General features: G+C 39.8%; 6 protein-coding genes across 12 annotated transcripts; 5 read left to right on the top strand and 1 right to left on the bottom strand.

Moving 5' to 3' along the window:
• The first annotated feature begins 5,474 nt into the window (after window positions 1-5,474).
• On the top strand, window positions 5,475-11,392 carry hnf4a (hepatocyte nuclear factor 4, alpha). Its single transcript, XM_026153226.1, has 10 exons — window positions 5,475-5,804; window positions 6,898-7,072; window positions 7,423-7,517; window positions 8,012-8,118; window positions 8,210-8,365; window positions 8,899-8,986; window positions 9,089-9,241; window positions 9,386-9,622; window positions 9,779-9,901; window positions 10,360-11,392. The coding sequence occupies exons 1-10, from the start codon at window positions 5,717-5,719 to the stop codon at window positions 10,500-10,502; spliced, it is 1,365 nt and encodes a 454-aa protein (XP_026009011.1). The 5' UTR covers window positions 5,475-5,716; the 3' UTR covers window positions 10,503-11,392.
• A 1,604-nt stretch (window positions 11,393-12,996) lies between these two features.
• On the top strand, window positions 12,997-19,202 carry ttpal (tocopherol (alpha) transfer protein-like). 4 transcript variants are annotated; one of them, XM_026155227.1, is made up of 6 exons: window positions 12,997-13,406; window positions 14,489-14,715; window positions 16,233-16,476; window positions 16,586-16,779; window positions 17,130-17,240; window positions 18,557-19,202. In XM_026155227.1, the coding sequence occupies exons 1-6, from the start codon at window positions 13,364-13,366 to the stop codon at window positions 18,833-18,835; spliced, it is 1,098 nt and encodes a 365-aa protein (XP_026011012.1). In that variant the 5' UTR covers window positions 12,997-13,363; the 3' UTR covers window positions 18,836-19,202. The 4 variants fall into 4 exon arrangements, with proteins under 4 accessions (XP_026011012.1, XP_026011014.1, XP_026011013.1 ...); XM_026155229.1 differs by lacking the exon at window positions 12,997-13,406 and adding an exon at window positions 13,843-13,901; XM_026155228.1 differs by lacking the exon at window positions 12,997-13,406 and adding an exon at window positions 13,865-14,038.
• Window positions 19,203-24,839: 5,637 nt separating this feature from the next.
• On the top strand, window positions 24,840-50,959 carry pkig (protein kinase (cAMP-dependent, catalytic) inhibitor gamma). 2 transcript variants are annotated; one of them, XM_026153320.1, is made up of 3 exons: window positions 24,840-25,177; window positions 47,974-48,155; window positions 50,260-50,959. In XM_026153320.1, exons 2-3 carry the CDS (start codon window positions 48,002-48,004, stop codon window positions 50,340-50,342), a joined length of 237 nt encoding a protein of 78 aa, XP_026009105.1. In that variant the 5' UTR covers window positions 24,840-25,177; window positions 47,974-48,001; the 3' UTR covers window positions 50,343-50,959. The 2 variants fall into 2 exon arrangements, with proteins under 2 accessions (XP_026009105.1, XP_026009106.1); XM_026153321.1 differs by lacking the exon at window positions 24,840-25,177 and adding an exon at window positions 42,399-42,517.
• Window positions 50,960-51,376: 417 nt separating this feature from the next.
• Window positions 51,377-72,519, bottom strand: ada (adenosine deaminase). Of its 2 annotated transcripts, XM_026153318.1 has the most exons (11): window positions 72,364-72,519; window positions 67,675-67,736; window positions 65,950-66,072; window positions 64,340-64,483; window positions 64,137-64,252; window positions 61,613-61,737; window positions 57,651-57,722; window positions 56,064-56,165; window positions 54,625-54,692; window positions 54,389-54,518; window positions 51,377-53,358 (listed from the first exon to the last, which is right to left on the bottom strand). In XM_026153318.1, the coding sequence occupies exons 1-11, from the start codon at window positions 72,502-72,504 to the stop codon at window positions 53,254-53,256; spliced, it is 1,188 nt and encodes a 395-aa protein (XP_026009103.1). In that variant the 5' UTR covers window positions 72,505-72,519; the 3' UTR covers window positions 51,377-53,253. The 2 variants fall into 2 exon arrangements, with proteins under 2 accessions (XP_026009103.1, XP_026009104.1); XM_026153319.1 differs by lacking the exons at window positions 67,675-67,736; window positions 72,364-72,519 and adding an exon at window positions 66,952-67,078.
• A 16,738-nt stretch (window positions 72,520-89,257) lies between these two features.
• ccn5 (cellular communication network factor 5) lies at window positions 89,258-97,559 on the top strand. 2 transcript variants are annotated; one of them, XM_026155327.1, is made up of 5 exons: window positions 89,258-90,171; window positions 91,038-91,254; window positions 91,693-91,941; window positions 94,850-95,091; window positions 95,858-97,559. In XM_026155327.1, the coding sequence occupies exons 1-5, from the start codon at window positions 90,109-90,111 to the stop codon at window positions 96,143-96,145; spliced, it is 1,059 nt and encodes a 352-aa protein (XP_026011112.1). In that variant the 5' UTR covers window positions 89,258-90,108; the 3' UTR covers window positions 96,146-97,559. The 2 variants fall into 2 exon arrangements, with proteins under 2 accessions (XP_026011112.1, XP_026011111.1); XM_026155326.1 differs by lacking the exon at window positions 89,258-90,171 and having other exon boundaries at window positions 90,963-91,254.
• Window positions 97,560-100,393: 2,834 nt separating this feature from the next.
• LOC113013487 (P2Y purinoceptor 1-like) lies at window positions 100,394-101,832 on the top strand. The gene has a single exon (XM_026154433.1). It carries the CDS (start codon window positions 100,459-100,461, stop codon window positions 101,410-101,412), a length of 954 nt encoding a protein of 317 aa, XP_026010218.1. The 5' UTR covers window positions 100,394-100,458; the 3' UTR covers window positions 101,413-101,832.
• The last annotated feature ends 8,157 nt before the right edge of the window (window positions 101,833-109,989 follow it).

Raw genomic sequence — 109,989 nt, forward strand, 5'->3', positions numbered from 1 at the left:
TTGTAATGGATGACCTCTGCACACACAAGTGAAACAACATGCTCCAGTCTGATACAGAACAATCACCTGTGCACACTGTAGGAGTGTGCACAAAGCTGCTAATCATTTTTTGATAATTGGTCTACGTTAATTGCATTGTTTATAGTGTCTAATTACCATGAAAGCTTAACTGTAAATGAATCTGTGACCTTTCCTGACATTCAGAAAAACAGTAGTTTAATCAGAACTTGATTGCTTCCATTTTCCTTTCTGATTGGCTCTTAGTAAGAGGGGTTTTTATCAATCATTAAGCAAATCATCTCTCAGTCACACACAGAAGCCTACAGGCATGGATGTTTGCCTGCATGAAGAAAAATAATTTTATGAGCCCACCGTATAATTTGAGTACATGACTAACAACTTCACCTACATGGGGTTTAGTGCTTTTGAGGTCCGTCTGAACCTGAGATCGTTGACCTATTGCTATGTACTAGGTACTTTTTCTGCAAATACAAGGCTCTTGTTTGCTGTGTGACATGCAGGATGAGCCTGCTTTCTGCTTTGCGCAAACACAAAAGTTATTTATGTAAACAATCAGATTCTGGGCATGAAAATCATTCACTGAGTGCACGTGTGCCTAATGACCAAATGCTGCATTATTTTCAGTTTAAAAGTGGCACATTTACCTTCACATGTAATTTAAAGTGTAGCTACATTCAATGAAAACTGTTAAATTATACAGTAAATATTTTTGTATATAAGGCTTAAATACAATACTCATGAACAGTTTTTAAATTACCATCAACTTCTACTCATCTGGTCTTTACACTGTACAGGGAAACCATGAGATTTACTACACTTAGTGTTTAATGTATTTGCCCCCTTCTTGATTTCTTAGGTTTTGTATATATGTCACGCTCAAATGTTTCAGATCGTTAAACTAATGTTAATCTTAGATCAAAAATAGCCTGACTAAATACAAAATGCAGTTTTAAGATGATGATTTCCTTTATTAAGATCCATGCAATGGAATTGTGTTTGGTTAACTTTTTGTTTGTTTTTGTTTGAAATGCTCTGGTGTTTCTTCGTGAAGCACTTTGTCTCGAAAGGTGCTATATAAATAAAGTAGGATATAAAGTGAAGCTGCCAGAGTAATGACAGTGCACAGCTGCAGAGGAGAGTTAAATAAATGTTACTTACTTACTACTTACAGTGGGGCAAAAAAGTATTTAGTCAGCCACCGATTGTGCAAGTTCCCCCACTTAAAATGATGACAGAGGTCAGTAATTTGCACCAGAGGTACACTTCAACTGTGAGAGACAGAATGTGAAAAAAAAATCCATGAATCCACATGGTAGGATTTGTAAAGAATTTATTCGTAAATTAGGGTGGAAAATAAGTATTTGGTCACCTCAAACAAGGAAAATCTCTGGCTCTCACAGACCTGTAACGTCTTCTGTAAGAAGCTTTTCTGTCCCCCACTCGTTACCTGTATGAATGGCACCTGTTTGAACTCATCATCTGTATAAAAGACACCTGTCCACAGCCTCAAACAGTCAGACTCCAAACTCCACTATGGCCAAGACCAAAGAGCTTTCGAAGGACACCAGGAAAAGTATTGTAGACCTGCACCAGACTGGGAAGAGTGAATCTACAATAGGCAAGCAGCTTGGTGTGAAAAAATCAACTGTGGGAGCAATCATCAGAAAATGGAAGACATACAAGACCACTGATAATCTCCCTCCATCTGGGGCTCCACGCAAGATCTCATCCCGTGGGGTCAAAATGATCATGAGAACGGTGAGCAAAGATCCCAGAACCACACGGGGGGACCTGGTGAATGACCTGCAGAGAGCTGGGACCAAAGTAACAAAGGTCACCATCAGTAACACACTACAACGGCAGGGAATCACATCCCGCAGTGCCAGACGTGTTCCGCTGCTGAAGCCAGTGCATGTCCAGGCCCGTCTGAAGTTTGCCAGAGAGCACATGGATGATACAGCAGAGGATTGGGAGAATGTCATGTGGTCAGATGAAACCAAAGTAGAACCTTTTGGTATAAACTCAACTCGTCGTGTTTGGAGGAAGAAGAATACTGAGTTGCATCCCAAGAACACCATACCTACTGTGAAGCATGGGGGTGGAAACATCATGCTATGGGGCTGTTTTTCTGCCAAGGGGACAGGACGACTGATCCGTGTTAAGGACAGAATGAATGGGGCCTATGTATCGTGAGATTTTGAGCCAAAACCTCCTTCCATCAGTGAGAACTTTGAAGATGAAACGAGGCTGGGTCTTCCAACATGACAATGATCCAAAACACACCGCCCGGGCAACAAAGGAGTGGCTCCGTAAGAAGCATTTGAAAGTCCTGGAGTGGCCTAGCCAGTCTCCAAACCTCAACCCCATAGAAAATCTGTGGCGGGAGTTGAAAGTCCGTGTTGCTCGGCGACAGCCCCAAAACATCACTGCTCTCGAGAAGATCTGCATGGAGGAATGGGCCAAAATACCAGCTACTGTGTGTGCAAACCTGGTAAAGACCTATAGTAAACGTTTGACCTCTGTTATTGCCAACAAAGGTTATGTTACAAAGTATTGAGTTGTATTTTTGTTATTGACCAAATACTTATTTTCCACCCTGATTTACGAATAAATTCTTTACAAATCCTACCATGTGGATTCATGGATTTTATTTTATTTTATTTTTTTCACATTCTGTCTCTCACAGTTGAAGTGTACCTCTGGTGCAAATTACTGACCTCTGTCATCATTTTAGGTGGGGGAACTTGCACAATCGGTGGCTGACTAAATACTTTTTTGCCCCACTGTATATCCACACATTCCTCCACATCACTGTGGAGGAATTTTGGACCATTCTTTTTTTGCAGAATTGTTGTAATTCAGCCACATTGGAGGGTGAACGGTAGAGTGTTTCAGATCATTGTCCTGCTGCATAACTCAAGCATGCATGACCTTTCAGGTTTTCTGGTAGAAAGCAGAAAGTATGGTTCCGTCAGTTACAACAAGTCGTCCAGGTTCTTAAGCAGCCCCGACCATCACATCGTTGGTATGATGTTCTTTTATGAAAGTGTTAGTTTTACACCTGATGTAACAGGATTCAAACTTTCCAGATCAGTCCAGATTCTCCCAAAAGTCTTGTGGTTCATCAAGATGTTTTTTGCCAAATGTGAGACGAGCCTTTGTGTTCCTTTTGGTCAGCAGCAGTTTTCTGCTTGAAGCTCTCCCATTGATGCCATTTCTGCCTGGTCTCTTATTGTTGTCTTATTGTTGAATCATGAATCCCGACCCTAACATGGATAAGTGAATCCTGCAGGTTTTTGGGTTCTTTTGTGACCTCCTGGATGAGTCGTTGATGCTTTTCTTGGTAGGCCGGCCACTCCCGGGAAGGTTCATCACTGTTCCAAGTTTTTTCCCTTTGTGGATAAAGGTTCTCACTATGGTTCACTGGAGTCCCAGAGCCTTAGAAATGGCTTCGTAATACTTCTTCTATATTTATGGACCAAAAAAGAGAAATTATCTAGTAAACAGCAGTTCTGATTTAGGATACTTTGTAAAATGTAAAAAAAAGAAAAATTCAATGATTTTCAAATGATTTAACTTATAACTTAAAAAACTGAACAAAATGAATATATCAAATGTTGAAACCTGACAAAAAAACAAAGCTTGCACTAGGCATAATTAATGCTACTTATCATCACCTCTTTTAATAACTGTAAATAGAAAACAACTGAGGAGATTAAATGCTTTACTTTTTTAAATGAACTCCTTAACAGGTTCCTCTGTGTTAGTTTTTGCTTCATAATACATATGTGGACTGCTGACTGGATAGTTTAGCATGGACTCTTTTACTGGGGAGACATGCTGCTGTAATGTGTGCAGACTGTGCTTTGGCATTGTATTGCTGTCATGAATAAGGCCTTTTCCTGTAAGAGACAACTGGATAGGAGCAAAAGTTGGTGGCTTGGATGAAAGATTTTAATCTAGGCATCAAGCTGGCCTCTCTACTCTGTAACTCAGGTTTTGATTGAACTATTTTCCATCCTCGGGGGCAGAGGGGGCCAGATGTTTGATTAACTCTGGTCACTGTTTACCTTTAAAAATCTCAGTTTCAGAATTGCGTATGTTTGTGCATTTCTAAAAGATTCACTCTGTCTGCTCATGCTTTTTTTTTATACCCACTTATGTTACCCACAACTAATAAATCTGTAACCTTGTAAACTGTAAAACAAGCCGGTGTCACTTCACTGCATTTTATTGCATATTTTGTGGCATTAAATGTAAAATTTCTGTAAAGAATGATTAATTGACCCACCATTACTCTTTTTATTTTTCTAAAAGGCTTCTTTAGGCTCCTCTGAGTCATCTAAGCTGTCTCTCAGAGGAGCAGCCGCCTTTACAACAAGCTTGGAGCTTTTGAAAAAGCCTCACGTGAACCTTGCACAAACAATGACGGCTTTTACATAAAGGCATCATTTGTGCTTTTCCCCGCTAATTATGGCAGAATTAACTCAGATTTCCGAGCAATGTAATACACATGGAAGTATGTTTTTAATATAGTGGTTAATTTTATTTGATTGTGGTTATCTTGTGGTGGTAAAAGTATTTTTCCTCTACTTTTTATCTCATTAAAGTACAGTGCAATTATTCAAGGTCAAGGTAATCAAGCTGGCTCTAAAGTTAAACTGCTTTATAAGCAGTTAGGCGATATAATGATTTATCCTCTGTTTAAAATAATAATTAATAACTTCCGTAATATATTGATGTGCAAACTATGTCTGTTGTCATGGAGTGATTCCTGAATAAGCCTCAGTTAATATTAAATATCAAAAACAAAACCAGAGGAATGTTTCGATATTTTTTATTCTATCTGTGCAGAGGAGCATCTGTGAGGATCGGTTGGAAGCTTTGGACCTGGAGTCATACAAGCTTTCTGAATATTTAAGCAACAAAAGGCAGCCTCTGAGTGTTTTAGCTGACCTGCAGAGGGGAGACAAGGGGGGCTGCTGAGCTAAAAGGCAAGAAAAAAGTTGTAATGTTTTTCCACAGTGGAGCAGAAATGTAAAGTAGCATCAAACAGAAGTGCTTTCAAAATTTGTAAAATTTCATAAAAATTGGAATTAGTTACTTTCCGCCTAATTCCAGGTCTTTTTGCAGGCACTTTCGTTTGTACCAATATCCAAGCTTTAATTGGTGTGCATGTGATATGGGCATGCAAGGAAAGTGTCAGCTATAAAATGAAAAGTTCAAAATGGTGTCAAATGATGTAGTAGAAGTGAACTGACATAGCTCAGGTTGAGGAAATGTTTATCCATTACTGACATGCAGCGATGGCAGATATCAAAGCTGTGCTATCTCTTAAAAAAAAACAACCCTGTGATTCACCAGTGAACACTCTGGTTAACCATCAACCGGACTGACACTCCACCTCTTCTCTGGTTAGTGGTATGAGGGAAGGAAGAGAAGGACACCAGCTCTGCTGTCAGTCACTGTTCACCTCTCTAACACCAGTAGGTCCATATACCACTCAACTGGGCCAAGGAGCTGTCCTGTCACTGGGCGGAGCTAGACCCAGAAAGAAGGAGGGGGGTTTGCTGAGGTGTGTGGGGGTGTGAGAAAGGAAGGTGGAGAAGGAGGGGGGCACTCTACTTTCTTGGACAAGTCTTTCTGTCCCACAGTCAAGTAGTTGAGAATTTGTTGGCCTAAAGAACTAGCAGACATGGACATGGCAGACTACAGCGAAGCTCTGGACCCAGCCTATACCACGCTAGAGTTCGAAAACATGCAAGTGCTCCCCTTGGGTGCAGGTGAGTGTCATATAAGCAGCGCTGCCTTTGAACTTTGAAACTTTTACTGATTTAAAACTTTGGTCGGGAGAGGAGAGCGCGAGTTCTGGCGTGAAGTGATAAAAGGGGTCATTTGTCCATCTGCTCCTGCTCGTAGAGAGATGATCCTGTTCAGTGGTCTTCTTTTATCACCTTGGGTGTGATAAAACATTAAGAGATTTTGTTTTACGAGACTGATGTATTCTCAGTGCACTTGGGTCATTTGGCCCAACCAATTTTAACCTGTTCCAGCTTGTACAGGGATGTGGTGTCAGACTGATTACAGGGGATTGATCTTCATTCAGTGATGAAGCAGTAGCTTTAGTATCATGATCACCCTTCTCTTGTTACAAACGGTCTGTTCCCACAGAGTCTAAACTGAGGAGAATGGATGTCGTTTTTGGATATGCGCTTACAGTGACACCAACCTATTTGTATATGCAGTCTCCCATGACATCTGGCTCTGATCCTGATTCTAAAATTTCCAAAGAAGTAAAAAAAAGAAAGCCTAATGGGGACCTATCCAAGCACAAAACTTTTTTTTTAAAAATAATTTACACAATTATATTCTGTCATTGAACAAATATGTAAAAGTGACTCTCCAAGAACCAGCCTACCACTTTTATATATTGTACATTTCTTTAGCATGTGTCATGGCAAACTCTATGATAATCAGCTTTGTTCTGGTGACTGTGAGAGTGGCTTACACAAAAACTGTCTCCATTGATTGCCTTTCATAGGTAATCAAACCTACATCAATTGAGCTCTGTTGACGCTATCTGAGCTACTCAGGCTGCTAACAGATCCCTGCAGTTCTCTGGAGGGCTGCTTTTGATCAGCTGTCAGTGGAGCTGATGAGTGTCTTCACTTCGGTCTTTCACGCCTAGAATTAAACCAACCTGGCAGTTCAAGTTTGCTGTCTGGCATATGATTAGAAATAAAGTCATATTTAAAAAAAATAAAAAGACGCTTCTTCGAGTTTCAGGTCATCTTGTTCCGGTGATTTAAAGCTAATCACCTAAAAGCCTGTTGGCCTGATGAGCCTTTTTTTCCCTTTCTCTCTCTCTCATGTCAGACTCCTCACCAGCTGAAAGCACTAACATGAACGCCGCGAGCCACCTGGCTGCAGGCAGTTTGTGTGCCATATGTGGAGACAGAGCTACAGGTAAACACTATGGTGCCTCCAGCTGTGATGGCTGCAAGGGCTTCTTCAGACGCAGCGTCCGGAAAAACCACATGTATTCATGCAGGTGAGTGAAGCTCTTCAACTAAAAAATACTGCTACTGTTTGTGTGACAATGAAAAAGCAATGGACATCTAGCCAATGCAATTAATTCTCAGTTATGTGCCACTGTGTAGACAAGCAAAGATTGCAATCTTCTGATTACAGTCTTGTGATTAAATGTTGATGGATGCAATCATTACATATATATGTATATATTCTTCATGCTTAAGCTACTTGAAAAAGAAAGCATCTGGAATTTTTACTTCATCTATTTCAATTTGTATCCAATTGCTTCACTTTGTATTGATTCCTTCATTAAGTTTCCTTTTTAAATCCGTGATAGCACAAACAAACTTAATCCACTCACTTTTACAGGTTTAACAGACAATGCATTGTGGACAAAGACAAGAGAAATCAATGCAGGTATTGCCGACTGAAGAAGTGCTTCAGAGCTGGCATGAAGAAAGAAGGTAGATGACTTTTATCTCTTCACTAAACCAGTCAAAACAGTCAATCTATGTGAATTTTTTAGTGTTAAAACAATAGAATCTATTGCCTCTCAAAACAAAAGAGAATTTAATCAGCAAATCACTACCAGAGCTTGAGCTGTCTCCACTAAATTGATATGACTTGTCTAAATGTGTTGCAACACCCAGGAGGGGACTACTTTGTTAATGTTCACTCCACGGAGTGCTTAAGTCTCTGACCAGCTTATGCTGAGCAAACATTTCCAAGCAATAACAGCCATATACTGATAAACATGACAACCTTGGAAGACATATTTTTCTTTCAAATCACTCTGTGTTCCGTGTTTGTGCAACAAAGGAAATGAGAAAATTCAACACTTTTCTTGCATTTACAAAAATATAACTGCATGAAAGTTCCACTTTTATCTTTTGCTTTGCAAATGCAACCTACATCTTGCTGCCACATTATAAATCTGTGAATGTTCTTTTTTTTTTAGCTGTACAGAACGAACGAGACAGAATCAGCACCAGGAGATCCAGCTATGAAGACAGCAGTTTACCATCCATCAACGCACTCATCCAGGCAGACGTACTGTCAAGACAGGTAAGGTGGCCGTACATCATGTTTGGGGCTCATATCTACTGTAACTGTAACAAGACCTCAAATGACTTCATAAATGCATTTTCCTGTGTAGATCACATCCCCTGCTCCTATACTCAATGGTGACATACGGACTAAAAAGATCGCCACCATCACAGATGTGTGTGAGTCTATGAAACAGCAGCTGTTGGTCTTAGTGGAGTGGGCCAAGTACATCCCAGCCTTCTGTGACCTGCCCTTGGATGACCAGGTGAGACCCATACACAGACAGAGTGCACACAGTGATATAGACACTCTAGTCATTCATCAACCAGTATACTCAAAACCATAACGAGGGTTGAGGGACACGTGGCTGTGGGACTGTCACTGACTATGTTCTTCCTTAATCAAATAACACTGCAGTAAAAAAAAAGAAAAGAGGAGAAAATAGTTTTCCAGTCTCTAAGGATGACGGGGTTTTTCATCACTCTCTCTTAAAAATTTCAACCAGAATGGTTAATGTGTTTTAATCCTCAGTTGGAACATGATGAGCTGGTTTTAATGTCACACTGCTTCTTGAAAAAAAAACAAACTGCAGAATCATTAACAGTGTGATCACCGAGCCTTAGTAACTGATTTGCTGATGCAGTGAGATGGCCTTCTTTGCCAATTTTAGTTCAACCAGTGAGATTCATGCAAGGGGAGTTTAAAACCCCCCAGACAGAACTTTATAATATAAACACGTATAACATAAAGGAGTTATTATTTCATAGCAAACTGTCTTTTAATTCACTTTCATTGCAGGTGGCATTGCTTCGAGCTCATGCAGGAGAACATCTCCTTCTCGGTGCTGCAAAGAGGTCCATGCTTTACAAAGACATCCTCTTATTAGGTAAAACTGACACACAAGGCAGTGTGATACTGCACTCATATTGCATATAATCATGCTCTTTCCCTATTCCAATGGTGCGTTTTCAATGTGTTTCTCCTGCAGGAAATGACCACATCATTCCCAGAAACTGCCCAGAGTTGGAGGTGGGCAGAGTAGCAGTGAGAATCCTGGATGAGCTGGTGCTTCCTTTCCAAGAGCTTCAGATAGATGACAATGAATATGCCTGCTTAAAAGCCATAGTTTTCTTTGACCCAGGTATTAGTGCTGACAAACATTTCAGATTCTTGAGCTTCTTTCCAAGCCATTAACTTGAGTGAAAACTTGAAAAACTCAGCTAGACCACATTATATACAGATGTTGGTCATCAAAACATTTCTCTTTGCTAACATTTGCCCATAGATGCTAAAGGTCTGAGTGACCCTGGAAAGATCAAGCGGATGCGATACCAGGTCCAGGTGAGCCTGGAGGACTACATCAACGACAGGCAATATGACTCTCGAGGCCGTTTTGGAGAGCTTCTCCTGCTCCTGCCGACACTACAGAGCATCACTTGGCAAATGATTGAACAGATCCAGTTTGTGAAACTCTTCGGCATGGCCAAGATTGACAATCTGCTTCAAGAAATGCTTCTTGGAGGTGAGAAATGGTTGTCAGTACAGATAGGTTTAGCAAAATTTACTATAGCATGAATTCTGAAACAGTAGGCATTGCATTAAGTGGACAGAACTGCATCAAACCACTATTCAGTAATAAATTATGATTAACTGACAATTGTTGGGGTTTTTCTTCCAGGTTCTGCTAATGAAGCACCACATGCACCTCACTCTCTGCATCCTCACCTGGTTCAGGAGCACCTCAGCACCAATGTTATAGTGACCAGCAATATGCCAACGCCAATCCATAATGGTCAAATCTGTAAGCACAAAATACATTAATGCATTGCTACATTTAAGATTTGATGTCTGTAATTAGCTTAAAACTGTCAGGGTTTTTTATTGCTACATATGGTAAAAACTTCAAGTCTAATGAAGGTGATCACAATCATTAATCAGTTGTATTTTAATGAAGAGAGCCCATCAAATTTTCCTCACGCAGCTCCATGTGCAGCCAAGTCAGGTAGCTGGAAGACCAAATAAGCTTGGTAAAATAATCCCCTAAGTTGTTCACAGAAACTAATCTGGCTTATTTTGTAAAAGAAAACTTCTGTTATTCTTTCTGAGCATATTTAATGCTCTGACAAATTTCACAAAAGTGCTTATTCCTTATTGGAATCTTGTGTTACCCCCGTGTCACACTGTAAGATAATAAATATTCACCTGCTTGTGCTGTAGTTTCTCCACATTAGTAACTGCTCTCTCTGTTCTACTTTTCAGCCACTCCTGAAACCCCAATTCCATCTCCACCCGCTGCCTCCAGCTCAGAACATTATAAAATGGTTCAGGGGGTCATAGCCACTGTTCCCAAGCAGCCAACCTCCATCCCTCAACCAACTATTACAAAACAGGAGGCCATTTAACAACCCCTTAAATCTTTATTCCTTCAGTTTTTTTTTCTAATTAAACCAGGGTCTTTACATGTATGTTTATACACAATCAGCATTGAAGCTGTTAACTTGACTGGAACCCTAAAGTAGCTGAATACTGTATATATATCTATAATAAAAATCTGCAGGTGTGGTCTTTACAGATTGATAGCCTGAGTTTTCAGGCATCACTTTGTACATGTATGCAGCTGCAGCTGAGCTTCATGGTTCAGTGAAGGCCAGATAAAACCATAAGCATTGTGATCTTCTAGGCTTACTGCCTTTCTGTAAGACTGACACTTAGAAGTACACTGCTGTATATATTATAGCTCATTATTGGGTAACTTCAATTCCATTGTGTCCTATGCATGTCCTCAGTGTGTGCAGTAAGGCTTATGTTAGAAATGGCAAAGTAATCATGTCAGTATTTCATGAATGTTACAACAGGCCTTACACTGTCATATATTTAGTGTTTAACTTTTTATTTTTTTATTTTATGTTTCTTAACAATAAAATGAACTCAGAAAAAAAGCTAAATATAATTCCTCTAAAGAGTTCAGCTTTTCCTTCGAGTTGCTCTCAAATATTTTGTGGCAAAACTAAAATATATGGGGTTTGTTTTATACACTGGGATATGCATATTTACAGGAGTGAAATTTCAAGTTTTAAAATTTACTCCAGTATAACCAAGTTTGGCAGGCTGTATACACAGAGACTTTTAAAAAGTCACAGGCAGACATGCTAAAGAAGTTTCCCAATAATATGTTGTGCTCGGTTTTAAAAGTATATTGTATGTTGTTTGTTTGTTTTTTTTGTTTGTTTTGTTTTGTTTAGTACTTTGTCATGGTTTAACTGATGGAATAAATTGTGCCTTTTAACCTGTACTGCCTTACAAAACCAGGTAATGTTTTGCCTTACAATGTGAAGTTGAGTTAATAAATCTTACGGTTTATTTTTACATTGCTTTTTCTGCTACGTATTTATACTACGGTCACAAGAGAAGTGGCCACCAATGAATTCACTGCATTTGCATTACACATTCTTTCAAAGGTAAATGGTGGAAAAAAAAAAATTAGGTCCAACGTGGCAGTGCTTTTTGGTCCCTGATAGACTACTGCAACTTCAGGCTGATAAGCTGCCATAAAATCATTACAGATAGCGCTGACTCCAGATAGAGAGATGCAGATATATTTGTGCACTGCATCTAGAAAACAATGAATGCTGTGTGTGCTATTGTTAAGCTCATTTTACTTTTTGCAATGGAAACAAAGCATTACATTCAAAACAAGTACAAAAATAGAAGTATCTAGAGGAGGATTACTTTTAATATTACTGCCCATAATGAGAGCATCAACAGGACCATTGGTGAGACATAACTATTGAGATTTCTAGGAAACAAAATTGTACTTTCTGGAGATTGTTGGCTCTTGCTGGGTGAAATCTGTTGCAAACAAGATCCTGCAACAAAAACATATTGATTGCTTTGGTTGCAAGCAGATTCCCACAATTTTTGCTAACTATGCAAAAAATTGTAGTACAACTTGTGAAAAGGGTGTGATGCAAACTAGAAATTGAGACTTTTGCCTTCCAATTAAAAGTTGTTCATCAGCGATGTAGTCAACATGTTTTAAAAGGTGCAGCTTTTAACTCTGAAGGTGAATGGTCCTGGTTTCCAGTTTATACTGCACTTGCCACAGTTTCACCACAGCTCTAAGAGCAACTGGGCAATATTTGTAGACAACTCTGTCACTCCCATGAAAACTATGGGGGACCACAGCAATATGCTAGCAAGCAAAGCAATCAGAAAGAGGTTTTTCCAACCAGCTAGGGAATACACATTTTTCCCTAGCAACAGGTGTGATGTTGGGGAAATATGAGAGTCACTGATTGGTCTCTAGGCCTTTAGGGGCTTTAGCAAATATTTTCCCAGCAACTGCTGGTGACCTCTTGCAACTGGTTGGGGAACACTGATTTTCCTCTCATGAACAGTGATTGCCAGATGGTCACCGGCTGGTCTCTAAGCTTGTCTGACTGGGGTATCATTCAATTGACTGTACACTGTCACCATTCCAAAGTGTCCAAAATGAAAGAAAAGCTAATGTCACATAGTTAGCAGTCACATATCTGCAACATCTTAAGTGCAGCTTTAAGGTGCTTGCGCTTTACTGAAGTCTAATGTTTGCTGTTTTATGTTTAATGTTTTGATGCTTTCCACATCCACTCTATCACAATGCATATATTGTACTTTGTTCTCAAGACCCTTTAATTTTAAGTTTTAGTTACACTTAAACTGCAGGCGTTTGTCTGGTTAGGAAGGCTGAACTGTTGTTAACTGTTGCCTAACTATTGTGTAAACTATTTTACTTGGATTTGTGCAAATGAAAGTGATGACAAGTGCACTGGACAGGCAACAAAAAGCCAACATTCACAAATGAAATGGTTTTACATGTGGTGTCCACAAACCATTTCTCTTGCCTTGTCACCATGAAAATCATCTTTTATACACCACTTTCCTACAACATATTTATTTTTAATCAGTTATTCTCGGCCTACATGGACCCCCCGTCTTGTTCTTGGTTCTCTCTTTAGCACAATACCTAACATATCCTGGATGTACATCACAATACATCATCGTTAAATTGGTTTGACACAAGTACTGGACATTAGCCTAAAGCTCATATCCATATTTTCTTTCTTTTTCGTCCCCTTTAATTAGACATTTAGTCAATTGCTTGCATTTTTTAAAGAACAAAACACCAACCCCTTGTTGTACGACCAATCCTGTAGTGAAACGAATCCCAAATATAAAATTTGTATTAAAAAAAATTGTCTACCTACATAGCCTCCGAGACGACATGAAGCCTACAGTGCCAAGGAAGCAGCCGCGGAAACATGAAGGTAAATTCTGCCATCTACTGCTTTGAAATGCAATACAAGGATGGTATAACCTGCGTACAAGTATGAGATCATTACGTTAGCCTACAGCTATAAAACCCCAGAGCTATAAAATTACCTGCCTGGTGCTTGAATCAAACAACAGTGTTTGAAAAGTGTGCGTTTCTGTTACTGTTGGATTTAGAGATGTGAGGTTCAGGTACCCAGGTGCGTGTTTATGTTAGTAAATCTTGAAACGGATTAGTTTGTAATTTGTTAAAAGAAAAAGAGCTGGATATTTCAAGATCGCATTTGAATTTGAAACACAACAGGCTCACATAACAGTCACGCTATTAATTTTTTTGACATATAGGTTTGCCTAATTTCCGATTAAACTTGAACGCAGCATCGGCATCAAAACAAAAGACGCACGATTCATCGGCGCAGTGCATCACGTGTTACAAAAGCACCAATGAGCTAACGCCGGCTCTGTACCCGGAAGAGGGATTTTCCTGACAGGTCCGTTGTGATTTTTTTGACAGTGGTTTTTGTAGCTTTGATCTTTGCGGATGTTTTCTGAATTTATATATCACTTACCAGCAGCCTTTTAGCACTCTATGTCTGCCATTGAAGGCTACCGTTAGACCCATTTTCTGGTCAGTATTCAGTCATTATCCGGACATATGCTCTGTTTAGGCTCAGGCTGTATTAGCTGAGAATCTCTGGCGCTGTGACTCATTACTGAGTGAATGCATGCAGTGTTTGCAGTCTTGGGTAGTTACTGGAGAGCATCCCGCTCTTGTGTATCTGGGAACATCGTGTTCCCACATCTATTGCTAAACTTAGCTGAAATTGAGCTACTTACTAAAACTGCGCAGTTTGTGAGTGTACCTGACACTTACTGTAATGTTCAGGCACTTAACAGTTTTTATTTTGTGCTGCTGTACATTTACTGTGCAGAGGCAGCTTACTGGTACAAAATATGATAATGACTTTTAATTATTGATAATGAAGGTGTCAGGCCGTGGGGTATCGCTGTTCTTATTTGAAGTAAAGCTATGGTATTTAAAAGTTAATTCTCCTCACCCGTGCTTATTTCCCAACAGCTTCACCCAGTCATTCCATGGCCGATCAGCATGAGTCCATCGATCTCGGTGGTCCTACAGTGGACTCGTCAGCAGCTGCAGTGCACAGCTGGTTCCCCAGTCCTCCACCACCCATCTATTCCTGTACCCTGACCCCTGAACTGGTGGCCAAGGCACGTGAGGAGCTCCAAGAGAAGCCAGAATGGCGTCTACGGGATGTCCAAGCACTGAGGGACATGATACTTAAGGTAGGGCAGAACAATGATGCCTTACCAAGCGGCAAAAAAAGAGGGAAAAAATTGGAAAGCTTTTGAGTAACATTCAACTGGACCTTTGGGAAGAATTTGAGAAGTGTGAGTAAGGAAATACAGGAAGGAATTTTCAGTATGAAATGTAAGTGTATTCATATATGCCAAAAATAGCCTACATGCGATCGGAAAAATAATCAGTTCTTTTATTAGGCACTTTTCAGGGCATGTTTGCAGCACTGGGGCCTAAATTTCACCTACAATCTATAGGTGTTAAATATGTAGGTGTGTAGGTGTTAAATATTCCAATGACACTATGACCTGTGACAAATGAGTATGGATTTTAACTGCACAGGTCCTGTGTTTTTCTGCTGTAGTGTTTTGATAGCATTAAAAAGCAGTGAATAAAGGTATTATTGAACAAGGCCAAATTTCAATTGTTTGTCAATTAAAATATTTTTTCTTATTTGTTGCATTTCAGCAGCACTGAATTCCATGTGAATTATCTTTGTTTGTCTTGCAGACATTTTTTGACAGTGGTTGGAGTCTCATAGAAATATGATCTGTAGTTTTGTTATTTCCAGCAATGAGGTGGTCCACCTCTGAATTCTTTCTTTCCTCTTCAGCCTATAGCACTGAAGGCTCAAAGTAAATTTATTATAAAATGTGTGATGGACGTAAATCATTTTAAAAATAAGGTTTTGTTTTTTTCCCCTAAAACGGTGGTACATGTTCTTTATTAGTGAAGGAAAAGTCTCAAAGGTTTGGTCCTTTGAACAAAGAAGGTTCACTAAAATTAAACTGAAGTGCCCATGTTATCAGAATAAAGGATCCTTTTACTGGTGGCTAAATGGTGAATTTCTAATAGTTTAGAGTTTAGTAATAGCATTGACACCTCGCAATAGAACAGATTTGTTTTGGGGTTTTTTAAGGTGTTATTTTCAAGCAGTTACATTGATACAATTATTCTGAAAACTTTTTAAAAGATTATTTTAACCAGATTCTTTTGTAATGATTTATTAGTTCCACTTATGCCAGCTGGGGATTGGTCCGATAGGTACAGTATGGGGTGAGCCCTCCCTTAGAGACAGGCTGAAAAGGAGCTAGTTGAGGTGGTTTGGACATCTGACCAGGCTGCCTCCCAGGTGCCTCTAAGTGGGGTTTTCCAGTCATATCCTTCTGGGAGAACACCCCAGGGTAGACCCAGGAGATGCTGGATTATCTCTCGGCTGGCTTTGGAAACACCTCAGTGCTCCCCTTGAAAAGTTAGAGGAAGTGGACAGGGAGGAGTAGTACTGGGCATCTCTGCTTAGACTGCTGCCAATGAAACCCAGGCCTGGAGAAGTAGTAAAGAATGGACAGATGGATGCTAACCAAGCTTAATTTAGCCATTTTTCTCAGTGTTTTATTTTGTTTAGTCAGAAGCCGTATTTTGTTTATTCTAGTTGTTGCCATTCATGACCTTCCCTCTTTTCTTTTTTTTTCAGTTAACTTTTTTTCCCCTCTTGGCTCTGCAGGAACAGCCCAATCTCAGGACACGACTTGATGATGCCTTCCTGCTGCGCTTCCTGCGGGCTAGGAAGTTCGACTATGACCGTGCCCTGCAGCTGCTCCTCAATTACCATGCAGGACGTAAGGCTTGGCCAGAGGTGTTCCAGGACCTGAAGCCATCCACAGTGAAACACGTCCTCGACCTGGGCTTTCTCACAGTGCTGCCACGGCCGGACCCCAATGGAAGATACATCCTCTGTCTGCGCCCAGGTTGGTGTCAGCTTCATCGTCACTGGAAAATTCACGCAATACTCGATTTATCTGACGCATTATTCGTTCGCTCACGATGCACGATTACTCACTTCTAACTGTTTTACAGGAAAATGGAAACCAAATGATTACCCATTTGTTGACAATGTTAGAGCGATTTATTTGACTCTGGAGAAGCTGATTCAGCCGGAGGAAACGCAGGTGAACGGCATTGTTATTTTAGCAGACTACACCGGAGTGGGCATGTCACAAGCATCCAATCCAGGCCCGTTCCTCGCCAAAAAAGTTGTGAGCATCCTCCAGGTATGACATCAAAAATCGAATGTTAGCAATAATGAGTATTATTTGATAAAGCCACTATCTGATGATGATATTCTTATGTCAGAGGGGATTAACTCTGCTAGTTTCACCCTGAGATGGTTACTTAATGAATCACTACCTCAAAATGATTCTTATTTTTGATGATATAGCAGTAAAAAATGGAATTAGTGCAACACTTGAGAAAAAAACCTTGTCAGTCACAGCAGCTCCTGAACGCTGCCTGTGATGTTTTGTCGTGACTGCAGAGTGTCTGATATTTACATAAGTACACAAAGCATGTGTGAATCATTTGACAAGGCCCAGCTGTGACTGTTTTCTCTTCTAATTCACAGGATGGGTTTCCGATCAGAATCAAGGCCGTTAACATAATTAATGAGCCGCGGATTTTCAAAGGGATCTTTGCTATAATTAAGCCGTTTCTCAAGGAGAAGATGGCAGAGAGGGTAACTATTCTTGTACTGTCTCTGACTCTTTTGTTTGGAACAAAGGCCCGCTTTGAATCGTGCCCCTCATTTTATTCTGTAGCCTGTGTTTCAAACCGATAGTCTTTTTCATCTGTGAAACTGAAAAGCTAAGCATGTTTCCTTTTCAGAGAAATAAACCAAAATGGTCAAACCGAACAACAATTTTTCAAAATGGTATGGTAAGCCTTGTGTTGTGTTCATTAAAACGCATAGTAACACATCTGTAATTAACACTGGGGTCAACAAAAACAAGCTGTAAATGCAACAGTGGCATATTATCTGTTTTTATGTTAATATATAAGCAAAAACAACAAAAAATCAGCAGGTACAGTCAAAATAAATAGATACTAGTTTGGATATAGTAAATGCACCTCTGTGTTCAAATTTGATTCTGTGCATGGCATTTAGTGGTCAGATTATTTCATTTTTCACATTTTTGCTCACAAGAGTGGCTTCTTGGCATACAAAGGGTGGTCAGCAACACTTATCACATTTACACATGGCCAGCCCCCATTCCAAGTCTTCTTCTTGGGCATGTGCAGGCAGCTTGCAGTGTGAGTGCCATTTTTAGTTTGCTCAGTGGACGCCCTTTTTTGACCACTTTCACTGTCACTGGTGAGTCTGAAAGTCTCCTTCTAGGACCATGCTGTTCTCAGACAAAATATCCTCAGTTTCTAAGCTCAAAAGCAGAATGTCAAGTGAGAAATGAGACCGGGAGCGTTCTCGTGATTTTTATTTCAACAGTGACTGGGTTGTGTGATGTCCTGAGGCGTGTGAGGGCGAACATCCAATAGAATCGACCTATACTGTTGTGCGTGCCAGCACGTTATCCGGTGCCAACATAGAGCACATTAAAAACACAGGAGTTATTTTGGCCTGAACCAACACAATCTTTTCTCACCACCTGTCCTGCTTGCCAGATTTGGCTCACTGAAGCTTCATACACTTCCATAAAATCAGAGTCAAGTTAACACTGCAGGAGGCTCAGCATGCATTGCAGATGCAGAAGTACAAAGGGACAGAAGTAGACTTCCTCTGAGGGATGTAAAAAAAATAAAAAAGCTGGGCTGAAAACAAACGAACAGAGGTGCACGAGAAGGTGTTCTTGAATGTGAGGTTGATTTTAATTCCTGAACCTTTTTCATAAAACATCTCAAGTATGAAAATGGCAAAGGTGAAGCTTTGTAGGAAGGTGAAAGTTGAAGGCAGTTACCTGATAAATCTAAAATTACATTTATCACATTAAATATTAAAGCTGCAGGTCGCTGACAAGTCTTTGTCGTCTTCTTACACAGTACATCCTCCACGGTTCAGACCTGCGCTCCCTGCACCGGAACATCCCACGATCGGTCCTGCCAGAGGAATACGGCGGCACCGCGGGCCAGCTGGACATGAGTGCGTGGTCAAGACTGCTGCTGGACTGCGAGGAGGAATTTGTAGTGGAGTTCTGCCAGCCGGATCCACTAGAGGGCGTGGTGCTTCCAGAGTCCATGCTCTTTGAAGGAGAGCAGGCCAGCGGGCATGATGACGACACCTTCAGGGGGCTGCGCTCTCAGCTTTACTACTGTTACTGATGTTCGCTGTAGTCGCAGAGCTCCCATCACTGAGAGGACATTTTCTGTTTCATTTAAGAAACACGTGTGTAGACTTTTACAGGGCAAGTTGCCAATATTATACATGATTTATTTTACTAAGTAAGCAGCACTTAGGTGGTATAGTCTACTGTTGTTCACATGTGGCCCAGCATTCAATCATTCATCTATGGCAGCTCCAGGTACTGGTTAAGATGCTTTTTTTTTTCATACATTGATGCATGTTCAGCCAATATTGATGACCTCTAAGAACTGATTATCGGTGGGGTTTATAATATTGGTTCACAACAGATTTTTCTTGCCATCCATCCATCTTTTTCTGCTTATCCGGGGCCGGGTCGCAGGGGCAGCAGCTTAAGCAGAGAAGCCCAGACCTTCCTCTCCCTATCCACCTCCTCCAGCTTGTCCATGGGAACACCAAGGCATTTCCAGGCCAGCCAAGAGATATCTCTCCAGCGTGTCCTGGGTCTGCCCCGGGGCCTCCTCCCAGTAGGACATGTCCAGAACACCTCACCCAGGAGGCATCCTTGTCAGATGCCCGAACCACCTCAACTGTCTCCTTTCGATGTGGAGGAGCAGCGGCTCTACTCTGAGCCCCTCCCGGATGGCTGAACTTCTCACCCTATCTCTAAGGGAGACGCCAGCCACCCTTCGGAGGAAGCTCATTTCTGCCACTTGTATCTGCGATCTTGTTCTTTCGGTCACTACCCACAGCTCGTGACCATATGTGAGGGTAGGGACGTAGATCAACCGGTAAATTGGGAGCTTTGCTTTTACACTCAGCTCTCTCTTCAGCACAACAGACCGGTACAGCATCTGCATCACTGCAGCCGCAGCACCAATCCGTCTGTCGATCTCTCGCTCCCTTCTCCCATCACTTGTGAACAAACCCCCAAGACACATAATCTCCTCCACTTGGGGTACGAACTCGTCCCTGACCTGGAGTTCGGCACTCCATTCTTTTCTGGCTGAGGACCATTGCCTCAGATTTGGAGCTGCTGATTCTCATTCCCGCCGCTTCACACTCGGCTGCGAATCGTTCCAGTGCAAGCTGGAGGCCATCACCCGATGAAGCCAACAGAACTGCATCATCTGCAAAAAGCAGAGATGATGATACCACCCAGGTGAAAACCCTCCGCCACTTGGCTATGCCTAGAAATTCTGTCCATAAAAATTATGAATAGAATCGGTGACAAAGGGCAGCCCTGGCGAAGCCCATCACCCACTGGGAATGACTTATTGCCGGCTAGGCGAACCAAGCTCTTGCAACGGTTGTATAAGGATCAGTGTTGCTTGCCATTTCTCTAAAATCCTATTTTAAGATCGGGGACCAAATCCACAGTCCTCCTTTTGTGTTTAGCTAGGGTGGTGCAGTGGTCAGCACTGTTTCACATTGGCAAAAGACTCTCCAGGTTCAAACCTTGTTTAATATTAAGGGGTTTAATATTCTCCCTGTGCATGTATTGCCAAAGTCAGTTGGAGCAATCTCCAACCCTCTCTGCAACCCTGCAACTCCTGTGAATTTGAAATGCAGTAAAGAAAGTGGTTGGATTGATACATTTAGTTGACAATTATAGGTTGTCTTCCAATGTTCCTCTCTTTAATTCACATTCCACATGGAGATATCCTCACATATGAACTTAAAAGCTTCAGGAGTCTTAGGCTGGGATGCTTTCTACAGTATTGAAATGGTCTGCTTCAGGTTTGTTCGCAGTACTAGAAATACTATTTGATTTCAGCGAGCGTGCTGCCAGGTTAGAGCGTGCAGGCGGCAGCACACATGATGCCCACTCACAATTTTATCTGCATTATTCACACATTGCTGCAATCTGACATCACTTTTTGTACCAGGGAACTGGCAGTTTAAAGACCAGCCAGTTTGCTATTAGCGTGCATCACACACAGTCTTAAGTCCCAGAAAAGCCCCACGCTGCAATGCATGTTTGAAAATGGCTTTTTTGATATTGGACCTTCACTGTTGAGTAGCACAGAAACGCTGCCTGGGGAGAAAAACGCTGTAACTCTTGAAGTCATCCTCTTATTTGGATGATTGAGCAATGAAGGCTCGTAGCCTTTCTGCATCATATGAACACTGTGGATTTTGTCCTCAATCTTTGATAGCAGGCTCCCTACAGCATGGGAAAAACTGCTTTCAGTGTACACGTTTTTACCAGTTTAACAGCATTTAGGTTTCTGCGTGCGCTACCATCTAGTACATTGCCTTAAATGATGTTGGATTTGGTTGACAATTTTGTGTGCACCAAAACTCATATTTGTTCTCATCAGGACTCGTCTTACATAAGAGTGGCTATACTTCATCGCTATAAAGGACAAGAGAAAGGACAATGTCATAGATTTACCTAAAAAAGATTTAGCCAAATATGTAACTCAGAGTATTTCAGAGCCTTTGTTTAGCTGATGGTTACGTTTCCTGGCTTGACTCTTCTAAGAGGATTATCTTTTAAGTTCAGATAATCTGCCTTATGTTTTATTTTTTTGAAACCCGTTTGCCTGTGTTTCATCACACAGTCTTAACACAGGGCCGTTCCCGATTGCAGGGGTCACACGGGGAAATATAGAACATTGAGGCCTGACTTTACAGACCTCCAGTTTGCCAAATTGTACACCAGGCCATGTACAGAAATGTGCAATAATGTTGCATCTGTTTTCTTGCGGTAAAGCTAACTTGCTTTTGTTCAGTCTTTTGTATTTTTATTTTAAGCATGTCTGACTATAAGCTGTGTTGTGTTGCAGGATATTTGTTGTTGTGAAGACAGTAAAGGAAAAGCCAAACAGAGAACATGCTATTTGTGTCTTGTTTGTTATGTGGATGCTGTTGTTGGCATGCTGCAGGCTCTAGGGAAGTTGCGGGTATTTTCACAACATAATTGCATCTGTCTTGAGCTGAGTTTCCCATATTGGATTCATGGGTCTCCAAAGACGCCACAAAAGCAGCGCTGGGAGAAGCATTCTGATCTTTTGCTTCGGTGCACTAACTTTAGGACAGTGAAGTACTCCATTGCTTGTAATCAGAAAAGAACAAAGTACTCATTTTTCTTCTCAGATTGCCATTACATTTATATTTTTGGAAAACTCTTAACATTTGAGAAGCATTTTGAAGTTTCCATTCGTCTAAGTACATTTTTATCAAGTTGTCACATGATTTGTGCCAGACTGCTGGTCTTTCAGTCTAGTCTGTCATTCAGGTGAGTGCTAGAGTACCTGTATCTGTCCAGTGTTTCGACCTCCACGACCATGATGTTGATGGGCATAGTCCCAGTTTTTTTCCTTCGGAAGTCAGCCAACATCTCTGACATTCAGATGGAGGAGGTGATTTCATCCGGACCATTCAACAAAGTTCCTTACCAGATTCCTGTGCTCTGATTTCCGCCCACCCTCAATACACCCAACCAATGCAGTGTTGTCAGAGTTATCTACCTGTTTCAGCATGCTGCACTTCCACAAGGCTGGTAAGCAAACTGAAGAGGATCGACGCTGCATTGGCTCAGCTCAAAGTTGAAAATATTCAAATTTGGGTAAAGTTTACTATTAATTTTCTCTGAAACCTTACAGTTCATTGGGCTGTGAGCTGGAGGGGAAAGAGTGAGGGTAACCCAGAGTAAGAATCCAGTGAAATATTTGCGTCACCTCTTAAAGTTTGTTATAACATTAATAATACAGACAATATCAAAAATAGTAGTCAGAAAATATATTTTTTAAGTTATTATTATATACTTAAGTGTCGTGTAAGAACATCAATTCATTCATATATATATTTCTAATATTTCAAAATTCGAAGTGGATTGATTAGTAAAATAGTGACAAATGCCAGGATACAGAAGACTCTCGTGTTTCTAAGCCAGTCGGCACCCGTACCGTAATATGCGTAAGAACGGTGCAACAACATTGTAGGTGCGGCTGGGGGTGCGGCTAGCTTGACTATGACTTCGCATGTGAGGGCTCACTGAATTACTGCGAGAGACAGCTGAAGGATATTGACGACAGGCGGAGCAAAATGTTGTAGTCCAGCAGGGTTTATGTACACAGCACTGTTGCAAGAGTAACACTTCTAGAAACATACCACATCAATGAGTGGAAACTTGCATCAAAGCACACTTGCACATTGTTTTTCAAACCAAAAAGGTTGAGATGTCAACCATATCGGCAGCAGCTGGGTCTAGATGGTCAGCAGTGAGTGAACTTTCAAAATAAAATACATATTACACATTTAAAATGGTACCTCAGAAGTAAACGCTACTTGTTCCTTACAGCAGCAAATGTAGTGCTATGAGTACATTTTTTGGACATCCTGTTTAGCGACAGTAGAGCAACACTGAGGATGAAGATGGCATTTAAATATGCTACTGTACCATAACTGGTTCTTAATTTTTTATTAGGTTAGTCTGGGATTTATAGATTTAGTTTATAGAATATATATGTATTTTAGACAATAATGAAGTATATCTTTCAGTAAAAATCAAAATAACTTGTGGCTTGTGAGCCTGCTCGTTTGCTGCTGTACCTCTGCCATCTGGAACGAGAACACAGAACTCATTAATTTCTTTTCTCTTCTCTCTTTCATAATTTTATCATTTTTTTCATCATTTTAACTTTATTTTAACTCTGCACAACCCACACTGTTATTGTTGCTCTGCTGTTTCCATGACGCTGGTTAACTGAGTGAGACAGTTAAAGGGGCACTGCACTGATTTTGCATATCATGCTCAGTTTAGTCGTTGAGAGATGTGAAAGCAGTCGGAGCTTTCAAAGGTTACAAAAAATATTTGAAGGTATTGTTTTTTATTGATTGTTGCGGATGGAGCTTGAGTCACTTTCTGTTTTTAGGTTATTAAACTGCAGAGAAGTGTTGACTAAAAACAAAACTGAGAATCTGGCAATAGTTTGACAACACTTTAGTGCTGAAGATATATCCACACCCCACTGGTTAGAAAAAATATTTTAGTTTTGCACACCTTAAATTTATTTTTAGTTCATTCTAAAAGCTAAAATACTATTTTCTATAGCTTATCACTTGTGCTTTTATTTAATCCATTACACCGGACCCATGACTAGGTTGTAATGCACCATAGTAATATATTTTTCTGTTATAGTTTTGCATTAAAATAAGTATACTTAAACAATGTCATACATTATTTCTGACTACCTGGACAGGACAACAAGCAATACTTGAGAAATGAGTGGAGATTCAGTTTTGATGGCCGAGCAAGAGCTATTTTTAAATATCCAAATGATTAGGAGCGACTGTAAGAATACTAATTTTTCTTAAATGCCATTTTAGGTTATTAATTTTAAACAAATGATAAAGAATTAATGAGGAAATTGCACAAATTTTGCTCAGTTGGTCGAAAAACCAAAAAGAGTAGTAAGGGCTGGGACCACACCTGCATCCTATTTTTCATTTATTTGCTTGGGTATGTGGCTCAGATGCAAAGGTCATATTAATACGCTGCAGCTGCATCATGGGGGAAGATGAAATTCAGTAATTTAACCGTCTGAGCCATTATGAAAGTGCAGTACTAAACTGGCCTGCAGAGTCATTTTAATTTTCTCGAACACCCAAAGTAGTGCCAGTTTATTAGGTGCTTAAAGGAAAACACATGTAATGCAGTGCACCGCTACCGCAGACTACATCACCCAAAACGATCAGATAAAAAAAACAAAAATCAGCTGTCTCAACACCAAAAGCTGAAGCCGGGAATGTTTGTATGTCTACATGCACAATAACCTCTAGACAGTTTGCATCACTAATAATCCTTCCACGCAGTATTTACTTTAAGAAATAGCATGAAAAACATCTGGGGCTTTCCTAAATCTCATCCCATGAGGTGTCTGCTGGTTTGATGTGCAGCTAAATAAAGGTTCGGTGACATGAAAGCTAGAAGAACCCCCCCTTCCTTTTATAAAAAAAAAAAAAGAGAGAGAGACGTCTAATCTGTGGGTGTTTTATCTTCGGAGCGCAGTGTGGTTTTGGCTCCAGCCCACAGGAGGAGTGGGAGCCTCCACAGGCTCGCTGTGATTGGCTCAGACACGACTAACTCCATTTTGGAAAACAGCTGTTTGAAGACACAACCTTTTCCCCGTTGTTTGCCGACAGTACCCTGAGAAGAAAAAAAATCACGCAGGTTTTTGCCACGCACTCTCTCTTCACCAGGGGTTGTGTTTTTTATACACACCATCCTGCTTCACTTTCGGCCCACTTCGGCGCGCTGCGTTTTTTGTCCGACTGCCAGGAAACTTAACTGGAGATCCATGGTGTTAGATTTCCATTGTAACAAGTGGATAGCAGGAGGAGACCCGACCAAGGTTAGTGGCGCTCTTTGTATTGGCGATGTTGCTCTTATGGGTGCTGCTTTAAAAATGTATTATTTATTGTTGGTTTGCGTGCGCAAAAAAAACAAAACAAAGAACGCTCATGTTTGGAGTGACCAGCCGCAGGGAGCTGTGGAGTCACGAAGCGAGCCTTCTACATCATGTTAGGAAGGCATTTTCCAGCCAGCGCAGCGACCAGCGTTAGACAATACATCTTGATTTGCAGAGCTGTGCGTGTCCACTGTACACACACTGCATCCAAACGGTATACACACGAACGCCTACTTCTACAAGGGCTTATTTTGTGTTGAGTTATCTTGCGGTTGTTAAAGATTTTCACATTTTTGTCTCGAAAGAATGAGGCATTCAAGTGTGTCTATTATTCTGGCCGCCTGCGTGCTTTACATGCATGTGTGTGTGTGTGTGTGTGTGTGTGTGTGTGTACAGTTTAAAGGGCTGGCATCCACGTCCCTCCCACACATTAGCTGCTGCATTCAGTGTAGCTAATGACAGACAGGATTGCTGTTGAAAGCCTTCACCTCCTCGCTCATCAACTGGGCTATTTCTACTCTGTCAATGCACCCAGATCACCCACCTCCCAGATCAACTTCGTCATCTATTTCCTTACTCAATCGAATAACGTGGGAGCGTTGACAGGAGGTTGCTTGCGAATAACCTGGCTGCTGAGTGAATTAGAAAAATCCCAGTCCAGTTTTTCTCCTTTTTAAAAAAAATAGGAAAGAGAAAGCAGAGCTGCTTGGAGATGGTGCTCTCAAGCATCATCATCAGCATCCTGTTGGGGATCAGCTTGGGACCCCCCACTTTACAGTGTTGCTGGGCAAGTGCCAGTGTTACTGGGCATGGGCACTGGTGAAAATAAACACTGGCTTCTCGCCTGCCTGGGGTGGTTTGCTTCACTGTCTACTGCGTGACTTTAAGTAAAAGTGCTCCCCGAGCCCAGTGCACAGTAATCCAGGCATAATAATAAACCAGGGGTTGTGATTAAGTCAAAATAATACAGCACAACCAGTTGTTTTATTGTCAGAGCCCGAGTGGGTAAGCAGAGGAATGAGCTTAAACTGCAAAAGCAGTGTTTGGCCTGCACTGATTTGTCCCTTTTTTCCTCAAGGGAACTGTTGCATATCACTACTGCATTTTCCAATTTTTGGAGAGATCGAATAGTAAAGTTGTGCATTATTCCTGTTTTAATGGATTAATAGTCATAAGTAAAGGCAATCATACTACAAGATAATGCGAAGAGAACCAAAAAATCTTAACATTTCAGTTTGCAGCCAGAGAATGTTTTACAGATGATTTCAAACTATTTTATGTTGGGTAACGCTAGACACATACAAATAGTAATTATGAGATTTTTGCATTTAAGATGTTAATGTTCCTTAAAAATATCACGTCCCAAAGAACTGGGTCACCTCAAGAGTTTAAGATTAAATCCTGCACAGTCTGTAGAGACTGATGTCGCATGTGGTTTTCTTTGGATCAGCTCTCTGCTGCTTCTTCTCCTCCCTTTGTACCAGCTAACCATACATGGTCTGTTATCTATCAAAAACGCCAAGGGGGCTGGAGAACAGCCAGAACAGAGAGTGCAGTGATGCTAGGAAACCCTGCGCTACTGGAGAGACACACATGCCCTGCTGACCTTGGACAGAGCCCTGCAGAGCTCATGCATTTCAATCAAATTTACACACAAAAAAGGCATGTAGAAGAAAAGGCAGACCACTTACCATTAGGATTACACGTCCTTGTAATTTGACTGTTAGAAAGACTTGTCCTGGGAGGCCTTTTAGTTGGTTACACATCTTCCAATTTGTGACACGGGCTTTTCGGAAAGCAGTTAAATCATGAGTAATCAGGTCAGGCCGGTGCAGTTATGATTGTCTGCAGTGCTGTATGGCCAGAGCTTTCAGAACCATTCTGCTCCTTTAAAATATGCCAGTAGATAGAAATCATATCTGCCTCTGCTGAGGGCTGCCAACTATAACATGATTAGCCTAAGAACATTTAGACTCCTATATCCCTGTGCTCAGCGCCTGATTAAGCACACATGGCATGGGGTGGGATGTGTGGCTGTTTCTATCACTCTTTCCTTTTCTGTCTGGACAGCTTTGTCGTATTCCACTTGTCCGAAGGCTAAACCTGTTTTCCTGAAGATTTTTTTTATTGTTAAGACATTATGTCTTTGTGGTGCTTTAAATGGAACTCTAAAGAAGTTACATTCAAGGCTTTCCTTTGCAGTAAGGACAGGACTTTGCTCCATTTAGCTAAAGCACGTAATCTATTCTGTGATTTGGTTCAAAACGTCTGCCAGATGTCAGCCCACTGCCCAGAACCCTTCCTAACACGTTTAAGATAACAGGGACCACAAAAGCAACAGCCTGTATCTGAGTCCATAGCAGTGACTCAGTGTTTTAATACTAAGTGAACACAGTGCTCTTGGTCTATTTTTGTATGCTTCCCCCTGTATGATCACGTGTTTTAATGTGTACATATTTTGTGGGGATTTGTCAGTTCAGCTGCGCTGACCTCGAACCACATTCTTTGCCCTGTGCACGGAGGCCATAAGTGACTCTGTTTATAGCTTCCTGGCTTCCCCATGAGGAGAAAATGAGTCTCTTTTGTGTCTTGTGTGACAAACAGGAAGATGCTTCTGCCGAAGATGTCTTTCTGTTATTTTGTCCTTCCACATAATCAAAGCCAAATTTCTCCTTTTTTAAAAATTGAAATTGAATTAATCACAGACTGTACCTCATTTCTTGGGCCATGGGTTAATGATGTTTATGGACACAAATCCAGCATGTGCCATTTCCCACACACAAACTAGGATTTGTAGGAGAAGAGCGCTTCAGATCAACACCCACATGGTTCATTCAATGTCATTTTCCTTTCCCGTCACTGCTCTTTTCACATTGTCGTCTGTTGCCGAGCACTTCTGAAAGTCTTATCTTGCTGGCAGTGCTAAATGAAATCATTAATTATCTTGGTAATGTTTAATAATGATGGTGGAGACAGTGCCGATGATGATTTACAGGTACATTTGATGACTCAAGCATAGATATGCTTTGTGCAATAATCTTTTCTGGCATCGTTGTATTTTTACTCAGTTGTATATAGCATTTGTATTCTATTTTTATCTTATTGTATATTTTTATTCTATTTTATTCTACTGTATATAGTATATTATTTTATTCTATTCTGTACAGCTGTGTACTGTATTTATTCTTATTGTATTCTAATTTTTGCGTCATAACTTTTGCACTGTCCACTTCCTGCTGTGACAAAACAAATTTCCCACGTGTGGGACTAATAAAGGTTATCTTATCTTATCTTATCTTATCTTATCTTAAATAGCCACAGGGTGCATAATGGTCACATGTCATAAAAGCTGTTATGGTGATGTTGGAAAACCTTGCCAATGAAGCATGGGCATAACAAAGCTGTTCACTGATGGGTCTAATGATGCCTTTTCAGTCTCAGAGATGCAAGAACTGGGGGGGTGGTGGATGGGGCATTAAGACCAACAGAAACAAATACCTTGTTTACACTTAACAAAAAAAAAGCCAATTGGAACACAAGTGGAAAATCACAGGACTTTGCTTTTTAGCTTTGCTTCCAGTCATGCCTGTCATGTGTGTTCAGCTCACCACTGCGCTGAGATTTTCTTACTTCAGGGCCATTTCATCTAGAAGGTTTAAGGGCCAGTTATTATTGGTCTTTGTGCCAGTCATGTGACACATTTGTTTAGCAAGAGCTAGCAGACAAATGATTAAAGAACTAATATTTATGCCATGGCTGTTCCAATGGAGCACAAAGTCAACAGCGACTTGCAAAAGAGCAAAGGGCAAGATTAAAAAAAGGACGCCCACATCCTGCATTCATGACATATTTTTCCCTTTGCTTCCTTGTAGGGACACATTAGAGTTTCACTACAAAATAAATGCAGCCAAATGCACCTCTGGAAGGAGGAAGGAGCTTCAGATTACAACTTGTGTCTTTGGTTGTTTTCTTCTGTTTGGCACGGTCTTCTTTTGATCAAATCCCCAAACATGCATTTCAAAAGCAAAGATTTACATTATCGCCTTAAGTCTGCGGTGTCGAACATAGGCTTTCAAAAAGACTTGTGCTTTTGATGCATAATTCTTTCTCAAAACTCTGAAACAAATACAGGAATTTGCCTGGCGCTAAAAGCCTTAATTGGCATTATTAAAATTTGTTTTGCTTTCAATGTACAGGCAGACTTTCAGTTTGTACAAAGGAACTGTTTGAAACCTAGCTGTCAAAAAGTTCCTTATTTATCTGTCTGATACTTTAAGAGCTTCATAATTATTCATTAGGTGCCTCCTGCTTGTACAGTAATTTAAATATTAACATTTTTGCTCATTGAATTTGGTTTCAGTCAACTCCTGAGGGAAATCTCTGGTACTTCAGCGAAATGCTTTACAAATGTTCAGCAGCTGGCCCCTTAACACATCTGTCAGCTCTTTGGTGATGAGCAGTTGGTCTACTGTAGGTTTTTAGAGATTTTATTTTTTAACTGAAAATAGCTGTAGTTGCCCAGAAAGAGAATCGTGGGCGGGAACCAGAAATCGCTGTCAGTGACACCCCCCCTTCATAGTCATTGTTTTTACATTGCCATTTGATTTTTATTTTTTTTTAATCTAAATTACAGCCACTTTGGGGCAATTAAAATATAATTTAAAAAGCAGTGCTCTATTCCAAAATCTGTTTTATCCTTTTCTATAAAACATTACTTCCTCATAGAGTCACAAGGCATGTTGCGCCTTAAAAAATGTAGTCAGACCATTTCTGACTAACAGAAGAACAGGAAGTGGATGCTTAAGAAATCACAACCACAAATGTACAAATCTTCTCACAGCATTGCCACCGTTTGATGATGTCTCTGGACTGCGATGGAGGCCGTGTCCTTAAACAGCTTCACCAGCTTTACATGGCCTCGTTTTGCTGTTGGGCAAAAATGTCAATGATGAGTACTCGATGAGCCAACTGGCAGCTATTTTGCAGCATTATTATTTTTTTTAAAGAGGGTCAATGGATCTGTTTTGTTAAACCGTGTCACTGCTGAAATGTACAGTAACAGCTCTGAAAACAAACTGTCCACAGTGCAATCAAACCGCATCCAGTCAGAGTGTGTCACACTCAAGAAGCTATTGGTGAAGCAATGCTTACGTGTCTTGTGGTTTTTCATCCCAACTGAAAATTGACTCCAACAACTGAGTCCAAAGCCTTGTAAAGACTGGAAACCAGTGTGCTGGGATAGGCTGCACCTGTGCGCCTCTGTCTACCTGATACATGGCTAGAGGAAATGGTTTGATACTGCATATCTGTTGCTATTAAAAGCCCCAAAGCTATTCCCTAATGTCTCTCAACTTCCAGACTAATGACATAGTTTGGCAGGGTCGCCTTTAAAACAACACATCTGTTTTTCAGCATTAAGCCTGTTGATTTAATGTAGCAAAGCTGAGTTACACCCTCTTACTTCAGCTATGTGGGCCTACAGCACAGCAGCATCACAGATAGGTCTGAGGTGTTAAATAAACACAGTTTTAATCTGGTTGGAAGGGGACTTTTTAATCAAACCTTATTATGTAAATGGATTCCCATCCACGTGAACTGATGTGGAAGTAAAATTGATGCGTCCCTTTTTTTTGGCCCAGCAGGTCGGTGGAGCGATGATTTGATGAGAAACCCCCTTCATAGAAAAATGAAAATGTACTTTAATCATTTTAGATGGAGTGGCCTGTTTCAAATTCCATGTGATCGGAATAAAGTGCTGAAATCGTTGAACTTTTAAAATGGCGAGAAGGCAAAAATCCCCTAAAGTAAAAAGAACACCATGATCTTTGGATTTTGACAGGGAGTCAGAAGCTTGCTATCTGATTTATGCTTTTATTTGATCCACGTCAGTATTTCTAAGGCTTTGTTTGCTTTAAAATATTTTATTGTTTCTGAAAAGCTTTTCATCTGAGTCCCAGAGGAGAGGAAACAATGAGTAATGTTGATAAGAGGCTACTTGGAAAAACGTGGAAGGGAATAAAAATGGTGATCCATTAATTAATGAACCCCATTGCCAATTGTTTGTTAGAATAAAACCAAATAAGATTAATTGCTTAATACGTAGATTAATGGCCTGTCAAAAAGCGGTATATGAGGCCTGACTAGTGTCAAACTTTTACCGACAACTGTGCAAGACATTTTGTGCGACAGGTGGTCAGTACAAAAAAATAAGTAAAGTTACATTTGGCACACCTTTTAGTTCCTCTCATACTTACTGATCTCCTCCTGGGCTGCCTGCTGTAGTTCCCTTCTTGCTGTTTCTTTAATCTGTGCTTTAGAGGCATTGTGCTACATTTGGCAAATGCAAACTCAGTTGTTAATTAAGGGTTAATATATATTAAAATAAGGCAAAGAAAATTATATTAATAATAAAGGGACTGACAGTTATCGCGGACGCTGTGCTGGACTTGCACTTGTGCCGTCTCTATAAATGCTGGGAATATATCAGTCAGGTGGTGTGCTAATTATCCAAACAAATCCAGACATCATGCACAAACTGACTCCGTCATCTCTGGCTCCCCCTCCCTTTGCGGCTTGTCAGACACACACACACGCACACGCTGATGTGTTCTTTCACCTTGTTTGTACCTCTGAATAGTCCACACAGAGAAAGCTTTTCCTGCTGGAGTGCCCACAGCATCAAACACCTGGTTCACTTGGGCGCACACTGTGACTTAATGTATGTACTATGGTTTTGTCTGACACATTGTATTCTTGTGAGTTTGTGATTCAAAATTTTCTGACTACAGCCATAAACAGTGAAAATTATGAAAAATGCGTAAGAGTTACGGGAGTTATGGACATTCTGTATGAGTTGGCTCCAGAGGGATAGGTCGAGGACAAATGTTTCTGACATGTGAATATTTGCGTGGACTTATGATCACGTAATTCTCTCTGTTGTCAGACAAGCAACCTAACACGACATACAGTATTCGTATTTTAAATCGGACTAGCTTGCCTTTTTATAATTTAACAGAGGGCTTATGTTTGGCTGACTGTATTGGAATGTAATAGTATGTTTAATTTCATACACCCACTGTAATTGCCTGACTTTCACCAATAAAAGCAGGAAGGAGGCAGAATGTTTTTTTGTAACAGAGAAAATATTCTAAAATCTGTGCAAGTTTTTGCTGCAGAACATTATTACTGTGAGACCACCAACTGGTACAAGGGCCCTCTTGAAACAGTTGCTAGTTATTCTGTTACTGTTACTTTTTTTTCATGAAAGAAGCACATTTTGAGAGATTAAATTTGCTCATACAAGTTTCAGAATTGGTTAAAAAATTTGAAAAAAAGTCACTTTTTCACATTAAAAAAAAAAAAAGCTTCATCATAAAGCCACTACTATACTTTATTACTGTGATATTTACTCTACAGTTTAAAAACCCTTTTCTTTGTTTTGCTGTTTACAGTCATTGTAATACAAGAAATTCCATCCATACACTTTTATAGATGTGCATCATACTTACATTGGTCAGTCTAATCTAAAGACCTACATGAAGCTCCTTTGTGAAGCTTTTAAGTTTATATTTTGATGTATGGTAATGGTGCCATGGCAAGTTTTGAGGTTTAAAGCTGATGTTGTTCCACTGCTGCATATTTTGCGCCACATCATATCATCTGTAGTAATACTGGTATATATTTTTACATGATGTAAAGTGTCATGGGTTTACTGTCCCATTGCGCACATGACACGATCCCCGGCATCTCTGAGAGCGATGGCCTCCATTGCATCAGCCTCTGATGATGACCAAGTACCTAAAAAGAGGGCTTCTACAACAACGTCAAACAATGCAAGAAAGCTGTTCCTGCTAACGGTGGAAACAACAAACTTGTTTCGGCACCCAGGCAAAAAAAAGATGATCAGACCACGAAGGCAGCTGAGAAATACAAGCAGCTAGTCATGTGTGGCCCAAAAATAAACAAATGGCTCCGCCAAGGATTGCTGGAGCACTCTCTAGTTACACTCCATATACCAGGAAGAGCAAACAGTGGGTTGAAATTACATGGTGGAAAAGGAGAACTTTAAGGAACTGGTTTAAACCCCCCCCCAAAACAACTCAACCCAAGATGCAATATCCTAAGAAGACAAAATTTTGAACCTTTTAATTTTATTATGTGACAGTATAGTGGAGGCTTATGAGTGTAGTGGCATACCTAACAAGAAAAAGATCCCCGGTTCAGTGCCTGTTCAATTGCTTTGGGGGTTATGTCAGAAAAAGCATCCATTGTAAAAATCTGCTAAATCAGACAAGTGGAGCTACCCATGACGGCGAGCCCTTGTGAATAACAGAGCAGCCGAATGTAGCTTTCATTGTGGAGGCTCCTGAATAGTTGGAAGGTTGTTACTTTAGTTATTGCAAGCACTTAAATTTATGTATAAAGACTGGCAATTGTAACTAAATTGCCTGAAAAAGACTTGGCCTAAGCCTCATAACAATCTCTCACACTGCTTGAATCTGCTACTGTGAATAATGCTGTAAGAGGGGGGAAAAGGAGCTCCTTGGTGTTTTGTTCTTATTTGATGTGTGATGTGTCACTGTATATAATGCTAAGTCACTACTTAAACGGTGTAATGCTGCTCCTGCTACTGCTGACACATTGTGCCTATAGATTCACATTAAATGAAGTCTGTCATCAGTGACAGTCGCCCATTAGAAAAGGATGGAAAAAGCACGTAATTTTGTTTGCTGTAATTGATGCTGCTGCCCGCAAGCTGCCATCACCAATAAAATCTTCTTTCGTATTATTTTTTTCTGTATTGTCGTAAATATAATTATCACAAATTTCCTTGAAATATTTCAATATTGAAATATTGTATTTCCTTAAAGTATTGTATATCACTTGCCCATATGTAACTCTATATAATGCAGATAAAACTGTTATTATGAATTCATACCCTGTGATTTCTGGACTCTGCTTTTTGGATGCCATGTGGGGTGGAGTGCTAAATTATAAGCTAGCACTAGCAAATTACATTCATAAACTTTACAGACGAATAAAGTACTGGAATTTCATTTACCAGAACTGAAGCACAACAAAAGGCACCAACACCACAAACACTGCTGAGAAGTTCAGTTTAGCGAACACAGGTGCAGCATCGATTCGCTGCATCTCCGTCTGTTAGGACATCTGTCAATAACTTCAGATTCCAGATGGATGGAAAAGAATTCACCCACCGTGTAGTGTTGTGAAGGGGAAAACTATACACCTGGACTATCTGTATTATCCATAAAGGCCAAAATGTTTTTGTACCAGGCTTTAAACGTTCTTTTTAATGTTGTAAAGTTTGGAATTTTAACAAACTTTGCTCAATTTTGAAGCAACCCTCAAGTGGCCATTAGAAAAACTGCAATTTTTGGCACTCGAGTGTGTGTGTGTATGTGTGTGTGGTTACTGTTCTGCACACTGTAAAAACCAAAGCTTTTCTGTATACCATCATGAATGATATGGAGTAAGGTGCAATGACTGCCTCTGCTCTTTCCTTTTTTTGTATCGGCGTGTTTGCTCACGAGGAGGGTGACATATGTGCCTTTGTATCTCCGTCAACTCAGCAAATCGAATCACATGATGCCCACATCCTCCTAGACTTGTGGGAGAAAAGTGTGATGATGTAGCTGAGTGGAATTACTTGGCAAACCTCAGACGCAGCAGGGCTGTCGGGGCAGGTGAGAGGAGCGAGTCGTTTTCTTCAAATTATTTCCAGTGCAGCATAAAGAGCAGCTGTGTTTGGTATAATCACATTTCTGGCTTTGGGACTGAGACGTGCCTGACTGTAAGTCATTTTCTGGTCTTTGTTATTTTATAAGAGAGAGGATTAATGGGTTGAGGGAGTTGTGGGTAAAATCCCTCTAACAGGTGGTGCATTAGGAAGTAGCCAATATATTGGTATAGTAGCCATTTATTCTGCTACAAACTGGTCAAATGTGTGCAGCTCACGAGCAGGATGTATTGTGTGTCTCAAGTTCTCAAAAAAAAAGTAATGAAAACATTGGAGCCTGTGAGGGATTCTGTCTTTATTTTTAAAAGCACAATAAACATGGATGCATTCCTTTTCTGCTTCTCTCATCCTCCCTTTTTTTTCCCCTTTCAATAACCTCATGGATTTTCTGTCCTCATCTGCTTTCCATTCTCACCTCATCCTCATCATTTTCCTCTCACCCCCCCCCCCCCCCCCCACCTTCATCACCACCTACTCTCCAGTCCCCTCACTTACCACTTGTCCTTGCATCGTCCTCCGCCGCACCGCCACCGCCGCCACCTCCTCCTCCTCCTCCTCGTTAGCTCAAGGGTCTTATTCAGCCTCCAGTGTGTGTGCAGAGAGTCTGGGAAAAGAGAGGGCATAAACAACACAGGCAAACAAACCACCTGCTTCCTGTTGAGGTCTCGTGTTGTTAAATGTGCGGACAGAAATAGAAATGGGCAACCTTGCAGCAGAATTAGAAAAGATGGAACGGACAGTGGGAGGAAAATCACAGACCTGCACAGCAGTTAAACACCACGCTTCCCTGCATACCCTCTGGATTCCAGAGAAAGAAGGCTCAATCACACCTGAGGACGTATGGTAATGGGGTGACAGGAACTAATTGGAGCTGAAGAAAGTAATTGATTAATTGACTGAGTTACAAAATTAATCTCCAGCTGAAGTGGCCCAAATTCAGTCTTCTTTGTGATTATACGTGAATCTTCCTCATACCGTACAACAAGAGCTGTCTTTGCTTCCACCCACACTAAATCTAATTTGTTTTGACCAAAAATATTTATTCATAAGTTATGTCAAATACAAACAAAGAAGAAAATCTTGGCATCTTAGAAGAAAGACACGAAGATTTTTGCCTTGATTTAACAGCTGTAATCATCATTAAAGCTGCTGCTCATTCATTTTCTGAAATTTGTTGATTTCCTAAGTGTTTCAGATTTCCAAACATTACATTAGCAAGCATTACATTTGGTTAAATATTTCTTTTTCACGCAGATTTACAGCTTTTCCGTCTATTATTGTAAAAATGAATATTTCCAAAATTTCAAGGAACCCAAGCACATTGAGAGAAAAATGTCAGATCCTCACATTTAGGGAGATGAGAACGTCTGCTTGGATAAACAATTGTAACCGTGTAGTCCAAATATGTTATATTTATTTAATTTTTTTCAGTAAAAGGTATTAAAATCAACGGTGCAGTTCATTATTTTATCACTTGTTGTCATATTATTATCCTCTTGCTTAATAGATTAAAAAGTGATTAAAAAGAGGGGGACTTGACATTATCAAATTTTAAAAAACAAACAACCAAACTGACTTAATGTTAAAAGGGAACTGTTCTACTAATAATAGTACTATTAATCCTTATTTTTTTACTACACCAGGCCTTTGTGCAGCTCCTTAAATCAGCCACTACACAAAAGCTGTTTTAGTTCCCTTCCCCCCTTCGTTCAAGCCAACCTTCTTCTGATTGGCTGCCTGTCATACATGCAGGCACGTAGGTGGGGCTTCTGTGCTTACAGCCAAAACTGTGTGCTCCAGATGACCATATTAGGAATATTCCTTTCTATGACATCATGCAGATCTAAGGGTGTAAAAAAAAAAAAAAACTGTCTGAAACTGAACATTTAGAGCAGTCTGAAGCCTGAGCTTTTGGCTCACAATGTTTACTTGTAAATATGCTTATTATAAATGTTTAATGTGAGCATCCACCCCTGTAACGGAATATAAACAGCATGTATTTCATTGGTTGGTTGACTGAACTGCAAAAACCCAATAATGTAACATTTCAGTGAACAGAAATATATACAAGGTGTGGGAACATGATATATTTAACACCAATTTTTAACACTAATTTTTTATTTTCTTTTATTTATTTATTTATTTTTTTACAATATTTTCACTAAATATTCTTTTCAGCTATTTTTTAGATGGTATAGCCGCACTAAGTCCTTAACAAATCAAATCCCCCTCGGAGCTGCTTTATATAGTCATGAATTATTTTGTCTTGTTAAGTAAACAAGACGGTAACTGTTCAGATGAGATAAATTTCAGGGAGCAGTCGTCTCTTTTATTTGCTTTGATTGTATTAGATGAGAGTGCTGTCTGTGTTTGCTTCTGATAGTCATTCATTATAAAATCGGTTTCTCCTGACAAATTCGTTTTTGTGACAACACTGCCCGTGAACAGTCTCATGAAAGATGAGAATCTAAGCGAACAGTTGCTGCAGAACTCTGAAACTGAGATGAGAGAATTTTTTTTCCCCCTTGCTTAGAAAGGGGGCCATAATCATGGCCTCATTTTACAGTCCGGTTGAAGCACCTGCTCCTGACTCAGCTATGAATCATGGTTGGCTGATGGGAATCAGTCACACCCATCCTATTGACACACACCCACACACAAATACAAACCAGGGGAATCCCTATAGCCTGAGGCAGAAAATGCTGCTACAGCAGACTGTCTCATATATCTTGACACTTCTCTCTACTGCCTGTGAAATACTCATTGATTACAGGTTATTTGGAGTACTGTGTTGTACATTTAATATCTCTGGTAACGTAACCTTTACTTACCTCCAGAGAGGCAAATGTGATCCCATTGTTTTCTTGTGGATGGGTATCGTTTGACACAGCAATATCATGATGCACCGGCTCCCCCTCCTCTAAAACGAGTATCGATTGCCCCAGCTGTTGCTAAGTGAGCTGTGCTAACAGAAGAGGACACCGTCTATAGTAGAAGTATTGTCTGTCTCTTTAGTCTTGTTTATTATGTGGCCCTGCCATCTGCTCAGCAGATGAAATAACTGAGTAGATTTTAAAAAAAAAATCAATTTAAGTTGGTGTGAGCACACTGACATTTTAATGCCGAGTTAGAGGAGATCTGTCTCCTTTAATTAGACACATTCAGCAAAAGCACGTTATATAAAGGGTTTCCCTTTTCAGCAGTTGTTACTTTTTGAGCAGCAGTAATTAGTGTGGCTTATGTTTGATAAAATAAGTGGAAATCATGCAAGGCTTTGGTGTGATTACCTCAGAATGACGTTATAAATAAATGTGTAAAAGAATAGCTCAGCATTTTAGGAAACTGATTTAGATTCCTTTTCTGAGATGAAAAGTGTGCTCACTGTGAAGGACTAGTAAGGATTTGGTGCACAATCTGAAATGAAGTATGATGTAATGGTGGTCAGAAAACACTGAAAATGGCTAGTTGAAAGGGAATTCCACTTTACACATGTACTTGAGGACTGTGTATGAAAAGAGGATAAATAAAGTCCCTGCTCTAGTGGGAGCTCTGATAAATGTCCTCAGGTTGTGTCCCTTGAATCAACTTTGCTTCTGGTTGCAAATGGGCTTGTCTCTGTTCAGTACTAGAAACCTGAGGCTGTGTTAGTCACTATAATGGCAGAAGGCATCAAAGGTTGCAGTGAAACAGCCAAAAACATTGCCATCCAGATCTTTTCCTAACCACTTGTCCTTTACGTCAATAGACAAGGGCATGAGGTCAGGACAAAAGGTGGAGGAAAATTCATAAACAAAGACAAAACTAATGCAAACCAAGTTGCATTAGAACCATCGCTTCACTTCAGTATAGCTCGGTATTTTTATTTGTAGTGAACTTTTCTAATGTCATCAGGAGATTTGCACAAGGCAACAACTTCATAACAAGCAGAATAAAATGAAGCAATGCTGCATTGTTGTTCACATATACTGTAGGTTTACACAAATACGTTAAAGTTCAAAATGTATTTACATGTTAGCAAGTTGCACAACAAGATGCAAAACTCACCAGTAATTTACATGATTTGCGTCAATCGTCACTGGTTTATTTCCATAAATGGTCAAATGGTGCGTCACATTGAATTGTGGCTTATCTTACAAGTGGCGCTCAAGTGTATCCTGTAGCAAAGGAAACATGGAAGCACCTTTCCCTAATGTTTAGAGAATTCAACTATTTAATCTTTAAGGTCCCCAATTCCTCTGTTTAGTCAACTAGTCTATATAAAATGAAGTATTGTTTACACACACAGTGATCGATCATGTTACTGTGACTATGAGGCACTGGCTTCTAAGAAAACCAAAGGGTTTAATCATACAAGTTTCAGAATGGGACCCAGAGCTGCTGCAAGGGAGACTCGAACAGTGACTTCTGTCTCTGAAGTCTATTTCTTATCTCACCAAGTGAACTGACCAACACTGATTAGATATGTGTCCAGAGAGGCAATTCAATTCAGTTTTATTTACATAGCACCAAATCACAACAGTCAACTCACGGTGCTTTATATTGTAGGGTAAAGATCCTGTGGCAGAATATAGTGTTTTAGATTAAAACAACAAAAATAACCCTATAAAATCTTGTAATACTACTCTGTGTAAGAGAGGTGGATGTTGTGTGGCTGTTCACAACCTTTCAGTTAGTAAATTTCTTGTTAATCAAATGTATTTAAAAAACACGTTTCCTTTATTGCAATACTGTGAGAAATATTTCTTGCTGGATGTGTTTGTGGATACAACATCAATATCGGGCCAATCAATATGATGTCAACCATGTTTGTTGGAAAGTCAGCTGAGTCAGCGGTCCCCAACCCCCGGGCCACAGACCGGTACCAGTCAATGAGTCGTTTGGTACCGAGCCACGAGAGTTGAGGCTTGGGTGTGATTTTCAGGGTTTTTATCGTCATTTTTTTTAATCGTTTTTGCCGTTAACTCTGTTTCCCTGGGCCTTTTCCCATGTGCTATAAATAAGTCTTCTTTCTTTTGTACTAGTACTGGTTTTATTTTGTTGTTTTTATCCCTGACACCTTAAAGGCCGGTCCGTGAAAATATTATCGGACGTAAACCGGTCTGTGGCGCAAAAAAGGTTGGGGATCGCTGAGCTAACTGATCTGTTGTGGCGACATGCTGGCGTCTTGTGACCTCAACAACTAAGAAGGAAGAATGTTGAGTCATTACGTACCATCAGCCCACCTGAAACACTGATCCTGGCATCCTGGAGAACAAAATGAAGAAGACCTCATACTTAACCACACAGGATGCCTGTAACGTTTCGGATTGATTTTTTTCTGACCACCAAGACTTGTGTTGGTTTAGTAACTCGCTGAAACTCTGACCTTCTAATTCCCTGAAAGCCAGTGCAGCTTGAAGTTTCTCAGGCAGGGGAAGAGATGGTCGATCTGACTCCTGCTAAAAACAAATAGGGTCAGGGTTTTTTTTCTTTTCTTTCTTTTTCTATATTTTTTTAAGACATAACAAACGGACAACTCTTATTCACATACGTTTTCACTGAGCTTTGATCTTGGGATAATACAACTTCAGTGTTTTGTTTTTTCAGAATTACTTTAAAGATTCTACATGTCACCTGTCCAAGATAAAAAAACAAAGAAAAATGCTCCTTAAATGATAATCCTGAAAAATACAGTTGTTATAGTCTAAGTATGGTGGACGAGTTCCGTAATTTCACATTCAAACAAAGAAACATCCAGACAGGCAACAGACTGTGGCTGGGGTGGATATCATCTATTAGTATCCTTTGGGCTTTTGGACAGGCCCCAATATTACTGATGCTTAAGTGAAGCTCGGTGATGACCAAGCCTTTCAGTCCTGGTCTGTGCAAATCTCATTCAAGTTTTGAATCTTTCCTGTATGACTGCCTCTCTAATGTGCAGACTGTATTTTTAGAGTCTAAAAAGATCTCTTAAAGCTGACTTGAGTTAAATAAACATGCTTGGGGAATTTTATTTAAATTCTAATCTAATTGATTTTAAATCAAATACAATACCACAAATCAATATGTTAGGGTAATAGGTGAATTGGTGATTCTAAGGTAGGTGTGAATACGAGCACAAATGGTCATCTGTCTCTGTTAGCCCTGCTATACACTGCTGATCTGTCCACGGTGCACCTCTTGTCCAATTGCAAGTGTAATATCCTGCAGGCCCAACGTAACCCTAAATCGGATAATTGGAAGAAAATGGAATCTGCAGACAAGTTGACTAATCAAGAAAATAATCTGCAGTTGCAGCCTTACTTGCAATGTGCTGTGAAGCGTTTTTCGAAAACGCCTTTTCCTTTTTTCATGTCTTTGTACAGGCAAAATGCTTCATAGTAAAATCTTTAATTTGTAGCTCTTCTTAGAGGAATATGATGGTAGTCAGTGTGGGAGTTGGAGTCATTTTTAATGGTGGAGAACTCATTTTGGAGCAAAGCCATTCATATGTGTGTTTTTCTCCAGCACTGATCTCTCTTGAGAAACAAATGCTGGGAATTGATCTTTGAAGTGCTCAGGCTTACGAAGTGGGGAACCACAACTTAGCTGCTCTTCTGCTTGCCTGCTGAGATAATCTGTCCGAGTGAGATTGATTTTTGATTTGGCTGAAGCTTTCTGAAGATGCAGCTCCTTTTTGTTTTATTCATAAGTTCACTCATGACTCTTCCACAGTAGCTGATGCTAATAGCCTTGGTCAGCCTTCTTATCTCCGGTTCCTCAGCTGATTCATAATGCCTTAAGGCGTGGGAGCTCAGTACGCTCATTTAGGATGGCAATTATATGAGAGTGGCAGTGATCGTTCTCGGTATCTCCGCTCAGTGGAGAGGAGATGGGAAATTACATTGAGTATCCAGTGCTATCAGTGATAATTCTGCATGTCTGACAGAGAAGATGGAGGCTTCTACTGTGACTTAATCGTAATCCTCTGATTTTAGTGCCGGTGTGAGAGAGAGGTGCTGAAAACCTCTTTACAGCAGCGTCTTATTGTCTCCTCAGCAGGGAAAGTTTTTCCCAGTGCACAAGTAAAAGGCTACTGAAGAGCAAAAGCTAATGGGTTGCCAAGTTGCAATAGTCACTTCACCAGGGGAAATTAGGTCTTCCCACCCAGCCTGGGTCCTATAAGAAGAGGAAGGATATGGGGCACACATACACACAAAGTTGAATGGACAGAGCTTTTATTTATTTATTTATGAGAGGAAGACCAGGGAGGAACAACAATGCTAATCCTGATGAGGAAATACAGCTCCTTTGTGTTTGGAGTGGGCTTGTTGTCAAGCAAGCAGCTGCTGACATCATGTGAATAGACAGTGCCCAGACCACATTTCAAGGGGGCTGAGAGGCGGCGAGCAGGAGGGCAAAGAGCTGAGCACACTAGTGTTATGGTGCTCTCAGAGTGCAACGCTCTGCACTGGAGGGTGAACCGATTCAGGAGCGTTTGTCTTAAATACTTTGTGTCTGTGTGCAGGGACCTGAGAGGAGATGAAGCAACTCTGATTACTTTGGTAAGAGAGACAGCTTGACGTTAATTCTCTGTCACCTGTTTTAATGCACTGTTTGTACGTAAATAAAACAAAGTTTTAGTATGTGGAACTGCAAGCTAGTAAAGATTCAAATCAAGAAGATGTTTGTGGTTCTTTATAAATGTGGAAAAGTGACAAACTGGCAGAAATTGAAATGCTATATATTTCAAGCAGTTTGAACAGACTCAGCTTCTACATTAGAAGGATTGGCTTCTTTAATTTGCTTATAATCACAGTAAACTGAAAATTGTTGTGTTTTGGATAAAATGAAGTCTTCTCGCAGGCATCTGGGAAGCTCAGACTGGCATTGTGTTGTTAATATAGTAATTATTGTGTTCTCTGTTGTAGCTTTCGTTTGGGTAATTATTTTCAAGATTAATCTTCGTTTGTTGGAGGGTTAAACAAATACACACAGAAGGATCATTTTGATGTCTTTGTACACCCCGACGTGTCCAGCGAGCAGTCGAAACCCCAAAACATTAATTTTACTGTTTTACAGTAAAATAAAAGCATCAAATTCTCACAAAAACAGTTGAACGTATTCCTCTGTTAAACCTTGCTAGATTGCAAATACATTTTCTGTCAGTCAACCAGCTGTTTAGTCAAACAATTCTTGTTAACATGATTCATTTGTTTGGATTTTATTAACTCTAAACCACCAGAAATAGGCCAGTGGAAATTTTAAGATGAGGCAGATGACTGTGATATGGAGAGTTTTTGCCTACTCAAGGACTTCTCAAAAACTAGTTGACTGAGTTGAAGTTGGACAGGTAGATGGCCCTAATGGATGTCAGAATCAGCAAAGAAGTTGGTCTTTGTGTGGGTTATGGCAGATAATACAAGCTTATTACACACAAATCAGGCTTAAAAGGCTCCGCTGGGACTGAAGTGCGCTTGCCTCTCTAATGGGCCCAGCATAAGTAACTGTGCTGACTCATATTCCCATAGTGAACTCAAAGGCTTTTGTTTCTAATATCTACATGCCCCAACCTCTCCGGTTACATGTCACCTCACCCAGTGTGGTCACAGTTCATGTTTAAACCTGTCAGAACCCTCTCTGTATACAGTTGATGTTGCTGTTGTACATGTTTTCTTCAGCCTTTGCTTTCATTCACAATAGGCTAAAGTGTATTGTGTGTGTGGGATAATACTGCAGGAATATGAATTTGAATTGGCATGTTTCCCTGAAAGTGATTGCCTACATCAGAAACTGTTGACAGATGCAATGCAGAGCAGGAAAAAGAAGGGGAAAGAGAGGAGTTCAGCTTGTGAGCTGGGATGTGGCAATTTCCCTTGGAGTGTTGAGTTGTTATATTGTCTCAAGTGTATATACACACACACACCTGTGACATTTGTCTGGTGGCAGTGTTTCCAGCTGCAGCAGTGTAGAGTTTCCCTCTGTGTACTTGCCCTGGGTTTTTGCATAAAGGCGCCTTTTTAATCAAACTAGGACATGCACTTTAAGAGCACCATAAGTCATAATTCCTGGAATTTAGTACTGTTGACATTTCCACATGAAAGCGGGGGATGAATCAAATCTGTGTGGAAGGTGGATTTGTTAAGCGTACTGTACAGTGTATCTTTAAAAGGCCATCTAGATATAAGGGGCAGGTCTGCTTATCTTCTGGACTTTTCATCTATCAGGCAAAAATGCCAAACAGTTGCTAGTTTCAACTTTGTAAACATGAAGGTTTGCTGCTGATTGTCATTTATTATAAGTTTAGGATGAACATGCTTTAGTTTTGGGGTCATGATTGAGCACTTTGAAGGCATCACCTTTAAAGTAGGTTGGTTGCATGCAACCAATCAAACAAGACCTGTAGTTAACTACTTTTAGAAGAAAGGTTCTTGAAGTTCTTTTTTTAAAATGTATTTATTTTTTATACAATACCTTGCACCTTAGTAACTTTCCATATCCATTTGCATTATACAAATCGCGTCATGTGAACAACAGCCGCAAGCTCCACTGCTTCAGTCAGTCGAGCCAGCGCCACAAAAACAAGTTCATCATCGCAGTTGGTTGTGTGGATATCGGTATCGAGTGAGATGCACCACCATTAAACCGCTTCCATCACAGCTGAGACCAGACAGTCAGGCACAGAAGAGTGTAAACACCAGCTGAAGAGCAGAAGGCATCATCACCATCATCATCGTCATCCCTCCATGGAAACCTGTTAATAATCTCATGGTAGGATTTGATCCACATGTGCAAGGAAGTCAACTAATTAAACAAACAAATGGCAATTAAATGAGACTTCCATAAGCCATATAACAACTGGGCTGGTGGAGAAGAAAAAGGCATAACAAACCACACAAGTTCAGTCATTGCTGCACTGAACACACAGTCAGTGTTCGCTGTTTGTTCGATAGATCTCCCATTAAAATCTTTCATTCTGTGTAGAAATTGCACTCATTAGGAGCATGCCTGAGTGATTGTTTTATAATGTGATGTGAAATCGTTGTCTTCATAGAGCATCAACTACAATTTAAAGAAACTGATATGCTGGTTTGTCTATTAGCTTTTCTTTTCTTTTCTTTTTTTTTGCAGAGGATTAGATGAGAGGCTAGATTGTCTCATGTTTGCTTTGGTGCATCTGCTCACTAGTCCAGAATATCACTCCTGACGTATTATAACATGTTGGTTTAATCACGTTTGACTTAAAAACATAAAAACAACAATTTGCATTTTTATGGGGAGGTTATGAGACAGCTGACAGCTGGAATAGGCTCCCGTGAATCTGAACTGGATAAACGGTTAAGAAAGTGGATGGGTGGTTATGAGACAGAGTGCTTCTTGGCTCGGAGTATTTTGTTACCTTATGTCAGATCCACGCAAGCCGTTTTGCCCTGAGTTTACAACAAAACAAGCTAGCACGCAAATATTTTTCACACATCGTCTTTGAATATTCATTGGAATAACAAACATTCTCTTAAGTGGCTGTAACAATAAAGAGTTTACAGTAAATTAGCGTCCCTTGATTTTATTAGGTACTAACAGCTCTTGGTGATAGTTTTTGGAGCTGTAGCCTGTGTTTTCATTTTGCATTGTCATTATGCCTCTATTGTGTATGGTGTTTGCTCCATTGAAGGAAGTGGGAATTTTCCTTCAAAATTCCTCTCCCTGTAATTTGTCTTCCTTTTTTCCCCAGTCAGCATTCAAAACCAAGAAGATATTCAGTTCATACTCTTTAAAACTGGAAACACTGCTACTTTGTTAAGCAATTTAATTTCAACAATTAAACTTATTGTTTCATTTTTAAACAGTGTTAACTACACAGTATAACATGTGCCCAGTTGTGCACCTTTACCCAATAAACTACAATCTCAGGATAGGTTTGAATATTATGGCACTTACATAAATTTACCACAGGATTAAAACCACCTTCCTAAACACGCATATAGAAAAAGGTCAGGCTATTTTATAGGCTAGCCGTAACATGATAAAGCAAGGTGAAAGACCCCGCCCATATGTTGTTCAGACCTTCTGTTTGTGAGGGGTATTCAATCAGAAGAAAGTAGCCTGAAAGTGAAGGGGGATGGGCCTCAACAGCTTCAAACATTGGATAAGGTGATGTGTTGCATCAAGGTGATTGTGAGATACAATGTTTCTTTAGTAAAGTCCAAGAAAAGAAAGTAGCATAATAGTCCACTTTAAAGGGAATTCCTGGACCTGAAGTTTCCCATCAGAACATTACATTGCTACTAGATTATGTTTCCCACTTTGCCCGTCAGTGTTTTGTTTTTTGTTTTCTTTATTGTGTGTGATTGATTAGCACTAGTATAATATCTCTTTGTGTCTTTGTTCAGTGTAATCCAGAAATAAAGGTATAGGATTGAACTTGCTGAAAAGAAAAATCAGAAATTTCACAGATGTTTTCCTGCTAATATCAAGATTAATTGGTGGTTAATGAAAGCCTCGATTGTTTGGGCTCCAGGAAAAGGTGGTACTTTAGGTGTACTAATGAACCTGTGAGACACTGGTCTCCCACGGAGATTTTTAGTCACCAATGACTGTATAGCTCTGCTATCTAGATGACAATCTATCAGAGGATCACACCACCATCTGCTGTCGTGAATACAGAGTGGCTCTTGTGTTTGGTAGAAGCACTCAGGGAAATGCCAGTAGTCCAGAACTCAGTGACATTTTCAGAGGTACTGCTCTTACCTACGGGGGCTTACAGCCTGCCCTTCACTGCAGATTTCCCAGTCAGCATTGCCTACATCTGCAGCTGCTACTGACCTCTCAGTGAACGACCCTGGGTGCTTCCTTTTTGGCATGGTGCACACGCACTGTGAAAGAAAAGAAAACAATTGCGGGACCCTTTGAACGATACAAAAGGAATGTGAGTGAAAGAGTTTGGGAACAGACTGGCCCCAGGTCAGCGTGTCGTTTCTGCGTCTGCCAGCTCATTTTTATTCCCCTCTCATTCCTCAACTCGCCCTCAAGTCTGTTAAAGATTCATGGCTTTGCTGTTTAGCTGTTCAGTTGTGACTTAACAATGCTTCAACAGAGAGTTAAAGTCTGTAGATGTAGTCATGTATGCTGCACATACAGAGCAGAGAGGTCTTTGCTCTCTGTGCTAGCCTGTGGGGGGACCTTCAGGGAATAAAGCTGTAGGAGAGCAGCAGCTGTGATGGCATTTGCTGGCAGTCTCTGGGTTTCCGTGACCCCATGTTTGCATCAGAGGACTACTTTCTTATCTTTTCTATCACTTTCTTTTCTGGAGCAGTATTATTATTGTTCTTGTCTCTGAGGAATACTGACTCTGTAGTGTCTTAGTGGTTGGCGGTGTCCATGACCTAGTTAAGTATGGAGTGAGAACAGGAAGCAGAAGAGGAATAAAAAGCTAATGGGAGCTTGATTTGCTTTTGTTTGTTTTGTTTTGCTGGGACTCTTTCTGGCCACATCCCTGCTGGGGGTTTTTTCTTAATGAGTTTAGGTTTTTACCCTTGTTTTCCACATTGACTGGCACTCTCTCAAGCTTTCACCCTTTTCTTTCTTTTTTCTTTTGTAAGTACGTTTAAGACAGACAAATTAACTCTAGTCGACAGGCCCCACTGTTAGTGAGACCCCCTTTCCCCAGTGTAATTAGGATGACCAATTAGCACAGATGTTAAGAGTGTCATTAATTGTATACCAAAATAGAAATTGCAATTACGAACACCTTCATTAATCTGTTTATTAATTTCCTCTTGGTGATCCCTCCACTGTAGAATTGTTTCTAAGTAGCTGCTTTTTTTCTCCGTTTTGGTTATTCTTAGTGATTTTTCACTTACTTACCAGTATTTTACATGTCTTGTTGGCTATACCGAAGTAGAAATGCACAGGATAAAGTGGAAAAAGTACACCCACGGCTTTGAAAGGAGACAACACAGTGATTTATTTGCTTCTTGCAACACTTCCATAGCCATCTGACACCCCCTCCTCCCTCTGGCAGGTGTAATGAGAGCGCTGGTCATGGGCAGATGATGGATGTGGAGACGTCGTATTCAGACTTCATCAACTGTGATCGCACAGGCCGCAGGAACGCAGTGCCCGACATCTCAGGAGAGGGGTCAGTAGCGACCAGCACCAGTGAACTTACCAAAGACATGGCAGAGATGGACCTGAAGGCTGCAGGTCAGTAATGCCACATCAGAATGAATGTGTGTTATACAGTGTGAAAGCAAATCAGAGAAAATAAGCATATAGTTTTTCATATTACAAACAAAGAATTTGCTTGGCAAGATTTAGACTGGCCGACAGTATAAAATCCAAAGACTGTATGTAAAAGATGGACATGACTTTGGGATTGCTCATTTGTTTGTGGAGCCTTAGCCAGTTGTTAACGCTACATAGATATCAGTTGTTTAGCAAGATTAATCTATTTATTTATTTGTTTTACAACATTAAATGTAGGTTAATACAGATAATAATATTTAAAAAAACAACAATAGGTCCTTAGAAGGTATTAAATCATTATAATACAACTTCATATGAACGGTAACATATGACACATTGCACCATGTCATTATTTTTTTTAACAAAAACTGAGCCAAAATGCAGAATTGTGCATGAAGAACTACCGTAAGTGTCCCTCATGATTCGATAGCCTGTAGAACCACTTTCAGAAGCAAGTGCAGGCATGCATGATCAAGTTTCAACTTGATTGCCAACGATGGCTGAACCTTTCTTCTTTTGTCTCGTCTGTCCAAACCAGAAGTCTTGCGGTTTGTTCAGAAGCAATCTTGCAAACCTAAGATGCCATGTTCTTTTTATAGACAAGAGACTCTCCTGGCAACCCTTCCAAACAAACCGTACTTGTTCAGTCTATTTCTAATTGTACTGTCATGAACTTTAAGGCTCGTTGAGACCTGTCTGAAATGACTGAAATGGAATTCTTGGGGTTTATTGTAATTTTTCCGAGCATTGCACAATCTGACCTTGGGGTTATTTCACTGGGACATTCACTCCTGGGCAACATATTGGATTTTTTTCTGCTGAATAATCTTTGTAGAATGATAGACTTATTCAAAGTGTTTGGATATGGCCTTACTGATGCACAGAAATAACTGCTTCTTTAAGATCATCATGTTGGCTTCTGTATTTTCATTTTTGTTATCTAATATTAATAAATCACAGCATGCTGTTTTTTTGTGTTGCTCATCTGAGGTTGTATTTTAATTATTAACTAATTTTAAAGGAATTTTTAAAATGATGTTCAGAGGTGTAAAACGAGTACGCATGAGGCACAAGGTTAGAGTCTGTGGTTAGACCAGTTTGGGTATTTGGTTGACTGTAAGAAAGATTAATTGATGCTGATGAGACGCCACTTAAATCATTTAAATGAATTAAAGTCTAAAAGTAAAGAAAAGTCACATTTTCTCCATCCCTCTGTGATTACAGTCAGGCAAATAAAATAAAGACATGGCTTTAAATCTGAGAAGGAAAACTATTTTTGAGTCTGTTGGAGAACAGCAGTGAGACTGTTATAGAGGCCTGAGCTACATGAAGATTTCACACTACTAGAAGTCCTTTGTTTTGTTGTTGTTTCTCACAGATATCTGTAAAATTCTTCCAGAATCGCACCATTAATCTGCCAAATCTTCTTTCTGCCAGACCGGAGCTGAAAGAACTGTTGTGATTTCTACTCTGAAAAAAAAAAACAGTTTAACCACAATTCATCATCCTGAAGCTAGTTGAGAAGAATTCCTGCTTATCTGTGCAAGGCTATTACTTTGATCTAAGCTACATTAAAGTCTTATCTCTTTGACAAAACACCGCCTGTACTAGATGCACCAAAATATACCACAGAAACACAATTTCACTCAGTTTATGGTCTCAGTGAGATTTGATTGTTGTCTCAGTGTTAAATTAATTGTAACTGCAGCACAGTGACACATCGTTGTGGCATCCTTCGGTCTTAGTCAAAGGTCTACTTTTTAAGAGGAAGGTGTCTTAATGTCAGTTGTACCAGACTGCATTGTTGTGTGTTACACGGTTGTTCTTGCTGGTTTTGTTTTCAGTCAAAGACAATTTTCCCATAAGTTGACAATTAAATGACCGAGATAAATCAAACCACAGGATGCTGATATTGTGAGAAGAGTCAAATCATACTAACACTGGGCTGCTGAAGGAAGTTGTATTTCCTTCCTCAGGATTCTCTTACTACTTGGATTGCTGTATCTCTTTTAGAGTGAAATTAAAAGTATCTTTCATTTTTTTTTTCTCCCTGACCTGGCAGGAGGAGACCCAGGGTCCTCCCCAGCCCCAGAGGCGGAGGGCTCCAATAGCCAAGCTGCCCAGGGAAGCGGAGGCCCATCCTAAGCTCAGCCAGAGACCGAAGGGAGGCAGAGAAATGTAGAGAGGAAGCAGGTGAAAGTAGAGAGACATGGAGTAAGGAAATGGAGAGTGTTGGTATTGGTTCTCTTGACTGGACATGAGGACACTTTCGCTCACTGCCGGCCTCTTTGGAGCTTCAGGGGCTCCAAATGTTCGCCTTTTTATTGAATCCGATTGTACCACGGGGAACAGAACAGAGTAGAACTGACAGCTGAGATGCTGCGCTTTTGCTTTATACTCTGTTAGTTATTTATATTCCTGACGAGAGAAGAAAGCACAGAAACTTTGGATTAAGGTCTGCGGAGATGGACTGAGCTAAACAGAATTCGTTCATAACAACACTCGAAATGTTGCTCCAGCCTAATGTGGGACTGTCATGGAGGGGTATTCATTATCATCTGTTTGTCATTTTCTTTCTATGTATGTGTGTGTTTGTGATCCTGGTGTTCAGTTTCACCGTCGAGTCTTTTCTTTATATATTTACCAACATAGTCCCCATTTTACTGTCGTGTATGGAAATTCATATTTATTGCTAAATGTTCAGTGATAACTTTGTGATAGCAATTTTCTTTGTGTAATAAAATACTTATGAATTACTGCAACGTTCGTATTTTATGTTTTCGTTGATAATTAACTATATTTTGCAGGTTGCCGTACTTAAAATCTGAACCAGAGCAGGCATAGAAGTTGTGAAGGTGGTGACTCTCAGCCAAACCGGGATTAATGAGTTCGGGGTTAAGCTGCACCAGAACCATAAATAAAACTGAACGCTGCTTTTGTGTGTTTTAGTGGCCACAGGAAGCTAATGTTTACATTTCCACATAGCTTGGCCCCTTACTCCCATTTATCTCTTCATACAATAAAGAAATCTTTAGTTACAATATTTGGGGGTTACGAGGCTTTTGATAAATGATTAGATCACAGAGTTTACTTCATATTAATGATCGGGCTTCCTTTGAAAGATATTTAAAGTTACTGTTGATTTAAACTGTCACAGAAAATAAATGATGGCAAGCAGGAACATTTTATAGTAGCTTTTATTTTGTTTTCTTATAAATTCCATAAATGTGGTTATAAATGGATGTGCTTTTTTAAAAATTTTTAATAAATACATACATCAAACAAGAGTAAAGAGAGTAGTTATCAAATGCAAAACCATAGTCAGATGTTGTCTATCTAGGTAACAGTAGTGTGCCACCTAGTGTACACATGTAAGGCTAAACTTTTGGTATTGAGCTGTGTTCGCCTGACACACCCTGAAGTTTTGCACATACAAGGGAAAAAGCACATGTCTCTAACACTGGATTACGATACTTCACCTGCAACTGAACAGTAGATATTGAAAGTGAACTATATTTTGCAGTTCTTAGCCTCCACTGCTTTCAGTTATCCTTCATGTCATTGTTTTCTTCAAACATGAACATTTAAGGTGTGAACTACAAATAACCTCCCCTATTTTTCCTTTTCCAGTCTGGTTATGTGTTAAACCTGTTACTTAGAAGTGTAATTGTGCATTCAATGCTTCCCTGATTCTCCTTACAACAAAAGGATGTAAACACAAGATGATAAATACAGGATGTATTAAAAAAATCATCCGATTTCAAAAGGCTATTTTCGTTTAAACAATGGACATAGACGCTTGCAGTAAAGTTTAAAATATATGGCTGAATATAAAATTTTACATACAAAACGTTCACAAGTGATCAATGTGTCGTACTCGGGCCACGCGGCGTATGTCCGTACGAGAGTCAAACTCCTCCCACACTTTTGCGAACGTGTCTGGAGTAAACGGCTGCAGAATTAAAGCACATTGAAATCGGATGATTCTTTTTGATTCACCCTGTATATCCAAAGTTCTGATATAACACAATATGTTTCATTCTATATTTTTGGACACAGCAGGGGACCCTGACTATGTCCAAAACAAGCACCCATAACTAACACATTAAAGCTATGCAAATACTAAGTATGATTAAAAAGAAATCTGGGATCCGGCCCATAAAAATCCAAAAAACCCAAGTGTACATTTGGGTATTCTTCCTTTCAAGGTTATCTTCTTCTGCATCTCTTTACCACTTCCAGCACAGCTGCTGTTTTTAGATTCCTTCATAGACATCTTATTCTATCCCCTTGTCTTCCTACCACTGCAGTATATGCTCCTCCTACAGCTTCCAGTGTTTTCCTAAGCCAACTGAGAGACAATCTGGTGTTTCCTGAATCTGCCTGAACCACCTCAGTGAGATCTGTTCAATGCAAAAGAGTAGCTCCACCATGAATGAGCTCCTCTCCCTGTCATTTTAGAGTTAGCCCAGACACCTTCAATTAGATTTTCATTTTACGAGGCAGATGAAGCCACAGGGAGCCAATTCTGGTAACCAGGGCTGGTTTTGAGTGAAGATTTTGTGTTTTTTGTGTTAAAAAAAAAAAAAAAATCTTCTGTGCCTTTAATGCCACGTGTGCCATCACAGCTGATGTTTTCTCTCTGTTGGAGGTCTGTGGTGAAAGTCACAAGCGTACACAATGGGCCTTCTATGGAACAATATAAAAATAGCAGTGGTGCTGGAAGCGATCTAGAGATGTGCAAGAAGGAAAAAAAAAAAAAAAAAAAAAGCACAGCCAAATTTAAATTATGTATAGTTTCTGATTTTTGTGGTTTTTGTGCTTGCACCTTGTAATCAGATGCAATGTTGCTAAATACACAAACAGATGATATACAGGTATGTAAGATGAAGGATGCTTCCCATTGGTAAACAGCATATCTGATGTAATATTCTGTGTATGTTGTTTGTTGGGTTACAAATGACTAAAAACATGTTCCACTGCATCACATGGAAGATTAAGGTCTCAGAGTGATTTGTCCCTGCTTTAGGTTTCTCCTCAGAATTACTGGTCAGGGTTAAAAGGCAGTGCTCTGGATCATCTCATAGGCCTCATTGAGTGTTTTAAGCAGCTCTTCCTTTTCCTTGGCAGGTAGAAAGCTTGACTGTGCAGAGCAAATGTTCTGTAAGACACAAGACAGATTTCACATTGAGCTGGGGAATTAACTTTTAGGGAATGGTTCAGGAATCTGGGAACTTAGTCACACTCTCATCAACAGTAAGCAGTCAGCTAGAAGTTTCATACTCATGTATGTGCAGTGAATATAGAGGTACAGGAGAAAAACAGTGTCTTGTGCATCTTCAAATTCATATATAGATGTTATATGATAAATGCACAGAGAAATATATGGAGCTACTGAAGCATTAATCTTTAAAACACAATTTGCATTTGCTAGTTTTGCAATAAATGTCCTGAATCAGCAAAGATTGATGAGATGAGATTGATGAAGGCAGAAATGATGCAGAATGCTGCAGCTTACTGCTTAATGGCACTGTTGTGCTTTTGAATACTTATGCTTGCTTATCATATATAAAATAAAAAACTAAATGTGACTCCACAATTGGTGACTTTGGACCAGAGTTTCTGTGAATCCTGGTGCAATATGGCATGAAAAGACACCTGTCATACTCCCAGTGATGACAGGCATTCTCTTCTGTCACTGTTCCCGGTCAGGAAATAGTCTGGCAATTAATCCTCCAGTAAAATCAAAATGTGCCCTTTTTACATTATGTTAGTCTTTATTTAACCACAATGTTGCAATTACTGAGCTTTATAGCTCATATTCGTTACCTCTATAGAGCTATGCTAGCTGTTTCCTGGATGTAGCTTCACAATCTGCTATAAAGATTAAATGAGCATTGATCTAAGTTCGCTCTTGGAAAAAAGCCAATTAAAATGTCAGTGTCACCATCCTTTTAATAAGCTCTTGGAAAATTATTCCAAACCTGGTGGAACTTGGATGTGAAGCTCAATTGGTGCGTCTGAGGCTCTTCGGTGAACAGTGGATTATTTCTCCATGGAAGGTTTGGTCCCTGCTTCAATTAACGATGCAATATACCTTGCAATTACACCCCCTGCCTTCTTTTCAAACCATATTCAAATGAATTCTTCCTGTGAACTACTGCTATGATTATTCATGCATTTGATCTCACCAGTCGTTTGAATTCCTCCTCGGTGAATCCCATGTGTTGGTGTGCTGTCTGGTAGTCGTGATGCAGGTTGGAGTTAAAGATCAGAGGGTCATCTGTGTTCAGAGAGTAGTTAGCTTTGTCTTTCATGAACCTGCACGAAAGAAATAGTACGAAAATGAATAGATGCCCAAAGTTAGTTAATATTTAAATAAAATAATTGAAATTTTTTTATAAAAAAAAAAAAAACAGAAACTGACGTGATGACGGGGTGTGTGGTGAAGTCTGCGTTGCAGGCACCTGTTAGCTTACTCGAAATAGGACACGTCTGCAATCAGAACAGCAAAGGCAAAACTGAGAGGCCAAAATATTCCGGTCTTTTTTTTTCTAATTCAATTCAATTTTATTTATATAGCGCCAAATCACGACAAAGGTCGCCTCAATGCTTCCCTGATTCTCCTTACAACAAAAGGATGTAAACACAAGATGAGGTGTTTCTAAAACACCTTTTTCACAGTAGACATTTTGACTTGTGGCAGGAAAAGCACACTTGGAATTAATGATGCCATAGATCCCTTAAGTGCCGCACTAAGGCATCAGAGACTACTCCAAGGTCTTTTCTTTTTATTCTGTACCTCCTTAACTCCTCAAAACTTCCTACTTGTGAAATCAATCTGAGTGTCCCATCTCAAAGGATGTCTTCATTCCTAAACTACATCTGAAGGACGGAGGAGAGAGGAACTTCTCGCAAGAGCTAAAATTGAGGATCCGCAGCTATATACTTTGCAGAAATCTTCTTACCCATGACGTATAAAAGAGCCATGACATAGAGCTGGTATATATGTAGCTGAAGCACTCTAAAGATAAGGTTTCTTTGTGTTCATATGTTGTTTCATTTATTTAAGATGATCAACTGCATGAAAAGGACACAAATATTGTGTCCTTGTCACATTCTGCCATGTTGTGAATTTATCTAAAGGCAGTATGCCTAAATATATAAACCATCATCAACAGCTGACATCTGAGACCAGAAAATACAGCTGGAGGCTACAGCAAATGGTAAATGGTAAATGGCCTGTATTTATATAGCGCTTTACTAGTCCCTAAGGACCCCAAAGCGCTTTACATATCCAGTCATCCACCCATTCACACACACATTCACACACTGGTGATGGCAAGCTACATTGTAGCCACAGCCACCCTGGGGCGCACTGACAGAGGCGAGGCTGCCGGACACTGGCGCCACCGGGCCCTCTGACCACCACCAGTAGGCAACGGGTGAAGTGTCTTGCCCAAGGACACAACGACCGAGACTGTCCAAGCCGAGGCTCGAACCGGCAACCTTCCGATTACAAGGCGAACTCCCAACTCTTGAGCTCTGTTTAAAACAATAAACAGAGCTCTATGAGAATGTCTGATTTTATAAAGTGTCTCTTCCACTTGCAGGAAAGGATGCAAGGAATTGACAAAGAGGCAAACATCAAATTCTCCACTAGGGGTCAGTGTATCACTGTCGCTAAGTAGATACTTAGTAGCCCTCCAGTCCACTTATCAATGTAATTATCTAGTAGAACAATCTCATTTCCTGTCTGTAATGAGCAATATGATCAAAGAGCAAAGTACATTTAATAGATTAGATAACTTTGCGTATGATTCATATTTATAATGAAAATGCTGAGAATTTCACACAGTTCTTTACCTCAAAGTGCATGTTTTGAGCCAGCAGTTTTTTGTACAGGTCGTCGTCCTCCAGAGTGCGGTAACCGTGTCCAACACGTTCAGCTTTCAGCACTTCCACAGCCTAAATTTGAAACAGAAATTCATAACATAGAGGTGAAAGGTTATAAAGTGTAGAAAATTGCACATGTCAGCAGTGCCTTCAAGCTATTTCTGGAGGCACATTCAGATGTTATGCCATAGCTGAACTGTCAGTTTAAAGGATGGGTTCTTTAGAGAGCAGCCGTTTTATTTTAGTCAGACATAAAGTGGTTATGCACTACAGAAGTTTGGATGGACATTAAAAAATAAGCACAGTATGTAGACCTATATTGGGTTCTTAAGTATACCCTTGTAGGCCCCACAGGAGTTTGAATGAACCATGCCGCTGCCAGTCAGCAACAGCTGCGAAGGATGCAGTCCGTGTTACCAGGTAGATGTTTAGACAACATCAAACGAAACTGAGAACACTTCTGTAGCTTCAGTGTAGGGTGAGCGGCAGATGTGTGACCCAAAGTGAGCATTTGAGGAAAGTTTGCTCTATTTAAATATCTTGTCTACGCAGTAAGAATGTGCACAGATCTAAATAGAGGGGCAGGGTTTTGTACAATAACTTATAACGAGTAATAACGAGTTACTGCATGATTAGTGACAGCAGCTGTGACACTTTATTTCGACTGGTACTTCTACTCATTTTGAGCACTTTCTGCTACATCTCTCATTCGCACAAATTCATGCAGTGCTTTTATCTATACCTCTATGCTTTTATCTATCATTCACACACACTCACACGATGGATGTGTCAGGGACAACATAAGGCTCAGTATCACAGTGATCCAAGAAAACTGATCCCCTGACTTTCTGATTGACAGACAACCTATTCTACCACATGAGCCGCAGTCGCCCAACAGTCTACAGTTAGTGTTGCATAATTTATTTCAGTTATACTCCAAAGATAATGAACCAGCTATCGAAGAAGTTGTGCTAAAATTTGTCTGCTCTCTGCTGGAGGAAAGGGGCCCTCTCAGGGTTGGCCGTGGGTGTGCCTCACATGTTTGTTATGTTGTTGGACCTTCACATGTCCGTTGTTGTGTCGTCCTTTACCCATATATAGTATTTACTCAGTGTTAAATGTATTCTTTTACCAGGCTTCAAATGGGCAACACTAAATATAAAACACTTATTTTATTGACATGCCCGCCCTTTTTGTTGTCACTGTGTGGCTTGATCGTTTAGTTTACAGGTATTTTAGGATATATAAGCACTAACATGACTCCACCACCTCACTCAGAAATGTCTCATAGTTGAGCTGCTTACTTCCTTAAAATGCACACAGTACGTATGGAGCAATTTAAAGGCACTCCCAATTTGTTTTCACACTAACCTTCAGCTGGGCTACAGTGGACATAGAGCTATGCTCTTCTTGTTTTCTTTGGACCTCTGCCCTTAATTCTGTTGTTAACATGTGGCTTGACTGTTTTGTTTAAACGTGCTTTTACGGACGGTTAAACAATCAGTAGGCTGCACCAGCCTGTTCACAAATGTCTCAAGTTACTGTTGAACAGCTCACCTCCTTCACCACAGAGGCCGGCCCCACCTCGCCAGCATGAACTGTCCTGTGGATCCCACAGCGTACTGCTTCCTGGGAACAAAATCAATCATGAAACGCAGCAGCAATCAAAGAGCTCAGCCAAACATTTGGTTTCCACATCTGTAATGTGTACCACTGACTTGAGTGCCGTTTATAATGTAGACAGGTTCTTGTACACACTTATTCTGGCAGAAGTGAAAACTTTAATAAACGTTCCCCCAGTGGGTACACATTGAAATAAAAATGAATGTTTAATTTGTCATCGAAGTAAACTAAATATAGAGATGGCATTACTCTGGTTTGAACATCTGGTTTCATTTTAGCATCTACAACCTCTGGCACACCGAGTGTGTCCTGCTTAATCAGCTCATACTGCATGCATCTAATGATCACATATGAAGATAACCTTCAATATTAGGGAGGACTTTGTTCTGTCAGCTCTGGTACTCGTTAATAATTAACGTACAGTGTGGGGGCTTGTATATACATTTCACAGCAGATAGTGATAAATACTGCTCGTCATAAAGAGATGTTAGAAAAACAATGTCTCTCTAAAGGAAAAACAAAGAATGACAAAAATGTAACAAATAAAATGTATGCAATGAATACAATGTAAACTGTAGATTTACTTAATGCACATACAGTTGCACTGAAAGGTTTTCTGTGAATTATTCTAGTGCTTAACGATTGTACACCACGTATCTTCACTCAGAGTTTGAGACACAAAGTTTTAGTTATTTGGGGTTGTCTGAAATAAAAATTCTGTATACAGGGTTGGAAAATACAAACAAAACCCCTTAGATTATTATGCCAGAAGTTTGTTGGAAGCGTTTGGTCAACATGAGCATTCTTAGGTACTTTTAACAAAATTTGGGTATTATTAGTTGTACTAGATGCATTTGTATGTGTTTGTCAGTCCAATGAGTGTGGTAAAACAAGCCCAGCTGTATTTGATCACGAGCATTAACAGAAATTTGAGAGGCCTTGGCCTCAAGAAGTTAGTCAGGTTTTTTTTTTCTGGATGTTGTGCAATGACTCCAAAGAAAAAGAACAGCTCACAGAAATCACTGCAAGCCCAAACATTCATATCCAAGACGAGTGCATGCAACTTTCAGCTGCAACTGTGTTATTTACCTATCTATACGCACATATACGCATGCAGGCTGTTTACCTTACACTGAATAACATTACAGAAATGCTTCAGTCATTCAGATGGTATTGTACTTTCTGTTGATGCTTAATGCATAATGAGCCAGCCAACAAAATCCATGCAACATCTGCAGATGCTGCACTGGAATTGCACAACATGGTTTACAACTAGCTTATGAATTACTTTCATTGACGCACAAGCCGAGGCAGTGACTGAAAGGAATTTTTTTCATGCTCACAGATGAAAGTTCATGTAGTGTTTTCTTATACTATTACTACATCAACACGTTGTGTTTGGGGGGGGGGTATTAATATTAAAACAGCAGCTTAGTAAATGATTCAAGTATCCAGTGAGGACAAGTTTTAGGCTAAACTCATTATTTACTGTAATGTTTAACTGCACATGACTCAAAAAGACTTCAAGGGTTTGAAATTGTGATTCTTTTTGAGGTACCCATTAGTTATTAATAATTTCTAGTGTTATTTCCCCCCAGACTTTTGTGTTTTCATGCCTTAGTCTTTGCTAGTTATTTGTGTTTTTAGATTCTTACTTTGAAGTTTTTATGATTTTCTTCTTTTTTTCTGCCTCTGCAATCGAATGCCCTCATTTGTTTCACGTGTGTTTAATTGTTCCTACCTACTTCTCATTTAAAGGTTGTTTAAAGGTTGCTGCTGTGAAGTTCCCACTCTCTGGAGGAACTTCTCAGAAAAGCTCAAAATATTTGACGTAACTCATCATAATGTGTTTGAACTGCTGTCATCAGATGACACAGGATATGAAGGCACTGCTGTGCACATTTTCTGAATGTCTGTCTTTTTGTTTAGCCTTCCCTATTTATATTTTGTTTTATTTATTTTGTATATAACGTTTATACCTTAAAGGGTACTGCACTTCATTTCTTAGTGTGCAATGCCAATAAAGAGATTCTGATTTCTAATCACCACCAAGTTTGTTTTTCCTGCCTTTCCAATTTTTGTATTCTATTTGCCAGATTTTTGCTACAGTTTCTCTCCTGTGCATCACTGACAGTAACAACAGAATACCAAAACAAACGACCACAGTCAGATCTCTTTAGGAGTATTTAGCTCTATTATTATTGCTACTCTTTTGTTTTCATACTAAAAAAGTATGAAATACAAATTATGATATGATACCTACCCATGCTGGTAATCATAACCCCTCCTGTCTTTCAGAATGTAATTAATGTAAAATTGATGTAATTAACTGATGTAAAATATCCAGCACTTCAGTGCATTAAGTGATTAATCTACTTCCTTCATTAAGGTCTGACAGGGAAAACTGATTACTTACTGTGGTGTTCCCAGAATTAATCAATACTGGCTGGCAGAAAAAGAAATTGGATTTTTCTGACAAGCTTCACTGCATAAGAGGAAATTGGTTTGGGGAAATTAGATTTTTCTCCCATATTTGCTGGATAGAGATATGCATCAGTACATAAATTCTCTATATAGTGGTCTATGCCAGTAAATAAATACAACTTTCTCACTGAGAACATTTACTCTGCGGCTGTACTTAGCTGCAGCGTCAAAAGAAAACTAGGATTATGATAAAATACACAATCTAAATTACATTTTACTGTGTGCTCCTCTAAATATGCAACTAAAATTGGTGATAGTTAAAAGGGCAGAGAAAATCATAGTGATCAATTCTAAGGAGAGCGTCTTTATCATATATTGCAACCAGGGCCAATAGTTTGAGACATTTTACCTATAACCAGAAGAAGAAGGCAAACTCAGGGCATTACCAAAGAAAAACAGATTATATGTCAATCTGTCCTACAGCTGTCAGGATATTTCAGCAGACCAGCAAATAGACTAACGATGTCATAAAGCCCCCATTCCATAGAAGTTATACACCAATTAAATCCACAATGATTACACGCCCACAGTGATATTGCTAAAACATTAATGCAAAGTGTAAACATAACCACGATCACCCGCTTAGTTAAGTGTCTGTGCATGCTCGAGCTTGCTAACTAGGAACTACGATCAAGGCTGTCAGGCATCTTATTAGGTAAATTGTTGTAAAACAAAAATATTGTACCAGCTGAAGTTTTTACCATATATTTCTGTGAGATGATAAAGTCTTTATTCCAGTCTGACTTAGAAATACATTTGCACCAAACCAATTTCTTAAAAAGTACTAAAAACATTTAAAATGTGCAAAAATGTTTACATCCGGTGGTGCTAGAGGAAAAGTCGGGGCATGACCAAAATAGCATCTGAGAAGCATTTTCTCCTAAATCTGTATGTAAGACATCTTACCATGTAAGGAATGAACATCATTCACTGACAGTGTTGCATTAAAATGCAGGTCAATAGAATTTATCCTTTAGGGACCATTTATTTTAAGGTTCCCAAAGGATTTCATGGTAATGCATCCAACGGTTATGAATTTTGACTGTGGAAAATTACGATCCCACAAACGTCTCTCTCCATGCAGCTGTAAAATAAAGCTTCCAATACTCTAAGGATGCCTGAAAGTTAATGATGCAAAAAAAAGCAGCTATATTTATCTGGCCGTAGCCACTCGGAGTATGACAGACTCTACGACTGTAAAGGTGTTTTTTTTAAAGGTATTGTAGTTAGGCATTTCTTTTTAGATTTTACAACTGTAAAGGTATTTTTATGACCTCAAAAATGACATAATACTTTATTGTTACAGCTGAAGGGGGTGAGGCTGGATTATATGGCATTGTTGTGAAACAAAGACAATTTAAAGTTCCTTCTGATGGATGATGTTCATCATACTGGTGTTTCAACAAGCTCACCTCATAGGCCTCCATGTGTTCAGGATTGGCTTCACAGTTGAGAGACTCATCACCTGCCAAATCAATGGCAACCACTCCCTCATCCTTATATTTCTTACACAGCTCCACAACATCCTTTGACCAGCCTGGAGAATTTAAAACATACATGTGTTACCAAACAGCTTGGTCCTGCTAACTGATAGCACACATGCTAAATGATACATAAATGTGACGACATGATTAATCTTCTTTTATGACAAGTTCAAGACAACTTTAATGAACATTCATAACTGTATTCACCTGGCTGATAATAACAGAGGTTTTGTTCTTAATGAAACAGTCTGTAAAGTCAATGTGAAACCAGTGCCAGCAACATGTGACCTTTGTAACCTTTGAACATACAAACGTGGTTGCTCCATGCTGATCTCCTGGTTTTATTATTATTGCAAAAACACTGTTTCTTATCTAATGTTCAGCACGAAAGCAATAAAGTGTTTCCTCAACTTGGTGCGTCACATCCTGTCTGTTATTACTTCACTCATATCTATTCTACTTTTACATAAATCCAAAGTTACGTAAGTACGCACTGTAACGTGTTTAAGCATAAACTACTCTACCTGCATGCAACAGCTGGTAATGCATCTGTATTTGCTGTCTAAAGCATAACAAATTCAGATGTCCCGTTCACAAAGTCACAAATGAAAATAAAATGTAAACAGCTTCAGCCTGTTTTTGTGAGAGTTGTACTAGAAAATGCACGATGGCAGATATGAGTTTCACTTGGCGGTTATACCGGAAACAGCTGCAGGAACGGAGTAGAGCAAAGGACACATCTCTACGATCAGTGCTGCTGCTGCTAACGGTAACTGCTCATGTTACCTCAGTTAGAATTACTGATACAGCAGTTTGAAGTGTGTACTTGTGCAGATACTAGCAGCACTCGTTAGCCCTCTCCTGTGAAAGCTGTGGATCTCTAATGCTTTTTTTTTTTTTTTTTTTTTTTTAATAGAATCCTTGATGTTTTCTTGCCTCTAAATACAAGTAATATTGTTATTTTCTTTGATGGCCAAAAACCTCAACAAATGTTCAGTGATCAAATCCTTCTGAGGATTAATCCTAATTACTTTGGAGCTATTTAATCAATAACCACTGAGAGAAAATACCAAAACCTGAGGCTTTCTCATTACCCTCAGATATCCTTTTAAGTGCTAATTAGGGAACGTTTATCTATGATCATCAGTTCCTCCATTTTCTTAACGGTTTATCAAATTCAGTAATAGTAGGTGACTGGAGCCTATCTCAGCTGTCAAGGAGTGACAGAACACCCTGCACATGTTACTGGTTTATCACAGCTTGTGACAGATGTAGAAAAATGAATAGTTTACAAACTGTGGGTCTCCAGTTATACCTAAATACTACACCACAAAAACTGTGATGTTTTGAGTACCCCTGGTCTTTTTCAGACAGTAATTCCCATAACATCACCACACTAAATCACACGCTGTTTGTAACATGATTCTGGGACGTATAAATGGGTCACAGGATAGAGAGTATGTCTGCTGACACTGGGCCAAGGGTGAGGTAGATGATGCTGACACAGAGGGATGGACTACCATCTACACATACAGCTAATTTAGAATGACCAAATAACCTGACTGTGGGAAAAGTTAAGCACCTGAATCACCCAGTGAGGCCAATATATCAGCTGATATTAGCTACTTGTTGATGTATTAGTATTACTATTAATGACAGCCAATAAATAAAATAATAAAGCAAAGCAGACATGGGAACCACCCTTAGTTTGTCTGCCAGAAGGGAATTCTGTAGCTTCCTTGTGTGTAGCACATTTATATTGCACATTTAGTACACCACAAACTTATCAGCTAACCAGGCAGAGCCAAGCAGAATAAATAAGTAATCCAGGTCTTTTAAAAATATATTTACACTGCACTGTCATTTTTCTAAGATCTTTGTAAAACCTCGTAAACATCTACACAAATTTTAGGGAAATCTGTCAATATATTGTGTATCTGAGAGGAGAAAATATTGGCTCATATATTCGATTTTTAAATAACCAAATAGTGGCAAATCCACTATCGTTCAGAGCCTGAATGATAGTGGATTTGCCACATGCAAACTCCTCACAGAAAGGCTCCATCCACCTAGATGGTTTGTCCTCAGAAACCTCTGGATGTGAGTGCAGTGCTAACCATCAGCTGAACTAACACAGTCACGTTAGCAATTTCATTTCATGAGCTCAAAGTGCTTTTGTCTAAAACAGTCCATCAGACATTCATACAGTGCTCATTGGAGACCAACAATTTGTAGCATGTTCATTTGAAAGAAATACGAAAGGTTTGCATATCTATATCTATATAGTATAAATTAAGTTAGCATGTTGTGTTTTTCTGTGGCGCTTGTGTTCATTTTATTTTTATTTTCTAAAAACAATAACTGAGGCAGTGGCTAAGGCAGAACACAGTACAGCAAGAAACCTTATCTCACAAGGTTGTGTGAGCAGACAGGAGCATGAACAGTTCATTACTTGGCATGTGGCGCATGCAGCATAGAATGGACCTGGCTTTGATTTTGAACTCTCTCTCCCCCTCGCTGAGGCCCTCGTTAACCAGTCTCACCACCTCATCTGGGCTCAGGTCGCCCCTGAGCAAAGACAATAAGAAACGTTCCAGTAAATGAATCAGAAGTTTATTTGATCCTTTATTTGAGCTGTGCAAACCAAATACCTACTCTTCCTGGTTCCATGGAATTTCCTTCACTCCACTGTTAGCTAGAAGATGTGGGCTGTATCTAACTTCAACATAAATCACTCCTTCTTTGGCTTTGTCTTCAACAAACTCACGGGCTATCCTTTTAATGGCCTCTCGGTCTCCACTGAGAATTGAAACAGAAAAACACAGAACAAATTAAAATGCCCATTAGCTCTGATAAGCTTATCTCAATGATAAAAAAAAAAAAAAAGCAAAAGCACTGGCCACTCCTAACCAGCTATCTATACATTACTGTCTTTCACAATGCGCAGTATAAGCATTTCTAGGAGTTAGCTCAAGTGTTATTGATATGATCTATGATACGGGACGTATTTTTTTTGCTGATTGACTTATAATCTGTATTAGATTAAATTCGCTGACACTGACAACTATTCCATGTTGTGCATAATGATCCTCTCGGCTTTCTTCTACAATTTAAAACCAGGTGAAATAAGCAAAACGTTTTTATCATTTACACTGACATGTTAAATTATGTACAAATTCTTCCAAGTGATCTCACCTTATTGAAATTATGTTTAATACTTGGTGTTGACACACTGTAGGAGATCCAGTGCACATTGGAGAAGCATAAGTACAAGGACTTTAAGGACCCCAAAATGTTGAATGCCCTTTCTGACACAATGTCAAAGGAATTTGTTTCTCCTCCTGGGATCAATCCAGGGAGTCTCGTTTGTTAGGGGAATTTGTAAAACACTTTCTTTTCAGATGAAATAGTTTCATAATTTTCTGCATGACAATACAATACTTTCATTCTGGGCGAATACTGAGAGAATTAGAGCTTTCCCTCTTTTCCAGCAGCACGTTTTCACTTGCACATCATGTGACTGCAAACAACGCTGCTTCCAGCATTTACAATGAAAGCAAAAACTCATTGACCAGCCTTGAATGCATGTTCTGCAGTGTCCTCACAGTAACCCCCTCAGAACACACACACAGCCTCATCACTGCCAAGCTCATACAACAATTCGGCCTAAGCTCAACTCAGCCTAGCAGGTTCCCTGTGTTGTTGAAGCTGTCCTGGCTTTAAGCGCCTTGATTCAGAAGAGTCCATTCAGCACAACTGCATGAAGCATTCCAGACATTATACAGACCGTCATTGTTGAATTCTTTTATGGCCATTGAACATTTGAAGGCCTGTACTCTGTCTTTTTAAATGTTTGAGGCCAGTTACTGCGGGAACTAAATATAAGACAGAGTGACACTGGAAAGGAACCGAGAACAACTTCACTCTAGTTTTAATTTGGCTGCTGAAGTGGAACTTGAGCTCTGTAATAATGTGTTCCTCTTCTGTATGTCTGACATTTAAAATCAACCCCCTGTCATGGTGCACAATTATATTGCATAATCCTGCCAGGTCAGTATCATCAGTCACAGCTATACCACACATCCTGATTTCAAAGACTTTGGATGCACTATGACTGTAGTAGCTACATAATAGGGAAATCTGTCATGTCAGTGTGATAACAAACTGCTTAACTAGGCTATTAGTAACTCGTTCTTTGCACCCAGGGTCAGCTGATCAAGAGGGAAACACCTTAGCTAAGTATGCAACTGAAATGTGGCACTTACGCAATTACGTGCATATACTCGTTGAACTTTTCCAAGAAACTAGTGAGGGTGCCAGGCTTTTCCACAATGATCCTCTTCTTCATCTCCTCCACAGTATTCACAGGCAGAGTTTTACCACGCATCCTAACATAGGGCAAAAAAAGGAAATAGAAAAATGTAAAAACTGCATTGAAATGTAAACATTTAATTTTACCCTTTATAAATGTTTTTTTTAACTGAGTTGTGTACTTTGTTTAAAAGAAATTTGGAACAGCAGTAATTTGTGTGACATGAACCACTAAAACTTTGAATAAAAACATTTGACTGTTTTGGTGACTGATATTCATCACCCAAGCCTTCTGAGATGGAGTATATTGCTATTTTGCCAAATCAAATGAGATGAGAACTACCTGACAAGGAACAAATGGTAGACAAATGTCATAAAAAATACAGCTTGTATATAAAGGAAGCTTGTAGCCTCCTGAAATAAAATGTAAAGCCACTGCATAAGTGACTTAAACCTCCACTCTTTCAAACTGCCAGCAGTTGGCTCTTCTTGTTGGAATTTAAAATTTTCAAAGTAGTTAAGATTCAGGACACGGCTACCTTGTGTGTTTGATGTCAGTGAGTATGAGCCTCTAACAATAAAGCTAAGAAATTACCAATTTTGCTCTGCACTTATTCTCTTGGAAAATAACACAACTGCTGCCGTAGCATTATTTTCTTAAATGAATCTACACTAGGCATGTCACCAGAACTAATCTTTTGATATTACAATTTTTAAGGAACAACGCAGACAGTGTCAGCAGCGTATGTACCGAGGCTCACATTGTTCAGAATTGACATGGACAGCATACACCTGCCAATGTTTTTGTAATACCCTTACATGCTGAAGAAGAAAAATGCCCACAAGCCACTGCAAAAACTACACTAGAAAGATGGCGACTAGAGAGCAGCTCTGACAATAACTCCACCCTGACTCACTGATAAGAAAGGCATATGTTTTCCTCAAATACAAGTTACCTCTTTTTTGCGACAGCAGGCAGTGACATGATGAAATCAACTATGCTCCATGTTTGCAACGGCTAATGCTCACGCTAATATAATGCAATTGACATTATACCAGAGGTGGGCAACTCCAGGCCTCAAGGGCTGGTGTCCTGCAGGTTTTAGATGTGTCTTTGATCCAACACAGCTGATTCAAATGGCTAAATGACCTCCTCAACATGTCTTGAAGTTCTCCAGAGGCTTAGTAATGAACTAATCATGTGATTCAGGTGTGTTGAGCCAGGGTGAGATCTAAAACCTGCAGGACACCGGCCCTTGAGGTCTGGAGTTGCTCACCCCTGCATTACACCGTGCAGTAATGTTAGAAGGCGACTCGACAGCCATCCTAATTTCAGTCTGTGGCCTGTCAACAAAATATAATGTTAAGATTTTTACTCAATGGTCTACCTTGACCATATCAGTGATTTAAAACTACTTTCTAATAAAGGAGTTTATTTTCACCAATAAAAACGATATCAAGAGTCAGTGATTTTGGTACTATGTAAAAAACATTCTGGCATCCTAGTTCACGCTCCATATTACAATTTCCCAGAGCATAATTCCTAATGGGCCAAATGCCTTTTCAAAATAAAGTCGGAGAATTTCTTTTGGCCTGTATCATCCAAAATACCTGCCATGACAGTTAATATCTAAACGTCCATAATAAAAAACGAATACAATTTAAATATATTAACTCACTTGGCAACATCCATAATGGTCTGCACCCTGATGGCTCCATCCAGGTGCACGTGCAGCTCAACCTGTGAATGAGAAAGTTTGTTGCCAAATAAACTGATTATCAAAAATACTTCCACGCAGAAACCTGGTGGAGTTTATAGAAGACAAATATGATGTCAGTGGAGCAGCAAGCAAGAGCAGGGGTGTGTTGCAATTCTGTGATTTGGCTGCAGCCCATCGTGAATGCAGTATGCATGACAGAGCAACAAGTGGTGAAAAGGCCAGCAGTGCCAACGAAGGGTCACAATAAGTATTCTGGCTCTCCTTCCATCGCTGTGAGTGCTGATTTTTCCAACCAGATGACAAATGATAAATCTCTGCCCCTCCCTTAACAGCTGAGACCTTGGTTGTCACAGCGAGGTTCAAATGAAAATTTTCCTACCACAGACATTTAATTCTAACCTCTGGTTAGAAGTGATGATGAGCAAAGAACTAGGCAAGGTTATTGAAACTTGTTTCAATAGAAGTTTAATCTTTTTATTGCATTAATCAACTGGTTAATATGCTTTAATCCGCTTCTGATTGAGCAGTGGGAACCGACACAGGACACTGTTTTTGCCAAAGCTTAAAATTAGAGAAACTTGGGACAGTTTAGGACATTATCTGAAGATGAGGTAGGGTGAAGGCAGAACACATGGTAACCACATGCACACTGTGATTATTAGCACTAATCTCACATTGGCTGTATTCTCATGTGCGCCTCTATCAGTGTTTACAAAGGTTTATGCTGCAGTGCACATGTAAAAAAAAAAAAAAAAGCTCATGTTTTTATTGCTCTGAAGCAAGCAGGGCTCAGTGGGAAAAGCTGATGTACTCACTTTCATGCTCCAAAATCATCAAATTCTGACAGCTGGAATGTTTAGTCACCATTTTTTGCTTCTTTAGAAATTGATATTTCACATTAAATAAATATTATAGAGAAAAGTGTCAGGCTCTGAAAAGACTTATTAAACCCTGGACAGCTGAATTTAAGAGCGCCGGGATTTCTGATGTCCTACTGTTTCCCTGGAAAATGCCAGATGTTGTGGGCTTGCATCTTTTACACCTGGAAAAGCTTGGCTTCATCCCATATGGTTGAAACCATGTTTCCAACATAAAAAGGGAATTCAAAGGCTTGATGTCACTGGCACCTGTTAAAGGATGGGTTTGGAAATATGGCAAATCTCTGTGCGGTTTTCTAAATAATTTTTCATATCAGAACTTTCAATAATAACAATGAATAGAAATGATTTAATTGGAGCTGTTAAAATACAGATCTGCAATATCCTATCTGTAGCTCTGCGCTTGACAGAAAGAGGCTTTATGCATTATTAAATGAAGTTATATCGGTTAAGCCACACAACCTTCTTATCATACTTCTGTCTAAGAACAAGCCTAAGCTGTGAGTAATGTTAAAAACAACATCAGCACAGTATTTCCATTGCATCAAATGTTATGAATTTGAGTGTGCTGCCATGCTGGCCTGTGAAACTTGTGACAGAACCATGAAATCCCAATTTTATGGAAAGATTACAAAGTCTGTCTTTGTCTATTGATCACTTTAGAAAAATGAGTAACACTACTCAGTTTTCAGTAACTCTGGTACTTTGAAGGCTCCAGATTAAAGTTCATAAATTAACTCAGACAGAAAATTAGCAACTATTAATACTTAAATGTTGCTTAAAGTGTTTCACATTATTAGCTTCCAGCTCTACATGTACAGCTTTATGTTTTTTTTCTGTTTTATATTGTCATGCCAAAACATAATAAATAACAATATAACCACCAAATGCCATCATGTATTATATATACATGAACGGGGCAGGGATGGCTCGGTAGGTAGAGTGGTTGCCCCATGATCGGAAGGTTGGGGGTTCGAATCCACTGAATGGCTACTCTGAGGTACCCCTGAGCAAGGTACCGTCCCTACACACTGCTGCCTGAGCACCTGCTTAGTGGCTGCCCACTGAGTGAATGGGTCAAATGCAGAGGAAAAACAAGTAATTTCCCCATGGGGATCAATAAAGTATGCATTATTATTATTAATACATATTTTCCTCTTTTTTGTATAGTACGCATGACTTTGAAAGTTAGCATGAAGCTGAAAGTTTTTACATAAGAGTTTTGTTAGATAGATATGCAGGTATTTCTGCTGCAATCATGGTGTCAGACTCCTCAGAGCAGGTGTGTCACCCATCAAAGAAGAAACTGAAAATTTAAAAAGTTTCAACCACTTAACTGTATAACTGCATAGAAATTCCCAAATATGAGATGAATTAAGTATTTCTCACTATGATCTGTTTCCGCCTGCAAAAAATCTTCAATGACACAACCTTGCACTTTTTGAAAAGACTGAAAGGACTTTTTTCAGAGTCCAGTAATATCCTATTGAAACACAACAACTTAGTAGAAAATTGCTAGTTGGAGCAAGATTTGCTTCTATTACATGAAATGTCTACACAGCTCCGTAGCTGCATCCTTTTTGGTGTGACAATGGTAACCAAAGAGCAGATGTTTCTATCCAAATGTTCACCACAGAAATGCGTGTGCATCTTTGAGGTTGTTGATGTCCCTTGCCTACAACACCACACAAAAGCCGAGCGTGTCAGCAATATTGCATCCACATGGCTGATGCAGACAGGAGACAGCTGGGTAATCAAGTTCAAGTTCAGGGATTTCTTTCTTTCAGGAAAATAGCAGTTCCTCTAGCACATTGTGTGCCTTATACAAACCAGTGTCACAAACAAGCTGTTTGTGAAGCTGCTTTTTAAGAAAATGACCACTTATCTACTCTGTAATTATTAGGCAATCCTAAAATAGGAAGTTAAAAAGAGGTTTGGACAGGATTCCAGTTGGGTCTATTTTGAAGCAACATTTGACTTCTGTCATCGCACAAAACTTTATGTTTCTATTTGCCTTAGCACGTTTAATGTGATGCAGCTGTGCAGCATTAAAACATAACAGAAGCTCAATGAGAGCACAGTATTCAGTCTTACTGAAACGCTTTCACAGATTTCTGCTATTTTATAGATGAAGCAAATATTGTGTGATCAACAAAAATAATCAATCAGTGGTGATCATTTGCTACTTTGCATTACAGGATTGTACATTGAATATGTTTGGTTTAGAACAGGTGGTCTGATAAAATAAGACATGCAAAGATGCAAAATGTTTAGTGTCATGATGTATGTGTTATGAGCCATTTCTTTAAGAAATGAATTATTACATTAGCAGACACCAGACCTAAGACAGCAAAGAAACCCGCTGAAACTAGTCTGACCAAACTTCCTGAAATTTTAAGCACCAGTCTGCAGAAAAAGTAATGTGAAAATTTGTCATAACATTACTGTTCAACACTCATAGCTTATTCTTTGTTGACATTGGCTGTATTTCAGCTTTATGTGATTGGAGTTAATTATTGGAAATACATATGTCAGGTTGCCAAATATGACACTATGCATAGATTAAATTCTTGGACCCAGGAACATGAAGACAACATTTCTCCCATTTATTTTTTTCACTCTCATTTAGATGTGATGTGCAACTACTGAAACTTTAATCCAGATCCAGAACTTCCAGGTTGGGCCAAACATCGAATTAAACTCTTTTTGAGTAATCCAACTAACCAACAAAACAAGTCATGTAGCCTCATAGGTGGAGTTAATTCGCTTAACACAACCATAGTTTAGCAAACACAACCCAATGATCACATACCGCACTAATCCTGAACTACAGCACTGTGATGCATTCAGCATATACAGTAAAACCTGTTTGGTGAACCGGTGACAGTTGTTGCTGCACACAATGAGCTCTTCAACTGCATATTAGTGTGTAATGAGATTATCTCTTCCAGCAGCCACCGCACCCTGTGAGGTTAGGTTATCTCCATTTACAAATTTTTCACAAGCCAACATCACGTGACCTCAACACTACATGGCAACAGAACCCACATCTTTTTCTCTGCTTCTAAGAAGGTAACAGGTTTCAGGCTCCAAAGGGCACCAATATACACTTCTTGCCTGTGTGCCTGATTTGCATGTCAAACTGTCTGACTAATAAACGTTTATTTGACTGTTAAACTTTGTTATGGTCATCGGTTGTCAGTATCATCCCTTTAAAAGTATTATTGATAAGCTATATCAGGAAAATAATGTAAAAGTTGTGTTTCGTTTGTTTATTATTCAGCGAGGATAGAATCCGGCGCATTAAGCCTTTTATGCCACGAGCGGACATTAATTCATAAATTTTTAACTGCCACGATCAAGTTTTGAGACCTTCCCCAATTTCTTTGCTTTGCGGCAAAAAAGCATTGAAATGAAAGGTGCTGCACACGGCTCCTTTCATTCATACAACAGGTTTTGTCCGTTTAAAGGAGGGTAGCCAAATTTCAAACTCCAAGCAAGAAAAATAAAGTTTTTCCGTGTTTGAGTGCGGGTATTACGACAGCAGGAAGGAAGTTGGGTTTTTTTTTTTTAAAAGTTAAACTTTATTTTATGTTTAATTTTTAAACCTTTCTTTTGAGTCCTTTTTTGTCGAGGGGGTTCTCACAATAGGGTTCCCAAACAGTGTCAAAGCAGGCGTACCGGGCGTAAAACCATGGAAAATTGAAAAAGAAACCGCTTGAATTATTAAAGCTCACACTACAGTGAGCCGGCTGAGCTGTGAACGTACCTTCGGCTTGCTGAATACTACTTGTTCAGATGAGCGATCGGCCATCGTAGAGAAAGCGTTGTGGCTGAGCCTGCTGGTGTACAGAGAGCTGACGAGTGGAGAACCGAAGCTTATCGCCGCTCGCCTTGCTATTATATGCATGACTCAGGGACACGCCTTCTTTCCCCTCCCAAATGCAAAAAGCAACGCCAAGAGGCTGTTTTTTGCTGGACTACAAAGTGAGAAGTGATGGTGTGCAGATCAGCAACAGGCTGTGCGCTTTAGTGTGCATTAAACATGCGTAGCCTTAACAACAGCGAGCAGAAGGATTAATGGCTCTGTTGTCTGTGGCAGCAGCTTTGCACCCATGTGATGGGAGCTTTGTAGCCATCTAATTGGCCTAATAATATGAAACCAGCGATTTCGTTTGCATTTATTAAAATCTCTGATCACCGACCCCAGAAAAGAACAATAATCACAAACAAAAATATTAATTTTGTTGCAATAAACTTCACTTTGGAGCTTTTAAAAGAATCCGTTTACCTCAAAGACCATTGGCCTACTTCAAATGCTTCAAATAGCTGGGCGTGGAAAGTGCACAACCTCCTAATCCCAACAACAGGTTAGACTCTTTTTCTGTCAGCATTAAAAGTGTTGAACTCAGACCTGAATTAAGGGCTGAAACCGGTGTAGTTTATCTTTAGGTTTTAGTTGGGAAACAATAATAATGGCACCATATGGCAGTGGGAAGCATTATTTTTGTATTTTCAAATTTCATATCACAGAGATAAAATGGTTAGACTTTTAACCAGCTGGTCCCAGTTTCTCATACCACTTACAAAAAATGTAAAAAGCACATTCGCAGCTTTGGTTTCCATCATCTGCAGCTATAAAGACATCATGTTTCTCTTGAAATGTTTATCACTAATCTGCATCTCTGAGGCTGCTGTTATCGCATTTAAAAACAACTTCACATAGATGCAGAATTACTGCAATGTCATTTCTGTCTGCAGAAAGCAGGCAACTGGTTAACCAATCTATAAGTTATGCAATGCAGTGACGCAAAGAAGCTGTTTGAATAACTGTTTAACACATAACTGTAACTGATGCACTATTAAATAAAGTTAAATAAAATTTGAATAAAAGGTATGTGAATAAAAACCTCTGGATCAGATCACAGTTCTAGTCCATTTTGATCAACATTTGACTGCATGGAAGCCCCCGGGTCAGTAACACTGCAGCATCAAGCCTCTCTTTAATCTGTTGTTGGATGTTACACACAACATTACAACTGCTTGATGCCTCTGCTGTATCATGTATCATATAATTTGCTTCCTTTTGCATTTTTTTTTATATATAACTGAAAGAAATATATATTACTGCATGCATTATTGCTGCATTATTCTACAATAAACATGCAATATTATTTGCATTTGGAAGGAAAACGTTAAAGCTTTATTAAACACATTGTTTTCCACCAATTTTAATGTAATATAATAATTAGTTGAGTGAGATTTATAGAAACCTGCCTAAAGGAAAAACATCTCTGTGTGTATGGCGGAGGTGTGACATGTGAGCATTATAACAGGATGCGATGGTGAATTCTAATGAAGAGGATCAACCTTATGTGAATTCAATGAAGCAGAAAATGAATTGTTATGTAAGAGTACAAAAACCTGTTTTAGGTGATGCTCAAATTGCAATAATATTTCTGCCTAATCAAAACTTTTTGTCGTCTGCGTTGACAACACTTTATAAAAACCGTACTTTCTTTTTTACACAAAGAACATTTTGGTCCATGGGAATCTAAACACAGTGAGCACATCCTCTTTTAACTTGAGTCCAAACAGCTGTGAACAGAATGTCAAACTTGCGTGCTATATTTTCAATCTGCTTTGGCAGCAGATTTTGCATTTTAACCAATGCTGACCTCCCCTGAAATCAGCCCAATCATCATTGCCAGTCACATGTGACCACTCTCCACTTAGTTTCTACTTTCAATCCACAGAAGCCTTCTGTTTGCTGCCAAAAAAACACTAAAATGATTCATAATAGTGACATTTCTGTATGAGCCCCTTGTTCTTTTTCTATTATAAATTATCAGCATTTTTGTTATGAGATAGTAATTCAGTTTTCTTTGCTGAGGTTTTGAATATCCTGCTTCCAATTAAACGGGCCAGAAGAATTTTATTTGTGAGGCCTAAAGCTGGAAAATTAGATTTGAGCAGCTCCAGAGTCCTTCTTTGTCCAGATAATCTGTCCGTCTTGCTGTGAGCAGTTTTCTCAAGAACCTTTTTATCACTGAAAACCAGTGGTGGAGGAAGTGGCTATCCCCGTCCTTTATGTAATACTTCAAGTAAAAATACTAATGCAACAAGTACTCAAAGCCATACACTAACAATGTTACTTCATTAAAAACAACTGTAGAATGATCAGAAATTGTACTTATCATTTTCATTAAAAAAAAAGGTTATACAGATATGTATTTAAGCAATACTGGAGTTACTTTGTTATATCCACCCGTGCTGAAGACACAGTTTCTGTTTAAAGCCTCTTCAAGACCGAGCGTACACAGAGGTTCCTCTCTTCACTTCCTAGCATCAACAAGTGGTTGTAGCTCAGAGCAATCCTACAATTTTTCATCAACAAAGAATCCATTTTCAATTTAAAAAACATTCCACTGAGCCAGTGTGAAAAAATATCTGAGTGCCTCCCTTCACTCTTTTCCTCTTCCATAAATAAGTCTCCATTACATGCTTATTAGCATGTAAACAGTGCAGCATTTAATAAAGATAAGGAAGATTGTGCAAGAACTGGACTGACTCTTGGTTAACACAAGTCTGACATGTTAACTGTTAACAGCTGTTAGCTCATCTGCCCCATTAATGTAGAGACAATGGCATCATGTTTTAAAAAAGCTGCACTACAGATGTGAAACTATAAATCTGATGTGTCTTTAACAGAGAGTTTTTTCTAAGGCCTTACACATGAAGCGTTTTTTAGCGAGGTCGATTAGAAAATGTTTTGAAAAGCCTTTTGTGCAGGCACAGGAGAAATGAGAGAAAAACATGCATGGTCGACAGTTCCCATTTCCTTTTTTATCTTCTTATTATCATCATAAGAAACAGAGAAGTCTTTGTCTTAAAGAATAAACAAATATTCATATCGAAAGAAAGAGGCTACACATATCTTAAATATTTGCTTTTTGTTGCTCCTTGTAGGATATCAAAAAGGACAAGTTTGCTTTGATGTTTGACAAATACAGTAATGTTGGAAATGGTACATGTCATTTTAATCAATGAGATTCAGACATGCCGTTAAGTGGATGCTACAAACTACACAGATTTGATTTCATTCAGCCACAAAAGTTTTTGTGATGTTTTACTATAGTCCAAAGGTGATATTGGCCAGGACCTCACTCAAAGCAGGAGGAAGGAGGTCTCTCCTTTCTTTCTTTCTTTCTTTCTTTCTTTCTTTCTTTCTTTCTTTCTTTCTTTCTTTCTTTCTTTCTTTCTTTCTTTCTTTCTTTCTTTCTTTCTTTCTTTCTTTCTTTCTTTCTTTCTTTCTTTCTTTCTTTTTACAGCTTACACAACCTTTTATTTATGGACAGCACCACGGACATGTTGTCAACAGGATACATGTTTTCCCCCAAACTGTTCCCACAAAATGCCAGAGTCTGCAGTTGTCATAAATATCACTTTATGACTTTGCTTTAATCTTGCAATACTTCACATATTCTCTGAATAACATGATAATTACTAACAGATGTGCTTGTGGCTTGCTGTTTCTAGTCATTTTGGAGAACATTTATTTGCTTCTTTAGTTCAGTACAAACTGTTTCTGTTTAAATTGATTTTAACAGAAACAAGTGGGTAAATCTTATCCAGTGTTTAGAACAGAAAATGGAAGAGAAACTGACAGATCAGCAGTGAACATTCACAGCTGGGCGTCACTTGGAAACAGACAGGATTTATACACTCATTAGTGCACTGCCAAAATCATTGTGACTGGACATGATGGCAAAGTCTGTGCAGCAGAGACTGGACAGGTGTTATAGCTGCCAATAGAAAGCCCAGCAAATTTCCAGCAGGTGGCAGTGAAACATAACCTAAAATGTCTACTCAAACCGAAGGTAGATTTACTTTCTACCATGTGGTGTTATATGCTTTTGTATAGACTGGCCATAAACTATGCAAACTACTTGGTACATTTTCAAAAGGCCTTGTTCAGTTGTGAAGTTTTAGTCCTGCCATCAGGAAGGTGCTGCTTCTCATTTTGGTGATCTTGAGTTTTCAAAACTACACCAGGCAGCACCAATGGTGAGGGAGAAGGAGGGTGGGTGTTGTCTTTGGCACACATTTGATTTGCTGTTTGGGTTTCTCGTCCCACAAATATTCTCACATTCACAAATCTCACATGATGTTATGCAAAGGAAAGCTGCAAACATGACCACATTCCTCAATGTGACAGGATATATTGATGAAAACATTTACATTTCATCTCCATGAATTCATCTCCACATGTTGCAGATGTTCAAAAGTATTACAAAAAATACAACCCTGATTGCAAAGAAATTGGAATAGTGCTTAAATAAAAAAACTTTGATAACTTGCAAAGATCATAAACCCATTTTTTTTTTTTTTACAATGAAGCGAAACAAAATGTTTACATTGAAATAATGAGAAAATTTTTAAAGAAGGAAACAAGGTCTTTTTAAGTTTGATGTCAGCAACACGGCAGGCCCATGTTCTGTGCAGCATTCTCTTTTATTTTAACAAAAGTCTGTAAATGTCTGGGAACTGAGGAGACCAGTTGCTGGATTTTGGCAGAGGAATGTTGTTGTCTGATAGTCTTGCTGCTTTTCTTTGCATCTTTCATTTCGTGATTTGTCAAAAGTTTTAAGATAAGATAACCTTTATTAGTCCCATGCGTGGGAAATTTGTTTTCAGTTGTTGTAATGTCAACGTTATCACTTGGACCCTTCTACTGCAAAGCCATGCAGTTGTATTGAATGCATTACACAAGACATGCCTGAAAAAAATGTGAGCATATGTTGCTCACACCCAGAAAGAAAAATTATTTTCAATTTCAGATAACGCGACCACAAATGTTGTCACATTCACATGTGGCTTCTTCTTTTCATGATAGAGCTTTAACCTGCATTTTTGGATGGCACTGTGAACCTTGTTCATAGACACTGATGTCTGGAAGTGTCCCTGATGCCATGCAGAGATTTCCATGACAGAATCGTGTCTGTTTTTAATGCAGTGCAACTGGAGGACCCAGTGATGGGCATGTGATACAGATTTTTGACCTTTTCCCTTGCAAACAGTGATTTCACCAGAAATCAATATTGTGGATATTACGTACTGTAGATTATTTGATATTTAAAGTCTGCAGTTCAAAACCCCACAAGACTGGCCGCTTTGATTGAAAATGTGGGAAGAGAGTTAAGCGCTCAGACTGTTCCTACTGAATGTATTATGGGAAAGATCTTGGAGGAGCTTACAGCTCTTAAACGGGAGATAAACCTGGACACCAGTGATGGATGCTAGAACAACTGTAAAATTGATGCAGCGTGTTCGCTCCAAAACAACATATCCATCATCTTTCATTCGGCTACCCCCCCACCCTGACTGCGCCAGCTGGATGCTCTTGAAGGTTGGAACAAACGAGAACAACAGCAATTCTTCCAAGAGATATGATAACGAAAACGAACTGTCTCTCTCGCCCGATCCCACAAGGCCAGCTGCGTAGGCTGCGGACTGTGGAGCTTCGCCTAATGGGTGAAAGGACACTTTCTCAGGCTGAACACAGGACACACCTACTGACACGCACACACGCATGTGCACTGATACTGACACGCCACACCATCACCAAGATGTGATGACATTTGTGTTTTTTATGTGCTGGAGTATTTTGTATTCTCCTCATGCTGACTCCTTTTAGGGATCAGTATGAGCAGAAATTCTTTTTTTCTCCTGGTCTGACCTTTTGTTTTACAAATTTCTGTGTTTTTCCTTGCTACCTAGCCTGACCTGTCTCCCCAATGTGATGTTTTGTATTGTATGTACGGTTGGCAAGGTCTGTCATCTCGGTGTGGGCAACTCCAACTGACAAATAAAGGCTCTCTCTCTCTCTTTGCAAGTTTACATTTAGGAACATTATTCTGAAACAGTTTGCATCTTCAGATCTTAGATGCATGAACCTCTGCCTATTGTTACGTCTGAGAACCTCAGCCTCTCTAAGATGCTCTTTTTATACCCAGTAATGATTCAGTAAAGGACTAGCTGTTACAATCCAGGACTATGCATTGCTTTTAATGGAGAAAATCTTGAGGGATGGCTGTTGTGAGGAAAGCAGCCCAGAGTACCAGCAGCACACATCATTGTGTGCCTCAACCTTTGTTCTTTTACCCAAGCTAGCCTGCCATTTCCCTGGTTAGGTTTAGGGATTAGAGATCTGATCTAAATTGTTAAAATTTGGGACACATCGTCAGTAGTGGACTTTAGATTCATCAGGTGTTTATCACTAGACACCCTCATCCAAGGAGGCCCTGCCAGGGTTGATCAGGCCCCGGAGTGTGTCAATGGTTTATGTTAAAATAGTTTTTCTTCTTCTTTCTCCAGTTTAATTTTCTACAGTTTATTCTATCTATTCACTGCAGCTGAGAAATACTTACCTCTTTAGCATTTATGGAGCCTCATTTCTTCAAAGGGACAGAAAAGGTGACAGAGAGGAGTGAGACAAGTAAGATAAGATAAGATAGGAGAGAATAGAGAGGAGAGCCAGAAGGGGGCGCCCGATCTGGCTTCCCACACCTCCCCGCCGGATCGGGCTGTACGCTCTACCTCCCCACTGCCTCCCAGAAAAGGGAAGAAGAGCAGAGAGGAGAAGAGCGGAGCATTTTTCATTCTTCTTTTTAGTTTTACTACCACGAGGCTAACTGCACAGGATGCCCTGAGACAGCTGTAGCAGTCAACCAGCAAAACTTCTAATGTTAATGACTTGTTGTCAGCTAACCAAATTAGTTGCAAAGTTTTGCTCCAGCAGTTTCTTTGCAGCAGCCCTTATATTTCTAGCCTTTTCTTGCCTCATCCCAGCTTTTTGAAACATGATGCTGCCATCCAATTCAAAATAAGCTGTTTTTAATACGATGTCACAGTTTAAACACTTCAGAAGTTTTCTATGTTCCATTGTAAAAAAAATATGGGTTTATCAGATTTGTAAATCATTGCCTTCTGTTTTCCCAGGAAGGAAAGCAGACCAAGTAATTCTCAAAAACTGCAAAAGACCAAACCAAACCAAACAAAACAAAACAGACCTACATAGTCAAGTTCATGACAGTGAAACTACAAAAAGACAGAACAAGTATGACTTGTTTTGGAAGCATCACTGCTTAATGGGCACCTTAGTATCAAAGCAGAGACTTCATCTTGTTCTTACCATTGGGTGAGATGGGCACACTTGTGGCTTTAGTCACTTCTGGCCATGCCTCAGCTCTGCCTGTGGATAAGGGAAATACCAGAACCCTGAAAGTGAAATCTGTAAATTGAACTTAGATCTATAAATTGAACCATGTATTTAATTCAGTTAAGCTAACTTAACAAAAGTTGTCTCAATGTGTTTTTTTAATTGTAAGATAAAGACCATTCAACCTTAAGAAAGAACCTCACTGATAAGACAGTGAGCCAACATTTGTTAAATGTAAGAAGGAAAAGCTCAGTGGTCCGATTATTTTTCTGCCATAAAGCAAAGATGTTACATTGTCACTAGTTGGTGTTTTTGCAAATGATTAAATTATAACAAAATGCAGAGCTGGCATTACATAATGTTTTTCTTAAGAAGAGACTTTGGGCTGAACCAGGTTCAGGGAGGGGCAGCCATCTGCAGTGCAGGGTGAGGGGAAAGTGCAGAGACAAAAGATAAGTACAGAGAAACCACAAACAACACATAGACCAAACCCAGTACAGTGACTAGACAAATGTGAATGACTTGATCCAAACAGAGGAATGACTCGGGTCATCAGCTTTGTCAGAAAAAAAAGTTTTACGCCTGAGCTTCAAAGTTAGACAATTTAACGCTGATGAGTTTGTGTTTTTGTGCATTTATCTCTGCCTGTCCGGATATGAGAAAGCTGATTTTTATCAGTCAAAAGATAAAGGGCAAACTGCTCACTCTGGCCACTAGAGGTCTCTCTCGCCTTATAGTGGTTCAAGAGCATCTGCGATAGTTAGAACGCTTCACAATAGGCACAAAAAAGAAGAAAGAAATCATCTTATTTTATAACGTATATTAAAGAAATGAAAGCTGGAATTTTTATAATAATTTTCAGGGTCCAATTTTCAGATGCATTTTCTGGAAATAACTGACAGAAACTTTGATTACTCCTTTGACCGCTGGTACAGCATAAACTAAGTGCAGGTAAGATATAATGATATAATAAGATATAACTTATAACAAACAGAGAAGTGAAAAAAGTATTCCAAAGAACTGTCAACACTTTAGAGCATTCAAAACCAGTCTTTCAGGTTTAGAAGCCAGATTATTCTGCATTGCCCTCTCTGTAAATCAAAATATTTTTTTTAATCGCCTTGTGATAAGGAACTGTGACACCGGCTTCTGAACTACCACAATGAAAACAGCTCAGTCTGAGTACTCCCACGCACCGAGACAGGTGCCTGCGTGCCATCAGTGAAAGATCTAGCTGTCGATGCAGATCTAGAGAAGACTAGACTGTTTATCTTACAACTGAAGTCGAACGGAAAAGTAAATTAAACATTTCATTGGAAATGTGTCCTGAACTCCTGCTAAATGTTCATCCAACTGTTCCTCAGTATTGTTTGCTTTAATTATCATTATATTGCGTAACATGAGATAAGTCCACAGCTCTAAATTATGCTTTACATACATGCATACAGTCTTTCTGTGTTATATACTTCTGCAGCTGCAGCAGATTGTATCTAACTGAAGTTAGCAACAATTTCAACTAAAAATACGGAGTCTGAGTGCCATGCTAGGATGTGGTTGCCATCATGAATTGAGACCTTGTTCCATATTTATTTGTTCTTATTTATTTTTAGTAAATGAAACCAGAAATGGATATGCTGTTGGTTTAGGTGAGTAAACAAATGCAGCAGAATATTTTTATTTCATGTTGCTACAATCAGCTCTCCAAAAACACCCTTCTGAACCCAGGGTCAGATGAAAAAAGTAAGCAGACACGAGGATGATGAGATAGCAGTATATGTAAGTAATTTTGGTGGAAAAGGGGGAAAATCTAACACCTAAAAATAGGACATAAGGAAGCAAGACAAGGTTAAAACCATCCTAGAAACTCTGTGGTGCTTTGAGTTAAATCTGTATGTTGGCAATAGAGTGCTAGTGTACTGATGCTGGGTAGACAGGTACCTAGTCGCTAGTTTATGTGGTAATTGAATTGGTCATTTAATTCATAGCCACTGCTATAAATCCTGCCTTACTGAAACTAACCCAGCCACAGAGGGGCCACAAGCCAGTGTACTCCTGCTGTCATTCCCAAGAACATAGGGAGGTATGTGTCATAAAGGGCATCGAGCATAAAATCTTTGCTAAATCAAACATGCAAACATCAAATATTTGATTTCAACAATGAAATGGTGCATGGCCATCAGGGTTTTACTGTTGGCTTAAGACTAAGAAATATGAGCGGGGGAAGGCATGTTAGAGACATCAAGAGATAAAGAAAGGCAAGCATCTGGAGATTATGTATGTATATATATATATATATATATATATATGTATATATATGTATATATATATGTATACATATATATATATATATATATATATGTATATGTATATATATATATATATATATATATACATATACATATATATACATATACATATATATATATATATATATATATATACATATACATATATATACATATACATATATATATATATATATATATATATATATATATATGTATATATATATATATATATATATATATATATATATATATACATATACATATATATATATATATATACATATATATATATATATATATATATATATATATATATATATATATATACATATACATATATATATATATATATATATATATATATATATATACATATACATATATATATATATATATATATATATATATATATATATATATGTGTATATATGTGTATGTATATGTATATATGTATATGTATATGTATATATGTATATGTGTGTGTGTGTGTGTGGATTCAGAATATTTAGTTGGCATAGGCAAGAAGAGAACTTGAGTAGGGGGATCTTGAAAGAAGAGCAAGTGAAAAGTGTTGTGGATGAAAAGTCAAACAGGATGAGGAGATTTTGAAGCTGGGGTGACGTTGAATATCTGCCAAAAAGCTGGATTTCAGGGCAGTTAAAAGGAGCACATTAACTGGACATGTGTGTGAAAGGTGTAGAGGTGCTGAGGAGGTGGTGAGTAGGTATGGTTTCAAGAAAAGAAATGTGGATGGGCAGAGAGAAGTAGATTTTGCAAATAGGATGAAATTGGCTGCGGTGATGAGTTCATGAAGAGTGAAGTACATAAGGTGACGTATAAGAGTGAAGGAATGTACACAAAGGTGGAATATATTCTATATGAGAGGTGAAATATCAAAGAGGCAGAAGATTGCAAGGTGGTGTCAGGGGAAGATAAATGTTTATGCTAGGAAACTAACAGTTAGGCGGGCACAAGTTCTTATGTTTTTAGAAGTTCTTTGGCAACACTAATCACAGAGTACAGAGCTGTGGTTGATGGGAAGCTGGTGCGTCATCTTGAAAGCAACATGAAAGAAGGTACAAATAATTTTAGGGAACTCAAGCATTAATCTCTCTAACTGATCAAGGCGTGTGTCTGTGTCCACCTGTTCTTTGCTTTTCTCAATTTATTTAACAGACTTCAACCCTTACACGCATAGAGTTTCTCCCATGCTTTCTCTGCCTAGTTTCATACTTTTATTCTTATGGATTGCTTGCTCAACCAGGTGAGCTGTAAGGGCATACTGCTTGTTTAATTTAGGGTCAGTCTTATGGTCTTATTACAGAAAAATTCAGGATCCTGAAAAATGTACCTGGCAAATGTTTGGATATATGAGTAAAACTGCATGGGTGAATTCAATAAAATCTTGAACATGTGCAGAAACGTAACAGAAATCCATCCAATAGTAGAAATATTTCCCTCTGGAAAAAATGGTGATCTGGCCACCATTTTTTCCAGAGTAGGGATAGCCCTGAGTCTACACGTGATTCCTGCCATTATATTACTTAACATGGACCATTATAATTTCACGAGGAACTGACACATGGAGCTGTGCAGAGCTGTGATTTGTCATTGCACAGACAGTTGTTTCCACCTCTACCCATGCAGTGAAGCAGTCATGGTGAGTGGGTGTGGATGTGTGTCTAGACGAGCGGTGCTTTTCTTTTTCCGCAGTGGACACGGCAGTGACCTCGGCCCCGTGTACGTCAGGAAGTGACCTTAGGACCTGACGATGTCCTTATCGCCTGCTACGAGCGTTCCTGTGGCAACTCTGTTCAACTTTCACACATTGTGCTGGAATGCCTGGAATTCAGGTATAATTTTAAGCAAAACCAGCAGAGCAATTCATGTTGGAAGAGTACTGACTATAAGTGTGCGTCTGTGTCCTACGGTGCCTCCTGACATCTGGACTGAATTTATCATATTATCATGTTAAATCATACATCAAAATTCTTTCTCACTGGTATGGTTTTCATTTTGTGGTTTTCAGTTCTGTCTTAGGACATTTTTAGATACTGGTGTGTGGAACTTTGGTAATTACTCTATTTAGTGTCTGGCTAAGTGTCTTGGCAGAATTAAATCATGTCTCAGTTGTTTATTTTGGATAGATGTAGACCTCTTTATTCAATCTAAGTTGTACATTACATCATGTAATAGCTGTGCACTGCACCTGTGGCACTTCCTCTGCAGAAGGTATTTCAGAGGAAACACATGGACTTGAGGGCTGAAAGCACTTTTATTGTGCTTCACTTCAATAAATATTTGGGAATGTTTTACATCTGCTTAAATGTTCACCCCTTCATCTTGTCTGTTTTCTTCGTATTGAAAAGTTTATGAAAGTATTTTTTTAAGCTGCACTTTTTGGCTGCTTCTGAGATTTGTACCAGTTAGGCAGTCGTGGCTGGTGGGAACAACTTATGTGGTCGTACAACTAGGAAAGAAATCAGGACTGTGTATTTCATTCATCCATAGTTTATGTGATAGAAAGAGAGCAAGACAGGTAATAGCCACCTAAAAAACTATTAATGAACCATACACCAGAAAAAAAGGCATTTGCTGAAATCATCCAGCATCTTCTGAACAAACATATTAGAAAGATGTTTTTGACAACTGTATTTTTCATGAGCCCCTGCTCTGCATCCTTGAGTTTTCATTCAGTAAATTAGAAATGTGTTCAGAAGTTTTTCAGCATCACTGAAAGACGGTGTTATTGACAATCTAAGGGGAGGTGCACCAGAGCCGAAGGAATCAGACATAACAGAAAAGGCAGTTTGAGGTTTTATTTTGTTTTGGATGGAGGACTGCTCAGTCTGTGACCTCTGCAGGGTGTGGTGGCGATCCTGGAATAATGACTCAGTATAGCTTAGTAAAGTCAACTATGACTAGACAGCAAGTCGGATGTTTTTGCTATTTGTGGAAGTTCCAGCACTCAAGGCTGATTTGCCCACCTTGTTCAAAGAGTACCTGCAGATGTGGCAGAGACAAACCTGCCAGTGCAAACTTTCAGTGACTCTAAGAGCCAAAACCTTAGACACCAATTGAAGTGCTCTGCATTTCATTGAATACGTGACAAATGTTGTTCTGGGAGAAGATTTTAGTATTATTCAGGGCTTTTACAGCACAAACCATGTTTATTCTGAGACACTTAAATCAGCCACAGGCAGCTAGTTGGCACCACCCAAACCCACAAACTGGCAGAGCTAAATATTGTCTCGGTCAACTGTTGATGCTACAAAAACTTATTTTTGGAAGAAGAACAAATTCAGTGTGCAGTTTATTTACATACACATTAAAACGTGATATTAACATATACACATGTTATTATATTTCCTGATGCTGAATGCTGTGTTTTAAAGTTGTTCATTTTCATAAATAAGAAACAAAACAAATCATACATTTGTTCAGAGAGCAAACAAACCGTTTCCACCACACGTTTTCTGAGCTGTTAATTTAGTTATTTAATGGGAATAAACACGTGTAACAGGTTCTGTGATGTGTCGTCTACATGGAAAAACAATATTCAGCTGCCAATCAGATATTTAAATTGATTAATTTTCAAGTAAGAATAAAAAAAAAATAATGTGGAAGGCAAAGGAGCTTGCAAAGAAAAGCGTCTGGACATCTTTAAGTTACTTGAAGAAGTTTCACCTCTCATCCGAGAAGCTTCTTCTTCTTTGCAAGCTCCTTTGACTACGATGACCTGGATGACTGAGAACCTTCACAGACAATAATGTGGAAGCGCTTTTTAACCTTAATGAGTGCAGGGTACTGTCTGATTTCAGACAAATCACGCCCATTTGATTTTCACATGTGTAAATATGATTAAAGAACTTTACAATGTCAGAGTATCAGCACAGAGTATCTGCACCACAGACTAAACCTGCCTTGTATTTTGTATTACTTGCACGCTGAGGAATTTTGGGGTTGTTGGACAACTCTCCCTGAACATGTGTTAGACATTTCTGGTTCACAGTGACAGATTTGGTAGAGTGACCGGGCTTTCTTTCAGCACACAGATCAATGAATTCTTTAGTAACATTTATAGGACAAATAATATTTTCATTACTTTGCCCTGTAGGTTTTGCATTCATAAATCAACAAGGAATCCAAAAGACTTTCCTGCATACCGTCACATACCAAAACAATATTCGCCCAAACTGAATGGGGGTTATTGTGCAGGATTTGGATTTGGGGGTTTCTTCAAAGGAGTTCACTGCGATTGAGAGCGATACTTCACTGTCTGGGACATTTCCAACATCTGTAGGCTTTGGAAAAATGTGTTGAGGCTTTTTTGCTAGTCTCAGTTTAAATTGGCAGATATGATTTCACTGTGTCTGATACTGGCTGACTACATCCCTTTCATACATGTTTGATCAAAGAACAAGAATAATGAAGCTTGACGGACAGTCTGTGAACTTGCTGCCCATATTCAGCTTAAACCTCATATTTTTCCTCTACTTTTTATACATATGTTTATGGCTTTAGTTGCTTAAACTTGCTGCATGTTACAGTGGGGCTAGCAGCTATTACAATGCAATCCTTCCAGGTTCGGTCATTTCTGGAGGGCATGGAAAGCACATGGTAGCGGCCAGGAAAGCATAGTTTCAGAGAAAGCTCAGTTTGAGCCCCAGCAGTATGTTCATACTGGCAGGCCACCTGGAGTCCACCTGTAAGCTACACACATTCTTTCCTCTTCTCTATCTTTATGTCTGTCTCCTTTTATTTATAAGTTATGACTGGATGTCTTTCTTGCCCACCCATATAATGTGAGAAAAAGCTGATGTTGAAACTTAGGAATCTATTCCTAGTGTTCCTCTGACTGAATTGTTTTCTAATGAAAGGCTTGCTTTCTATTTAAGTCAATGGCTTGAGTATTTTTGTTTAGGTCAAGGGACGCTGTGGCTTTGACTGTGTTGTTGTTATATTTTGTGTAACAGTGCTATAAAAACAAATTATATTTATTTCTAGAATCAAAACAAAACTTCTTGATTCAGACTTAACATTTCAACATCCAAATGAAATTAAGCACACATAGTGATTTCTTCCTGATGAATCACTGATTTTCATCTAGCATAACCGTCCAGGCATGTGAGAAATGGGTACTGTTGAATCTTAGTCATCTGTTCCTAGTTTACCTTAGACTGAATTCTTTTATAATGATGAATTACTTTCAATTGATGACTGTCTGCAATCTTTTTGCTATATTTTTTTTTACAAATGTGGCCACAACACGAATAATTGTTATAATTTGTGTATATAATAGTGGTAAAAAATGTTTTTTTAATTTAATGTCAATTTTGTGAGATATGTTCTTAACGTTGCTGTAGAAACAGGTCAAAGCTCCTGCTTACCCAGGGAAATATCACCACACTGGCATGAAGGATTGGAGAAAAAAAACTGAAACCAACTTGGTTACTAAACAGTTTTTTAATTGCTTTGGTAATCTGCTGATTTTACTTTTGCTGCCATCATGATGTAACGATTGTGGTTATGAATCATGTCTAACCAGTAACTTGGTGGTTTTGCTTGCTCATGTCCTCTCAGAGTGAATTGTAACACGAGTTATAGCCCTAATTAATGGGGAAGTGTCTTAAAACTGGATTCTTTCTAATGGTTGACAGGGGCAAAACTTCCAGTTTCAAAATAAAATCTTGTTGTACAGATATCTGAAAGGTTCCTAATGAGTTCATGGTCTAAGTCTTATCAGAAATGTTGATGTTTATTTTGTGAAAGATAGTACCGTTTAGAGCAGGGGTGGGCAATTCCAGGCCTCGAGGTGCAGGTGTCCTGCAGGTTTTAGATCTCACCTTGGGTCAACACACCTGAATCACATGATTAGTTCGTTACCAGGCCTCCGGAGAACTTCAGGGCATGTTGAGGAGGTCATTTAGCCATTTAAATCAGCTGTGTTGGTTCAAGGACACATCTAAAACCTCCAGGGACACCGGCCCTCAAGACCTGGAGTTGCCCACCCCTGGTTTAGAGTTAGCAAGGGTGATAAAGGGCTTACCCTGTGATACAGCTTCACTTTAGAGGTCACCATGATGGATCATCTGCCTCCAGCTCTATCTAACCCTCTGCATAGCCTCCTGAATTTTATAAACCTTCTTTGGGGTCTTCCTCTTTTCCTCCTGCTTAACAGCTCTGTAGTCAACATCCTTTGCCTGGTGCAGGGGTCACAAACTCCAGGCCTCGAGGGCCAGTGTCCTGAAGTCCTCGATCCAACACAGCTGATTTAAATAGCTAAGTGACCTCCTCAACATGTCTTGAAGTTCTCCAGAGGCCTGGTAATGAACAAATCATTTGATTCAGGTGTGTTGACCTAGGGTGAGATCTAAAACCTGCAGGACACCGGCCCTCAAGACCTGGAGTTCGAGACCCCTGGCCTAGTGCATCCAGTGTCCATCCTCTGCATATGTCCAAAGCAACTCTTCTTTATCTCTAAACCACTCGACCTGAGCTGTGCAGCTAAAATGCAAAGTGACTTTTTGTGTTAGGCTGTAAACATATTTATTTCTGCTGAGAGGCTGTGTTTTCTAAAATGGGTATTTCTGAATATTGGCTCACTGCAGTTTTGTTTTGGTTGTTTTTGCAATTCCATATTCATTCATTTGTTACAGTCTGTTATGACCATGTTGGTGTCATTCCTGGAACATAAGACTTAAAACTGCTCAAGTCTCACAGGTGAATTTGACCAAATGGTTGTTGTGATGTCACAGCTTTGTAAATGATGAAAAATACTTCATCTAAAACTAGTCTTAAAACTTTTTGAAACTGTGTTGGGTGTGAGTGAGCGTGAAGTTGACTTTCCAACACATTTGGGATTTGTTAAAATGTTTATTTTAGTTCAAACTTCTGGGCTTTGTTTGCTTGAACATAACGAAACTGCAACTGAAAATGAAAATAATATTGAAAAAGAGGAAGTCAACAAAAATCTCCGCTGACCTTTTTGTCCAGTTTCCCAAATGAAATGGAATTGTTTATCCACCACATTCTGACTCTTACACTAACTTTTTGTTGCTCTTTATATCACCTCAATAGACATCAGAAAGGTTTTTGGATTTAAAGTGTTTCTGCCAAAACGTTTTGCAGCTGCTGTGTTTTTCCACAGGTCACAAAGGTATTACATCACATTAACATGCTTGCAGTGATGGTCCTGTCCTGACGTTAATTATGATGTTTAAGAACAACACCATCATAGTGATTTCAAATAAGCCTCACGTTTCAAATTCCTGGTTAGTACTTCATGTACTTCGTATTCAAGCTAAACTGAATTTGTCTCATCTGCCACTTTTCTTTCTGCTTTTTGCCTTCAGGTTCCCATTCATTTTCTCTCACAAGAGATCACAATGATTCAAATTCATGCAAACCTCAGACATGCCACCTTTACACCATGGAAACCACAGCTAAGAGAAGGATTAAGTCTCTTTTAAGTCTGACTACTCAACATATTTGGGCTTCACAAGCATTTGAGGGATCTGGGTATGAAAAACCGTGAAAATATCTGCTCTATATTCATTCTGTGAAAAGATGAACTATATCTGACTGACCAGCAGATTATGTAAACATAAGCTACATAAATTCTTCTCCACTTAAATCAGAATTGTTACCACAAAAGCCCTGGAAGTTGTTTGACTTGTTGACAACCTTGCTAATGTATTTTTCTCTCCTTAGCTTATGTGAAGCTGTGCAAACTTAGAACCCCGCAAGACTGGAAAGAGAGGGAGGAGAGGAAAAAGAGTGTGTGTATGGAAGTGGAAATGGGCAGCAGGGAGGAGGAATGTAAAACATCTGATACTAGTCCAGTTGCTGTTTACACAGTAGTCAGCCCGTGACATCAGCGTCCAGACTTTATAAATGTCAGGCGGTGCAAGAAGGAGCAGTTAGCAAACAGCTGCACTGGTCACACCACACCGTCACACAGTTCACTGAGACAGACCGAGCTCCATCAGCAACACAAGCCCCCATGGACCGACAACTGTGTGACTGTGTGATTGCTTTGGCTGTACTGCTGTGTGTGACTACACAGGTGAGGCCTCCTCCAGCTTATTTACAGTAATCGATTCTGAATGAGACTTTTATCAGAGAGTATTGTAGGTATGTAATGCTGAATTGTTTGTTTTCTTCCTTCATTGATCAACACATTTCCTTTTTAAAGTATTTGTTAATGTTTTCTGAAAGAAAGACGACATTTGCCTTGATTTTATTACAATGATTTGAAATAAAGATGAGATGATTAAAGTCATCCATCAAGAAAAGGTGATGTATTAGACAAGCAAGACTGTTGTTAATATTTTTATTTTTACCTAGTTGTTAATGTCTTTTTTTGGTTGATCAAATGCCAGAAATTGAAGTGAAATCACACTTTACTTGTCATCAACCTCCTCGTTTTGTGTAGCCGACTGTTAGAAACCAGTAGACATTCAGTGTTATGGTAACATCACAAATACAGACAGAAAACTCTTACAACATAAAAGGGGGGACTACATTTTTTCCCTTGAATATGATGTAAAATATGAATAAGAAGTCCCACCTGTGTTTTTTTGCAGTTATGTATTTGAAAAGTTGTTGACTGCATTTCTTTACAGTAACTTTGTTGTAAAACCTTGAAGGCTTCTCTTGTAAAGTGAAAGTGGACTTGGCCAGACCTCGCCTGTGTTTTGGCTCCTTCAGACACATGTAATTGGAAGCAGTGCTTTATTGCGTTGGATACCGATTCAGCTTCTGAGAATGCTTATAATATTTTCTTTGCTTCTTTTCTTAAGGAATGAGAGTAATAATTTTGGTACTGGAATGATCATAACATCAGAAGACTGATTTATGATGATTTTCTCTCATCTTTTCAGGTTTTGTCGTATTGTCATACCTTCTAACTTATTTTTCTTGCTCCTCCAGGTGCTGTGCCAGTTGTGTGACAGGCCATGCCTTTGCCCCAATCCTGTCCCTCAGTGCCCCACAGGAGTACCCCTGGTGCTGGATGGCTGCCGGTGTTGCCAGGTGTGTGCCCGGCAACTAGGCGAGTCCTGTACTGAGATGTTTCCCTGTGACAACCTGCGAGGGCTTCAGTGCGACTACAGCGCCAGCTTCCCTGGGTTACCTGGGGAGTGTGTCAGTGAGTGTCACTTCTAACAAGCAAACAACCAGGCCCATGTCTGTGTGGGTAGGCTATAAGGGTGGAGGACACATAGGGAGGGAGTAGATAGAGCCTCAGCCAGTTTGCATGACTGGGACACACAGACTGACACTTAATGTTAGAGTCTGCTTAGCTGAGTGGATTCAGGACTGCTCTTGACACATTTCCTGTAATAATTACCCATGGGCATGATAAATTGCAGAGACAACACTCCAAATGAAAAACAACTTAACAGTGTCTCACTGAAGAGACTTGCTTTTCCATAAAGTGATGCAAGCACTTGCAGGGACAGCAGCTCCTGTGTCCTCACCTCTCTCTTGTTTTCTTCTGCTTCTTCCACCTAACTTAATCTGTCCATTTCCTGATTAAGTTTCCACATCAATGGATAAGCAAAGACAACGTCTGTGTTTCTAACAGGTCAGAAGGATCTGGGCTGTGAGGTCAGTGGGATCTTTTACCAGGAGGGGCAGTCGTTCCAGCCCTCCTGTGACACTTACTGCCGCTGCAGGGGGGGCGGGGTGACCTGCGTGCCAGCTTGTCCACTGAATGCTCGTCTTCCCACTCCAGACTGTCCCAACCCACAATACATCCGACTACCTGGGAAATGCTGCAAGGAATGGGTGTGTGAAAACCTTGAAAACACGGTCATTCAGGATGCAATTACAGGTAATGGATGCATGACTCTCTGATACAGATGTATTTTGATGTTTTACAGGTGGGGAAAAGAGCTAGCATGACATGTTTAATGATTCCTTTAAATTTTCCTGACATCAGAGCTGGATGTCTACAACATATTTTCCAGTGTCTGGATTCTAGTGCCAAACGTATGTTCATGTAGCGTATGAGTCTTAGTTGCTCCTCACTGATGATCAATCCATATGTAATATAATCCTTCATTCCTTTTTATGAGCTCTGTTACCGGCGGTCATGTCTGGAAGTTTTTACTGGAGTATTTGTGCATTAAACGGGGTGTGTCAAGCCAAAGGAAAACTCCCCAAATCCAAATATAAACCACATTTTTGTGGGTGAAAACATCCTTTTTCCCCTCAGTCACCATGCTTCTCAGTTTCATAACAACAACCAAAGCTGTGTGACAATTAAATATATGAAGCCATGTCAAGACCTCATTACTTCATTAAAGGGGGAGTGTGTGAGCACATGAGATGGGTGTTGGGGAAATGAAGCCAGTCTGAAAACATCTGGAATTCCAAACACTGTCTGACTCAAACTAAGTTATGAGAACAGCAAAGGAACATTTTGTGCTTCGATACAAAACCTACTGTGTCATCGTTGAAAGTTAGCCGGTTATTATGACTTCTATGTGTTAGTTCTGTGGCTTTTATTTGCACAAAAATGCACTAAATGTAGCTTTAAAATTTGATGTGAGCAAAAAAAAGAACCAGAGAGGTGAAAAAGTCCAAACAGGATCCATTTTACTTTACTTTAAAATAAAGGTTTTCAAACTCTGTTGGGAAGCTGGATTAAGAGGAAGCTATATAAGCAGGCTGATCACCATAAATATGTAAGTGCTGAGGTAATGAGAGGAGTCAGCTGCTTAGATTGTGAACAGTTCTGCACTGGTAGTTGTTTGTTTGGTAGTGTGATTATTCAGAAGTTATGAAAAGATCTCCATGAACGTTTTGGCAAACGTGGGGATTTGCCCAACTTAAAAGTAACTTTTAGAGTTGGAAGGATTATTGCAGTTGGCAAGATTTGACACAAATTTAAATAAAAACTTAGAGAGATGGTTTTCATTTTCCCTAAAATATACCAAACTCATTTGCATCTAGATATCCTGGTTTCAGGACTAAATTCCTGTATGGTAGGTAGGGAATCGTCAGCATTGATGAAATGATGCAGTCTCAGATTGTTGTTGTTTTAGTTTTGGTGCATTTAGAATTTGATCTAAAGGTTTGATGCATTTCCAGTATTTGTGTAGCTCAGCAGCTCAGGTAGTTAGCAATAGGCCACCTCAAAGCAGGATCCCACAGTGATTAATCACTTCAGCAAGAGCAGGGATATTCAATTGAAATTTAAGGAGGTCCACTGAGAAAATTTCCTCAAACAAGGGTCCACAACATCATAAAGTCCCACACTCTAAGTAAATGCAATATATTTTGAAGTATGCAGTACACAGTTGTATCGATGCCAGTATATAGTCAGGAACTGTCACACAAAAGAAAATACAATTCAACAGTATTTCAACAATCTTTACTATTATCTTATTCTAATAATAATATAATACTAAAAAGTTCTTTGCTAATTCCAAGCATAATAAAGTTTGCATTCAATAATGAGAAAGAGCTTTTGATAAAGTTGTCTTCAAATAAACTGATTTAAAAATAATGAAAGGTGTAGTTTGAGTCCCCCCTTCTGTTTTTTCTTCTTAGCTTCTACATATAAATCATCTCAGCTTTACCCCTTCTACTCTCAGTTTCCTGTTCTGCATCACGTCTACTCAGTAAGCTGTTTTCCCCGTGCTAAATGATTTGATTGGCTGAGCAGTATCATGTGATAATTGACTACCGTAAAGGAAAAAGCTGCTCATTATAATACACTTACTATAAATGAAAAAAAAAAGTTGCCCAGATTAAAATAAAAACAGCCCATCAGGGCACATGAAGAACGGCATCTGTGTAGAAGAAGCTCCTCTTGAGTCTCTCTGTCCTTGCCCGGATGATGTGGAACCTTCTACCAGATTGCAGAAGTTGGAACAGTTTGTTGCCAGGATGGGACGGGTCCTTCAGTATCTGCGCTGCTCTAGTCCGGCATCTCCTGGTGTAGGTGTCCTGAAGCGGGGGGAGAGCAATCCTGCAGCAGCGTTCTGCTGTGCGGATCACTCTCTGGAGAGCTTTTTGGTCCTTCACACAGCTGTTCCCAAACCACGATGTCATGTCCTGTGTGAGGATGCTCTCCACAGCGCCTGTATAGAAAATCCTGAGGATCTTTGGAGAGACCCTGAACTTCCTCAGTTGTCGTAGGTGGTACAGGCGCTGCCTAGCCTTTTTGGTCTGGACCTGAATGTGGGCAGACCATGTCAGGTCTGAGGAGATGTGGACACCAAGATACTTGAAGGACTGCACCCTCTCCACTGGAGCGCCATTGATGATAATGGGCTTGTAGTCTCTGTGCTGACTCCTTCTGAAGTCCACCACCAGCTCCTTGGTCTTGCTGACGTTCAGCTGGAGATGGTTGTCCTGGCACCATGATGCCAGATTCTTCACTTCGTCCGTGTAGGCCGCCTCATCGTTGTTGGAGATGGCACCCAACACCACTGTGTCGTCAGCAAACTTCACAATGGTGTTGGAGTAGTGGGTGTAACACACTATGCATAGATAATTGCAATACTTTATATAGTTTATATGCTAAGAAAACAGGTAATAAGCTTTATTAAAGTAAATGAATAGATAAATACATTTATTGATTAATTAAAACTTTCATTAAGAAGTTTAATAAGTGCTAAATTTTCACAAAGACTAGAATCACATTTGTCTACTTAACGCAACATGAACGTTGGACATGAATTTTCCTCTTATTGTACTCATTGGTTTGTTTGGTTTCCCTCCCCACCCAGCAATGAAACCGGATCAGTTATGGCCATCTTTGCAGAGGCATCACCTTCAAAACAACAAGTTTTCGCCTGCCTCCTCTTGTGTAGAGCAGAGCACCCAGTGGAGTGCCTGTTCCCAGAGCTGTGGGGCGGGGGTCTCCACACGGGTTTCTAACCAGAATCCTGCATGCAAACTGGAAATAGAAACTCGCCTGTGTAAGGTGCGACCTTGCCACACTTTCCAGCCAGCCCCAAGGAAGCCCATGGTGAGCGCTAACAAAACCCACATCCTGTAAATGTGTACATTTACACGTACTGTCAGGTTTTACCTTTGATTTCAGTTTCACGTATAGCTTCTTTCAAAACTGTAACGAGAAAGTTCACCGGGTCACACAAAGTATGCAGAGACATGTCATCATTTTTAACACAATATCACAAAAGGTAAAAAGACATTTTAAGGCAACTACGAAAACAATGATAAGAATCTGTCTAGTTAGACACCACAATGAAGCTGTGACAGAACAATTCTACTTTTTGTTTCGTTTCTCTCGTCTGCCTTTTGACACAGAATGATACTGAAACAGATTTCATCAATCAGATGGGGGAGGGGTTCCTCTAAACCCAGACTACATTAAAAAAAAATTAAACATTTCAGTGTTAAAAGTACTAAAGGGGACTTTATAAAGTAGTTCCCACTAGTCACTGAAAAACTGTGGGTCCCACTTTCGTGCAGCAGAGTGGAGTCGGCCTTCCTGTAAATCTGCAGTCAATGTTTATACTCGTTAACTAACTGAACTACAACCTTTCACTGACCTTTTTTTTTAACCACTGTTTTTACCATCAATTATTTTTAGAGGCTTTGAGGCTCTAGAGAGTTTTTAGAGGTTTTGTAGGCCTATGTTACTGATGTGCAGATAAAATATATTAAAAAATGCATATTGTCATGAAGTCTACCTAAACATCTTGAATCTTTAGCCTTACTGAATCATTACACTGATTACCTGATTTTTCTTCTTCTCACTGTTGTTTCAGTGGGGACAGAAAGGAAATTGCAAGGCCAGCTACACGTCACCGGGACCCATTCGGCTAGTTCACCAGGGCTGCTACAGCACTCATGCCTACCGAGTCCGTTACTGTGGTCAGTGCACTGACTCGCGATGCTGCACACCTTACCAAACCAGCACTGCTGAGGTGACCTTCCGATGTCCCACTGGCAGACTGCTGCAACGAGCTGTAATGATGATCCAGTCATGCGCCTGTCATAATAACTGCCCCTATGCACCTTTTACAAATCCCGCTCTGTGGGGATACAGACCCTGATCAGTGTGTAAGAGCACGGACTCACTAAAACTATAGACTTCAGTGAATGTTTCAATGGCTTCACAATAAAAGTATCCCCAGGTGGATTGACGTAAACAACAAATGGACACTGAAAGAGAATATTATTATTTTAGAAAACTGTGATTTTGGATGAATATGTCTGCACTTATTTACAGCTCACAACTTCTGGAAAGCATCATTCTGCCAGTTTGTGACTTCATCTGAGAGTCAATAGAAAACAAGTAGACGTGTTTTACAAGAAAGGGAGAAAAGAAACATAAATGTAGGAGAGCTAGGGACTGTAATATACATGTATAACTCACAAAGTAAGTTCTAGAAATACTTTTACAAATAACTTTCAGATGTGCACTGATTTGGTTTCTTTTTTCCTCCCAGAATTGTTCAGTACAGTGATTCCCAATAATGTTTCGCCTTGGATATCAAAAGCAATATTTTAAAATCACTGAAAACATCTTGACTTTTCCCAAATCTTTAGGCTAAAGTTAAACACTACGTAGATATACTATAATTCAGTTTTGGGAAAATGGATCAAATTAAACTCATCCAATATTGTTGAAATCTGGCCTGTAAAAAGAGAAGCATGTCACCTAAAATCTATATTATAACTTAAAGACAGTTGACCATGATGTCAACTGGTCATGAACATACTTTTAAAGACTGATTTTTTTATTTCTAACTTGTAACTTGTGTCTATAAATTCAACTTTCAGTGATGTAGAAATATGTATTTGTTAAAGACATAACCCACAGAACGATTACAACTTTTGTAATGACAATTTCTAGATATTCTCTGACGTGAGCAATGCAGCTTTTAACTTTTGAACTTTGTGTGTGTGTGTGTGTGTGTGTGTGTGTGTGTGTGGCATAATGGGATTACATTGCACTTTCATTTATTATTCTGATGTAAATAACTGTAAAGAGGTGTCTCGTGTACAGTGATTTTTTTAAAGTATGCCCTGTATTTTTACTCCCACTGGATTTTGTGCTTTTTGTGGTTATTATGTTTGTATAAATAGTTACATTGTTCAAACTGTAGCTTTTAATTATGTCACTTCATCTGTCATGACTTTCTGCTGCTGATGAGCTGTTAAAACTTGCTTGTAGCACACCAATATACACACTAAAATCAACAAGAAAATCCTTTTGCAGCTTTGTGGATAAATTTAACTTTTAATAACTCTTATTATGATACTGGCTTAATGTGTTATATTTCTTTATTGTTCCTTTAAGGGTTTTTTTCAGTCTCACTTAAAAATACCTAGTATGCTTAGAAAGCTACAGTGGTGGATATAAGGATGTTGTGGGTTCATGAGCAGCTGAATATAAAGATACATTCTGAAATGAAAAAAGTGAACGTGATCTCTATTAAAAGTCCAATTATCTTGTAGCGTCCCTCCGACAGAAGACAGACACGATCGGTGTTCCGGTTACCGGTGTTTATTAAGAATAGTAACAAAGGCTACTGTGGGCTGTAGCCAACAACAAAACGACAGGGAAAAATGCAGTCTCCAGAATCAAAACAACCCCCCCTGACTCTCGCTCCTTTTTTCCGCACACACCCACAACAACATTCTCTAACACCCGCCCCCCAAACACTCTCAGCTAACCACACATATGCTCTCCTACAGACTCTCTGTCACTGGTAGCTGATCTGATTGACTGGCCACCATCATTGTGTGTCACAATGGTGGTGGAGTCTGTAGGGGTGGAGTCCAGATCTGTCCGTGGCCCACCCTATTATCCCAGTGAAGTGGCCGCGCCCCAATAGGGGGCCAGTTTGTCCCGGTGCAGGGCGACCCTCCGTCCCCTTGGGGGCAGTTGTACCCTATACACCACTTCCCACAGGCGTTCCAGAACCTTACAGGGTCCAACCCAGTCACTGTCCAGCTTAGGGCATCTACCCTTTTTCCTATAGGGGTTGTACACCCAGACCAGTTCCCCGATGTCAAAATGTCGGCCTCTGGAATGGACGTCGTAGTTCCTCTTCTGCCGCACCCCCGCACTCATCAGTTTCCTCCTAGCAAAGTCATGAGCTGACTCCATGCGATCCTGGAGCTTCCTTGCATAGTCAGGACCTGATTGATCCCCATCAGCATCGGGGGGTCGGCCCATCATCATCTCCGCTGGAGTCCAGATCTCCCTGGCCAACATCAAGAGGCAGGGGAGCACGAAGTGGAGTCTTGAATGATATGCCATGAGGACCAGGGGAATATGAGTGTCCCAGTCACGTTGATGTTTAGCCGTCACTAGCGCCAGTTGCTCTGCCAGTGTATGGTTAAATCTCTCAACGAGACCATCACTCTGTGGGTGGAGGGGTGTTGTACAGGTCTTATGGGAGCCTAGTTTCTCGCACATGGCTGCAAACACACGGGACTCAAAGTTCTTGCCCTGGTCCGTGTGGATTACTTCAGGCACCCCAAATCTGCTGAACATCCCCTCCACCAGAGCATCCACAATCTTCTTGGCCTCTTGGTCAGGTAAACTGTGTGCCTCTGGCCACTTTGTGAAATAGTCTATAGCTGTGAGGATACAGCGGTTTCCCCTTTCTGTGCGGGGAAAAGGACCCTGAATGTCCATCCCCACCCTCTCCATAGGGTACCCTACCGAAAACTGTTGCAGTTGGGCATGGGATTTGGCTGTAGGCCACTTTTGGGCTGTACAGCTGTCGCAGCAGCGGCAAAACTCCTCTACATCCCGCCTATGTTGGGCCCAATAGAATTCCTGCCGGAGGCGGCGGAGTGTTTTGGTGACACCAAAGTGGCCAGACCCTGGGGCCCCATACACTGCGCGAAGCACCATCTCCTGCAGGGCCCGCGGGACCACCAACTGCCACCTCATCTTGCCAGTAGCTGGTTCCTTCCAGCCCTTTTGCAGCACTCCATTGTACCGCCACAAGGCATTAAACATGGACCAGAGTCCCTTTGTGGCCCGTGACAACATGGGGTTGTCCCTGTTCCTCAGTTCACCCAAGCACTGGTTTGATGTCAGCATCCTCCTCCTATTGATGTCTCTACTCTGTTGCATCCACAGCAACCAGCCTCTGACCAGATGGTAAATGGCCTGCATTTGTATAGCGCTTTTCTAGTCCCTAAGGACCCCAAAGTGCTTCACACTACATTCAGTCATTCACCCATTCACACACACATTCACACACTGGCGATGGCAGCTACATTGTAGCCACAGCTGCCCTGGGGCGCACTGACAGAGGCGATGGCCGTTCCTCTACCCCTGTCACAGCACACTTTACATCGGGCACCAATTGGTCCTCCTCCTGAGCTTCCTTCCTCTCACAGTAGTGGCATCCGTCTTGGGCACAGGGTCTGCGGGAAAGCGCATCTGCATTTTTGTGCTGGGCCCCAGGTCTGTGTACAACCTCAAAATCATAAGCCTGCAGCTTCTCAATCCAGCGTGCTAGCTGCATGAGCCATTGCAAGGCAGCATGGTCAGTTCTGACCGTAAAGTGGAGGCCCCCGAGGTAGTACTTAAAGTGGTGTATGGCACATACCACTGCGAGCAGCTCCCGCCTTGTGACACAATAGCAGCATTCAGCTTTGTTGAAGACCCGACTATGGTATGCCACCACTTTCTCCCCGCCGGGTATCACCTGGGCTAGCACTGCACCAGATCTGCTGCCATCTGTGTCAAAGACAAAGGGCAGAATGGAAATGCATGCTATACTGTGGGTACACTGTGGACCTCTCTCTGTTTTGTAAGTCTGCCCACAGTGCTATGCACAGGTCCCAAAGGAGATGGGGGAGCAGTGTGCTACTGGGGGAACACACTACCATTGGGGTAAGGCTGGGACAGTATCAATATGGGCAGTATGTGTTAGAGTAACATCCACACAAATGATTTTCTGGTATGTTAATTTAAGTTTTGAAACTGCTTTTACAAGCTAATTGTGTGGTCATTTTCTGTTGCATAGCAGTCTCATTGTTGCTAAACAGGCAGGACAGAACCACGCTGTAGAACAGGGATAAGATAAATGTTGAAAACCCAGAGATTCAGACTGTGGAAGCATAGGCTAAAAACTAGAGCTGAACTTATTTCACTTTTCACTTCTCATATGGCTTTGTCAGGATGAGAGCAAACAACAGCGTGTATAAACGTGTGAAAACTGCCACTTCTGCATGGTTATATTTTCCTGTTTTCAGTGAAAGAGGTGAGTCAGTTATCTCATAGCCCACAGACGCAACTCAGGAAGTGTATAAATGTGTGTGTGCTTTGATCTGTGCAGTGAAGGCTCTCACTCATCGAGGAGGAGGAATTGTACCGACTGCTATCAAGGACGCAATGAACAAGTCTTCTTGCATCAGCTTTGACTTTACAGGAAAATTCCTGCCACCTGTCTACATTTTAGTATTCATCACTGGCATGGTGGCTAACGGACTGGGATTGAGGTCAGTGCTGCAGAAATGGGAGAAACTGGGGAATGTCTCTGTTTTCGTTTTCAACCTTGGACTTGCAGACATTTTGTATTTGCTCACACTCCCTTTTCTGATGGTGTACTACTTCAAGGGTGATCAGTGGATCTTTGGAGAAGCCTTTTGCAAGACAACAAGATTCTTCTTCAACCTGAATTTATACGGCAGCATTGGATTCCTCACCTGTATCAGTGTGTACAGGTACTTGGCTATTGTCCATCCAATGAGGATGATGGGGAGAATAACTGTGACTCATTCTGTGGCTATCTCAGTCATGGTCTGGCTGTTGGTGAGTGTTCAAAGTCTTCCAGACATGTTCTTCCCCAAATCACCCATAAACAATACTAAGAAGTGTTTTGATACCACCTCTGAAAAGTACATTGAAGATTATCTGAAATACAGTTTGGGACGGACACTCACTGGATTTTGCATCCCCCTGTTCATCACCCTCAGCTGCTATGGACATATGATTGCTGTTCTCTGCCACAATGATAACATTGATGAAGTACTGAAACAAAGAAGCTTAAAGTTGTTATTCATCTTGATTCTTCTGTTCTCTGTTTGTTACATCCCCTATCATATATTAAAAAATCTCAACCTCTTGTCAAGACTAAGCGTAATCAAGGGGACATGTCATAAATGGTCTAATGGAGTCTATATTTGTCATCAGATAAGCCGTGGCCTTGTGTGTCTGAACAGTGCGCTCAATCCTCTAGTTTACCTGCATGTAAGTGAAGATGTTTGTTCTCAGCTCAGACAGCTACTCCAACAAGCTCGCCAAGCTGTCACTAGTCTGTACACCTCTAACCTCACGGATACTTGAAATGTGCCGATGAACATGAGGAGTACGCCTCATCTGAGACTCATCTGAGACTTTTGTAAGAAACACAAAAATGTTGCTTTTTACTAAAAAGCAAAAATAATACTTAAAAAATACTTGAAAGACGAGTTATTGCATTTGTGATGTAGTTGCATGGTGTCATGCATGGGAGGTTTGCAGCTTGAATGTGTGAAAACAAACAGGATATGATGCTGCATGCTTCACTGCTGATAGAAGGTTAATGTTAACAGCATGTCACATGTATGTACACACGCTGAAAGTCAATTTTGATTATGTTGTATATACTGTATATCTATACTTTGAGCATTTGAATTCAAGCCTCCTCATTGTTGTTCTGCTGTCTAACTATAATTAAATGATTTTTATTCAGATTTCCCTTATTTTTGATAGTAAGTGCATAGTGGATGCTTTCTGTCTTTTTATTTATTTTTCAGTAAAATAAACTGTTTTGTCTAGATCTCATTTTTGTTTTTTTATGTACAACACATTTCCAGCAATTGAATTAAATGTTTCAAATATTTGAGGAAAATCAGCTTTGCAAATATTTTTAAAGGTGGTAAATCAATTCAAGAATACAATTTAAGATTGCAAGAATACACAGTTGTTTTTGTGAAAGAACCGTAATGTAGTCGATTATGATATCCTCTGACTGCATTTCGTTACCTCGTACTAGTGACATGTCCAATGACAATAAAGTTGAATTCTATTCTATTCTATTCTAAAATGCCACAGGATATCTCATGTAAAATTATGGTAACACCTATATTTATTTTCCTCTCTAAGAAGTGATCGCGCAGTTTTTCCGCTCTCACCATGGGTGTATACGTTACACAGACGTTCGTTTACCACAGATAGCAAAGTAAATGCACCCCTAAAGGTTTAAAGCCTCTGAGGTTGTTATCAGAAGCAATACTACTTTATACTTTGTCATTAAAGTCGAGATATTTTCAAATATATTGTAATTAGCAGGTCATTTGCTTTAAATTAGCAGCATCATGTTTGGAATAAAGAAAATGCTCCATTCCAGCAAAGGAACCTCATCAGACATTTTGGATAAGTAAAAGTGGCAGGTTTATGTTTTTCCCAGTCAAAAAGACTCACTCTTGATAAAACTATGACTTTTAGACAAATTTATTATGGAGATTCTGCAATTTTGCACACAACAGTAGCTGCAATTAAAACCATTTATGACCTAAAACATAATTTAACATAAGTCCTAAATATGTCATTGCCTGTGAGTCTTGATGGGTTATTTTGTGATTTCAGGCTGTTATTGAAAGTTTTAAGTTTGCTTTTAATTATTATTCCACAGCTTTAGTTTTAATTATTATTGTAGGTTGAGTTTTACTATTCTTTCTATTAATGTTCTTCCATTCTGAGTTGTGTTAGAATTATTATTCTACTTTGAATTCATTCATGTTTTTGTTTTCATGTAGTTTCCATAGTTTTTCTTGTCACTTGGTTTAGCTTCACCTCTAATCCGAGAAGCTTATTCAGTTCTAGGGTCAAATGGTGGAGAGTCACAGAGCACCAGTCCAGTATTTGACCCTAGAACTGAAGAAGTCTCTCGGATGAGAGGTGAAACGTCCTCAAGCAATTTAACGAAGTCCAGATGTTTTTTTTTCCATGCTCCTTAGACTACGATGACCTCGATGACGGAGAACCTTCACAGACAGCTTTGAGATGCATTTGTAGATAAAAGGTATGTCCCAATTCATAGGCCGCATCATTCGAAGGCCAATTACGTCACAGCCAGGCGACGAAGGCTGTCCCATTTTAAAGATTCCTCCAAATGCAGCTGACAAATGCGTCCTTCATTTCCCTGAATTTGACGGATGGGTCGAGTGTGTCCTTCGTGGCCCAACCTATCTCAGAATTCATAGCGCAGCCCAGCAAATTCCAGTCTCTAACAATGGCGGCAGCTACTTAGTTTCAATATTACTCCTATTACTGTTTCTGGGTCACAAAATACACTTTTAGCATATTTTCAGGTGAGAATGTAGCTGTGTAAACTTCAAATATCTGTTTGATTTATTAAGACATCACATATTTGCAAAAGTGCTTCGACGTTTTCTGAGACGTCTGTTACCAACTAGCTCGATAGCTGGTTATAGTTATAGTTTTCACACAGCTGAATAAACGTCAAACAGAAAACTATTAAACAGAAGTGTGAGATGGTCGAGTATTTACTCCAGTGTCCTGTTATATATCAGTGAGCAAGGAGCAGATGGCTGAGTTTATTAAACTCCACCGAGACAGCTGGTGATGCAAATCTGAAGGCTCGACTGTCCCATTTCACAGCCTCGCACTTCCAGCCTTCTCGGTCTTTGAAGGACAGCCCGTGCAGACCGCAAAGGCCGGGTCCTTCGACCTATGAACTGGGACATACCTATTATTACGTGTTTTACCATCTTTAAGGTGCTAGCTTAACGTTATGGTGTAAACGTTACCTTATATTGTAATAAAGCAGTTACTGTTTAAACAATGCCAGGACTGAAATACTATCTTCTGTCATGACTAATTAAGTTGCTAGTTGATCAAGTTACCAGTAAAATGATTCATCGCAGCCACAGATTCACAGTAAAGTTTCAGTTATCACTGTGGGACTGCTGAGTCACCTGAAGAACTGATTTCATTCATGGGGGAACTCCAGTAAGTAAGAATTCTAAAAATAGGAACCCAGACAGACAAATGCAGAATTGTGACATAAATGTCAACGTGTTAGCTGACATAGGAGGACAGCTGCATATATATGGGGTGCCGTTTGTAAAGTGAAACATGCTGACATTAACGGCAACATTTTTCTACATTTAGCTCAAAACCTTACAAAAACATGTTTTTTTCAAGTCATGTTTTACAACATTTAGTAAAATATTTGTAACTTCTTACATTTAAAACACAATTTTACATGTTAAATCTAAATTTTAAATCTAAATATTATATTTAAATCTAAATGTTAGATTGCCTAACAGCATGTCCAGCGATTTAGCTGGACATGTGCTGCGGCGATTGTGAAATGGAGACTAAATTTGCTAAATGTTAGCTAAATATTCAGTTTCCTGTAACATTTAGATTTAACATTTAGATTTAGAGCTAAATGTGGAAAAATGTTGCCGTTAATTTCAGCATGTTTCACTTTACTAACGGCGCTCCATACAGTGGGGCAAAAAAGTATTTAGTCAGCCACCGATTGTGCAAGTTCCCCCACTTAAAATGATGACAGAGGTCAGTAATTTGCACCAGAGGTACACTTCAACTGTGAGAGACAGAATGTGAAAAAAAAATCCATGAATTCACATGGTAGGATTTGTAAAGAATTTATTCGTAAATTAGGGTGGAAAATAAGTATTTGGTCACCTCAAACAAGGAAAATCTCTGGCTCTCACAGACCTGTAACGTCTTCTGTAAGAAGCTTTTCTGTCCCCCACTCGTTACCTGTATGAATGGCACCTGTTTGAACTCATCATCTGTATAAAAGACACCTGTCCACAGCCTCAAACAGTCAGACTCCAAACTCTGCCATGGCCAAGACCAAAGAGCTTTCGAAGGACACCAGGAAAAGTATTGTAGACCTGCACGAGACTGGGAAGAGTGAATCTACAATAGGCAAGCAGCTTGGTGTGAAAAAATCAACTGTGGGAGCAATCATCAGAAAATGGAAGACATACAAGACCACTGATAATCTCCCTCGATCTGGGGCTCCACGCAAGATCTCATCCCGTGGGGTCAAAATGATCATGAGAACGGTGAGCAAAGATCCCAGAACCACACGGGGGGACCTGGTGAATGACCTGCAGAGAGCTGGGACCAAAGTAACAAAGGTCACCATCAGTAACACACTACAACGGCAGGGAATCAAATCCCGCAGTGCCAGACGTGTTCCGCTGCTGAAGCCAGTGCATGTCCAGGCCCGTCTGAAGTTTGCCAGAGAGCACATGGATGATACTGCAGAGGATTGGGAGAATGTCATGTGGTCAGATGAAACCAAAGTAGAACTTTTTGGTATAAACTCAACTCGTCGTGTTTGGAGGAAGAAGAATACTGAGTTGCATCCCAAGAACACCATACCTACTGTGAAGCATGGGGGTGGAAACATCATGCTATGGGGCTGTTTTTCTGCCAAGGGGACAGGACGACTGATCCGTGTTAAGGACAGAATGAATGGGGCCATGTATCGTGAGATTTTGAGCCAAAACCTCCTTCCATCAGTGAGAACTTTGAAGATGAAACGAGGCTGGGTCTTCCAACATGACAATGATCCAAAACACACCGCCCGGGCAACAAAGGAGTGGCTCCGTAAGAAGCATTTGAAAGTCCTGGAGTGGCCTAGCCAGTCTCCAGACCTCAACCCCATAGAAAATCTGTGGCGGGAGTTGAAAGTCCGTGTTGCTCGGCGACAGCCCCAAAACATCACTGCTCTCGAGAAGATCTGCATGGAGGAATGGGCCAAAATACCAGCTACTGTGTGTGCAAACCTGGTAAAGACCTATAGTAAACGTTTGACCTCTGTTATTGCCAACAAAGGTTATGTTACAAAGTATTGAGTTGTATTTTTGTTATTGACCAAATACTTATTTTCCACCCTGATTTACGAAAAAATTCTTTACAAATCCTACCATGTGGATTCATGGATTTTTTTTTTTCACATTCTGTCTCTCACAGTTGAAGTGTACCTCTGGTGCAAATTACTGACCTCTGTCATCATTTTAAGTGGGGGAACTTGCACAATCGGTGGCTGACTAAATACTTTTTTTTGCCCCACTGTACATGTAGTCTGAAAAACAGTTTTGTCAGGTTTGCAGGTATATCAGCATGAGACATTTTTACATTGACGAGATTATTAAAATCTCTAATTCAGTGAAGCATTATTGGTCCAGTCTGTTTGGATAAATATAGTAAGCTGATGTATGTCCATTTATTCACACATTTTCTTAAGTGCTTATCCAGTTCAGGATCACAGTGGGGTTGGAGCTGGATATGTTAAATAAATACACCTTACAAAAGTTAACAATAAACCTCCATCCATGTATGTTGTTATCCACAGGATGAGAACATCAAAATGATCAAACTGGAAAACTGTGGAACAGAAGTCTTTCAGAGGAGGCTGGAGGCACTGAAAGGCTTCCCTTATAGTTCCTGGTGAATAAAAGCAGAACCGTAAAGTTTACTGGACTCCTTTACTGAGAAGCCATCCAGTAACGGAGGAACTGGTTAGAAGCTATTTTCTCGACATCCAACTCTAAATTCTGGACATATTTTTCATGCTCATCCAGCTATTTAGTAAATTCAATATCTATCAGCTATAAACTATAATACAAATATAATAAAATATAACTATCTCCTGGTATTTATAGTTTATTGATGTAAGACAAGACATCTGTTATCATATCCCATTCCTCACATATCAATGAGATGCTTTACAGGTTTGCTGTGCAGATGCATGGAAACTGTGAACCAAATGGCGTGACGAAACAGACATGAACATGACCTGCACGGAGCCTCATCGTGCGGCTGTATGAAAAACAACATAAACCAAATGGCAAACATGAACTGCACAGAATCCTGAAAAACACTTAACTTGACTAGAGGGGAGGGACACAGACGACGCAACAACGAACAAAGGAAGACTGAGGACTTAAATACACACATGAGGTGATCGGGGGAAGTGGAGACACATGAGGACACAGCTGACTCGAATGAAACACAATGACAATACAGGGGAGAGTAACACTAACTACAATGAACAAAGAACACCAGACTCTTAGAAAATAAAACAGGAAACACGGAGACATAGACATGGAGATAAAACATGACATGAACTTAACGTAACCACATAGACATGAAACATAGACGCAGGAACCAGGGAGACTGAGTACAGGCGGAGATGACAGAAATAACTAAGAAATAAGGTCTGAACAGCAACCTAGAATTTAACTAGATTGAAAATGACTACAAAAAATACATAAAACTCAAACACTGGGTCACACGACCCAGTACCATGACACATACATTATGAAATTTATGTATCCCAGAAAATTGTTTTTATCTTGTCATGGGAGACCCACACCTTCCTCCAAAGATAACTGTTAGTGCATGCTAATGTTTGTTTTTGAAAATTTTTCAGTTCTGTTTTCTATTTCGATGACCACCTACACCCCACAATACTGTTTTAAAAGTGTTGTTTTCAGTTCCTTTCTTTTAACATCTATGAAGTGCCTGTTCATTTTTTATTTAAATTCGTTTGACATAAATGTTAGTTTCCTTTATGATCTTTTAATGCTTACACTAAACTGTACAGGTCTACATTAGAGACATTTCTGTTACCTATTTCTGAGACTGGGCTGCTTGACTACAATTTGGAAGTGGATGCAAAATCACATGGAGTGTGCTGTAGTTTCTTTTTTAATATGATGGAATGCAAACAGGAGGTATCCACTTTTGACTATGCAAAGATTATTCTGATCCCATTTCTACCCGTATCTACTGTTTCAAGATTTAACTGAATTTTGCTCAACTATAATTGTCAGGATATATATGTATTCCAGTTCACATAGGGCACAGGAATATAACAGACTTATCAAATGTTCTTTGATTGGGTACACAATATGAAGTTAATAATTTTCTTACAAATAAAACTACACTGACAAACATGAACAGCTGTGCTTATTTTTGAGACATGAATGTTTGTAAACAACTTTATCTTTCAAATGTGTTAATATTTAGACGGTGTACATTTGTAGGCTGTAATGGTGAACCTGAGGTGACGGCCAACAGAAAGTAAATAACAGAAAGAAAGGAAAAACAAAATTGAACGAGTAATGTCTTTACCTTGTGCGGTGTGTGAAGGCTGTGCACACAATCATCCCATTCACTGTTGTAAACAGTCACTGCTAGCTAACATGACTGACCCTGTCTCCGTGGTTACGTCATATCATATATATATTTAAGATAAGATCAGATAACTCTTTATTGTCATTGCACAGTCACACATAGTACAATAATACAATCAAATTGGAAAACTGTCCCACGTCGGCACTACATACAACACGACACGACACAGTAACTTAACTTAGTAATAAAATGAAGAATAAATGTATCTATATTGCACAGTGTTATTATTGCACATTAATTTTTATTGCACCTTGTTCTTTTTGTAAATATAAGTATTATTATTGTCATTGTTGTTACCCCCCCAAACAAGTCCAGGGAGGTGGCCAATCAGGTCCGCTGTTTGCATTGATTAGGGCTATTGCCCTGTTGTAAAGCTATCCTTGAGTCTGTTTGTCCAGGACCTCAGCAGCCTGAATCTCCTGCCAGATGGCAGCAGCTTAAACACCTGGTGTTCTGGGTGTGTGCAGTCCCGTAGGATACTGCGTGCCCTCTTGAGACAGAGAGTACTGTACAGGTCCTTCAGGGACGGAAGAGGATGCCCAATGATTTTATGGGCCATATTAATGACCTTCTGAAGTGCCTTTTTGTGTGCCGTGGTGCAGGTGGAGAACCATACACAGATGCAGTATGTCAGTACACTTTCAAGGGAGCAGCAGTAGAAGATAATCAGCAGCTCCTTCTTCAGGTCCATTTTTCTGAGGATTCTCAGAAAGTGGAAATTCTGTTGGGCCTTCTTCAAAACCGCAGAGGTGTTTGAGCTCCATTAGAGGTCTGTGTCTATGTGCGCACCCAGAAACTTGAAACTGGAGACCCTTTCCACACACTCCCCGTTGATGCTGACAGGCTGCAGCCCAGACTTCCTCCTTCTAAAGTCAACTACCAGTTCTTTTGTCTTGGTGGCATTGAGGTCCAGGTTGTTGTATACACAGCAATGTGACAGCCTCTGAACTTCAGTTCTGTACGCCGTCCCGTCTCCCCCAGAGATAAGCCCCACCACGGTGGTATCATCTGCAAACTTAATGACTGCGTTGTCTGGGTTGGAACTAACACAGTCATGTGTGTACAGAGTGTACAGTTGGGGACTCAACTGTACACAACCTTGTGGGGAGCTAAGGCTGAGGGCTGAGGAAAGATGAGGCCCCACTCCAACTCTCTGGACACAGTCTGACAGTCTCTGATCCAGGCAGCAGGTGGTAGAAGGAAGTAGGATATCCAGCAGTTTAACTATTAGCCTGTCTGGGAGTGCTGTATTGAAAGCAGAGCTAAAGTTAACAAAGAGCAGCCTGGCTCTTAGCTATGGAAACAGCTTCCAAAGATACCACCATAGCTCTCTGCAGCTGTAACAGATTCACTGTTTGCTAATCATTTCATATTTTTGATAGTTATGAGGAAAGACAATGTTTTTTAGGTCATGCTAGGTGGTTGCTGTAGACAAGGGTGGACGGTGAGTCCGATTCCTGTTATTTGCTGTCTGTGGGCTGTGTTGCAGTGGCGACAGCCTGCTGTAACTCAAATTCAAACCCAATTTGTCCTTTAAGAAAAGGCATTTTATAGCTGCTCATGACACACAGGGACATAAAGCACTTTGCCTCACCATGATAATGCAGCTTTACTAAAACCTTTAAAGTATCTGATTTAAAATAGAAAAAATGAAGCAACCAGAGGTTT

This window comes from Astatotilapia calliptera, chromosome 20, assembly GCF_900246225.1.
Source record: "Astatotilapia calliptera chromosome 20, fAstCal1.2, whole genome shotgun sequence".
Lineage (NCBI taxonomy): Eukaryota > Metazoa > Chordata > Actinopteri > Cichliformes > Cichlidae > Astatotilapia > Astatotilapia calliptera.

What these genes read in the sequence shown, in the direction of transcription:
- ada (XM_026153318.1), bottom strand. Translation starts at nt 72,504, where the DNA reads ATGCATATAATAGCAAGGCGAGCGGCGATAAGCTTCGGTTCTCCACTC. An exon ending in TAGTATTCAGCAAGCCGAAG is followed by an intron (nt 67,737 to 72,363) that starts GTACGTTCACAG and finishes TCTCATTCACAG; the next exon opens with GTTGAGCTGCACGTGCACCT. An exon ending in ATTCCATGGAACCAGGAAGA is followed by an intron (nt 64,253 to 64,339) that starts GTAGGTATTTGG and finishes GTCTTTGCTCAG; the next exon opens with GGGCGACCTGAGCCCAGATG.
- pkig (XM_026153320.1), top strand. Translation starts at nt 48,002, where the DNA reads ATGATGGATGTGGAGACGTCGTATTCAGACTTCATCAACTGTGATCGC. An exon ending in GATGGACCTGAAGGCTGCAG is followed by an intron (nt 48,156 to 50,259) that starts GTCAGTAATGCC and finishes CTGACCTGGCAG; the next exon opens with GAGGAGACCCAGGGTCCTCC.
- LOC113013487 (XM_026154433.1), top strand. Translation starts at nt 100,459, where the DNA reads ATGAACAAGTCTTCTTGCATCAGCTTTGACTTTACAGGAAAATTCCTG.
- ccn5 (XM_026155326.1), top strand. Translation starts at nt 90,963, where the DNA reads ATGATGATTTTCTCTCATCTTTTCAGGTTTTGTCGTATTGTCATACCT. An exon ending in GTTACCTGGGGAGTGTGTCA is followed by an intron (nt 91,255 to 91,692) that starts GTGAGTGTCACT and finishes TGTTTCTAACAG; the next exon opens with GTCAGAAGGATCTGGGCTGT. An exon ending in CAGCCCCAAGGAAGCCCATG is followed by an intron (nt 95,092 to 95,857) that starts GTGAGCGCTAAC and finishes CTGTTGTTTCAG; the next exon opens with TGGGGACAGAAAGGAAATTG.
- ttpal (XM_026155227.1), top strand. Translation starts at nt 13,364, where the DNA reads ATGAAGCCTACAGTGCCAAGGAAGCAGCCGCGGAAACATGAAG. An exon ending in CATCCTCTGTCTGCGCCCAG is followed by an intron (nt 16,477 to 16,585) that starts GTTGGTGTCAGC and finishes ACTGTTTTACAG; the next exon opens with GAAAATGGAAACCAAATGAT. An exon ending in AGGAGAAGATGGCAGAGAGG is followed by an intron (nt 17,241 to 18,556) that starts GTAACTATTCTT and finishes CTTCTTACACAG; the next exon opens with TACATCCTCCACGGTTCAGA.
- hnf4a (XM_026153226.1), top strand. Translation starts at nt 5,717, where the DNA reads ATGGACATGGCAGACTACAGCGAAGCTCTGGACCCAGCCTATACCACG. An exon ending in AACCACATGTATTCATGCAG is followed by an intron (nt 7,073 to 7,422) that starts GTGAGTGAAGCT and finishes TCACTTTTACAG; the next exon opens with GTTTAACAGACAATGCATTG. An exon ending in TCAAGAAATGCTTCTTGGAG is followed by an intron (nt 9,623 to 9,778) that starts GTGAGAAATGGT and finishes TTTTTCTTCCAG; the next exon opens with GTTCTGCTAATGAAGCACCA.